Genomic DNA, 137,541 nt, shown 5'->3' on the forward strand with positions numbered 1-137,541 from the left:
TAGGGATGAGCTGCAAGCAACTACCATTTCATTGAAAATTTAGGTCTTTAAAGAAGTGCTGCTGGAATTCCCTGGCAGTCCGATGGTCAGGATTCATTTGGTGCTTTCACTGCCACAGCCTGGGTTCAATCCCTGGTCAGGGAAATGAGATCCCTTAAGCCACTTGGCACGGCCAAAAAAAACTGTAAATTTTGCACACCATCCCTAATATTTGGGGGACATTCCAATAGAAAATAAATTTAAAATAAACTTCATCTCAGTGTAGAAATTGACATATAAGGGCATACTTTTCAAACATAAATGTTTCTAAGATTCACCCACATATTCCAAGTTCCTCACCTAGACCTACTGAAGCAGAAGCCGGGACCATGCATTTTCAACTACTCCCCCATTCCTCACTCCACACCCCCTGGCCACTGGGTGACTGATCTTTTTTTTTTTTTTTCTTTTTGACCGCGCGGCTTACAGGATCTTAGTTTCCAGACCAAGGATCGAACCTGTGCGCCCTGCTGTGGAAGCACAGAGTCCTAACCACCGGAGGGTCAGGGAATTCCGGTGGCTGATCTATTTAGTTCATTGAGCTTACTTGGGAGAACAATGCTCTGTTTATCCTCTGGCTTTAAATGGCACCCCTCCTGTACCCCGGGGTCTGCAGAGGCCAGTTTGAGAAGCAGAATCTCTATCTGTATTAGAACTGGATTCAAACCCTGCTTCCATCTTCACCCTTTCTACAGCTTGGGCAAGTAACTGAATCTCTTGTTGCCTTAGTTTCCTTATCTGCATCATAGCTGTTTTGTGGGGTTGTTGTGGGGTTCAGTGGGCTAATACATATGCATGTACTGAGAATGCTGAGTGCCTAGCATGTAGTTAGTGCTCATTAAATGTTAGACATTATTTTTACTGTTGTTAGTATTTTTGTGTACCGGGCTCTCTTCTGGGGAACACGCATGCAGACAGACCTCTCAGGTGGGCCCCATGATCCCCACCTCCTGGTGTTCACATCTTTGTGTAACCCTCTCCCCTCCCCTTGAGTATGGGAGAGACCTGTGACTTGCTTCTAGCCAACAGAAAACAGCAGAAGTGTGAGACTTCCCTGGTGGTCCAGTGGTTAAGAATCTGCCTGCTAATGCAGGGGACACGGGTTCAATCCCTGGTCAGGGTACTAAGATCCCACATGCCATGGGGCAACTAAGCCTGTGCACCACTACTACTGAGCCCACATGGTCTGGTGCCTGAGCACTACAACTAGAGAGCCTGTGTGCCACAACTAGAGAGAAGCCCACACTCCACAACAAGAGATCCTGGGTGCCGCAACTAAGACCCGATGCAGCCAAAAATAAATAAATAGTTAAAAAAAAAAAAAAAGGAAAGGAAAACAGCAGAAGTGATTGATACAAGTGATTACATGTGTGATTATATTAGCCAAGACTTTAATATCCTCGCTTTCCCTTACCTGCTTTGAGGAAGCAAGCAGCTGTGTTGGGAAGGTCCACATGGCAAGGAGCTGAGGGTGGCAGACAGCCATCAGCCAGCAAACAACTGAGGCCCCAGTCTGAGGTCCCACAAGGAGCTGAGTGCTGCCAACAGCCCCGTGAGCTTGGAAGCAGATCCTTCCTCAGTCCAGCCTCCAATGAGACTGCAGCCCTAGCCATTCATTTTGTGATAATGTTCCACACAGTGATAGAAAACTGATACACCACCCCTCTCTTTTCAAACTATTGGTTCCTACAATTCTCCCCTCACTCTCCTGAATCATCAATATCTCCCTTTCTATTCCATCAACTCATAAGCATACTCCAGTGTCTCCCATCTTAAAAACACGCTTTTTGGCTGTGCCCCAAGGCATGCAGGACGTTGGTTCCCCCACCAGGGATCGAACCCCGGGCTCCTGGCAGTGGAAGCATGGAGTCTCAACCACTGGACCACCAGGGAATTCCCAACTCACCACTCTTTTTTTTTTTTTGGTGGTACGCGGGCCTCTCACTGATGCAGCCTTTCCCGTTGCGGAGCACAGGCTCCGGACGCGCAGGCTCAGCGGCCATGGCTCACGGGCCCAGCCGCTCCGCGGCATGTGGGCTCTTCCCGGACCGGGGCACGAACCCGTGTCCCCTGCATCGGCAGGCGGACTCTCAACCATTGCGCCACCAGGGAAGCCCCCAACTCACCACTCTTAATGAGGTCCTCCATGACCTACATGTTGCCCAATCCCAAGGTCACTTCTGTCTCCTCATCTTACTTGCCCTCTCTGTGGCATTTGACACAGCCAGCCACTTCCTCTTTCTTGAAATCCACTCTCTTCTACTTTCTTGACCTCATCCTCTCAGACTTCCTTCTCTCTCAATGTCCATTTCTTCCCAGTCTCCTCTGCTGCCTCCCTCTTTTCAGCTCAGCGCCTGGATGTTGCCATGCCCCTGGCTTCACTTTCCTCATGTGTAATTGTACGGTTTCTCTCTTGAAGGTTGTTGTGAGAATTGCCTGAGATAACATATGTGTGACTTAAAAAAAATTCCTCCCTTTCGTTTGTGAATTACAAGTATGCGCTCTTCCCTCATTCTGATGAGAAAATGAGGCACCCTTTCCCCCAGACACTTGTTAGGTGGCTCCGGTGCCCAAGGAACAGACTTTGGGGAAGATGACTGTTTCCACGAAGGTGAAATAAATACGACAGCAATGTGGATCTCTGGAAACCCAGATCTAAGAAAAGTCTCACTGCCCCAGCTGGGCCTTAGAAATTGCTAGACCTTTCAGGAGGAGGCAGTTCACGGGGCTAAGAGTCTAGGAATACAGAGGCAATGGCACTGAGCTCAACCAGGGGCAGTGGGGGTGAAACCGTGCACCTCAGATTGGGATTCGAACCCACACAGCCAGGACTCAAACCCGACCAAAAGCCTTGGTCTTCCAACTGAGGCCATACACCTGCTTTCAGGACATAATGAAGCTCAGGTTCTTGATGTCTCACTGCAGAAAGAATTCAGTGAGAGACAAAGTGATAGGTAAAAAGTGGATTTATTTAGAGAGAAACACACTCCACAGACAGAGTGTAGGCCATCTCAGAAGGCAAGAGTGGCCCCAGGGTATGGGGTTGTCAGTTTTCATAAGGGTGGGTAATTTCTTAGGCTAATGAGTGGGAGGAGTATTCCAGCTATTTCAGGAAGGGGCCGGGATTTCCAGGAATTGGGCCACCGCCCACTTTTTGATCCCTGTGGTTGGGCTTGGAACTGTCATGGCGCCTGTAGGTATGTCATTTAGCTTGCTGACGTGTTACAGTGAGGTATACTGAGGCTCAAGGTCTAGTGGAAGTCGACTTGTCCACCATCTTGGACCCATTTGGTTCTAATCAGTTTATGTCATGTCCTTGGGCTGTGTCATTCTTTCAGAGATTGTGCCCTGCCCCCTTCCCTCCTGTTTCAGGGGTGGGTCAGGGACGCCTTCCTGAGGAATCATCCTCTAAACCGAGAGCTGAAAGGTGTCTGGGAGTTTGGCCAAGGGAAGAGCAATGTGAAGCTTCCAGGGTGCGCAAGAGCTCGAACTTCTGCAAATAGAGTGAGACTGGAGTGTCAAGTGCATAGCACAAGGTGACGGCCAAGGTGCTTCTGGACCTGAAGGGAGCCTTAGGAGCCAGATTAAGGACCTGGGACTGTCTCCTGCAAGAGAGACAAAGGGAGCCCCGAAGAGCTGCAAATGGGGAGGGCACAAGCATGGGGAGATCAGCCACTGCTGGGCTCCCTCAGGCCCTTCCCTCTCAGACATCAGCTGGGAGCTTGGAGCTGACTCTGGTCTGGCTCCAGCACTAAGTTTTGAGTAGCTGAAAGTCACTTCGCCTCGATAGCCCTCTGCTACCAAAAGAAGTCAGGTGTGGACCGGATGATCTTTAGGACCTGCTCTCCCCACTCTCCATGCCCAAACTAACCCTCTACCCACTTTTGGGGCTTCCCCAACTCCCTTAAAAACTCTCTTCCCTGTTTCCTGTCCCACAGCTGGTAACATCTTGGAGGAAAATTCCTTTTACTCATCTCTCTCCACTAGACTGGGAGCTCCGAATAGGCAGCACTATGCCTAGTGTATCTGTTCATGCTTCTTCTTGCTAGGCCTTGAACACAGTGGTGAATACTTGGTGGAACAAAAGAACGGTCCCAACCCTGTGCGCTGTTTGCATGTTTGTGTTTGATCCCCATGACTGCCTGAGGCAGTACCAGTGCTGGGAATTTTAGCTGCCATTTTGCTGATGAGAAGAGGGGCTTCGAAGAGCTGGTGGAGCTGTGAACTCAAGCTCTGAAGCCAACTCTCTGGGTTCAAGTCCAGCTCTTTCACTTAGCAGCTGTTTGGCAAGCCACTTAATCTCCCTAAACCTGTATTTTCTCAATTATAAGTCGGGGATAATAACATCTACTTCACAGGATTGCTACAAAGATTAAAGGGAGATGGCATATAACATGTATAATAAGCATGCAATAAATGCTAGTTATTTTTATTCTCAGGCCGGCATCCTTTCTCCTCCCCAAACGTTACCAAGTCCAAGCTCGCCCTGCTCGCCGCACGACAGGCCAATAAATCGGGAGACGAGGTGTTGAGGCAAGGAATACGACTTTATTCACAAAGCCGTCAGACTGAGAAGATGGTGGACTAGGGTCCCCCAAAAAACATCTTATCGGGGTCTGGATGCCAGTTTCTTTTATAGAACAGAGACGGGGAGGAGGTGAGGAAGTAAAGTAAAAATACCATTTATCTTGCAAAATAGGAGGGGATGTGTTAATCTCTTCTTTTGTGCAGCCACTCACAGATGGACAAGGTCAGAATGTCTCTCTGTGAGCTGAACAAAGGCACTTTAGTTTAACAGGCAGAGGGGCAGGGTTCCCTGTGGCAGGATGCTCACAGCTATAGACAGTGATTATAATAACAAAAGCAACGAAAAGCAAAGGTTAAAGTAAAAGAAACAGATCCAACAGGGAGTCAGAACTGGCTCTTCCTGCTACACAAACAGCAGCTCCAAGACGTAAGAAGATTACTTCAAGGCTGCGGCTGGGGCCACCCCTCCTCAGACCCGGCTGGTGCAAGGATGCGTTATCAGCGCGGGACTAGCGCCAGGATGCCTGCACAGCCAGCGCGACCCATGAGCCTCACGTGAATAAGCGAGCGCGCAGGCGCGCCCAACCGGCGCCCATTGGCCGGCACCCCGCCGCCCTGGAGCTGAGGGAGGGACGGAGGGAGGGACCCTCAGGGCTCCCCCAACCCACCCCACCCCCCCGACCTCCCCGACTGCGGGCTGCTCAGCCCGGTCGGTTGGGTCGCGCGTCTGTCAGAGCCTGAGGACGGGACGCCGGCTTCGCCCTCGCCATGGCGCCCTGGCTGCAGCTGCTGTTGCTTTTGGGGCTGCTCCCGGGCGCCGCTCCGGCCCCCAACGAGCCCCGAGCGGCCGGCGCGCAGGCCTGGGAGCTGGAGTCCCCGGAGCTGCTGGAGCCCGCCCGCTTCGCCCTAGAGATGTACAACCGCGGCCGGGCTGCCAGGACGCGGGCCGCGCTGAGGGTCGTGCGCGGTCGCGTCCGCCGGGTGAGGACGCGCTGGGGGCGGCGGCGGCGGCGGTGGGTGGGGGCCCGGTGCGGGGTGAGCGGGACTCTCGTCCGAGGGCTGGGAGCTTTGGGGTAGACTTGGGGCGGGGGCGTTGTACGCCTGATTTGGGATGGGGGCGTTGGACCTCTACGGATTGGGAAGGGGAACGGCACGGTGGGGCTGTGAGCCCCACGAAGGCCGGACTGAGGAGGGAGTGGCTGTGCCCGCCTCACGGCGCCCCCCTCCACCCCCCATCCAGGCGGGCCGGGGGTCGCTGTACTCCCTGAAGGCGACCCTGGTGGAGCCGCCTTGCAACGACCCCACGGTGTGCCAGCTCCGTGTGTCCAAGAAAACCCTGGTGAGTGATGGGGTTCCTGCGATACCCTGCCCCCAGACTGAGTCTGGCAGTAGTTGGGATGATCGGTCAAGTCCAGAGGGAGGGATCTGAGGCCGCAGCTACCCCACCGTGAGTTACTCCCCAGGCCTGGAAGGCCAGAGACCAAGAAGCTGTAAAAGGGAGGGTGTCTGGGTGCTTACTCCCGTACTGTGCCTCGCTCTCCCCTATGGGGATGGTTGCCTTGGAGGTGATCCTCACTTGGGGACCCTCCGGCTCCATCTTGCCAAGGCCTTGCTCCTGTCCCAGCCCCCCAACGGTCTTCCTCCTCTTCCTCCAGCTTTGCAGCTTTGAAGTCCTGGATGAGCTGGGGAAACACATGCTGCTGAGGCAGGACTGTGGCCCAGTGGATACCAAGATTACAGGTGCTGGGATAGCCCAGGGATGCTGGGATAGCTCAGGTCAGACTTCCCTCAGGGGTCAGTCCTGATTCTTCTCTGTTCCAACTCTCTCCTCCAGATGACAAAAATGAGACTTTCAGTTCATTCCTTCCACTGTTGAACAAGGATCCCCTGCCCCAGGTGAGGAGCCTGTTTGTCTGGGGAACTGGCTGCTGCCTTATATTCCCTCTCTTCCCCTCACCCTGGCCTGGGGCTCCCGGCTCATTCTGAGAAGGACGCCTTGTAAAGACCCCTCTGCCTTTCCAGGACTTTTCTGTGAAGATGGTTTCAATCTTCAAGGACTTTGTCACCACCTATAACCGGACATATGAAACGACGGAGGGTGAGGACCTAGCCTTGGCTGTACCTGTCCCGATCGGATCAGGACCTTCCCCCCAACTTGGCACCTTGGTGTGGGAGAGGGGAAGGGCACAAGGGGCAGTGCATCCTTTCAAGGGCCCCTAAATCCCCAACTTCTTGCTCAGCCTCCCAGGACTTGGCAGCCATCTCAGGTACCTGGCCCCTTCTCCCATCTGATTTTCCTAGTCAGAAACCATAGGTCTCCATCATCCTGGGTAGAGTGGGATGGGGCAAAGGCCAGATTTTCTCTGCTGGAGGACCCCTGGCATGGTGGCCTTTTCCCACAACCTCCTGTGTCAGGATGTCCTCTGGAGCCCATTTCGGTTCTGCCTTCATACCTGGGAAGTCATCACCCCGGTTTGGCCCCATTGTCACTTGCAGGTCTGGCCCCCTACCCTCACCCACCCCAGGGTTCTGCCCTTCTTGAAATAAGCTTCAGGCCTGATCCAGAGCTTACCATTCCCCGGGGAAACCTCTGCCTCTTATCCCCAAGCACCTCTCCTTTTATGATCTGCCTGGGGCCCAAGCCTCTCTTCTACTCGTTCCTCAGAAGCCAGGTGGCGCATGTCCGTCTTTGCCAATAACATGGTGCGAGCGCAGAAGATCCAGGCCCTGGACCGTGGCACAGCTCGGTATGGGGTCACCAAGTTCAGTGACCTTACAGGTAGGGTCAGAGCCGTCATGGTACCTGGAAGAGACAGGGCCTGCTCCCAAGGCCCCTGGTCAGGACTGGCTTAGAATACTCTTTTCCCATCCCCTGCCCACAGAGGAGGAGTTCCGCACCATCTACCTGAATCCCCTCCTAAAAGAGGAGCCTGGCAAGAGGATGCGCCTAGCCCAGTCCATCCCTGACCTTCCTCCACCTGAGTGGGACTGGAGGAGTAAGGGGGCTGTCACCAAAGTCAAGGACCAGGTTGGACCCCCAAGAAGTGAGGGTGGGACATGAGGACTGCACTGGCGTTTGGAAGGGACCCAGCCCTGACTCTCCCTGTCTCTTGCAGGGCATGTGCGGCTCCTGCTGGGCCTTCTCAGTCACAGGCAACGTGGAGGGCCAGTGGTTCCTAAAACGGGGGTCCCTGCTCTCCCTCTCTGAGCAGGGTGAGCATCCCACTCTGCCCACCCTGTCCCCAGCCCAGCCCCTCCGGAGGGCTCCTCGGGACCAGGCTTCTGTCTCCTAGAGCTCTTGGACTGTGACAAGGTGGACAAGGCCTGCCTGGGTGGCTTGCCCTCCAACGCCTACTCAGCCATAAGGACTCTGGGTATGCATTCATGGGCTTCAGGAGGGGCAGCAGGAGCCCCAGCTCCCTCCACAGGAAGTCACTTTGGGAGGGGAGAGACATGAGCGTGGCAGTCACCTGAACTGGGTTCGAGTCTTATTGCTGACCCTTACCGGCTGAAGACCTTGGGCAGGTCAGCTCTTTCAGAGCCTCAGTTGTCTCACCTGGGAAATGGGGCTCCTCATGCCCACTTTGTAGGATCGTCTTAAGTGTCAAGTGAGGAAATACATGTAAAGTTCCTGGTGCACAGCAGGGGGTCTCGGTATTTTCAGTATTCTCGGTATTGCTTGGCGGTCTGTATTTCTATAATGCTGCTAAACCAGGGAGCAGCACACCTCAGCCCTGAGAGGGAGGCATTGTCCTAAATTGGCAATTCAGTTGAGCAGTGGGTCGCAGTGGCAGGAAAATAAGGGCTGAGGGATTGAGGTGGCTGTACCAAGATTGGTGAGGGAGTCTGGCAGGGGTCTGGGCCAGATTGGGAGCAAACTGTCAGGGCCGGACAAGCAAGCCAAGGTCAGGAGTCCCAGGAACGCTGGGATGAGTGAGGAGTCAGAAGCTGGGAGCTGGATTCCATCTCTGCCACATTTCTCACTGGGGGCCCCCCCATCCCTCTGGGCCTCAGTTGTGTCACCTCTAGAATGAGGCCTCCATCAGAGAGGATGGCCTATAGCTGGGGGTGGATAGAGCACATGAGGCCTTGTGGAGGAGGGGCTTAGCACAGCGCCTGGCTGGGAGCAGATGAGTGTTATGAACTGGGGCCCACGTTTTCTCTAACGCCCAGTCTGCCCCCGCCATTCCCCAGGAGGGCTGGAGACAGAGGACGACTACAGCTACCACGGCCACTTGCAGGCCTGCAGCTTCTCTGCAGACAAGGCCAAGGTCTACATCAATGACTCAGTGGAGCTGAGCCAGAATGAGCAAAGTGAGTGAGGGAGGGGTGCGGGGGTGAGGACAGGCCAGGTGGGGCTGGGGCCTGGGTGCCCCTGACACTGCCCCTCCTCTGTCTTAGAGCTGGCGGCCTGGCTGGCCAAGAAGGGCCCCATCTCCGTTGCCATCAATGCCTTTGGCATGCAGGTAGGACCCCAGCCTCACTGCTGCTCCGGTTCTTGCTGACTCTTCCCCCACTTCTCAGAGCTGGCCCCCTACTCGTCTTCTCCCCCTCAGTTCTACCGCCATGGGATCTCCCACCCACTGCGGCCCCTCTGCAGCCCCTGGCTCATCGACCACGCCGTGCTGCTCGTGGGCTACGGCAACCGTGAGTTCCGCTGACCCTGCTCTGCCCATCCATCCACCCCAGGTCACAGGCAGAGGCTGGACCACAGCATCTCAGGACCTCTGGAGGGGGCATCAGGGGAACACCAAGGAACCTTGTCCTAAACTCTGCCTCGGTCTATGGGCCAGGCAGGATCATCCATCCTCTCTATGAATGGGAAAGCCAAGGCGCTGGGAGGTTGAGGTGTTATGAATGGATACCCTGCTAGAGGCGGGTGGGGGGTGTCCTCCCCAAACCCCAGAGCCGTACCAGGTCTCCAGGAGCGTGGTAGGTGGGCCTGTCTTGCTTTCTGCTCTTTTCCTAGTACCTGTCACACAGTAGGCCCACAGCAGATGTTTGAAGAGTGCAAAGTGCTTGAGGCCCTGACTCCCTGCTCTCTGCACTGCTCCTCAGGCTCTGCCACTCCCTTCTGGGCCATCAAGAACAGCTGGGGCACTGACTGGGGCGAGGAGGTGAGTCTCGCCCGCTTGGCCCCAGCCCTCCAGCCCCCATCCTGCCCCGGTGCCCTCACCAACCCCCCCTGTCTCCCAGGGTTACTACTACTTGCACCGTGGCTCCGGGGCCTGTGGTGTGAACATCATGGCCAGCTCAGCAGTGGTGGACTGAGGCATACCAGCTCCGGGCCTGGTGCTGACCAGAGCAGCCCCTTCCCCTGCCTGACCTGCATGACCAGGCCCCTCCCCAGGAGGCACAGCTGGCTGAGGGACGGGCACCAGGTACCTCAGGGTGAGCAAAGGCCACTGGGCTAGGGGCACAGCCCCTACTCCCACCCTGAAGTTCCCCAACTGCACCTTTGTTGAATTGTGGTAGCTAGGAGGATCTTGGGGTGAAGGATGATGTCTTGGCAGCCAAAGCTGGGGCAAGAACCCTGGGCTCGGGTAAGGAGCAGGGGGAAGAAAATATTCTGGTCTTAAAGCCAGCTTTGTCCTCTGTAGGCTCAGGCTTCCTGCCCCGGCTTTCCTCTGATGCTATAAATTTTCTGGTCCCCCCTGGATCTGGGGACAGTGTTGCCTTCCATGTCTAGAGAAACTGTTGTAACCAACCTTTTCTAACACAATAAAGAGGTGTCCTAGAGCCCAGTGTGGTGTGAATGTCGGACCCTGAGGGCAAGGAGGGGTGGTGGGGACCCCTGGAGGAGGGTCACGGTCAGGCAACTGGTCCTGCCCAGAAGACTGAGGGCCCAGCTTCTGTTTCAGGAAGCAAAAGGAGATGGAGAGGGGCCCACTATGGCTTTTTATTGAGAAACACTTGGCCGGTCATTCTCTAGGGCCCTTGCTCCGAGGGATGGATGGGATCAGCCGGAGGAAGCATCCTCTCTCTGGACTTGCATAGAGAACCTCAGGGGTCGAGGTCAGAGGTCACTCTCCCCGTAGAGGGCGCTGGAGAAGGCCACATAGTCCAGGGCTCCGGCTGGAGCCCCGGCCCCCTTGTAGGGCGCCATGCGGCGGATGCAGTACTCGGCCTGCTCAGCTGGGAGTTCCTGCCGCAGTTCCTCAGGTGTGATGTAGTTCTGGGGAAGAAGAGGGATTGAGGGCCCACAGGTCCTGTTCCCTGCCCCCGCCCGCCAGCCCCCTGCACCACCAGGGACTCACCTTGTCTCCCGCCAGGATCTTGAACGAGGCCACAACCTGCTCAGCCGTGTCGGTCTCGGCTGTCTCTCGGGTCATGAAGTCGATGAAGGCCTGGAAGGTCACGACCCCGGCCGTGTTGGGGTCCACCATGGTCATGATTCGAGCAAACTCCACTTCCCCCTGCAGGGTTAGAGGCCGGGCACCGTGCCCGGGGGTGCTTAAGCCAGGAGGGCTCCCAGTGTCCCCCTGGCCTGACAGCTCCAGTGACAAGGTGCCCCCTTTCTCCATAGACCATCCGCTGCAGCCTTAGCTCTAGGTCTGGGAAATCCTTTCTGCTAGGCTGTGCTCTGCTTCCTGCCCGCGGCAGTGCTTCCTGCTGCCCGTCGGTCCTGACCTTTTCCTGGGCCTCTGTAGTGCTGTTTCTGTGATGTAGAAACGTTGCAAGCTCAGGCTTTGGAGTCACACAGAACAAGGTCCAAATCTAGTGTCTTTGGGCAAGTTAATTTACCTCTCTGAGCCTTTGGTAGCCCCTGTGTGAAATGGGGTAATTCTCCCCAGCCCCAGCGGGTGGGTGAGGAGGAAATGAGGTCGTGTGTGAGGTGGGAGGGACACAGGCACAGGTGGGACGGCTGGGACGCGGCTGGGGGACACTCACCAGGTCGTAGCCCATGGAGATGAGGCAGGCCCGGAAGTCGTCGGGCTCCATCATGCCATTCCGCTTCTGTAGTGAGGGAGCAGATGTCAGGCTCAGTCCCCAACACCCGCCCCCCCGCTGCCCCTAAGTCCACCACCGCACAGGGCTAAGCCCCTGCTGACCCGGTCAAAGTGGTTGAAGGATGCCCGGAACTCGTTGAGCTGCTCCTGGCTCAGGCCCTTGGCATCTCGGGTCAGTATCTGGTTCTCCACCTCGTTGATGGTGCGGGCAATGGAGGTGAGCAGCTGCTCCCAGCCCACACGGATGTGCTGGGAAAGCAGAAAACAGGCTGGGTCAGTGGGTGGCCAGTGCCTGGCCACTAGGTCTGGCTCCACCCCCAATTCACTGTATTGACCCTGGGCAAGTCCTCCCCCTTGCTGGGCCTCTGTCCCCATCTGGAGGTTCCACAGAGTGACGTCCAGTGGCCCTTCCTGCCTTAAAGTTTGATGATTTATTATGTATTATGTATTGATCAACCAGCCATGGCCAATCCAGGCCTGGGTTTAGACTGCTCTGTGACTGGCCAGGTCACTTTCACTCGCTGGGTCTCAGTATCCCCACAAGTACTTTGGGGGACCTGGCCACGCTGAACCGGGGAACCCCTGGGGCAGATGTGCTGTGTCCAGCTGTGGCCGCCCCAGGCTTCCCCAGCCAGTGCCGCCTCCGCTCTGTCCTGGCGGGTGTGATCCCACCTCCATGCTGTAGACGGTGTGCTTATTGTCGAACACCAGGTTCTCCTGCAGCAGCTGGTGGTCACCCTCCAGCTGGTCGATGTTGCTCTTGTAGTTGACGATGTTCTGCTCCTGCTGCCGCAGCCCCGCCATCTGCTCCTCCAGAGAGCCGGCCATTCCCGCTGCCAGGCGCCCCACTTCCTGCAGGGAGAGCCGGGCAGAATGAGGGCTCCCAGCTCCCGGTGGCCCAGCCTTGGTCCTACTCTCCCGGGCTGGCTCCATGATCCCAGCCTTACCTCCACCTTCCCCTGGATCCAGGGCCCGACAGCATTGGCCTGGGCTGCAAACTGCCGCCGGAGCCTCTCGTTCACCTGTTGCCTTGTCAGCTCCTCCTGCAGCGTCTGGTCACGGCTGGGTACCAGCTTTCGGACCTGGGAGGGAGGCTGGTTGTGCCGGGGCAGCTCTGGGAGTGGGAGATGGGCTCCAGCCCCTCACACTGCTCCCGCCGCTCTGAGCCAAGGCCTCAGGGCTCTGTAGGGGCCAAGCTCTGAGCACTCAGCCTCTCTAGGCTCGTTTCCTCGTCTGCAAAATGGGGCCCATGACATCATTCTTAATGAACTTAGATTGTTTTATAAAGGATGTCCACACACCAGATCTAAGTCTGCTTCAATCAGGCCTGCCAGGGGCTTCCCTGGTGGCGTAGTGGTTAAGAATCCGCCTGCTGATGCAAGGGACACGGGTTCGAGCCCTGGTCCGGGAAGATCACACATGCCGCGGAGCAACTAAGCCCATGTGCACCACAGCTACTGAGCCTGCGCTCTAGAGCCCGCGAGCCACAACTACTGAAGCCCGCGTGCCTAGAGCCCGCGCTCCACAACAAGAGAAGCCGCCTCAATGAGAAGCCTATGCACCACAACGAAGAGAAGCCCCTGCTCGCTGCAACTAGAGAAAGCCCGCGTGCAGCAACGAAGACCCACCACAGCCAAAAAAAAAGAAAGAAAAAATCACACCTCACAGGAAAATGCTGCTGTTATGGCCATTTTACAGATCAGCGTGGTTAGAATGCATCTGAGTGGGGGGAGGCAGGGAAAGGCCACAGGTGGCACTGACCGTGTCCCACTTGGTGTTGATGTCCTGCGGGCTGAGGGCGATGTAGGGGTTGGCAGAGCTGGGCCGCAGCCCATATGTTTGGCAGATCTTCTGGATCTCACCCTGGATGCCCAGGATGGCACCCCTCTCTCGGTCGGCCTCGGGCAATGTCGCCTTGAACTGCTCGTGTGCTGTCACCAGGCTCTGGGGAGGGCAGGCAGGAAGCATCAACCAGCGCCCCCACTTCCTGCAGCAACAAAGGGCAGCAGCGTGCTCCGGGCCATCCAGTGGGGCCAGGGCAGCACTGGCAGGAGAACCCAGGCCTTCCGTCTCCCAGCACTCGGGAACTGGTGTTTTTCTCTGGCCCCCCATTTCCCAGGAGCCCAAAGGGGTGGCTGACAGAAACAGGCCGCTTCCCTGTCATCCCCTCCAACTGCCCCACACCTGGAACCCCTGCGCCCACCTGGGTCTCCTCCACCGAGTGCACCAGCCACACGTCCTGCAAGTCCTCCACAGCGCCATCCAGCCAGTTGTTGAAGGGCGCTACCCGCCTGGCAAACTCCAGCTGCAGCTGGTCGATGGTCTCTAGGAGCTTCTCCATCCGCTAGGGCCACAGGGATGGCCAGTCAGCAGCCTGCCCAGCAGGCCCTCTCACCTCCTCCAGTGTCCAGCCTCCACCTCCCTGGCCCCCAGCCTCACCTCTAGCGCATCCCGCCTCTTCTGGGTCAACGTGCCCAGGTTGTCCCACTGGTCGCAGATGGCCTGGCAGCGGCTGTTCACCGAGGCCGCCTCATGGTAGTCTAGCTCACTGGGGGCGGGAAGGGGGGCAACTTTGGGGCCAGACTCCAGCCCAGATTTCTTCCTGACTGCCCTCCAGGGGCTGGAACCTGGGCATAGTGGTGGTGAAGGCATAAGGGAGCCAGGGGAGGTGGGGGCAGAGCGGGGCTTTCCTAGCGCAGGGGCTTCCCAGCGCATTCCCGGGAGAAGGGAGTCCTCAGCTCCAGTCCCTGGAGGAGCTTGGGTGGAGGGGCAGGGCCTGGAGTTTCGGGGTCCGGTTTCCAAGAGGTGGCACAAGGCCCAGGCTGCTGGTGAGGATTGGGCCTGCCTGAAGCTGAAGGGAGCCGCCAGGTTGGGGGGCAGGTCGAGCGCCAGTGTGGGAAGAACGTGGGTAGCAGAGCGGGCTCCGGAGATGGGGAGAGGGTTACAGGAGGAGGGCAGACTAAGTGGTGACGGGGAAGGACATGGGTGCCAAGGCAGGGTTACCAAACCAGGGAGAGCAAAAGGTCTGGAGGGCTATGGGAGCGGGGAGAGGGGGTGGGGCCAGGTAGGGGCGTGGTCACCCCGGGCTGCCCCGCAGCAATCCACGCCTACTTGAGCTCCTGGGCCAGCGCAGCGACGTGCTCCACGCGGTCCTGGTGCGCCGCCAGGTCGCTCTCAAAGGCCTCGTGGCGCCGCAGCAGCGCCCGCACCTCCTGCAGCGAAGCCGACTCATAGTCCCGCTGGCTCAGCATCTCCTCCTTCCCTGCTCGGAGAGAGGCCCGCCTCAGGTCACCAAGCAGCAGCTGCGACAGGAGCAGGGGGTCCAAGCCGGGCTGTGTGACCATGGAGGGTCCTCATCTGTGAAATGTAGGTGATCACACCTGCCCAGCCTACCCTCGGGGTTTGCTCTGAGACACTAGTATGATAAAGTTAAGTGAAGCTCCTGTTCCAGGGCATGGCCTGTGAGTGATGTCAGGGTCCCTTGACCCTGCACGATTTGGGGTGGCCCTTGGTACACTTTTGGTATTATTCGATCGCAAAGTGCTTTCCAATGACTCTGTGAACCCAGTGAGCCCTTGATCCATTTTCCTTTGCTTACCCAGTGCCCGGCACTTGGTAGACCCTCTATGAATATTTGTTAGATGAATGAATAATGAATGTAAAAGTGCTTTGAGAATGACAGTTACCATAATTATGCAGATAAGACCACAGTCACAGTAATTGCAGCAGCAACCATTTATTGAGTGCCTCTGCATTTTGCAGAGAAGGTAACTGAGGTTTAGAAGTTCAAAGACCTGTCAGGATCACATAAATGGCCGTATATTTAAGGAATTATTCTGTCAAACCATTGCTATCCAATATGTCCATAATCCATTATTAGCGTTCATTATTTTTTTCAGCAGGACTCATTCAGTTATAGGATTAAAATCCTTGATAGAATACAGAGCGAATGTTTGCACCCAGTGATATATTTGATTCATGCAATATTTTGGCATCAGTATACTTTGGGTATAATGTAAGTGATGTTAGTGGAGGGACTCACCTTTGGACACCTGCCACATACACAAATAAAGTGCTTAATGACAAATTAATCAGAGCAGACCTACAGAAGACCAGAGCCAGGAGAAAGTTAGGGGCCTGAGTTTACAGATAAAGAAACTGTGGCCCCAAAAGGGGCAGTGACTTGACTGCACAGCAAGTCAGGGTGGGACTAGAAAACAGATCTCCAGCTTCCTTGCAGAACACCAGGACAGAATCAGGCCCCAGAGGTACCTACCCCGGGTCCAGGCTTCGTGCAGGGAGGCCTTCTGCTGGAACTTCTCTGCCAGGTGCTGCAGCCGCTCCAGGCGCCGGATCTCCGAGAGCAGCCAGTCCTCATAGCCCTTCTCCGCTTGCTCCAGCCCCCGCCATGCGTTGGCTATGTCCTATGGGGCAGGCAGAGGTGCCCGCCATCACAGTTCACCCGTTATACAGACGGGGACAGAGAGTCCAAGGTCACCCGGAGGATGTGGGCAGGGCCGGGGTCACCACCTCCCCTGGCCTGGCTCACCGAGACCAGCTTGCCCTCAGATGGCATGAAGGCGGGCCGGTGGCTCAGCCGCAGCTTGGTTTGCAATGTGTTGAAGTTGATCTCCAGCTGGCACTTCTCCTGCACGCGGGGCGGCTTGTGCAGGCGCCGGTAGTCCCGGAAGTCCTCCAGCTTGCGCTGCATGGTGTTCTTGCTGGGCTCGCCCGTGCGGTTCTCCAGCCACGGCACGGTGCGGCGGATCCATTCCAGCAGCTGCGGGGCCAGGCAGGGGCAGAGCAGAGAGCGCTGAGTGGGCCTGCTCACCTCACCCACCCCTCTCCACCCACACCCAAGCTGTGGCCTGAAGGCCGGGCCTCAAGCAGAGTGGGGGTCCCCGCTCGTCAGGGCAGGGGCAGGACGGTTAACTTCTGAGTCCAGGGACCAGTGTAGGTCGGCAAAGCACAAAGGGCCAGGAGACTGCCTAAAGATGAGTGAATGGAGAAATGAACGAGTAACTGGATGGATGATGAGTGGATGACAGGAGCCTGGGTGGGCGGAAGGGGGCCGGGGGTGGGTAGAGATGGCAGGAGGAGGCTGGGAGAGGCCACGGCTACTCTGAGGAGAGGTAGGCTCTGCAGGTCCAGTCCAGGGCTCAGCTGGGTTGGGAGAGCACAGGTAGGGGAGAGGGGGAGGTCCTCTCAGCCCCAGCCTCACCTCACTGGCCAGCTTCTCGTACTCCTCCATCAGCTTCTCGTTCTCCTGGTTCACGGCCAGCACCTTGCAGATCCTGTTGGCGGCTGTCTCTGCCTGTGGTGGGAGTGGGCGGAAGGGCTGGCGTTAGAGCAAGCTGCCACAGACACCCCCGACCCAGCCTCCCTCTGTAAACCCTTCAAACCTGGGCCCATGCAACGGAGGAGAGGATGAGGGGGCACATCTTGTAGGGTAAGGATGGGCTCCCAGGCCAGAAGCCTCTGCGCCTGAGCTCCCCCAAGGATCGAGTATGTGCGGCTGGGACAGTGGCACTCCCACCCACATGGGGCCTGGCACCTCCAAACGTGGAGATGCCGCCAAGCTTGGGCCCCTGGGCCCACACGCCCAGCCCAGACAGCAGCAGCTGAGCCCCTACCTGCTCCGCCCCCGCGAAGGCGTGGTAGAAGCAGGAAACGTAGGTCATGACGGCCTTCTCATCGGGCTTTGGGGTGTTCACGATGTCTGCGGGATGGCAGCGAGGTGTTGACTGGCCGAAGCCAGGGGTGGGGAGTGGGCTCCTGTCCCCACCCAGGCAGAGAGTTCCCTCGGGACGGTAGGGTGCACAGACATCTGGTCATGGCCACCAGCTGCCAGGTGCTCCAAACCCAGCTCTTCCCTGGAGTCCTCTCGGATCACCCCAGGGCCTAGCAACCTCCCCCGCTATGGGGTGAGGAGAGCATGAGGGTGTGGGTGAGTGAGCAGACACTGTAGCCCTGATGAGGCGCCAGTCCGCACTGCCTGGTGTCTCTAAACATCCCATACCTTGGTCTGTCTGCCTGTCTGTCTTTCTCCTAAGTTCACATCCAGGGTACCAGGCACAGTAGGTGCAAAGAAAATGTTTGCTGGTTCAACTGACTAACGCCTTTACGGGCCCAGGGACAAGAGGCAGGACCCACCGGAGAGCAGCTCCCAGGATGGGTGACCGTCATGCCGCCAGGTGACCCAGGTTACTGGGATATGGGGTAGAAGATGGAGCCATTACATAAGGCAGAGGCGGCAGAGCCTGGTTCCACTGGGTGGAGAGGGATGGGGACCGGACACGGGCTCCTGGAGAAGGGGGCCTGTTGGCAGGGAGGATTCTGCCCAGGGAGCAGGGTGAGGGGCAGAGCATTGCAGGATGAGGGAGGAGCAGGGACAAAGGTGTGGAGGTAGGACCGTGCCGACTGGTGCGTAAGGGGAGTCATCGCCCAGGCGAGGCTTACTCTCACCTTCTGCATCCAACATCTTGGGGATGTCCAGGTACTTCTCTGCCACCTCGAAGGCAGTGTTCAGGTTGCCGATGGGGTCATCCTAGATGGTGTGCGGGGTGGGGGGGGAGAGGTGAAAGGTCAGCTGAGGGCAGAGACTGGGGAGTCGGGGCTGCGGGTGGCGGAGGCCTACCTTGCGCAGTTTGGCGTAGTCAATGAGGTCGGGGCGGTGCCGGTGGATGAGAGCACAGAGGGCCAGGCCATCCTTCCAGCTGCACAGAGAGAAGGGGGGTGTGGGCGTCAGGCCTGGGTTCAAGCTGCAGCCCTGTCCTACCCTCGTCCCAGGAGCACCCCTATCAGAGCGGCCTCATCTGTAAAATGGAGTAAAGTCCAAACTCCTTGACTTGGCATTTAAGGCCCTTGATTGCCAACCTGGGACCGTTTCCTCCAAGCTCATCATGGTTCCTTCACATCCTTGTGCTTAAGCTACACCAATTTCTAGGTGTTTTTGGTCTCCAGGTCTTTGCTCACAAGGTTCCCTCTGGCTGGAACACCCTTCCCGCGATGTCTCCTGTGCTCCCTCCTCCAGGAATTTCCCCCTTGCCCTCCTGGATTCGATTCAACATTGACCGAGTCCTCCTATTTTCAGACACTGTTGCAGGAAGTTGGCTGTGACCTCTCCTGCCCTGTGGCTTATGCCAGGGCCCAGAGCCCGGCTAAGGCCCCACACGCTGATGGGCAGACGGACCTGGTGTGGAAGTTCTGCACATTGACGTTGCGGTATGGCGCTGTCTTCCGCTGACACCACAGGAGCAAGCCCTCCTTGGCCGAGGTTTCTGGGCGGGGACGGGGGTGAGTGTTGGTTGGGGAGAGCTTTGGGCCAGCCCTCTCACCCTACCTGCCTCCTTGCCGCTCACCTTCCACGGAGATGTCCTGGATGGCGAAGCGAAGGATGATGGTCCAGATCATGCCCAGGGTCATCTTCAGGTTCCCGTCGACAATCTCTGCAGGGTGGGGGGGTGGAGACACACTCCGCCTGGCACTTGAGGCCTTGGCTGCCCTCCCCCTGCTCCGCCCTCTGGCCCTTGTCCCCATCCCAGGGCCGGCCCCTAGTAGGTAGGTGCGCAATCATTTTCCTTCAAAATGATTCATTGAACACCTACTGGGCGCCAGGTCCTGAGCTGGCACTTTGGGTACCTTCGCTCCGGACAGTCCCTCCTGCGAGGCACGGACGGTTATCCCCATTGTTGAGATGAGGGACCGCACCCCCGGCCCCTGCCCAGGCCTCCTCCTGCCACCGCCTCACCTTCGGCACCGATGGACACCAGCTTCACCCCCTTGCTGGCAATGAAGTCCAGGGCCTTGTTGACATTGGCGATCTTGTGGAAGCGCATCTTGCCTTTGTCTGGCCTGGGCAGCCTCTCTCCTGGGTGTGAGGGGAGAGGTCAAGGGTCAAAGGTCATGAGAGGAAGCTGAAGACATGGTCCTCAAACTTCCCCCTCCCTCAGCAATCCCCCTCCAGCACTCTGATGCCACTACTCCCCCAGCTCTCTGGGTTTTCCCCTGTGTCCTGGGGTCCCCGTGCACTGATTTGCACCCCTCACCTGAAATGACCTCCAGGAGCAACATGAGTTTGAGGCCATTGCGGAAATCCTCCTCGATGTTCTCGATCTGGGTGCCAGCCTTGCGCAGGTGCGAGTTGCACCAGGCAGTGAAGGTCTGAGGGCAGAGGACAGTGCTCAGACCCTAGTGCTGAGGACAGCGCCCTGGCTCCTCTGTCAGGGCAGATCTCAGAGCCCAAGGCCCTGGATTCAAGTACCGGCTCAGCCACTGACTTGCTGTGCATCTGGGGCCAGCCCCTTTCCCTCTCTGAGATTTAATTCTCCTGGAAAAGGAGAAATGGGGTCTGGGGCCCATTCAGGTCCCAGTTTGGACTTGGGGTGCCTCACTGCCGGCACAACAAGCACTGAAGGGGGAATTAGAAACCTGTAAAGCAGACACTCCAAAGTGTGGGGCTCTCTGAGGCACAAGAGTCAGTGCAGGTGATACTGCCTCAAATCTGAAAAATTCTGTGTTGAAGGACAGATGGCTCTGAGGGACTGTGCACCCGTGTTTTTATTATCTCAGGCTCACCGATCCCTTAAGGCTGCTGTGAACTGGCCTTCAAGCAGACCCTGAGGCTGCAAGAGCTTTCTGCAGGCTGTAGAGGATCAGCTGGACACTCAGGCCCAGCCTGACCTAGTTCCTGGAGGAGACTGCCCTCCCTCGCCGGCCAGAGCGTGCTTCCGCCTCAGCCTCTGTCTGAGATGGGAGGGGTGGTATATGGCTGCGTGTCTTTGGGGGATGGCAGTGACCTAGTGCACAAGTTTCTACCAACCTACCAAGCCTCGAGGCCCTGGGTTCTGCCATCAGCAGTCCTTGGTGGAATCCATACTTGGGCTCCAATCCCAGCTGAGCTACTCACTCTCTGTGACCTGGGATGTGCCCCTTGACCTCTCTTGGGCTCAGTCTCTCCATTTGCACAATTAAGGGTTCAGACTCAGTGATGTCTCAGGTCCTTCTTCCCCTGACCTTGCAGGATTCTGGAATTGAGAGCATCCCGCCGCCACCGCAAAGCAGATACTCCAGGGAGGTGGCCCTGGAAATCATTTGGAATTCTTTCCCTCCGCTGTGTAAGTGGGTGCTGGGTCGAGATAGGGCAGGAGGAAAGGCAGGACTGGGTGAGGCCTCCGTGGTGGAGGAAGGGGCATTTTTCATTTGACAAACATGACTTTTAATGAGATTTGCTCCTTGCCCTAAAGGAACTCACAGTCAGTCAAAGAGTCCTGTTGGTCTGAGAAGTGCTGGGAGAGACTAGTATTGGGGAGACTAGGGGAGGAGTTCTTCATATCAAGTGGGGGACCTCTTGGGGAAGGTTAATAATTGATCAGAACTGTGATGGAAGAGCGGGAGTTACTCAGGCAGGGAAGGGCAGGCAAGGGCATTCCAGGCAGGGGCAGCCACACGGGCAAGTGCTTGGCGATGAGAAACAGTTACTAGGTTTGCGGAGCTACAGCTATCTGGGCACTGCTCTGGGGGTGTTGGGGTATACGTGGTGAGAGGCAGGCCGGAGGGGCGGCAGAGGCCAGGTCACGCACGATCTTGAGTGCTAAGCCAGGGAGTCTGAACTTGATCTTGAGGGCAACAAGGGAAGCTTTCAGGCACAGGACAGGGAGGGGCAGCACTGCGTTTTAGAAAGCTCATTCTGGTTGCAGAGGGGAGACAAATGGCTTCACAGAGCAGAAGGGAGAAGTGAGGAGGTGCCGACTGAGACCAGGGTGAGGGAGGAAAGGTGTCAGTGAGTGGGACAGGGCAGGATCAAGTGGATGAGATGAAAACATTTGTCCTTGCTAGAATATAAGCTCCCTGAGGCGGTGTCTTTAATTTTGTCCCCTGCTGAATTGCTGGCACCTAAAACAGTGGCTGGCACATACTAGGACCTCCCTAAGAAACAATGAATGAATGTTTGCAATGAGGTTGAATGAAGAGGACTCGGTTATCAGGTGGGGGAGGCAGGAGGGCTTCAAGACATGGAGGAGAAGTAGGCATGGGGGTGGGACCAAAGCTGAGCACAGAGATGTTCATTACATTGTAATAAACAATGTTAGATGAGAAACAACCGGAATGTCCAGCTCCAGGGGGTGCTGATGAATTTACAGAGCGTCTACTCTGTGCAATCATTGAATGAGTCAGTGAGGTGGGTGGCTGTAAGTTGGGTTGGAAGGATGCTCCTGATATTTTAAGTGATGAAAGCAAGTTACAGACTAGCCTGTATCTTATGAGGGGCATGTGGACCTGGATCTGGGAGAGGCCTGGGTGGGTGGGTGGGGGGGATAGGAGTTGTTGCAGAGCAGATGGCAGCTGGAGCCAGGGGCAGGGATGACATCACTGGGAGATTGCTGGACCCAAGGACCACAGCCCTGCTTGGAGACAGGTGCAGAAGGAGCCTGGGGGGAGGCGTGTCACCCCGGGCACCCTAGCCGAGTCAGCTGAGCCTCCCAGCCCCTGGGGTCATCTCCTATCAACTAACCCAGAGGAAATGCTCTGATTCTAAATTCTGGGATTCTCAGATCCTGCAAATTCCACCAAACACCCCTGTTCCCCTGCCCTTTCCTGGACTCATACACTGTTGGCAAGTGCTGAGCAGGGTCTAATGACCTCGTGGTACACTCCTACCGCTGTCCTGCCACACTCCCCAAAGTTTCCTCACTCCAGCCTGGATCATTTTCTCTTTTGGGTCCCCAGGTGTCCTGCCCCCTCCACTTGGGAAAGTCTGCGAGTGAAAATAGATCGGGGAGGGGAGGCCCGAGTGCCTTACAAGGCTGGGCCTGGGCAGCAGCTGCCCATGTGCCCCTCTCAGCTCTCCAAGGTGCTGCCTCAGCACGAAGTGTCTATCTGGCCAGAGAGTCAGGTTACCTACCTGAAAGGGAACCCAGGGCTCCCCTCCTCCCTGACCTTGTGGCCTTTTCAGCAGATTTAGGGCCCCTGGGGTAAGGAGGGGTATCTTGGGAAAGAATGGGGGTGGGGCAAGCAACGGGCAAAAACCCTCAGGTTGCGGGGCGTTCTGTTTTCTGACAGCATATGATTTGGCTCCTATCTCAGCCCCAGTTTCCTCATTTAACAGTTGGGATAGAGTGACCACGGACACCATGCTGGAGAGAACATAGAGAGGGTGGGGAAGGGGTCTGCGACGGTTACCCCTTCCCCACACTCCCAAGTCCTCTAGCTGCCTGGCTGCAAGTCCGCAGGTGGGGTCTGGGAATATTTCACTAGAGAGTGGGGTTGTGGAGACAAAGATCATTCTTCCCAACCCCACCCACACCCTGAACTTGGATCTCCCGGGCTTTGCCCAAACCATATTCCTTAGCAGAAGTGGAGCAGTGGGCCCAGAGGAATGAACCCTGTGGGGTGGGGACCCCTGAAACTCTTCTTGTCCTCCTAAACCCCTCGTGAGGGTCTCCAGCCCTCTCTTCGGGCCCTGGGGGACAGCAGAGGACTGATGGTCAGAGCCTGGGCGAGGAAGTGGCACTGAGGGTTAAGACAGGCTCTGCCCCTGATCTGCTGAGATGCCAAGGACAAACCGTCTGGCTTCTTAGGCCTCAGTTTTGCCATCAGGAAATGGGCTAGCACTCACTTTCCGCTGCTGCTTCTCCCAGGCCGGGTCCAGCAGCAGGTCGCGGTCCCAGTCCTCCTCCTGTTCCATGTACTCGCCGCCCCTGCCGCCGCCGCCCGCGAAGGGCCCCTCCCCGGTCCCCAGACCCTCGGGCTGCATAACCATCATCATCTCGCTCGGGCTCCTGGCTCCGCTCCGTTCGGCGCGCTCCAGAACACGGGGGCCGCGTTAAGTAGCACCCGGCCCAGCCCCGGATCGGATTCCTGCTAAATATGGGAGAGAAGGGAGGGGCCGGATGGGGGCGAGGCCACTCGGGTCGGGACCAGGCAGCAGGTTGTCCTGAGGCTAGGAGATTGCAGAATTTGGGGGCACTGGGATGTACCCCGTGACGGAGATCCGGGGTTCGCGTTCCGGCTCCGCAGCTTGGGCGCTGTGTGACTCTTGCGAAAGCCACGGGGCCTCTCTGAGTCTGTTTCCTCACATGTACAACGAAGATGACGATAATAGTGGCTGCACACTGCTCTAGAAGCTACCTTTTGGGCCTCATGACCCTTTTCCTGCGTCGCGCTGGTGGGAAACAGGGAGCACTATTCCCATTTCACAGTCAGAAACACCGAGGCGCCGAGCTGTTTTGAATGTTTTCTGGGGTGATGAAGGGAGACACTAGAGCATGGGGAGGGGCTCCAAGCCAGCTGGATGGGCCGAAACAGGGCTATTAATATCGGGGCGACTAGAGGGAGAGGGGGAATGTGCTGAGCCGCGAAACACCAACAGCACCCAAACTGCAACTCAATCCTCCCGGAGTGCGGGCCAGCGGGACCAGCGTGAGGAGCGTCTGCGGGAGGGGCGGGGCCTGCGCGGGTGGGCTGTAACCGCGCTGCCCTACCGGCTCTAGCGCCAACGAGATTCCAAGCATCTCTTTGGCTCGTTCGGCCGTTCAATCACATCTCCGTATCTGCGGGCCCTCCCCGTGAACCTCAACGCTCGCTCACCCCCTTCAGAGCTCCTATTGGTCGTAGCAGACATCCGTTTGCCACTCTCCCCGCCCCAATACGGAAGCGGAGGGGTACCCGGGATCCGACCGCTAGCGGGTCCAGGCCATGGGGCAGCCCAGGGCTGTGGGGAGCGCGGAGGCGGCGTCCGCGCGGCTTCCTCTTGTGCTCACCGCGCTGTGGGCCGCGGCCGTGGGCCTGGAGCTGGCCTACGTGCTGGTACTGGGTCCCGGGCCGCCCCCACTGGGACCCTTGGCCCGGACCTTGCAGCTTGCGCTGGCAACCTTTCAGCTGCTCAATCTACTGGGCAACGTGGGGCTCTTCCTGCGCTCGGACCCCAGCATCCGGGGTGTGATGCTGGCCGGCCGTGGTCTGGGCCAGGGCTGGGCGTGAGTGGGGCACGGGATCTGGCGGGGGGAGAAGCGGGAGCTTTGGGCAGGGGGAGGGCCTCAGGACCTGAAGATGTTAGAACCAGTTTACAGTAAGATCCGCTTGAACCAGACGGCAGAAGGAGTATCATTCATCCACTTACAAATATTTGAGTACCTACTACGTGCAAGGTACTATTCCAGGCACTGGAGGTACAATAAAACATATTCCTGATTTCAGGGAGGGGGCAGATGATAAACTTTAGGCGTAATAAATCAGAAAATAATGTAGAATGTTAGAAGGTGTTGGTGGTAAGGAAACAGAAAGAGCAGGATAAAGGAGACTCAAATTGCAGTTTGAAATAGGGTGGTCAAGGTAGGCCTCATTGAGAAGGTGGCATTTGAGCAAAGACTTGGAGGGGGGAGAGTTAGCCACAGTCATCTGGGGGAAGAACGTTCCAGGCAGAGGGAACAGATGATGCAAAGACTCTGAGGCATTTGTTTGCCCAGCATGTTCCAGGAACAGCAAGTGTGGCCAAAGTGGAGTGAGGGGGGAGAAGTCAGAGACATAAAGACCTTGTTAAGACCTCGAAGACTTTGCTTTTTACAAGTGAAACGGAGAGCCATTGGAGGGTTTTGAGCAGAGGAGGGACATGACTTAGATTTTATTTACTTGATTTATTTTTTTCTTGGCCGTGCCAGGGATCGAACCCGGGCCCTCGGCAGTGAAAGCGCGGAGTCCTAAGCACTGGACCTCCAGGGAGTTCCCCTGACTTAGATTTTAAAAGGATCAGTCTGGCTGCTGGGGTGAGACTACACCAGTTGGGACAAAGGTGGAGTCAGGGAAGCCAGGCAAGAGGCTGTTGCAATAATCCAGGGGGGAGCTCATGGTGACTTGGACGGAGGTGGTAACAGTGGAGGACAGGAGAAGTTTGCTTCCAGATGTTAGAGACCAGAGAAAGGCCTCAGTACTGGGGCTCTCAGAGCTGGAAGAGCCCTCAGACCTGCTGTGCCAGGAATGGCAGGGCCTGGGAAGTGGTGTTTAGCCTGCATTTACCTGTGAAGAACCTGAAGCTTAGAGAGGGCAGGGGCTGTGCCTGCTTCCCCAGGATGGGCTCAGGGGCTGACCGGGCATGAAATGGGGCACTCAGAGCTGCTGGGGGAACTGACCCTGTGGTTCCTTCCCTGCAGTTACTGCTACCAGTGCCAAAGCCAGGTGCCACCGCGCAGCGGGCATTGCTCTGCCTGCCGCATCTGCATCCTTCGCCGGGACCATCACTGCCGCCTGCTGGGCCGCTGCGTGGGCTTCCACAACTACCGGCCCTTCCTGTGTCTGCTGCTTCACGCCGCAGGCGTCCTGCTGCACGTCTCTGTGCTGCTGGGCCCTGCCCTGTCAGCCCTGCTGCGAGCCCACACACCCCTCCACACCGCCGCCCTCCTCCTGCTGCCCTGGCTCATGCTGCTCACAGGTGGGGGGCCGGGGAGGCCTCCACAGAGAGGCAGAGGCCCATTCCGGTAGGCGATGGGATTTCCGCCTGGTTCTCCAGGCAGCGCCCTGGGGACCTAGTCCCCACGTCAATTACGGGAGGTGAAGGGAGCCTGGTATTCACTTGCGTGTGCCGTCTGGTAAAATACAGGGCCTCAGCATAGGTACAGAGTTCTGGCTGAGAGACTCAGGGGAGGAAAGACTAGTGGGATTTCACCTAGAGGGGGATGGGACGGTGAGAGAGCATTCTAAGTGAGGGGCATTCGGAGCTAGGGGAGCAGTGTGAACAAAGGCTTGGAGGTTGGGCACGGAGTAGTGAAGGCATTTGGTGGGAATTGTGAGAATTAAGGCTAGGGCAGTAAGTGAGGACTGGATGGTGGAGGGCCTTGAATGGAGTGTGAGGAGTTGGTCCTTACTTGACTGGGCAGTGGGGAGCCAGTGAAAGTTACAGGCAGGGGAAGGGCCAGTCTTGGGAAGTGGGGAGGGGATGTTTTGAATCAGGAGACTGATTGAGAGGCTGTGTTCTGGTTGACACTTTCTTCTGACACCACCCAAGGTAGAAACCCCACTGTTTTTTTTTTTTAAACATAATAATAATTATTATTATATTTTTGAAGATGTTGGGGGTAGGAGTTTATTAATTTATTTATTTTATTTTTGCTGTGTTGGGTCTTCGTTTCTGTGCGAGGGCTTTCTCTAGTTGCGGCGAGCGAGGGCCACTCTTCATCGCGGTGCGCGGGCCTTTCACTATCGCGGCCTCTCTTGTTGCGGAGCACAGGCTCCAGACGCGCAGGCTCAGTAGTTGTGGCTCATGGGCCTAGTTGCTCCACGGCATGTGGGATCCTCCCAGACCAGGGCTCGAACCCATGTCCCCTGCATTAGCAGGCAGATTCTCAACCACTGCGCCACCAGGGAAGCCCCCCACTGGTTTTTTATACTTTGTTCTCTGCCCCCCAAAACACTTCGGGCTTGCTTTTCCCTGACTCCTTCCTCCTGACCTGTCCACGGTCCTCTCTGTAACCTTGTCCTGCAATTACTAAACTCCCTGACAACTCTGAATAGTGGCTCTGTCTCATCCTATCCAAGCCCGGCTCTGTCCCCAGGACCCCCTCCCTGCAGCCCAGGGGGCGTCTTTGGAGGCCCAGTGGGGCTGTCAGGGTTTTCCTGTGCCCACACTGGCTTCCTGAGCAGCGCTCTGCCCTCCTCATGACCCCCCTGCCTCCACTGAGACTCAAGCCCTCCAGCTGCTCCTGTCTGCACGCTCCCAACCCCCGGTCATCCACAATCTCCCACTCGCTCCCCGCAGTCACCGAAGACTTGGGCTCCGGCCCCTCGTCTCCCTCTCAGCCCTGGGCCTTGCTGAAGGCATCTGAAAGCGTGGGTGAATGGCCCCAGTCGCTCAGCTTCTTGACCTTCTCCTCCCCTCCTCCCTTCCCCTACTCCCACATCCCCACCCCAGTCGTGTCACCTCCCAGAGCACCCCATGTCACCCCTCTCTCTGCCCCCACCGCCTCTCCTATCTATCTCTCATTCTGTGCTCCGCGACCCCCCTCCGGAGCTCCTGGCCCTCACCTTTCTGTCCATCAGCACCTTCCCCCTTCACCACCCCAGGTCCAGCGTAGGGCCCTCATTTCCACCAGCCTTCCGCAGCATCTCATCTCAAGACTTTTTGCTCCGTCTTCCTTCCGCTGTGCCTTCCTGGCTTCTCTGTGTCTGCCCTTGGCTGCAGAGAGCTGCCAGAGATGCCTGGTACTATGTGGCAGTCGGTGTCATGTCACGTTCATGGCTGCTGACCTCAACAGGCCCTCAGCGGTGCCTGGCTGCCCTGGTTTCTCATAAGCTTCCTCCCCTAATGGCTGCAGCTCAAATCTTCCCACTTTCCTGTCCTCCAAGCCCCAACCTCTCCTGAAAATACATCACAGAGGAAATTAGTCATCAGATGGCACGTCCAGAATTGGCTGTCCCGTCCTGGAGGCAGAAGCTCACTGCCCCGCCTTCTCCTGGTGCCCGACCCCTCCTCCCTGCTGGGAGCCCTCACACCGTGGGTCGCTTCTCCTCCTGCCACTCCAGGCTCCCTCCACTGGCTTCCTTTGGGTTTTCCCAGCTGGTACAAAGCCTCTCTTCACCCCACGTCCTCCTCTTCCAGCTCATGCCTTCGGGCTCTTCCATCAGCAGCCAAGTCAAAGGACTTGCCTGGGCTATAGGCTGCTTTTCCTTGCCTCCCACCCATTCCTCCACCTGCTCCAAACTGGCTTCTGCCCCCACCCGTCCTCCGAGACTGCCACAGTCCCCAGGCCTCTGTCTCCACAAAACCCGGAGGACCCTTCTGTGTTCTTTTCTTGCTTATGAGACCTTTCAGCCTCATAAAACTGCTGGCCTTCAGCCTCCTTAAAGGGCTCTACGCTTGACGTCCCCGACGGCTTGTACTTTGGGGTTTCCTCCTTCCTTCCTGGTTTCCCTATATCTGATCCCTAAGGACCTGGTTTCCGGGCTGAGGTCGAGACGCCATTCTCATCTCCCTACACACTCTGTCGGGTCTCGGAACCGCCCGGGTACCAACCGCTCACAAATCTACGTATCCAGCCTGGGCTTCTCTCCTGAGCTTCCAGAACTGTCCACTCACTTGTCTCGCAGGCACCTCTCCATCCTGCCTCAGGACCTTCACACAGAATGTGTTCTCCCCTCTTCACTTAGCAAATACCTCCTTAACCTTCAGGCATCACCCAAAATATCCCCGTCAAAATAGATGAAGTTTATTTCCCTGAGCCTCTTAATAAGTTTCCATGTCATCTCCCCACCAGTAGGCTCTCTTTTTTTATTGGAAAAACATTCACATAATATGAAACTCATAATTTTAACCATTTTCAAGTGCACAGTTCAGCTGCGTTTAGTATATTCGCAGTGTTGTGCAGCCATCACCACCGTCTAATTCCAGACCCTTTTCATCGCCCCCAGTACCCGTTAAGCAGTCACTCCCTATTTCCCCCCAGTGCCCCCAGCCCCTGGCAACCACTAATCTTCTGTCTCTATGGATTTGTCTGTTTGGGACATTTCATATAAACGGCACCATACGATACATAACCTTTTGTGTCTGCCTTCTCTCGCTTGACATCACATTTCATGGCATCTTGTAGTTCATTAGTTCACCTGATATTTACTACCTTCTGTGGGTCAAGATGATGCAAGATGCTGTACTTTTGCATTGTCACACACATCACAGCTGTAATTAAGTAACTGAGACATGATCTCTTGAATGTCTGTGAGCTCCCTCAGGTCGGACATGCTACCTGCCATTCATCCTGGTATTCATAGGAGGTGCTCACAAGTTTGTGATGCATGAGTGAAAGTCGCATCTAGGGCAGGGGGCTGTGTCTGCCCGTTTCACTAGTGTGTTCCCATCAGCCGGCATGGGTTGACCAGGGAGCAACAACTCAGTGTTTGCTGAGTGGAGGAATGCGCCCTGCTTCATGGTGGAGTAGGGGACGGGAGGAGGGCAGAAGCTGGGCTCTGGGACGGCTGGGGCCTGCTGCTTCTCCTTGACCCTCTCTGCTCTCTCCTTGCAGGCAGAGTGTCTCTGGCGCAGTTCGCGCTGGCCTTCGTGACTGACACGTGTGTGGCGGGTGCACTGTTGTGCGGGGCTGGACTGCTCTTCCATGGGATGTTGCTGCTGAGGGGCCAGACCACGTGGGAGTGGGCTCGGGGCCAGCGCTCTTACGACCTGGGCCTCTCCCACAACCTGCAGGCGGCCCTGGGGCCCCGCTGGGTCCTTGTCTGGCTCTGGCCCTTCCTGGCCTCCCCGTTGCCGGGGGACGGCATCACGTTCCAGACCACAGCTGATGTGGGACTCATGGCTTCCTGACTCCAGGAAGAGCCTGAGCTGTACAAGGAGTGGGGAACAGGAGAGGGGACTCAGATAACTCATTTCAGGCCCACCCCCAGCCTCAGAAGGGGCGGCAGGCTGGTACGCTGGTACTTGATGCCTGCTTTCGGCAACTCCAGCCCCGCCCTTAGCCTTGCCCTTGCCCAGCTTGGACTCCTAGTGTCCAGGGCTTGGGCCCTGCGGCTCTGCCTCTATCAGTGGCCCCTGAGTACAGCGAAGGGTCTGGCAGGGGGCTGCTCGGCCTGCCCAGCTGCCCCTTTGCCAGGTTAATAAAGTGCCCACTTGGTTCTCGGACTCCCTCCGTCTCTGTGGGTTTCTGGACCTTCACTGTTTCCAGGGTTGCTGTTTTTGGTTCCTCTGATTGGCAGGCCTGGGAACCACAGAATGCCTGAGGGTGTGAGCAGCCAGGGCTCTGCCTCCTGCGGCCTTGGGGCGGGGGGGGGGGGGGGGGGGGGGGGGGGGGGGGGGGCGGTGGCCAGCAGCTTACGGCAGAATGTAGTGTTCCAGGGTATGAGAATCCAGAATTCTTCCCCAGGTTCAGTGCTTTATAGTTAGGAACATTTCACAGCAACAATTTCAGTGAACTTCTCTCCAGCTAACCTGGTGCAATGGGCAGCAATTTTGTGGGTGATAAAGCTCTGAGAGTTGATGTGATAAGATCACGTGGTAGTAAATGGAGGAGTCCAGATTTGAACCCAGACCTTTGTGCTTTCTCCTTCACCCTTGAACAGCCGAAAAAATCAAGGCAGAGAGATCAGGTGGGGCTGTTCAAGCATCTGTGCTGGCTGGGTGGTGCTGAGACTGCTAAGCTCCTCCTCTCTGGACGCTTCAGGAGCTACTTGTTAAACACTTCTATTTAAATATAGTAAATAGACATTTCCAGTTAAATGTGGCAGGTTTAAACATGTGAGTTTGTTTCCTCTTAAAATCTAAAATGATAGTAAAGAAATTAAAAATGATGTAAATTTACAAAGACAAAGAAAATAGGAGGGAGACAGCACTAGACCAAAGAGCCTGACAACATTCTGAAAGATGGAAAGTGGATAGAGGCTCATTTACTCTCTTAGAGAATTAGAAGTTGAAATTAAGCGTTCCCTTCTTGGAGGGGCCAAGAGGCAGCCCGATTACCCCCAGGAGCCCTGGAGAGGTTCACCGTGGAAGGCAAGGTTTGGGGCTGACAGAAGGGCCGGGACTGATTCAAGGTCTCTATGAGAAGCAGCTAGGTTGCCCTGCCCCCCAGGACCCACCTGACCCCTCGCTACCCCACTGGGGTGGAGGTGGGGGCTTTTCGAAGAAGCTTTGCATCTCGGGGGGCCCTGGGGAGGGTGGGGGTGAGGGACTGGACCAAAAATGGAGTTAAGTGAAAACCTACAAGTGCTGCTGGGGGAGGGGGGTAGTCAGTCCTTCAGTGACATGGCAGGCTTGCCTTCCAAGAACCCGCAGAGAAGCCCACCCTTCTGACAGGCCCCGCCCATGCCCACAAAGGTTTGAGCTGCTAAGACTTCTTTGTTTTTCTAAACAGCATGCTCTATTACTATTTTTTAACTCTGTTAGGAACTTGGTGTACCTGTCACTTTGTGCCGTACATAAGCATTGGAAGACTTCTGTTTCCTCTACTGCTTTACCCCTCACCCTCCAGAATATCTTTTCTTGTTGTTTTTTTTTTATAGTGAAAAGATAAGGAAATATTTATAAAATAGAAACAACACCCTCCCCACCCCCATTTAAGAAATGGATACTATTTCCTTTGAGGTCCCTGCTGTGCCCCTCCCTGGTAGAGGAAACACTGTGCTGTCTTCATCGTCCCCTTGCTTTGCCCTGTGATTTTATTAGCTATGTTTGTACTGGTTTTGCATGTTTTTGAATTTTATATAAACGGAGCCACGCCATGTTTATTCTTCTGTGATTTGCTTTTTCCTTCAATATTTCTAAGATTTATCCAAATTAACGTGTGTGGCTGTAGAGCACTCCTTTTCCTTGCTGTATAGTGATCCATTGAATATACCACAATTTATTTTTCTCTCTTGTCCCACTGATCATTTTATATGCCCCTGTGTATGATCTCCTAAGATCTACTTGGCCCTTGCTCTTCCATATAAATTTTAGAATCAGCTTGTCAAGTTCCACCAATAAACCCCCCCCTTGAAATTGTGACTGGAACCCAACTGAATCTATAGATCAGTTTGGGGAAAATCAACATCCACATGAAATTGAATTTTCCAGTTCGTGAACATGGTGTATCTCTCCATGTAATGTTTTCAATAAAGTTATGTATGTTTTCTCATAAAGATCATGCCTTTTTGGGTTAGATTTATTCTTATGTATTTGATATCGTGATGCTATCATTCATAGTTTATGAAAATAATTTTATGTCCAGCAAATCTAAAACTTATTTATTTCCTTGAAAATTCTTCTGGGTTTTCTGTATTTATAATCATATCTATGAAAAATAGTTTTGTTCTTCCTTTTCAATTTTTATATCTCTTATTTTTAATTTTTTTTTTTGGCTGTGCCACGCGGCTTACAGGATCTCAGTTCCCCGACTAGGGATTGAACCCAGGCCGTGGCAGTGAAAGCCCAGGATCCTAACCACTAGACCACCGGGGAACTATCTCTTATTTTTCTTGCCTCTGTCTGGGTGGAAGAAAGGGTGGCTACCCTTGACTTGTTTCTCACAATAGAGGGAATGATTTCAATATTTCACCATAAAATATGTTTGCTGTGTTTTTTTATTTAATAGATGACTTTTATTAGGCTGAGAAAGTTCCCTTCTATTCCAAGTATGTTGAGTTTTGATTCTTTTACTTTCATTCTCTGCCTCTTAAGAATGGCCTGTAGACGGATTGTTTAAATCTTTGTCTTCTAATAACTGAAGTACAGTCCATTCTTTTTGGCCACGCCACACAGCATGTGAGCTCTTAGTTCCCTGACCAGGGATCAAACCTGTGCCCCTTGCAGTGGAAGCACAGTCTTAACCATTGAACTGCCAGCCAGGGAAGTCCCAGTATTTAGTCATTTTTATCTATTGTAATTAACGTTCTTGGATATATTTCTACTCCTTTATTTTGTGCTGTTGTCCTATCTTGGCTAGTGTTTTACCCTTTTAAGTTATTTTTTTGCTGGGTGTAGAATTCTAGGCTAATAGTTATTTCCTGTCAATATACTGAAAATTTTATTCTGTCTTCTGGTGTCTATTGTTGCTGTAAGTCAGCTGCCATCTATTTCATTGTTTTGTTGTTACTGTTCCTTTGAAGATACTTTCTGTCTCCAACTGCTTTTAAGATTTTTTTGTCTTTGGTATTCTACATTTTACTGTGATGTGTCCAAGTGTGGTTTTCTTTGTATTTATCTAAATGGGATTCCTTAGGTTTCTTGATTCTATGAATTGATGTCTTTCATCAGTTCTAGCACAGAGTCTTAGCCACTGGACCACCAGGGAAGTCCCCCTCCTTGTCTCTTAATAGTGCCCATTTTCTCTGTTTCTGGCATTCTGAATAATTTCCACAAATCTATCTTCCAATTAAGTCTTTCATCAACTGCTAAACCAATCTATTGAAGTTTTTTTGGTTTTTGTTTGTTTTTAGTGGCTGTACCAACTCATCGAGTTTTATGTGTCAAATGTTTTATTTTTCATTTCTAGAGGTTCTGTTTGGTTCTTTTTCAAGTTTGCCTGCCCATTTTATATACTCTTGCTTACATTTTAAGTTTTTTTTTAAATTATTTATTTGTTTGTTTGCTTATTTATTTATTCATTTATTTATTTATGGCTGCGTTGGGTCTTTGTTGCTGCCCATGGGCTTTCTCTAGCTGCGGCGAGTGGGGGCTACTCTTCATTGCAGCGTGCGGGCTTCTCATTGCGGTGGCTTCTCTTGTTGCGGAGCACGGGCTCTAGGTGTGCGGGCTTCGGTAGTTGTGGCTCGCGGGTTCTAGAGTGCAGGCTCAGTAGTTGTGACACATGGGCTTAGTTGCTCTGCAGCATGTGGCATCTTCCCGGATCAGGGCTTGAACCCGTGTCCCCTGAATCGGCAGGCAGATTCCTAACCATTATGCCACCAGGGAAGCCCAAGTGTTTTTTTCAAATTATTATTATTTGGCCATGCCATGAAGCATGTGGGATCTTAGTTCCCTGACCAAAAATGGAAGAATTATGAAAAAAGACATGGGGGTCCAGGAATTAGGGAATCTAGCCCAGAACATGGCAAACTGAACTCCCAGGAGAAGTGCTCGCTGCAGTTCTAGAGAGCCAACAGCATTCACTTAGGCGGGGGATGAACAGAAGTGTACAGAAAAAAGAGGAACCGTCGGCCTGGGAGGAGGAAGAATTAGCAATCGGTATAATATAGAAAACTAAGCAAATGAAAAAAACAGGGCAATTATTAACTCCATGAAAAATAAGTACACAAAAAAGGTAATTTAATTATAGCCCAATTCTTGGCTCTGTAATAATAAGCAGATAACTTTCACACAGTAATCCAAACAGTGAGTATGAATTTACCTAAAAACTGGGGAGAAAAGGAGAGGGCAGGGTGCTCCCACAAGAGAGCTATAAGCCTCATCTATTACGATAGGGAGCCAAGAAATAATGTCTAAGCATAAACATATTTAAAGAATAACTAAGAGAACTGTAGCATGGGGGCAGTACTGGGGAATGGGGAGAGGCTTGCAGGATCTTAGTTCCCGGACCAGGGATTGAACACGGGCCGCTGCAGTGAAAGCGCGAGTCCTAACTGCTAGACCAGGAAATTCCTGAGAGGCTGTTTTCTTGTTATAAACTGCCTAATTCCATAGTACCAAGTAGGTACATGTTTTTAGATACTTTAAAAAAAAAAAAAAAGGCAGCACCACTCTCCTCATCCTTAATGTACAGTTTCTTGGAGCTCTAACTGGTGAGGGCATTGGGTATCATGCACAGTTTCTTGCTTTGTATTGCTTTATTTACACTGTCCAGACCAGTACAATTCACATATTTTTTAATAATAGGTACATTGTATTATATCATATAAATTCACGTTAGGTTGGGCTTAGGAATAGCTTCTCCACTTTCATCATCATGAATAACTATGAGTTGAACCCAGATCAGACTTCTTTGTTCACACAGTTCATCACTTCACTGGGGTGAAAGGGATTGTGAGGTCATCTGGCCCAGCCCCAGTGCCACAGCTCCAGTGACAAGGGGCCCAATACCTGCTAGGGCAGGCCCTTCCATCTCTGATAAGCTGTCTCAGAAGACTCTTCAGGTTAAGCTGAAATCTCTCTGACAGCGACACTCGCTCTACCTGTCTTTCCATTTCCAGACAAAACGTCCTGCTTATTCCAACTGTGCCTCAGTCAGCTCGATCTAGAAAGTCTAGACCACCCTGATCCAATTGGTTTGTTTGCGAGTGGCTGGACTCTGCAGAGAGGAGGGGGATGGGGCTCTTTCTCTGGTCCAGTCCCCTTGCTTCTCTTAACCTGGCCCCAGAATGCATTCCCTGGGGAGGACAGGGGGTGACCGTGGGCTGTCCCTCACTGTCTCCGGCACAGAGGCTGTTGCCCGGCAGAATCAATCAGCTTGGGGCCCTTGGTCTCAAGAGCAAAAGCTCTGCACTTACTCCTGCACTTACTTTCTGGAGTTGACTCCTTGTTTCCTCTAGAGGGGCTGCCAACTCTAGGATGTTAGAGCTGAATCTGGTCGCACTGCCTCATTTTACGCTTGGGGAAACTGAAACACACAGGGATTTGGGTACTTCCCACAAGCCTGAGCTGTCTGCCACATGCTAGCCTGTACCTGGCCAGACAGAAGATATAGGTCCTTCCTCAGGCAGTAGGGTTCCTGGCTCACAAATGGCTCAGGGCGGCCCTGGTAGCGCTAACTCAAAAGAAGACTGTGAGGCGGGCCAGGCAGACTAGCCAGGGGGTTCCAGGAAGCACCAAGGGCCCAGACTGTGGGTCTCTGATGCTTAAGGTCTAAACATGTACTTTCATTCAGTCTTCAACCTGACTCAACACCTATGGTCCATGCCTTTCCAGTGAATCTCACACTGTGGCCACTGCCCAGTGAACCTGCCACTCACCTGACCGATCTGGGCTCCGGGGCACAGAAGAGCATCTTGACTGGCAGTTCTAGGCTTCTGCCTCCCAAAGCCCCTCCCCAGGACCCCAGAGACGCCCCTCCTGTGTGCCGCGGCCCCACCTCTGCTCTGTCTCTCTGAGCCTTCCTCTCCTGGGATGCTTTCTGGGCACGAGCATCCAAGTCAGGAGCAGCAGCTGTGTGGTCTTCAGAAGCCTGGTGGGGGCTGGGGCCACTAGCTCCTGCACGGCGCTCTCTGCCCCCCGCAGCAGCTTCTCCCTTGGTGATCTTCACAGAGCATCACAGGCCTGAGACCTTGGCTGAGCCCAAGACTTCCGGTGGGAAGGCAGCTATTCCCAGGGCCCCCTGCTGAGCTCACGAGGGGAGATCAGAGCATGTGTTTTGCCTGCAAGCTGAGCTGGGAGGAGCCAAGCCTCTGGAACCCCAGGGAGCAACAGGGGGCTCAGTCTCACCCAAGAAGAGCCTCTGATTGTCTCAGGCAAGGCCCCAGCCAATTCTGCAGCAGCAGTAGAGTGACATGCCTAAGGGAAGCGGCAGACGAGGAGGCTGGGCCTATGCCCTCATCTCACCTTGAGCACTTCAGAACTCTGCCTTCAGACCTGGGAGTGGCTTCTGGGGAAAAGTGGGGAGAAGAGAGAGCCCAAAGGGCCAATGCCTGGGTTTCCCTGAGGAGGACGGAGCCCAACCTCCTGGGGACTCACTGACCTGCTGCTACAGGTCACCCAGTGGTCAGGGTGGTGAGAAAGGGGCACTAGGAGAGGAGAGGGAGGCTGTTGCCCAGCACACTGCTGCACTGGAGTGGGCCTGGGGCCGTGGACTCTGCCCGGCTCAGTGGGAGGGGCTGGAACTCCCTGGTCCTGATTCCACAGGGGCTTTAACACGGGCTCAGGCGTCAGGCAGCTGCCAGCCCCTCACTCATAGGCATGTTGATATGGGCGCTGAGCAGGGGTGCGCTCTGGCCTTCTCGGAGCACCAGCACCTATGGAGAAGGTGCCCCAGGTAGTAGGGGGCATTCCCCCTTTACCCCTGCTCCTGCAAAGGCCAAGCACGGTCTGGTCTGCACTGGCCCTAGTGCAGGGCTCTGTCAAAGGGGAGGGGGAGGCTGGGAGGCCTCTACTGGGCAGACACCCACCCCATCCTGGCAGCCACCCAGGGGCCTTGTCCGCACTCACTCACACTGACCTCCCCAACTAGTACCAACCGGCAACCTACCTTGATAATGTCTGAGATGCCCTTGTCACTAAGACTCTCCACAAAGGTCTCCAGGGGGTAGTTGAGCCCTGGCACCAGCAAGGGGACCTAAGTTTGGGGACAAAGAGGTAAAGAAGTCAGCCCTCACGCCTAGACAGTGTTTGGTAGATTCCAAAGCACTCTCATACCTGTTGTCCCAGCTGAACTTCAGTGTGCCCTGGCAGGGTGGGCAGGGATGACAAGCCAGTTTGAGGAGGATGTGGGCTCAGTGGGGGGAGTGAATGCCACAGGGCTGCATGCATGTCCCTAATTAAAGCTAAACCTTTTTTTTTTTTTCTTTTGGCCACACCGCACAGCAGGCGGGATCTTAGTTCCCCGACCAGGGATCGAACCCGTGCCCCCTGTAGGGGAAACGTGGAGTCTTACCCACTGGGCCACCAGAGAAGTCCCTAAACCTAAACCTCCAACCAAGTCCAGGGCTATTTCTTTCACATCCCAAAGTCTTTCTCAGTTTCTGGTCCTTCCAACTCAGGGTCAAACCTGGACCTGGGGGGAAACAAGGCTCTTCACTCTGGAAGAGTCTCCGTGGGGCTCCCATTCCCGCTGCAGGAGTGGCTAGAAAACAGGGCGGGCTCTGGGACCCCAGAGCACCAACAGGCTTCTGAGAGCAGCACCGGTGAGGCCTGGACTCTCACTGTTCTCCCAGAACCTTCGGTGTGCCTCCCTGAGACCTCTCACAGGCTGGGAGAAAAGCAGCTGAGGCAGGTCTCGGGGGCTCTCCCCAGGGCCCCTGCTGCACCCTAGTCTGGTCTGTGGCTGTAGCCACTTGCCAGCTCCCTCACCTCTGACCTGCGGACATCTAATCCGGCCCCGCCCACCCTTTCTCACTCCAGGTCTCAGTAAGGTGGGTCCAGTACCTTGAAGAAGGCCCGGGGCAGAGCATAGAGCCCCTCGTTGTACAGGAAGCAGACCAGCAGCCCCAGGATGGGTCGGGCTGTTGAGGTGTTCTGCAGGTGAAGGGTGAGCTTAAAGGTGGGGCCCAGGCCCTGAACCTGTGCAGAGGGTGGGGTGGGGAGAAAGCCCGTAGGACCTAGTGGCCTTGGGGGCCAAATATGGCCTACCCCGGCCCTGCCCGCCCGCTCCCCCATCAGCGCCCTCAAGTCACCTTCCTCGAACCACTCTAATGCACTGTCCATCCGCCCCTCAAAAGGCACGGAGCTCAGAAGCTTGGCTCCGTGTGCAAGGGATGAGCAAAATCCCAGAGCGGAGAAGGGGCTCGACCGAGGCCACTCAGCAAGTTGGTCGGAGGCACAGTTGGCCTGGGGAAGCCGGCCCTGGCTCCCACCTGTGTCCATGCCCTGCCCCACCCCGCTCTTCGCAGGGCCTGGCCCAACCTCCTCCTCTCGTCCTCTGGTGGCTGCAAGGATTTCACTTTCCTCCCTCTTATCCTCGACTGCTCTGCAGCTGCTTCCTCTCTGTATCTATCCACTTTCTTTAGGGAAAGGGATATCAGAAGCCCAATTGGATCAGACAGCACACCTCAGGGACCCATTCAGAGCCGGCTGGAGCCCTGACGACCTTGAGGTCACTTGTGTCTGAGTACAAGGGGCCCTTATCCTCCTTGTGCCAGTGTAAGTCTCAGGATGGCCCCTTCCCAGTACTGGGCAGTCCCAACTCCTTGGGCTGCCGGCAGTTACCGAAATGAACAGGTTTCTTCCCTGTACCACAGCTCTAAGAGTCCCTCAAGGCTCCTGGGAAGAAACAGCCCAAGGTGACTACCTGTGTGCCCTGCCCCAAGTCTGGGGGCTCGTCTGAGGCACCGCATGGAATAAGGGGGCTGGAGAGCGTGCCCCACTCTGCGGCCAGCCAAGGGGAAGAGGCGGCACAGGAAAGAGGTGAGAGCGCTCTCACAGAGGAGGACGTGAGCCTTGGGCCCTGGGCCTGTGGGAAGGTGAGAAGGGGCACGGGGCCTAGTTGCCTTGGGATCTGCTCCTGGGCCGAGGGGTGCCCGCACAGCCCTGACCTCTGCCCTCCTGGCCCTGAGGTGGCTGATGCCCCCCGCCACGTGGGTGCTCACCACAGCGTGCAGCTTGAGCGGCTCCCGCGCCGTCGCAGACACGGGGCTCAGGCTGGACTCGAGGGCCTGCGCGTAGGCACGGGCGGCCCGGAGGCGCAGCAGGCAGAGGTCTGCCTGGAAGGTCCGGTGCATGGCTGAGGAGGCACACAAAGGGCCGATGCTGGACGTGAGCATGCTGGACGTGAGGCGGGAGGAGGGGGCAGGGCTGGGGGAGAGGGTGCTGCTCAGGCGGCCGTGGGGAGAGTGCGAGAGGAAGGCACAGTGGGCAGAGGCTGGGAACGTGGGCAACGGGAGGACTGAGGTCCCACAGCCAGCCTCTGGTGACACTGGACGCTGCGGACCACTCCCTGCTCCTGCTTCCTGGTTCTCGCACCACCTGGCTGCCCACACAACCGCAGCCTCCTTTGCTGGCTCCTTCTAGTAAGGGCTGGGGTTCCCTCGAGTTTTGTCCTTGGTCTTCTTCTCATCCTCTGTCTTCCTCGCTGCCCCATCCATGTCCTGCCCCGGCTGTGACCACCCCAAAGAGGAACAACCGCGAGCTCCTGAGGGCAGGGGTGCATCGGGGTCTGGCCCGCGTCTGCACCTGGTACTGTGCACTCATCTTGGGCAGCTCGGCGCCCGGCCTGCCTGCTGCTTCTAACTGCCTGATGGGCACCTCCACCTGGACGTCCCATCAACCCCTGGAGCTCAACGCTGCGGAAACCAACCTCATTTCCCTAACTCCGTCACTGCATCCCCATCCATCAAGTCACCCAGGTTAACCCCTCACAGCTAATCATTTGCCAAGGTCGGATGACTCTTCCTCAGGGCCTCTCCAGAGCCCGCTCCCTCCCCTCCATCCCACTGTCCCTACTTTCCAGACTGAGCGCCTTGGTCAGCCAGTCTGTCCTTGCTCCTTGTGCCTGCGAGGAGCCTTCTGCCATTCAGAAGCTTTCATCTTTATGTTACCCCATCCTTTCATCTTTCCTTTTTCCTCTAATACTTTCACAGTTTATTATTAATTTACCCAGAATTAACTTTTGTGTTTGGTATGAGGTAGAGTTCTAACTTTTTTTCTAGAAACAAGTTGTCCTAATTATGTTTCTTGGACAGTCTCTCCTTCCCCCACTAATTTGAAATGACACATCTATCATATACTGACTTTCCACGCGTACAAGGGTCTGTTTCTGGACTTCCTAAACGTGCCACTGAGCTGTATCAATTCCCATACTGATGCCACAGCTGCTAATTCCTACAGCTTCATAGTTCATTCTGCTATCTGATAGGCTGAGTCTCCTCATTCTTATTTTCCCCAAACTTCTTAGATTTACTCTTAGAATCAACTGGTCAAGTCCTCAAAATAAAACCCATAGGGATTTTAACTGTAACTTTGCTATGTTTCTAGATTAATTTCAGAAGCTGTTAACTAATCAACAGCTTTACAACTTTAGGTCTTACTACCCTGAGACTTGGTAAGTCTCATCATTTAAATATTCAGGTGGTCTTTCCTGTTCTTTAAAGCAGTTTTATAATTTTCTTTATTAGACTTTGTATGTTTTCTTGTTAAGTTTACGTCTAAGGATTTCTTTGCTATTGTGAATGGAAACTTTCTCTTTTCTAACTGGATACTGTTGGTATATACAAAAGCTATTGATTCTTGCTATTTTCATTATACCTTAGAGAACTTCTTAATTATTTCTCTAATATATCAATTGCTTCTCTTGGGTCCTCTAGGCTACAACAGCCTGCTAGCTATTTTCTTTATCCTGTAATTTATCCTTTAAACTGTAAGCCAGATTCCTTTCAAAGACAGAGGGGGTTGAGTTACTGTATTTTTCTGCTTAACATCTTTCCCATCTCTCCACTACACGGAATAAACCAAAACATCTTAACTTCGCATTCCAGACCCTTTCGGAGCCAGCTGACCTGCTTTCCCAGCCTCCCCGCTGGCCACTGAGCCTTCCTGCACTGCACCCGCAGCTACATGACAGATGCTGCTTAGATCCACGTAGGGCCCTGCGCCTTTTCCCAAGCCTCTTCCTAAATCGCCCTCCCCTCTCCCTCTCTGGCTGGTAGGCTTATAATCAGCTTTTGGGGCCAAATCCAGTATCATCTCTCTCTGAAGCCTTTCCCAGGCTCCCAGGCAAACACACTCCCTTGTGTGTCTCAACAGCCCTCTGCAGAGACTTATTCTACACCTGTCATGCAACATGAAGTTAGCAAGGTCTACTGAGCTCTTTAGGTAGGGACTGGCCTAATTCTAGGCACCTGGCACAAGGCCTGGCATAATCATAGGTATTAAGTGAATGTATGAATAAATGAACAAAAAGAGGAGGAAAATCAAATAGGATAAGGAAGAACCTCGATCAGATTCTACTTCTCTCATGAGAATTCCTCCATCTAAAAGTGGCTGCTCCCTCCTCGAATTCTAAGGGCTCTCGCCCTCACCCACAGCACCTTCCCCCTTGAGCTGTAGCTCTTTGTTGGCAGGGTGTACCTGCTAGGCTGTCTCTGGGCTTCCAGAGGCATGAGACCCACCCGGTTCACCCAGGTCTCCTCCCACTGCTCAGGGCACCCAGGCGGCATTCACCCAGTTCCTGCTGCTTTAGCGCAAGGGAGGAGGAAGAGGAAGGAGCCAGCCTGAATCTCACCGGTGCCGGCTTCCCGCTCTCGCAGTGTCTGATCCACGTAAAGCCGGGTCTTTCGGGGCATGTTGAGTTTCATGGCCTGGGCTGGTGGGGGACCTGCTTCACCTCCCCCCTCCACAAACACTGCTGTGCGCTTCAGGATCTTGATAATCAGGCCACCACCTAGGGAGGAGGACAGGCAGAAGCAGATTTGTCCTCCCCATTTCTACCCTACATTCCCATTCTTTCTTCCCAAACAATCTGTCTCATATCGACCCATTTCAGTCTTCCTGCTGAGACTCTGAGTTTCTGGAAGGAATGAAGTGTGTCCTACCATTAATTCAAACATTCATTTAGCAGCTGATTTACTTGTTTATTTTTGGCTGCGCCACTCTGCTTGCGGGATCTTACTTCCCTGACCAGGGATCGAACCCGGGCCCCCTGTAGTGGAAGTGCAGAGCCCTAACCACTGGACCGCCAGGGAATTCCCTAGTAGTTATTTATTGACCACTGTGATGTTCCAGTTCCGCATTGTGGCGGATACTGGGGTGAACTGGAGACACAGCCAGGGCCTGGCCCCCAGGTAGTGACATCAGACTGCTGGTGAGCTGTCCCCAGTGAAGGCCCAGCCCAGACAGGACGTGTCTGCAAGCCCTGCTTTCCAAACCTAGGCCCACCAATGTTCCACATCCGCCTCCTCTTCTTTCCCAGGATCTGGCCTATCTCACTGACTCCCAACTTTAAAACCCCTGCCAGGCCTGACTTGTCTCACCTCGTGTAGTCATGATGAGGGTGTGATCTTCCCGCCCGTAGCGGCCAAAGCAAAGGCTGGTCACTGCATCCTACGGTGGCGATGTCAGAGTTTAGCTGGGAAAATGACTCAGTGAGGAGAGCAAGTCTGGGGGGAGGGGGATAAGGCTTGGAGACCCCAGATATGATGTAAGAGGTGAGATGTGAGGCGAGGCCTGGAGCCACGCTGCCTCTAATCCCAGCCCCCTCCTCACTGCCACGGCCACAGTTCCAGACTGAACATCACTGGCTTTGGGGTCAGCTTTCTAAGAGGTCTCCCAGCCTAGTCTTCCTCCCCAGTGTCTTTCACACTGCTGCCTCTGCTGCCTTTCAAAAATATAAATATGACCACACCTATTCCCTGCTGAAAAACCTCCAGTGGCTTTTGCCCTCCTTGTCAGGACATTCAAGGCCTTCCGCATCTGACGCCAACTTGCCTTTTCTATCAGTTCTCTCCCTGCCCTTTCCCCAACCCACACACCATACCACCTGCCCTCCCAGCAGCCTGTGGTCCAAACCAGCTGCTTTCCAATTTTACATTGTGACATATGACACTTTATACATACAAGTACACAAAGTTTCACATGTGATATATTCTGAACTTCTTTTTTCTGGTTCTGTTGCTGGCCTATTAAATTGATTTTGTTTGAAAAAGTCTGGTCCAGATTCATCAAACTACCTGGACTCCTTTAAAGAACACTCATGCCTCTCAGCCTTTGTTCATGTTATTTCCAGTCTGGAATATTCTATCTCCATTTATCCACTCCATTTATCGAAGCAGACTGCTTCGAGGCCCAGCTGAATTGTGGTTTGCCCTGTGAAATGGCCCCTGAGTTCCGTCCCTATTTATCCTTCACCCCCCCCCCCCGCCCCCAGTCACTGGGCTGCCTCTGTGCTTTTTCAGTGCTTTGCTCTGCTTTAGTCTGCCTTGTATTTGAATCGGCTGTGTCTCTAGCTGGCTATCACTTCAGACTGTAAGTTCCCCAACAGTAAGGATTCAGTCACTGATTTATCCTTCTAATACAGTGAGTTGTGCATATGGGATGCTCAACGAATGTTTTCAAAATGCATCAGAAGTTAAGGGTGGCAGGTGGAGTGGGGTCAGGAGAGGCAGCGAAGGGGCCCCACAGGCGGGAGCGGGGCAAGGAGGAGGCAGCAGCTCACCGGCGTGCGGACGATGCTGAGCAGGGCCTTGTCGCGGTAGATGCGGACCTCTCCGTTGGCCAGTCCGGCCATGACGGCCTGCAGGCCCCGGGAGCGCTGCTCCAGGAGGTTCATGGTCAGGATGGCTGCGGGCATCTGCACTGTCCACAGCCTCTTACCCTGCGTGGGGGGCAAGGGACGGCTAAATGTCTGCAGGGGGCTCAGGGCTTAAGAGTGGAAAGAAGGGGTGGCTGGAGTTGCTGGGAAGGGAAGGCCGGAAGGGCTCGCCTGCTGAGGGGGACTGAGGAGGCACGGGTGGAGGGGCTGGGGCTGGTGCTTGCCCAGAGGCCACACCTTGTGGGTGAAGCCATGCAGGCTGTCTTGGTTGCTGCCCACCACCAGGACCTTGTGAACCCGGACAAGCCCCACAGGCTGGGCACTCAGCTCGATGCAGTACTTGGGGCGCTTGGAGTCTCTGTGGAATAAAGACACACTCTCCCAGCCCCAGAGGAACCCTCTCTCCTTCCCCGGCTGACCCTCCTCTTTCCAAGCCCCACAGACTCTCCTGGCAGGAACCTTGGCCCACAAGCAGATGACTGCGCTATTAGTTCCACCTCTGTGACTTAGTAGCTGCACGACCTTGGATAACAGGAAGTGTGTCTTCCCTCCTAGTCTTCCTCTCAACTTTACCACAGTAATTTGTGTGATAACCTGGCACTTACCAGTTTACAGTGAGCACACTGCAGGTTAGACAAAGTAACGGACTGACGCAGTTTAGTAATTCATCAGAAAAGCATGAGGAGTTTATTCTGTGTAAATGCACTGTTCTCAGTTTCCTGGCCTCTGAGTCTTAATTTCTCTTATCCAGAAAGTAGGGATAATTCCTGTCTGTCCATCACAGGCTCTAGCCCACCTTGCTTAAGTCTGAGCCAGAGTCATCTCCCACCTGATGACTCCTCTGAGAGCTTCCCCACTGGTCTCCGGGACTCCTTCCAATCTACCCTCCACCCAGCACGGTAATCTTTAAAAAATGTAAACGGGTCATGTCATTCTTCTGAGTAAAACCCCATAATAGTTTTCTACTGCACTTCGGATAAAATCCAAAATCTTTACCATGTCCCACCAGGTCCTGCATGAGCCGACCCTGGTCTCTACGTCATGTCTTGCCACCAAGCTTGAGTGGCACAAGATAATGTCTTTCCCACCTAGAGTTCGCTTAAATTTCCTCTGCCTGTAACACTCTTGCTTCACTTTTGCGGAGCACAGGCTCCGGACGCACAGGCTCAGCGGCCATGGCTCACGGGCCCAGCTGCTCCGCGGCACGTGGGATCTTCCCGGACTGGGGCACGAACCCGTGTCCCCTGCATCGGCAGGTGGACTCTCAACCACTGCGCCACCAGGGAAGCCCTTGCTTCACTTTCTGAACAACTGGCTCCTTCTTAACCTTCAAGTCATCTCCCCAGACAGGCATTCGCTGATCACCCTGACCCCATTGTTTTTTCCCATTGAGCCTGTATTTTTCCTCCATAGCATGCATCCAGTTTGCAACATTACCTTGGTTTGTTGACTTTAATATCTATCTTTGTTAATGTTTTGTTCATCAATATATCCCCAACACCTTATACAATGCCTCATACATAGTAGGTGCTCGAAAACATTTCTTGAATTAAAAAAAATGACTGTTGAGAAATATCAAACTAATGCATAAGGAAATGTCACATACCTATAAAAGCAACAGAACAAGTATGAGAGACTATTTTCATTTCTTCTAATATCTGATTGCATCACTCGTGTTACGGCCACCCGGCCCAGTCTCTCACAGGCCCCATCGGACGAGCCTCCACATGTCCCCTGTGCTCAAGGGCTCTGCCTCCTATATGAAGTTCTCAGCTCTTTCCATTCCCACATTCCAGCCCCAAAGCCCCCTGCTCATCTTACAAGCCCTCAAGACCACCAGGTTTCTGAGATGTTCCTCTGGCCCCAGAGACCACGGATGTGGCTACCTTCTCAGCATATAGATGTTCCCGTTGCGGCAGGCAGCAGCAAGACGGAACTCCACATCGAACTGGCCAGAAACCTCCAGGAAGACGGGGACGCTGGGTAGGCTCATCTGCAAAGAACAGACTCAAACATCCCGATTTCCCTGGAGCCCCAGCCCTTCCCTGACCTGAAGTAATTCCTCCAAGTCCCAATCTCCTCACTCACACCCTGCTGGTCACAGTTTAAACTTGTACAATTTTTCTGGAAGGAAACTCGGCAACATGTAGCCCTTTGACTAAACTCGGCCACTTCTAGGAATGCATCGTAAGGAAGCATTTAGATAAGCACGCAAAGATGTTTGGGCAAGGAAGCCCACTGAGGTGGTGTTAATAATAGCAAAAAACTGCAAACAAATGTACAATGGGTGACAGGGTACATCTATATAATCGATGTGTGGCCTTTGCAAAGGCTGATGTGGTTTTATATAGATACAGAAAGATATTGATAAGCTTCTGCTACATGAAAACAGTAGCTTACATGATCCTATGCCAAGAGGCCATATTTGTAAAAAAAAAAAAAATTACGTAAAGTTATATATCTGTGTCTAAATATGAAAATGTCTGGAAAGACTTATGCCAAAGACTTATCTGTGGGTGGTGGGATTTGGGGATATATATCTTTTTCTTTTCTTCTTCTTCTTTTTTTTTTGTGGCCCCATCACATGGCATGCAGGATCTTAGTTCCCCGACCAGGGCTTGAACCCGTGCCCCCTGCAGTGGAAGCGCAGAGTCTTAACCACTGGAACGCCAGGCAAGTCCCTATATCTCTTTCTTTACGCTTATCTACATTTTATAATTTTCCAGAGTGAACACATATTACCAAGAACTAACTGGGGGGCAGGAGATATTGGGGAACAGGGGAGGGAATGGAGCCTGGGCCACGGGTGTGCCCACAGCCAGGCCCCACACTGACCTTGGCCAAAACAGTGAAGGCTTCTGGGTCCAGCACCAGGAGCTCCTTGTTCTCAGTGCCCAGCACCAGGCAGGACACAGCGTCCTCGTCAGCCAGGTTCTTCTTTAAGGTGGTCATGGTGGTGATGACTGTCTGCAGAGGGACTCCAGGGGTCACCCAGTAGCTCCCCTCACACCATCCCCCCAGAGACTCCCAGGACGCCCCAGGAAGAAAGAGGGCAAAGGAGGAGGAAGAGTATCAGAGATGTGACAGAAGATTTATGTACAAAGGTGTTTACTGCAACAAACCTAACTTTCTAACAAAAGAGGATTGTCTAAGTCAATTATAAACTATCTGTATGATAAAAAACCCATGCAGTCATTTACAAAAATCACATTTTACAAGAAGACTCAGTGACAGGGAGGATGCTTCTAACGTATTAAGAGAAAACACAGGTAAAAAGTTATGTTAGTATTATCCCAGTTTAAAAAAAATATATGAATAAAAAAACATGCTGGAAAGCTAAACCCTTAAATACAAACACTGGTTATCTCTGGACAATGAGATCATAGGTGATGTTTAATTTCTCCATTGTGCTTTCCTACAGTTTCTACAGTGGGCATATGTTCTTTTTCTAATTGTGATTGGAGAGAAAACAAAAGAGAAGGGGATGATCCCTTTTTTAGGAATTTCTCCTATGGAAGTAACTTAGCGGGACTAAAATGTTTCTTTGGATAAAGCTGTTCATTGTGTGACTATCTTTAAGATTAAAAAAAAAAGGAATGATCCTCAATGCCTAGTGGAAGGAGAAAAGTTATAGAAACATGGACGTTAGTGGCTCCCAATCATGTAACCATGCACATACTTGGAACGATGGCCTCCCCAAAACTGCATCTTTTAAGCAATACTTACTTCATTTACTTCCTGATTTTAAAAGTACTCAATGATAGTGACACCTGTGGACCTCAGCTGCTGCTCGGCAGGAGAGAACAATGTTTCTCACAGAATTGTCTAAGGCTAGCCAAAGGCTGAGGTACGTGTTGGTCAGTGTGTTCGGCTCACGTGGCCTCTACAGGAAGTAGCCGGTTCCCCTGCGGCTTTCTGAAATGCAGGGACAGCTATGGGAGCCCATCCCTGGGCTAGGGTCAGGAACCCCTAGGTCAGGAACCACTGGAGTTCATCAACGAATAGGATCATCAATAAAGCCATTAAAAGCATAACTAAGAAAAATATGAAGTGCATAAAAAGGAGACATTTCTTCTCCAATGACCTGCATGTGAATAGTTACATAAACTATGAATGAAATAATGAACCATCAATGAAATAATCAAGGGGTCACTTGATTAAAAATGGAGTTCTTCAAGACTAATGCTCAAGATATATGTTATGTACTCAAGGGAAGCAGGATATAAAAGCATATTTATAAAGGAAATGTACCAAACTGGTAAGAGTACCTCTGAGTAGTGAGTGTAGTCACTTATATTTCTCCTTTATATTTCTCTTTATTTTCAAAGTTTTCTCTAATGAAAATATATTACCTTTACCCCCAAGATGATAAAAGTTATATAAAGCTATATAACTGTATATCAATTCAAAGCTGTCACTGTGGGGCTTCCCTCGTGGCGCAGTGGTTAGGAATCCGCCTGCCAGTGCAGGGGACATAGGTTCAAGCCCTGGTCTGGGAAGATCCCACATGCCGTGGAACAACTAAGCCCGTGCGCCACAACTACTGAGCCCGTGTGCCACAACTACTGAGCCCGCGCGCCTAGAGCCCGTGCTCCGCAACAAGAGAAGCTACCGCAATGAGAAGCCTGCGCACCGCAACGAAGAGTAGCCCCCGCTCACCGCAACTAGAGAAAGCCCACGTGCAGCAACAAAAACCCAATGCAGCAAAAAAATTTTTAAATGAAAATAAATACATTTATTAAAAAAAAAAAGCTGTTACTGTTAACTAGAAAGTAGAAGGCCTGCAGCTTTGTGACTATATATGTGGAAGGGTAACTGCAAAGTAAAACTAGTCGCATTTGGCTGTAGAATTTACCACGAACGTTACATGGTCTCTTTAAAAAACTGTCCATATTTTTTCTAGGGAAATAAGAAGAGAGGGGCAGTACCTGCCGCCTGATGGACTTGGACTTGTGCTGGTTCACAAATGCCTCCATTTCACTCAGCTCCAGCTGCAGAAACCTGGACACACAGAGCACTGACACCTGCATGCCTTGGGCCTGGCTGCCCTCCCCAGGCCACTCCAGGGCCGCTCCCTCCCCGCTGGGAGCTTCTGGAGCCCTGGCCCTCCAGAGGGCCCTTACCTGAGTGACTGTACAGACAAAGGCACCTCTGCCTTCTCCCTGTAAGGAGAGGGACCATCATGGCAGGTTTAGTTAAGGAACAGGGCCTGGGGTTCAGACTGCGGGCTCTGGGATGAAGGCGTAGGGGTGGGGGAATGAGGGAGGGGTAGGAGGCATACGAAGGGGGAAGTGGGATCTCACCGGATGCCCTCCAGCATCTCCTTCAGGGTCAGGGGGTCAATCCGGTCCTGTGCCAGCATGGGAAGAAGGTACAGCCTGTGAGCACCAGAGCCAGGCAGGGAACGAGGACAACCCCAAGGCTGCTACCTTCGCCTTCTTGTTCTCATCCCGCACATCACTCACCTCTTTGGCCTGGTTCCAAAGGTCCTGTTCCAGGGGGTTTGGAGGCAACTGGGGCAGGCTGAACTTGAAGTAGGGCCTGAGATTCTTATACACATACACACAAGGGCCTGACGCGAGTGCCAGCGCTGGTGTCCGGGGTTCGTGTTGCTCCATGAGGAAGGTGGCAGCAGCGGCTGGCAGGGCAGGTAGCGGGCTTTCGCTCAGCACTGTGGGCCCTTTAAGCACCTTCAGGCGGGGCTGCTGCCCACCTGGGCCAAGGTCCCCCACCACCAGCTGTAGAGAGAGGCGGGCCGATTCCTGGCTCAGGGTCTAAAGACCACCCCCGCGACTGCCCCTCTTCTTGGGCTTAGCTTTTTGCTGGTGCACATTCATATACGCTCACAATGCACCATGGGTGGGTGGGGGAAGGGCAAAGGCTTTGCAAGAAGGCTTGTAAGCTGTGTGACCTTGGGAAAACTGATGCAACTTCCTGAGCCCCAGTTTTCCCACGTGCAAAAGGGGAATACCTACCATACGACACTTGTAGTGAAAATCAAATGAGGTAATCAACTAGAGAACCTAGCGAGGAATAGGTGGCAGCTCATGTTTTCATTGCTTGTTCAGTAAACGTTTCTTCAGGGCCTGCTCCACGCCAGGCACTGTTCTAGACACTGGAACAGTTGCTGAGGTCAGTGGGGGGCCTGAAACTCATATCTGGGCTCTGAGGCCTGGCTTCCAAACGGGAACAGAGCTAAAGATGCAGAACCAGTCACGCAGAGCAGGATGTGCTCTACGGACCCAGAGAGGAGAACCAAGCTCCTCAGCCTGTCTTTTCCACCCTCCAAGCCACCGTAGCTGTCATGCAAACCCATTCTCCTGAGTGAGGCCTTCAAGGCCCCTCTGATCTGGTTCCCAACTTGTTTTCTAACACCTCCCTATCCATGCTATGCTCCAGCCAGAATGCAGGCTGCCACAGAATGCCCGGATTCTGCGCATGTAGTGTGCTAGGAGCCACACCAGTAACTTCATGCGTCCTTTCATTTAATCCTAGCAACAACCTGTGAGGTAGGTACGATTATTAGCCTCATTTCACAAATGAGGAAGCTGTGGCTTAGAGATGTTAGGTAAAAGTCACCCGGCTAGTCAGTGGTAGAGCTAGGACCTGAACCTAGGTCTGTCTGGATCCAAAGCCGGTGGTCTTAACTATTATTTCATATTGGCCTCAACTTTCTAATTTCAAATTTGCTCTTTCCAAATATGCTGTGAACTTCCAAGCCTCTCTGCCTCTGCTTGTGCTGTTCCCTCTGCCTGGAATGCCCTCCTCTCTTCCATGCCTTCTTGGGACACTTCATTCATCCTTCAGCACCAGTTCATGTTACTGCCCTCTAGTGCCTCCTGATAGAGTCACTGTTCTTTCATTGGTGCTCCCGTAATAATTTCCATATATTCTATTTTAGCATCCACTCATCTACCCCAAAAATATTTATCAATTATCTAATTTGTGCCAGGCACTGGGTTAGATGCTTGGAATCGACAGTAAGCAAACTAGCCATTGAAAAAGTTATTACACAAAAGCATTACCATTTCACATTAGTTATTGGGTCTGTGATTTCTCCACCCTTCACTGCTGTCAGCCCAGCGCCAAGCATACACTAGGTGTTCAGTCAACATCATGGATGAATTAAGGGCATTGTCTATATCTCCTTCTGACTATGGACTGGCTCATTTCTAAGTTTAGTGTGTGCACAACACCTGACACACAGAAGGGGTTCACTGTATGCTTGCCGAATTGTTGAATGATTTATGGATAGGAATTTGGGGGCCAAAGTCACCAAATCCGACTGCACAGTCCATGTAGGGTATGACTCCCTTCAAGCTGCCCACATAACACACCCATTGTGGGTTCACTGCCCTTGCTGAGGGCTGAGCTGACAGACCCAGGTCTGCCACCTTTTACAAACTCGGTAAACTCAGCCTCTCAGAATCTATTTTCCCACTAATAAATAATATCTATGTATGTGAAACTGCCTCAAAGAGAGTCTACTCCAGACATGTTAACTTCCTTTATTTAGCCCAATATATATCTCAAACTTTTAAAAACCTGTGCCTTCAAAATTTTTTATCTATTTTTCTTCTTTTTTTTTTTTTTGCGGTACACGGGCCTCTCACTGTTGTGGCCTCTTCCGTTGTGGAGCATAGGCTCCAGACGCGCAGGCTCAGCAGCCACGGCTCACAAGCCCAGCTGCTCCGTGGCATGTGGGATCTTCCCGGACCAGGGCATGAACCCGTGTCCCCTGCAACGGCAGGCGGACTCTCAACCACTGCGCCACCAGGGAAGCCCTATTTTTCTTCTTTTTTTAATATTTTCTTGACTACCCCGTGCAGCATGTGGGATCTTAGTTCCCCGACCAGGGGTTGAACCCACGTGCCTTGCATTGGAAGTGTGGACTCTTAACCACTGGACTGCCAGGGAAGTCCCCCAATTTTTTATTTCTTTATTTATATTTTATTTACTTACTTTTATATTTTAAATTAAATTTAAAATTTAACCTTTTTATTATGGAAAATTTTCAGTCATATACAAAAGTAGAGAGACTCATATAATGAACCCCCAAATACCCATCATCCAGCTTCAACAATGATTAGCTCATGGCTAATCTTAAAATCTATACCCTTTTCTTAAAAAAAAAAAAAAATTATTTATTTGGCTGCACTGGGGTCTTAGTTGTGGCATGTGGGATCTTTAGTTGGGGCATGTGGGATCTTTAGTTGAGGCATGTGGGATCTAGTTCCCTGACCAGGGATCACACCCGGGCCCCCTGCATTGGGAGCATGGAGTCTTAACCACTGGACCACCAGGGAAGTCCCTATGCCCTTTTTTTTTTTTTTTTTTTTGCTGTACGCGGGCCTCTCACTGTTGTGGCCTCTCCCGTCCTTTTGATAAACATAAAACTCTCACTCTCCTCCCTTCTACTTTCCCTCCAGAGTAACGCCCCACCCCCAACCAAGGGATGTGCCCTTCCAGTAAAGAATTACTTCAAGTTAACAAAATTAAGATGCTTTATCTTAGTATAATTTCCGGCAGCATTTTGCTCTGCTTTACTTTCCGCAGTCTGTACTGTGAAATCAACAGGTTCTCTTCACTTTCCACATTAAAAATAAAATTTAACCCTAAATGTGCTTTTTCAAAGTACACGTTAATTCCAGATTATGCTGAGCTTCTTTGGAGCCATCGGGAAGTCTCACCTCTGGGGTGATATGCTTACCTTGTACTCCCCGTCACCATGCAAATCTGCCAGCTCTGGAAAACATAAAACAGCCATAAGCCAGGGTCTCAGAATTCTAAAGGCTTCCCTACAGAACCATCCGACTCCTCCGTCCCCCAAGAACCGGGGTTCCTGGTCCCAGAGACTCACGCAGGCAGGCGGAAAAGGTGTGGATGTTGGCCATGGGGTCGTAGTGTGCATCCAGCCATTTCGAACTGGCTTCACTGCTGGGAGAAGAGGGAAAGAGTTGCGGGGGGCGCGGAAGATGAATCCCAAGGAAGGGGAAGAAAACTTGCCGGAGCTGGTTTCTGAGAATGAGGTGTGTAGGCAGCTTTGAACTAGGGGTATAGAACATCTGGGTCCAAGTCCAGGCTCCACCACCGGCGCACAGTGACCTCGAGTCACCCACACGCACCCATTCACTCCTTGGGCCTCAGTTTCCCCACTTGATCTCTAAGAGCCCTTCAAGGACCGCCAGCGCTGCTGAGAACCGCAGGAGCCCAGATCCCGGGGACCAGGGCACCCTCTTTACATAGGTAGGAAAAGAGGCCTCAAGGACCCCAGCCTTCACCTCTCAGCTCTGCCGCTGTCGGAATCCGACGAAGACGCAGCAGCCATCTTCTCAGGCGTCACCCTGGCAACCAGCTCCGGCAAGCCGCCGCGCAGCGCCTAATAGAGCCCGGGTTCTGGAAAGCTCGCGTATAAAGGTTCCGGGCGCTCAGCTTTCCGGCCCGGGACGCAGAGGCCAGCGAGCAGGATGCTCTGGCTTGTGCCGGGTTTCTAGCTACTGAGATGCAATCCCTCATTCCAGCTCATATCATTTATCCTTGATCCTTCCAGTAGGAGCTTTTGGGCCCTGCAGCTCAGAGTCAGCAGCAGGGCCCTCTGGCTTTGAGCCCTGGAAACGAGCCCCTGTAGTGTTTATGAACAGCAAAACTAACTCCTCCCCTCTTCATCCTCATGGTTAACCGGGTGGAAAAGAGGCCACTCCTTTTCTCCCTCCTTACTCTAGAGGTCCAGGCTCAGAGAAAAAACACAAAGAGTAAGAGATTAAATCCTAGGATTGTGGCTGAAGTTGAGGCTTTCCAGGTTTTAGGTTCCTGGAATATTTTAAAATAGTAGAAAAGCCACGAAGGAGGACGGCAAAAATTGTGCTACGTTCATCTCTTGACTCTTTGTATATCCACATTTAGAGGTGATGTCAAAATCCCGTTGTGGATGGGAGCCTAAAAATAACCCTCCTTCTCCCTCCGCAGGCCTTGATCCCAGCACCTTGCTGGGAGCAAATGAGAAGTGAGGTAAAGGCAAGGAAGAACCACACAAATTGCAAAGATGGTGGTGGTTTCTAATATTTATTTTTCTGGTTATAAAAGTAATACATGAAGAGCACTGGACTGGGAGAGGTTTTGAGTCCTGCAGGATGCCAGGTCACTTTCTCAGAACCTGCATTGCCTCATCTGGGAAGCCGGATAAGGAGTCCTGCCTTGCTCACCCACAGAGGGCAGTGCAGATCAGATGAGATAACACAGGGGAAGCACTTGGTAAGCTGGAAAGTGCTGTCAAATGGAAGGGCTTAGTGTCGCCACCCTCGGCTGAGGTAGCACCAAGGTCCGAGCTCCTGCCCCTCCCCTAGCCCCTAAGACACGGACAAAAAGGGGGCCACTTGCAGCCTTGGTTTAGTGGAGTGGGGGAAGGGCCATGCAAATCTGCCTCAAGCCTGGCCAGATGGGGTTTCACTGGGGCACTTCCAGAACCGGGCATCAGCTGTGGCCAGCTGGGTGAGGATCTCCTCCAACTCGGGCCCATCCTCTGGGAAGCGCTCAGAGAAGGATCGGATGAGGCCAGCAGCTGAGGCCTCATACTCAAGAAGCTGTACTTCTGAGCCTGGGGAGGAGATGGAGAAAAAAACAGCAGCAGGAAAAGGTCTTAATAGGGAAGCAGAATCACAATCATAAGCATAGGAGCAGCTAGTTCTTCCTGAGCTCTTACCATGTGCCAAAAATTGTGCTCAATATTTCTTTTCTTTTTTTTTTTTTTGCGGTACGCGGGCCTCTCACTGCTGTGGCCTCTCCCGTTGCGGGGCACAGGCTCCGGACGCACAGGCTCAGTGGCCATGGCTCACGGGCCCAGCCGCTCTGCGGCACGTGGGATCTTCCCGGACTGGGGCACGAACCCGTGTCCCCTGCATCGGCAGGCGGACTCTCAACCACTGTGCCACCAGGGAAGCCCCTCAATATTTCTTTATCTAACTGAATCCTTAAAATAATCCTATGAGATAGGAAATATTAAAGGGGGGGTATTCAGTGAATTGCTGCACTCATTCATTCACTTAATAAAGATTTACACCAGTGCCATGTTAGGTAAAACAGACACAGTCCTTGGCCTCCAGGAATTGCCTTATCTCTGTCTACTACTGGACTCTGGGCAAGTTTCTCATCCTCTCTAAGCCTCAGTTTCCTCATCTGTAAAGTGTGGGCAAGCACAGTGCTTGTTGTCTCAAGAAGCTGTGGTGATTAAATACAAGAATGCATTGAGGGAATGCTCACCAGGCGCCAGCTACCACGAGCATCACGACCCCTGAACCTATTACTCACCTGTTAAGTGAGGCTGTTCCCAGGGTACCCATCTCACTTATGGGGTGTTCCTGAATACTCCTGGGAAGCACTTCCCTCTAACATCCCTCCACTGCTCTACCCACTCACAGCACCTTGTTGTGCCCTGTGGCATCATGGGATGTACGCAGCTAAGAGCACAGGCTCTGAGTTCAGATGGCCCAAGTTCAAATCCTGGTCCTGCCACCCACTAACTGTGTGACCTCAAGCAAGTACATTCCCTTCTGTGTCTTAGTTTCCAGCTGAAAAATGGGGATAATAACTTCCTCATTGAGTTGTTGGGAGTTGATCCATGGAAAGTTTTTACCCAGACTCTGGCACATGGGAGTCCTCAAAAGTCAGCTACAATCATCATCAGCATCTTCATCAACATCACCACCACTACCTTTGAAAATTCAACCTGTTCTTCAGGCCTTAAAGTTTTACCCCCACTTCCTCCCCAGACCCTTCCCTGAGTCCCTCAAAAGTAGAGGTGATCTTCCCTTCTCTAAGTGTTCAGACCACTGTTTGTGTCTCTTGGGCACCCATGAACACTTCCCTTATAAGATCATTTCTCTCTCTGGCTCACTCCTAATGGGCTGTGAACTACTTGAAGTGAGTAGTCCAACCCCAATGCCTGCCCAGGGCTGGACAGTCAAAGCAATGGCGATATTGTCCATGTAATGAGCACTGACTATGTGCCCGGCATGATCCATTCTCTCACTCATTTGATAGGCATTGAGAGGCTCCTGTGGGCCAGGCCCTGTGCCAGGTGTCAGGGATGTGCTGCTCTTGCTGCCATGGAGATGAGCAGACGAGCAGACAGGAAAATGGCAGAGTGACAGCCGTTTGAAGAAGAGGAGGCTGGGTGATAGCTCAGGGGGTGTGCCTGGAGGGTGGGGAGCCGGGGAGAGGGTTGCCAAGGGGTGGGGGCCAAACTCCTCTATTTTATTTTTTAAATGAGGTGTATTTTCATTGTTGTTAATTTTTTCTTTTGGCCGCACCACGCGTCTTGCAGGGATCTTAGTTCCCTGACCAGGGATTGAACCCATGCCCTGGCAGTGAAAGCGCCGGGTCTTAACCACTGGGCCACCAGGGAATTCCCCAGAGTAGAGTTTAGAATAAACCTTTTAAATGCTTTTTCCACACCAGGAGGAGGTAATTATTTCATTTAACCCTCACAACTGCCCATGACTATGGCAGTGAGGAGCAAACGCTCTTAATACAAAAGCGCCTTTAATACAAGAGGTACAAGCGCAAGGCAGACAGGGCCAGGGATTCTGGCAACGGCATCATTGCTTGAGGAGGGAGAAGGACCACGGTGGTGCTGATCTCTCTCCGGGCTCTGCCAAGTCCTGCTGTCCCCTGGGCTCAACTCGGCCTGCTGGGTGCCAACTCTCTGCCTGAGCTGACCTCACTCCTGGGCCCCCGACAGGCCTGATTCTCCGGTATGATGCCTGGCCTCCTCACAGGCCCGGGGTCTGCCTGTTCTACTAGCCCCTGCTCTGCTGGCCTGCCTCAAACCTTCTGTTGCCGTCTGAGAAGCAGCTTGACCCCGTGTGTGTGGGGGGTGGAAGATGCCAAGGTGTGGGCCTGAGGGTTGGCATGGGGAGGAGGGCCACCCCAGGTAGCCTTTCCTGAGCCCGGGTTGGTTCCAGGCCTTCTCTGTGCTCCCAGAGGGCTCTGCACGGCCCCCATCAGTGAGGGCTCAGGAACCCATTACCTTCGAGGCGAGTGTTGGGCTGAACGATGAGCTTCCGGGCTTCCTTACGGAGCAGCACTGTGTCCCTGAGGGAGAGGAAGCACTCGGGGGGTGCATCGGTGACCGCCGCATACCCCTCATACAGGGCCCGGCCTCCAGCCACGTCCCCTGTGGACTTCAGCACCTGTGGGAAGGCAGCAGTTAGTGCCTATCATGGGCGCCCTCCCGGCATCCATGGGGCTTTGCCAGGGGCTACAGCCAACGGCGCCCAGCCCTGGACTACATCTGCTCTCTCGCAGCTTTCCTGTGCTGAATACGCGAGGAATGCGGATCACGTGCTAGCACAGAGTAAGTGCCCACACTAAAGTGAAGCTAATTGTTCTCCTCTGCGTGTCTCACTTGAGCTGTAGACAAGGAAGGTATTATCATCACCCTCTTTTTTTTTTGAACATTTTTAGGGACTTCCCTGGTGGTCCAGTGGCTAAGACTCTGCGCTCCCAATGCAGAGGGCCCGGGTTTGATCCCTTGTCAGGGAACTAGATCCCACGTGCCGCAACTAAGACCCGGTGCAGCCAAATAAATAAATAAATATTGGGCTTCCCTGGTGGCGCAGTGGTTAGGAATCTGCCTGCCAATGCAAGGGACACAGGTTCGAGCCCTGGCCTGGGAAGATCCCACATGCCGCGGAGCAACTAAGCCTGTGCACCACAACTACTGAGCCTGCGCTCTAGAGCCCGTGAGCCACAAGTACTGAGCCCACGTGCCACACTACTGAAGCCCGAGTGCCTAGAGCCCCTGCTCCGCAACAAGAGAAGCCACGACAATGAGAAGCCCGTGCACCGCAACGAAGAGTAGCCCCCGCTCACCGCAACTAGAGAAAAGCCTGTGCGCAGCAACAAAGACCCGACACAGCCAAAAAATAAATAAATACATTTATTAAAAATAAATAAATAAAAATAAATAAAAACAGTTTTATTTTCACCATGACAAATGTTCAGGCAATTATCCTTAGTGTTCAACAAATACTTCTCCTTGGCTGCATGGCATGCGGGATCTCGGTTCCCCAACCAGGTACTGACCCTGCGGTGGGAGCTCGGAGGCTTAACCACTGGACTGCCAGGGAAGTCCCCACCCTCTTTTTTTAGTAAAACATTTCACACACCCAAAATATATAGTATGTATGTTATAAAGAATAAGACACCCGTACGACCACCACCCAACTTAAGAGTCAGTCCAGTCGCCCCCTCCTTGACTGCACCCTGTGGTCTCCCCCATCTGACGAATCAGCACTCGACCTGGTGCTCATTAGTCCCTTGTTTTCCCCGAGTTCTACTCTCAACCATAAATTTCGCCCACATCCTGTGACGTGCTTTTTCTGCTCGAGTTACATCTGAGATTCATCTGTGTTTGTGCGTGTAGTTATAGTTCACCCTTCTCAAAGCTGTACGTATTCCACTTACAAACACGCCACAGTTTCATCTCTTCCACTGTTGCTGTGTAACCTGTGCTTTTTGCCCTTTGGGGCTGCTGGGGACATCCTGTACGTCTCCTGATGCTCAGAGGCAGGTTTCCCCAGAGAATCAAGGTCTGGAGGTCAGGTGAATGCTCATCCTTAAAGGACGATGCCCACATTGTTTTCCAGAGTTGTTGCACCTGTTTACATTCCCAGAAGCAGGGGCTGGCAGTCCGTCCTGCTCGGCACACCAGGGTGGCGTTGACAGTTTTTCATTTTGCCAAGATGGTGGGTGGAAATCTCACGTTGTTTAAGTTGTGCTTTTCTGATGACTAACGAGATGGAATAGCATCCCACAGGTTGGTGGGCTACTTATTTTCCTCTTCTGTTCATGAGTTTTGCCTATTTTTCTGTTGGGTTGTCTTTTCCTCCCTTTTTTTTTTTTTTTTTTAAAGTTCTTTATATATTTAGATGCTAACCTTTTGTTAACACATATGTGGTAAATACCCTATCCTAGTTTAAGACTCATCTTCTCACCTTCTTTATGGTAAGTTTTGATGAATAAAAGTTATTATTATTGTTATTATTTTGGCTGCGCCGCATGGCTTGCGGGATCTTAGTTCTCTGACCAGGGATCAAACCCAGGCCCACAGCAGTGGAAGCACAAAGTCGTAACCACTGGACCACCAGAGAAGTCCCTAAAAGTCATTTTTAATGTAGTTAAAGGGATCGATCTCTTCCTTGATGGCCTGTGCTTCTTGTATGGGGAGAAATTCTCCTCCACTCTGAGGTCATAAAGATATTCTTTTCTCAGTTTAAAACTTTGCCATTCATGTGTAAGCCTTTAATCTCTCTGGGATTGAATTCTGTGTGTGGTATAAAGTAGAAATCCAGAGTGTCTCTCCATAAGGATAATCTATTGTCCCAAGGCCACTATTAAATGGTCCCTCCTTCCCCAGTGGTCTGCAACACCACTTCTGTCATATACCAATCAAAGCTCTTGGTTCTGTTCCACGGGTCAATTTGTCTATTCCTGCCCCAGTGCCACACTGAATTTAGAAGTCTCAGAATAAACTTTGGTATCTGGTGGAACAAGTCCCCAGCCTGTTTTGCTTCAAGCGTGTTGTGGCTCTGATTCACGGTCCTTTACGCTTCCATCTAGATTTTACCATCAGCTTGTAGAGTTCCATGAAAAACCCTCTTGGGCCTTTATTCAACCTTGCTGAACTCTTTTTTTTTTTTTCTTTTTTTGCGGTACGCGGGCCTCTCACTGTTGTGGCCTCTCCCGTTGCGGAGCACAGGCTCCGGACGCGCAGGCTCAGCGGCCATGGCTCACGGGCCCAGCCGCTCCGCGGCATGTGGGATCTTCCCAGATTGGGGCACGAACCCGTGTCCCCCGCATCAGCAGGCACACTCTCAACCACTGCGCCACCAGGGAAGCCCCTGAACTCTTTTATTACTTTCAATAATTTATAGATTCTTTTGGCTTGCCTACGTAGACAGTCATATCATCTGCAAAACGATGGTTTTTTTGTTTGTTTGTTTGTTTTTTGCGGTACGCAGGCCCCTCACTGTCGTGGCCTCTCCCGTTGCGGAGCACAGGCTCCGGACGCGCAGGCTCAGTGGCCATGGCTCACGGGCCCAGCCGCTCCGCGGCACGTGGGATCTTCCCGGACCGGAGCACGAACCCGCATCCCCCGCAACGGCAGGCAGACTCCCAACCACTGCGCCACCAGGGAAGCCCAAGGTTTTTTTTTTAATTTTTAAAAAAAATTTTTGGCAGCCCACATGGCATACGGGATCTTAGTTCCCCGACTGGGGATAAAACCCGTGTCCCCTGCAGTGGAAGCACAGTCCTAACCACTGGAACGCCAGGGAATTCCCAAAACGATGAGTTTTGTTTCTTCCTAATGCCTAAACTTTTTACTTGTTTTTCTTGTTTCCTTCTAAAAGCTAGGACCTTCAGTACACTGTTGATCAGAAGTGGAAATAGAAAGTATATTTGTCTTCTTCCTGATTTTAAAAGGAATGTTCTAGTGTTTCAACAAATGACATTTACTGTACTTTCTTTTTTTGAGACACTCTTGGTCGGGAACCAGCTGCAAGCTGACAGTTCTTGCAGCTTAAAGCATGGCAAAGTCCTGCTTAATTCTTGACAGGACCCGAAAGATTATTAGAGAAGATATGAGTCTTGGCCCGTGAGGCTGCTTGCGGTTTCTCTAACTATAGTTTGTCCTTGGCATGTTTCGGTAATCACAGTCTGTTCTCATGCATGTTTATATTCTGGTTCGCAGAATGTTTTGTACTATAACTTCAACACTAAGGAAATACTGTCTGATGATTCTGTCTTGTGATTTTAACAAAAACATGTATTGCCTACTGCAATATATAAAGAGTTTTGATAGGAAATAAAGTGTGTGTGTGCTTGTACACCACCCTCCTGACCTCATCTCTGCTTAATCCCCTCACCTGCTCTCAGGACTTGTTCCTCAGTCTAACAGCGACTGACAACTCTTATCGGTTAAAGAAATTCTTTTTGACTCTGAGTTTCCTGAGCGTTTTTTATCATAAATAGATATTGACTTTCAAGAACTTTTTCTAAATCTATTGAGATGATCATGGTTTTTCTCCTTTAATATGGTGATTTTCATAAATATATTTTATGATGTTAAATAAACCTTTCATTTCTGGGATTAAACCCAAATTGATATTTTCTGGGTTTGATCTAAGATTTTGTTTCAGAATTTTGGCATTTACATTTTCCCTTCCTGAACTATCTTCGATTTTGGTATCAAGATTAAACTGGCAACTTACAAGGAGGTAGAGAACATTCTCTCTTTTTCTATTGTATGGAAGAGTTTATATAAAATTGATACCATCTGTTACTTGAATATTTCGTAGGATTCATCTGTAAAACTCTGTGAGCTTAGCATTTTTAAAAAATTAATTAATTATTTATCTTTGGTTGCGTTGGGTCTTCGTTGCTGCACGTGGGCTTTCTCTAGTTGCGGCGAGGGGGGGCTATTCTTTGTTGTGATGCGGCAGGCTTCTCATTGCGGTGGCTTCTCCTGTTGCAGAGCACGAGCTCTAGGCACACGGGGTTCAGTAGTTGTAGCTTGTGGGCTCTAGAGCGCAGGCTCAGTAGTTGTGGCACACGGGCTTAGTTACTCCGCAGCATATGGGATCTTCCCAGACCAGGGCTCGAACCTGTGTCCCCTGCATTGGCAGGTGGATACTTAACCACTGCGCCACCAGACAAGTCCCAGCTTAGCATTTTTTGTATGAAGATTTTAGACCACCGATTTAATTTCTGTAATGGCTATAGGATTATTCAAGCTATCTATTCATGAGTCAATTTTAATGTTATTATTTTTCTAGGAATTTGTCCATTCATCCAAGTTAAAAAGTTATTGCCATAAATTCCTGCTATATTTACAGTTATGTCCCCCTTTAAATTTCTACTCTTATTTTGCCTTCACTTTTTTTTTTTGGCTACGTAGTATGCGGGATCTTAGTTCCCCGACCAGGGACTGAACCTGGGCCCCCTGAAATAGAAGCGCAGAGTTCTAACCACTGGACCACCAGGGAATTCCCATTCTATGATGTTTCTAGACAGGGGTTCCAATTGTCATTCTTGGTATCTCTAGAGCTTCCTGGATTTATGAATTGGGTCTTTAATCAGTTCTATAAAATTCTCAGCCATTATCTCTTCTAATATTCCCTCTCTTACCTTTTCTCTCTCCTTTCCTCTTGGAACTTCAGTTTATGTACATTAGACCTTTTCACACTATCCTCCATGTCTCTTAATCTCTCTTTTAAATTTCCTAGCTTTGTGTCTCTGTGCTACATGCTGTATAACTTCCTTTATCTTCAGCTGGATTTAAACCCTGTTTCAGCTGCCTATTTTTAGTTTCAGTGATTATAAAGATTATTGCTAGGAGGTCTATGTAGCTCTCTTCCAAATATCTGACATTTTGTGGCTCTGATCCTTACTTCTTTTGCCAATTTGCAGGTGGCAAAGTAGGATTCCTACTAGGGCACCCTCCAGGTAAGCCTCCCCCTCTTAGACCCAGGGTTAGAATGATTTTCCCTAGCTTTCGAGTAATTAAAACCGACTGGGAACTCCTGGAAGAAGGTTAGAGAGAATACCTCACCTTTCTCTCTTCTGCATGATATTCAACACCCAGAATGTGAACACACATTCATCAGGTCGACAGGTTAGACCCCAGGAGCTTAAACCAAAGAGTTGGCAACAGGGGTGCTGACGGGACCCAGGTGTTATCATGAACAAGTGAGTAAGGCAGGTAGGTAGTGGACCCGGCAAACTGGAGAGTCACGCCATGTCCAAATGTCCAAGTGTGCAAACGCAGTGGCTGATGCTCAGTTCCAGCCCATCGTTCACGTGGGAATTACGTCTATTGATGTCAGGCCTTCAAAGAAGTCAGAAATACACATTTGTGTCTCACCTCACCAACTTTTATAATACGGGTGGGCCAAAGCTATGACTGTGTTTGTGACCCATGGCTGAAGCCTTTCCCTATGGAAAAGCCTTCATCTTCCCTGGGGCTGGCTCCTTGCTCTGCTCTTGGCTTTTCCTGGGGGCTAATAAAAGAAACAGCAACACCAAAAATGCTTCCATATTCCGTATCTTCTGTAAAACTACTGCTGCAGACACTGTCCATTCTGCTGAAAGACTCCTCTCGTACAGAGACCCACCTGCTTCAGTCTCTAGAACGGAATGCTCTGCGTTCACTCCCTACTAAGTCACAGTTCGATACTGGCTGGAGATGTGGCAGATTTGACTCCTTTATCTAGTGACTTATTATTATTATTCATAGACTGTTTTGGAATAATTTTAGATTTACAGAAAAGTTGCCAAGATAGTACAGAGAGTTCCCGTGTGGCCCTGGCCCAGTTTTGCCTGTTGTTAACATCTTACAAAATTGGTACATTTGTATTAACTAAACTCTAGACGTTATTTAGATTTCACTAGTTTTCCCACTAATGTCTTTTATCTATTCCGGAATCTGACCCAAGACACTGCACTGAGTTTTGCATCTAATGATTTTTAATTTCTAATTTTATTTTACTTTAATGGCCAAACATATCTTTTTAGGAAAAATGCCTAACATCCCTTCTGGAAATAGGTGGGAGTACAATCATAAAGAGATATTTGCTGAATTGAAGGCTGGGCCTTCTTCAGGTTGAAAAAGCCAGCAGGACCCTGTTCTGATGGAAGGCACTTCCCGGTAAGGAGTGGGTCACCATCGGTGGTCCTCCAGCTTTGTTGAGTGTCAGAATCACCTGGCAGGCTAGTAAACGTGCAGGTTCCGGGGCCCCGCACTCAGAATTTCTGAATCAGGAGCCCTGGGGTGGTGCCTTTGAATCTGCATGTCCTGGGCAATGCTGCTGCTGGTCTCTGGATCACACTTTGTGTCACACTGGCTTGGATAACACGACATTCTATCGCTCAGTTCCACATATATGTTGTTTCATTTAATTCCTACCAGGTGAGGCAGGTGATGTACCTCATTTGACAGATGAGAAAAGTGGAGGCCAGCAAGGCAAAGTATGTTACCCCAATTACACAGCTGGTTAGTACTGGCACCAGAACCCCAAAAGGTCTACTGACTCTAAACATCCCTACCTGGGAGGGACGTCAGGGCTGCAGTGACCACTGTCCCTCCCTCCTTCACTCACCAAGCTCCAGGCTTCCTCCTTCTGTCTCTCAACCCACCAAGCTCCTTCCAGTCCCAAGACCAGGCTTTACGCTTTGTTTCTTCTGCTATCAGATCTTCTAATAGCTGGTTCCTCCTTGGCACTCAAATTCCAGCTTAAATACCACCACCTCCAAGAAGCCTTCCCTGTTACAGGGTGGGGAGACAGGGTGAGGCTGGAGGGGGCCTCCAAGGTGAGAGGCCCCTGTTTACCTGGAGTCTCCGCAGGAACCTCTCCAGGGCGGGCTTGCCCACGGTCCGGATCTTGTTGCGGTCAAGGTGGACCTGGGCATCTGGGCGCCCATCGGAGCCTGTGGTGGGAGTGACGGTAACAAGTCCCTCGCCGGCCTCCAGCAAGACCCTCAGGATCACAAACCGGGCCTGCATGTGGGCCTGCCGGGGCCAAAGAGAAAGGAATCATTTGCAACCCCGAGGCAAGAAGTATCAAGAGCTCATTCCAAGGTCTGATATATCATATGTGCGCACTAATTGTCAATTATTATCGTCGTTTTATTCTTCCCCAGCCTGTGGGTCCTTTTGTGCCTATTCCTCTCCCCTCAAATGCTTCCCTTCTCCTCTCACAAGGGAGGCCAGGCTGCCCTGGTAGACAGGAAGGCCATTTCCAGGCAGGACCCAGAGCCCCATGTTCCCCCTTGTCACCCACCATCCCCTCTGCTGCTCCACAGCCCACCCTCATGACAACAGTTACCCCCAGAGGGCCCCTCGCCACCAGGACCCCGAGCACTTTCTTCTCCACAATCCTGTTTGCATTCAACAGTGGGATCAAGAGGGCACCGTTATCCACAGTTTACAGATGACAAAACAGAGGCCCAGAGAGGTGAAGTGACTTGCTCAGGGTCACACAGCTCGTAGGAGAGAGCAAGGACTAACCCAAGTTTCCTGACTCTAAAACGTGTGTTCAGGGCTTCCCTGGTGGCGCAGTGGTTGAGAGTCCGCCTGCTGATGCAGGGGACAGGGGTTCGTGCCCCGGTCCGGGAAGGTCCCACATGCCGCGGAGCGGCTGGGCCCGTGAGCCATGGCCGCGGAGCCTGCGCGTCCAGAGCCTGTGCTCCACTACAGGAGAGGCCACAACAGTGAGAGGCCCGCGTACCACAAAAAAAAAAAAAAAAGTGTTTTTTTAAAAAATAAATTTATTTTAAATTTATTTTTGGCTGTTTTGGGTCTTCGTTGCTGTGCGCGGGCTTTCTTTAGTTGCAGTGAGCGGGGGCTACGCTTCGTTGCGGTGCGCGGGCTTCTTATTGCAGTGGCTTCTCTTGTTGCGGAGCATGGGCTCTAGGCATGTGGGCTTCAGGAGTTGTGGCACGTGGGCTCAGTAGTTGTGGCTCACGGGCTCTAGAGAGCAGGCTTGGTAGTTGTGGCACAGGGGCTTAGTTGCTCCACGGCATGTGGGATCTTTCTGGACCAGGGCCCGAACCTGTGTCTCCTGCATTGGCAGGTGGATTCTTAACCACTGCGCCACGAGGGAAGTCTCCGTGTGTTCTTTTGATGACACAATATTGCCTCCTCAAAACAGACTTACTTGACTTCTTAAAAGATTTCAATTGCTTGCCCTATCTCTAAAGTACATCTCATCACCGAACAGTGTAGCCTAATAGCTCTGGAGGCAGGCTGCTTGGATTTGAATTCTGGTTCTGTTACCAGCAAGTTACTTAATCGCTTTGTGCTTCAATTTCGTCATCTCTAAAATGAGGGTAATAACAGTACCTACCTCCTGGGTTGACACTAGGGACAAATGGGTTAATCACATAAAGCACTTAGAACTAAGTGGCACAGAGTAAGTCCCATGCAAGTCATCTGTTAGTGATCATAGTAAAATCATCTCATCTGATTCACCCTCAAAGGTGGGCAAGGAGATTATTACTCCCATTTCACAGACAGGGACACCGAGACTCACAACAGTGACCTGACTTGCCCTCATATGCAGTGGACTCTGGGATCAACCCAGTTTATGTGCCTCGTAGGTACGGTTGTCCCTTCCCTACACCCAGAATCCTGATCTTGGTCCCCACCTAAGGCTCTTCCCTCCTGAGGGGTCCCCTGGCCCCCACCTGTCTCCAGCTGGAGGCCTCAGGGGTGTAGAACTCCAGAGCAAGCAGCCCGGCCCGAACCATGTTGAGCCAGTTCACGTAGACCACATCTTCTGCATCAGCCCCCTCAAAGCCAAAGATCCTGGGGGAGGGAGGGGAAGTGGCAGGGGGGAGGGGGGCCAGAGGCTACCCGGGCCCTGCCCTCCCTGCCAGCACCCCCTCCATCCACAGAGGAGGCCCCCCCACCCAGGCCTGCTGCTCGTACTCCAGCACTTGGGGGTTGAGGCAGAGGTAGAGGCCCACGCTCTCTGCCCGGCACTCTTCATAGCTGGAGGCAATAGTGCTGAACTTGCTGTCCCAGGTCTCCCCGCTCCGGTACCAGCTCTGAATCTGGGAGGGGAGGCCCAGGAAGCAAGCTTAGGGGTGCCTGCCATCCCCCTGGGCCGCCCCAGTCCCAGCACCCCAAGGCTCCGCCGAGGCCACCCTCACCTGCTCCCCTGTCTCTGGGTTGATCACTGTCTCCTGGTCAAAGTTGAATGTTCCTTTCTCATCCTGCAGGAGAATGGTCATGAATGTGGGGCAGGTGAGGGCAAGGTGCCCCTGCCCTGGGCCAGGCCTTCAGCCCTGGATCCAAGTGGCTCAGAAAGGTGCCGGGAGCAGTGAGTGGATGGCAGGAGCAGCAGGTCCACTGACACACTGCCGCCTCCAAACCTGTCCTGTGACACATCTCAGAAGCCCCGGAGGTAGGAGAACGTCAGGCACCTACCCCTGCACAGACAGTGACACTGCAGGCCAGACGGGGAGGCACATGCCCAAAGTCACATGAAGACTTGGACTCAGTATCTCCAGAGCCCAGCTGGAGATGTCCCAGTGGGTGGACCAGAAGGCCTGGCCGCTTCTCACCTTCCTGGCCCCTCTGCTGGCAGAGGAGGTCACAGCATGTGACTCTCTGCCTCAGAAGCATCACCCTCACCGTCCTCTCCATGTGCCAAGTGTCTTTCGTGCACCATCCATTTCACCCTTGCAACCACCCTCCAAGGAACATTCTATTACTACCCCACTTCACAGAGGAGGAAACTAAGGCTCAGAGACTAAGAACCCCAAAGCCGAATCAGAGCACATAATGTCTGTGCACACTGTCTCTTAACAATAACACCCATTTTCAGAGGGCCTATCGAGTGCCAAGCAAATCCCAGGGCTTTGCCTTTATTCCTCACAAAAGCCATACCATAGGAGTCAGGAACCCCATTTTACAGATGGGCCAACTGAGGCTCAGGGAGGGGAACTGTCTTGTTGTGCAAGGCCATCGAAGGGCCACATGTGTCCCCGCTTCCCTGGGACTTCAAAGCCTGGACAAAGCCCAATGCCAAGCTGTGCCCCCATCAGCTGCTCTCTGGATCCTCCTGACTTCCAGGCCCAGCCCATCCCCATTTGGAGAGGCAGCTCCACCCCACAAGGAGCAGGCCCAACGCTGCACTCTCTGACAGCCCTGCCCCACCCACCCCCAGTCATGTCATCCATGCAGCTCCGGGCTGGGGGTCCACAATGGGCTCTTCCCGGCCTGCCAGAAAGGCTGTCTGTCTTCTCATATTCCCTGAGTGGGTGCTGAGGACGCTCCAGTCACTCTGGCTGGCCAGGAGGAAGGGGCAGCTCTGGGGAGAAGGGGCCCCCTTCAATACCTGGAAAGGTACAGGCTCCAGGGAACAGCAGTGCAAAGACAGACAGCGCTGCAGCCTCAGGACTAGGGGCTCCAGACACTGCCCCCTCCTGGCCTCTCTAGCCCTGGGGCTGCCTGGGTCACACCCTCAGGGCAGGCTTCCCTGGCCTGAACCAAGCAATTCTTCCTGTGGGGGGACCTTAGCTGGATAGTCCTGCAGGTCCCACTCAATCCTGGGACATCTTGGGGGAGGCTGAGACACTGAGGGCCAAGACTGGAGCAGCTTCACCTCTGAGGGGCTGACTGTGGAGGAGGGGAGCCGTAGGCCTGGCTCTGCAGAGGCTCCTGCGGGCACCACGGCCAGCCCCGTGTTCTTACCTGCACAAAGAGCTTGCCGCTGCCGTGGCCCAACAGCTCGTGCAGCCCCACCTGCACGTCAAAGGAGGGTCCCTTCCAGCGGATGTACAGGTCCTGCCGAGACAAGCAGAGACCCATGCTGCCCACTGTCCCACCACGGTCACACGGCCTGCCCACACCCCCCGTGCCAGGCCGAGGGCCCATCGTGATGCACACATTTGCTAAAGGCCTACTACACTGGGCACCGCAAAGCCCATCCCATCCTTGCAGCAACCTGCGAAGAAGGGTCTGCCTCCACTGTTTGCCAGCTGGGGAAACAGGCTCCAAAGACACAAGGTCAAAGGTCACAAGCGGGGAAGCAGCAGAGCCAGGCCCGAAGCCACGTTCTTTCCTCTCCTCTGCGCTGGCCTGTCCGCCTCCCTGCATCAGCTGAGGTCAGGCCAGGCCCAGCGCCGGCCCTTGGGCTGTCGGTGCCCACCTTGTCCTCCTCCTCCAGGAAGGTGAGCTTCTCCCGCTGTGTGGCATAGGCCACGGCCAGCACGTTCCCCAGCGACACGTTCTTAAAGCCTTCCTTCTGCCTTAGGTCGTCATCTGGAGAAGGTGAGGGTGGGGACCAGGGAGAAGGGGCAAAGGTCAAGGGTCACAGACGAGGAGTCTGGACAAGAGGGACAGGCCGGGATGGTGAGCGGAGCAGGGTGATTTGTGGTCAGGGTGAGTGTGTGGAGGCGGAGGGTGCGACTCTCAGTGGGGTCTCCTGGGGGTTTGGGCCATCCTGTCGTGTTCGAGGGGCAGGGCCCACGGAAGCTCACAGTTGGGGATGTTGATGCCGGCAGGGATGCCGGAGCCGGCGAAGGTGAGAACATCCAGGGAGGTGAAGTCGGGGGTGAGGAACTTGTCCTTCTCGAAGGCTGGGGGCCAGGGAAGCTCCTTCAACAGCTGCTCCGCACTTGCCACTAGCCACTCAAACTTGGCACTCATGGCCTTGTTCACCATGGCCACGAAGCCTGTGGGGGGACAGAGTGGGCTGTGGGTTGGCAGGGTTTGGAAGGGATCTCACACCCTCCTCAACCCCTCTAACCCTCCAGCCGTCATGCAGGTATTGAATGCCTGCTGTGCACAGTGACCCTGTGCTGGCCACTCGGGAGAACGGTGACCCAGGCCTGGGCCCTGCCTCCACGAGGTCACTGTTTTGGGATGGGTGGGGAACAGAGAGAAGGCTTCGCTGAGTAACACCTGAGGTGGATCTTAAAGGAGATTGTGGGGAGTACATAGGGGATGATGGGGAAAGGATCAGATGCCCAGTGGAAGGGACGACGTGAACAAAAAAAGATGCTCTCCTTTTTGGGGGAACTGTGAACTGTCCTGCACGGCTAGTGCACCTGGCTTATGCGGTGGTAAGTGAGGCTGCCGCACAGGCGGCTGGGACTGATCCTTTCAGATTCAGTGCAGTTAGCGTTCCTGGCTCAAAGCAGTACAATTTCCAAAATTGTACTCCATAGAACACATTTTCTATGAGAGCCTTCATAAAGAAAGAGCTCCCTGGTCAGATAAGTTTGGGCAAAACTATACACTCTACCTCCATCTTCTTAAAGGTTCGCAATGCACATTTGCACGTTAAAGAGTCCTGCAAGCAGAGACTCCCTGCTGCTCAGCAACAAATCCTTCTTGATGTAATTCCTGCTAACCCTGCAGGGACTGTGAGCTGGAAAGGCCTGACCTAGACCGAGGAAGGGGTCAACCTTAACCTGGCCGAGGGATGGGCTTGGCAATGCCTCTCCATCTGGATTCGCTTTGTCTGATGAAATCATCACACCAGGGCAGGAAGAGAGGATGATTAAAATAGCAAAGAAGGAAAAGCGACCTAAATAAATGTCCAATGATTGGGGATTATTAAATAAATCAGGGGGCAGCTATGTGATGGCATGCCATGCAGCTGTTAGATATGTAGTACAATATAAAATGCTGTGGGGAATTATTTATGATATATTGTGAATACTATACACCTATTAAAAAGAATGTGGTAGGTCTATATATACTGATAGGAAAAGTATCCACTATACATGATTAAGTGAAAAAACCAAGTGACAGAACAATATATAGAATATAAGCTCATTTACCTAGATGAGTTAAAAGGAATGTGTGGGGACGTCCCTGGTGGCGCAGTGGTTAAGAATCCGCTTGCCAATGCAGGGGACACGGGTTCGAGCCCTGGTCTGGGAATATCCCACATGCCACGGAGCAACTAAGCCCGTGTGCCACAACTACTGAGCCTAGGCTCTAGAGCCCGCGAGCCACAACTACTGAGCCCACAAGCCACAATTACTGAAGCCCGCGTGCCTAGAACCCGTGCTCCGCGACAAGAGAAGCCACCGCAATGAAAAGCCTGTGTGCCACAATGAAGACCCAACGCAGCCAAAAATAAATAAACTTATTTAAAAAAAAAAAAAAAAGGAATGTGTGTGTGTGTGTGTGTGAATGCTTCGACAAAGGCCTGGAAGGACCTGTACTCAACTGCGAGCTGTGGTGATCTCAGGAGGGGTGTGACATAGGAGAGGATAGTAAAGGAGGGATTTCACATTTTATCCTACATACGTCTGTACTGTTCCAATTACTTGCAACAAATGCAGATTTTAAATCACACACACGTTTTTAAGCACAGCACTATATAAAAACAGAAGACAAAAAGTACATTCCAAATTTTAACCTTGGGGTGGGTACAATCCCAGTTGATTTGTTTTGGTCTGTATTTTCATAATTTTTGACCACGAACAGAGACTACTTTTCTAATAATCACAATGAGTTGTGTAAAAAGGGGGGGACCTCTGAGACTGAGGCTGCTGAGGAGGCCCTGGGGTCTTGGCCCTCAGAGCAGGCCTGGCAAATCAGGCAGGAAACCTGTCTCACCCTCCGGCCCCTGGACTGCCTGTCCCTTCTGCCGTGTCCCTGGGCCTGGATCTCTGGGCTCAGATCCAAGCCCTCATGGGCTGTCGGGGCTTTCCTCTCTCCTCCAAGGCTAATCTCGCGGACTTTTGGCAGCTGGATGCTCCAGACTCTCCATCCAGGGGCTGGGGAGGATGAAGCTTGGCAGAAACAAGTCTAAATCCTCAGGCTGGATGCCCTGCCCTGCACTAGTGGGTCCCATGGCGGCTTGGACACAAGGGCCGAGGCAGCCTGCCACCTGTCCTGAGATGACAGCAGCCGAGTCAAGTTCACAGTCCCAGTGTTAATTCTGCTCCCATCAACTCAGCACCATTTCCACGCCTGGCATTGTGCTGAGCTGTCTGCATATAATACCTCACTTCCCACGACACCCAAAAAGGAGTGACGGATGCGCAGAGGTGGGGTTAAGTGGCTCAAGGTCACACAGCCATTAAGTGACAAAGCTGGAGCCTATGCCTGGACCAGACATGAGAGGCAGCACAGCAAAGTGGCTCAGAGCCAAGGTGCCTAGACTAGGCCACCCACGACCTGTGCCTCAGTTCCCACAACTGTGAAGTGAGGAGAGACATTCTCATAGGATGATGGTGTCAAAATGAGCTACGTGTCCAGTACATGGCAAATCATCAATGGCTGTTGTCATTGTTATTATTACTGCTGAGGGAGGAGCGGGGAGGGGAGAGTCCTCAGGGGACAAGGGTAAGGGTTTCCATCCGACCGCCCACCTCCCAGAAGTTACCTTCAAACTCTCCGCGGGAGCCAAAGGGGTCTCGGTAGCTCTCGATGAACCCGATGTAACTGGGGGAGAGAAGGGCTGAGATGGAGGCGGGGCGGGGGGAGGGGGCAGGGTGGGGTGAAGGCTGGCGCCTCACCTCTCCACGATGGGGGCTTTGTCCTGGATCCAGAAGCGAGAGCCCTTCTTGTGGGCCTCGATAGAGCCGTGGGTGAAGCTTTCTATGTACTGGGCCAGCATCTGCTCCTGGTGGCTGGTGGCTGCATAGGCCTGGGGGTGAGCAAGGGTTGGTCAACCTCAGGCTACCCACCCATCCCCATACCCACCTCTGCTGCCCAGAGGGGCCTGGAGAAGCACCTCAGCCCCTAGCCAGCCCTACCTTGGCTTTCTCCAGGTGCTCCACTACCTTCTGGAGGATGGGTGCATAGTCTCCCCGGGTCACCCGGAAATTGCTTCCCTGGAATTCATAGCTCTTCAGCTTGGAATTCATTTCGGAGTCCAGAATAGGCTCTGAGGGAAAAAGGATGGCTCAGGGAAAAGGCTAATACAAGACACCCCAGCAGGCTTCTCGCTGTGACACTCCTTTACTCGAAGATCTTCAATGGCTCCCCACTGCCCACAGAAATTAGTATAAACTTTCATCTTCAAAAATATAGATATTGGGTTGGCCAAAAGGTTGTTCGGCTTTTTCCGTACCACCTTACAGAAAAACCCAAACGAACTGTTTGGCCAACCCAATGTTATGTTACATGAAATGTTCTAAGTGATTTACATGTTAACTCATTTGAGCCTTGTATCAGCTCTGTGGGGAGAGGGAAATTATTATCTCTGTTCTACAGATGGGGAAGCTAAGGCACCGAGAGGTTAAGTCAGTTTTTGAAGGTCACACAGCACCAAGTAGCAGAGTCGGATTCAAACCCAGTGTGGCAGATTGTATTTAAAAAGCTAGCCATACCCTAGATGTAATCACAAGAGTCCTTATAAGGAGGAGACAGGAGGGTGAAGGGAGGTAGGAGCTGTGATGAGAGAAGAAAGAAGAGGGAGAGATGTGAGGAAAGGGCCACAGGCCGAGGAATGCAGGCAGCTTCTAGAGACAGAAAGAGGCAAGGCAACAGACTTCCCCTGAAGGCTCCAGAAGGAACTGGAGTCTTCTTTTAGACTTTGGACCTCCAGAACTGTAACAGAATAAATTTGTGTTGTTTTATGCCATTAAATTTGTGGTGATTTGTTACAGAAGCAATGGGATATTTTTTTTTAAAGGATTTTATTTTTTTCGCTGTGTTGGGTCTTTGTTGCTGCACGTGGGCTTTCTCTAGTTGTGGCCAGCCTTCGTTGTGGTGCGCGGGCTTCTCATCGCGGTGGCTTCTCTTGGTGCAGAGCATGGGCTCTAGGCATGTGGGCTTCAGTAGCTGTGGCTCGCAGGCTCTAGAGCGCAGGCTCAGTAGCTGTGGCGCACGGGCTTAGTTGCTCCACGGCATGTGGGATCTTCCCGGACCAGGGCTCGAACCCGTGTCCCCTGCATTGGCAGGCGGATTCTTAACCCCTGCGCCACCAGGAAGTCCGCAATGGGATATTAACACTGTTGTATTTTGCCTGTTGTCTCTGATCCATACAACATACTTCTAGCTTATATTTAAGAAAAAAGAAAAGATGGCCACAGTATCTCCCATCTCCCAAAGTGACTTCTCCTATCAGGACTTCTCCTCTTGAAGAGGGGCAGGCAGGCTTGTGGCTACAGCAGAAGTGACGCCATGTGACTGCCGAGGCTAGGTCACAAACGGCGACACGGCGTCTGCCTGGCTCTCTTGGGGTGTTCGCTCTGGAGCCCAGCCACCACGAGCAATATGAAGATGCTGTGTGAGGTGTTCTGGTTGACAGCCCCAGCTGAGGTCCCAGCCAACAGCTAACATCTACCACTGGACGTGTGAGTCGGTGAGCAGGCAGAGGATGCAGTCCCTAGCTGTTGAGTCGCCCCCCACCTCTAAGTCTTCCCAGCTGAGGCCTCAGACATTGTCAGCCAGAGACATGCTGTTCCTAGCGTGCCTCATCCAAATTCCTGACCCACAGAGCCCAGGAGCATGAAAAGGTGGCTTTGTATCACTAAACAAATGGGGGCGCTTGTTACGTCAGGCAGCCTGGCTCCAGAGCCACACTCTTAACCACTGTCCTCTGCTGCATCCTAGAGGCCCAGCTCATACTCCCGTGCGATCCCCTCCTATTCCCTGGAACCCTTATCCTCTTCCCTAGTCAAATCGCACTACGTACGTGCTGCTCCCTAAACCTTCCCACCACCTTGCTTTGGCTCATGCTGTTCCCTCCACCAGGAGTGCTGTTCCCGACCTGTCCTCCTTTGCTTGGTATCTGAGGATCAACGAAGGGAGAGCTGCTGGGAAGGCACCGGTGAATGAAACACAGAGTTCCTCCTCTCAAGGAGCTTGAAGTCAACAGAAAAATAACTGGGAAATTACTGGGCGTGCTGATGAGCAAAGAGGCTGTGGGAAGACAGGGACAGGTCCAGGGAAGGTGAGGTCCAAGCCTGGCCTACAGGACGATTAGGGTTCATCAGTGGAACACCTAGAGAGGAGGAAGGACATTCCAAGCGGCAATGGGGAACAGACCGTGCAAAGGCCTGGAGGGGGTAGGTGAGAACATGGGGTTTTCAGGGAATTGGAAGCTGCTGAGCGTGGCTGCAGCCCAAAGTCTAAGTGGGATGCTGGGGCTGGGAGGTGGGAGGTGGGTGTGGAAGGGAGGACGGGGTTACAAAGGTCCTCACAGGGGCCTGGATGCTTCTCTTAATGCTGCATCTGTATCCCCCTCACCTGGTAACAGACGCCAGTTTTCTTTTGAGAACCACCCCCTCACAACCACCCCGAGTCCAGGTGGTGGGTCCACCTGGCTGTGAGTCCACCTGGCTGTGAGGTAGGCTTGGGACCAGGGTCCCTTAACCACAAGGACCCGAAACAGAGAAACCTGAGCCACTCCCAGACGTTAAGACACTACTTCGGGGAGAAGAGGGCTCTCTTTGCTGGAATGGCCCAGCTGGTGGGCCAGGCTGTGTGTTTTGGTTGACAGCCCCAGCCGAGGCCCCAGCCAACAGCTAACACCTACCACTGGACATGTAGATGGGAGCAGCCTGCTGTGGGTGAAGTCAAAGAGAGCTGAGCCAAGAGACAGAGAGAGAAATTTCTGAGAATACTGTCTGAGCAGCTGGATCCAGCTGTGCCTGAAGCTACTATATTCTGGGCTTCTTAATTACTCAAGCCTACGAAGTCCCCTTTGCTGTAGGCAAATTTGAAATAGGTTTCCTCACTTATAACCAAGAAATTCCAAATGATGGAGCCCTTAGAAGTGCATCTGGGCTTTGCCTTGAAGGTACTTGGGGAGATATTTAGGAAGTGGATTTTAGTAAGTTCACCACCCCCACCTTTCTGTATTGTCCCCAACCTCCAAGACACACGTGGTCACCTTTTTTTTTTTTTGCTGTACGCGGGCCTCTCACTGCCGTGACCTCTCCTGTTGTGGAGCACAGGCTCCAGACGCGCAGGCTCAGCAGCCATGGCTCACGGGCCCAGCCGCTCCGCGGCATGTGGGACCCTCCCGGACCGGGGCACGAACCCGCGTCCCCCGCATCAACAGGCAGACTCTCTGCGCCACCAGGGAAGCCCAGGTGGTCACCTTTTCCATTAAGCCTTCACTGATGTGCAGTTTGGATTTCTCCTCTAGGCTGTCATGGGACATATGGTCCAGCCTCTACTTCCATTGTTTACATGGATTGGTATCTTCTGCGCCACTGCCTGGAGGATGAGGACCATGGCCAACACGTGGCCCCTGTCAGAGGCTTGCAGCAGTGATGTTCTCCAGGTGGAACAAAGGCCCTTCCCCTGCCCTTGAGCCTCCTCTTAGGTTTACATCACCACCAGCAGCACCGGGGCTGGGGACGCTCACCTCACAGGAACACCATTTGCTGAGCACTAGGGCTTGCACCTAGCAAGCCTTCGATCAACGTGTGCCGTAACTATTACAACTGTGGTTACTGCCTGCAGCTACCATAGTCGGCTAACCCTGTCCTGGGTTCTGGCCCCCTCCACGCTGGTCCAGGAACACAGGAAGGAGGAGAAGGGGCGTGAGCTCACCTGTGCTCAGCACAGAAGCCAACCGCACCTCGTAGCAGGGCTTCCCATCCTGGCCGACCTCCTTGAAGAGCCGTGTGTTGTAGGCACTGAGGTTCTGGAAAAGACCAGGGCAGGGGTTTGGGGGAGAGTAAGTCCAGAGCGGGCTGTGGGGTGGGGGGAGGGAAAGTGGGTCACACCAGAGAGAGAAGATACACAGGTAAAGCAGTCCGGGGCCTCCGGTGGACGTGCCTGAGTTGTCTGCGAGGGGAGAGAGCAGGGGCAGGCCAGGGCAGACTCTCGCTCTGCTCAGTACACTAAGCGCTAACTTTTACTAAGCGCTGTGCAAGACACTTCGTGACCTCAGCTAACCCGGGGTACAGGAGGCAGGTCCCATTCCACAGATAAGGAAATGTCGCTGTGCGGCTGAGCTGGGAGGTCAAAGTGACACATGGATGCCCCAGCCCAATCCAAGCAGCTCTGATGTTCTGTGTCCTCCTGCCCTGAGGCTGTCACAAGGCCCTTCAGCCCAGGGTGGGGCAGGGGCAGCTCCATCAGGGCACACACGGGGACATCTTCATTCACGCCAGGCTGACCCTTAGACGAGGATTCCCAAGTCTTCTCCACCTCAAGGACCCAAGATGCCCATGCCTCTGGGCCCAAGCTGAGACACAGGAGTGAGCGCCAGTGCCAAGGGGACCCCAACAAACCACCACCCCAAGTTCCCCAACCCCCAAACCTGTGAGTCCAGAAAGTCTTGGGCTAGTTTGGCATCTTCCATGGTACAGTTCCCAGAGAAATAGGTGGTGATTCCCTGTCGGGGAAGGGGCAGATGGGAAATAGGAGTTGCTGAGTTGGGTTGGGGAAGCTGGTGAATTCCTTCCCAGCCACCCTCTCCAGCCTCTGGCTTCCTCCACTTCCTCTCAGCAGCCTCCACTGTCCCTTTCCAACTCTTTCCAGGGGGAAAAAATTACAACACAAACAACAAACAGAGGCCCAAGTCCAGCCTTCCTGAAGCTCTGTGCCAGCCTCTCGCGGGCCCGCCCCTACGGTTTGCTGCATCCCTCACCCCACGCAGCTCCCAAGCAGCCTCCAGAGGTGGGAAGCTTTGGCCCCCTCCTTTCCCATGGCCCCTCCTCAGCTCCCTCCAGCTCTCAGTTTCTCTCCTTCCTTCCTCCTGCACATGGCATCCCAGGATGTCAGAACTGGGAGGGCATTCAGAAAGCATTCCATCCAACCTGCTTACAAATGATGGCGCTGAGGCCTGCAGTGGAGGGCAGCTTGGCCTCAGGCGTGACGGACAGCCCGCTGCCTCCCCATCGGGTGCCCCTCCCTCCATACCAGGCGGCCCCCAAGGATGCCCTCCACTCCCCAGTGTGGTTGGGGGGGCCTCACCTCCTTCCCCAGCCCGAGGTGTCGAAGCCTCGATTCCAGAGAGAACATGAGCTCCCCGCAGGTCTGCCAGAGGCCCCCGACTTCCTCCGGGTGCTGCTCCGCGGCCTTACTACCCAGGATCACACGTTCCAGCTTCTCCTGCAGGGGAAGGGAGGCCTGTGGCCTGGCCACACCACCCGAACCTGCCTCCTGGAGTGCCCCCCTCCCTGCCCCCATCGACCCCCAAGCTCTTCTCCCACAGTCTAAGACCTTCTGGCCCAGAGTGCAGTTGACAGACCGGCAGCACTGACTTTGCCCGAGAAATGCAGACCCTCACGCCCCACCTGCTCAGGCCTGCTGGGTCAGAAGCTGCATTTCAACAAGCTCGCCAGGCAATTCGTGCACTCAGCAGGGGCTGAGAGCCCTGGTGTAAGAGCTGCCTCTGCCCCAGATGGGCCTGAGCCCCGTGGTCCCAGAGAGGGACTCCTCATGCCCAGGCTCCTCCGCTGTCCTCAGTGGTGACAGGCAGGCTCCACCTCTGCAGCACCTAACAGCGCACAGAGCCCTTTCACAGCCTCCGCTCATTCGCCCCTCGGGTCAGCAGGGTCAGGAGGTGGCTGCAGCACCCAAGGCCGTGCAGTGTGGTAGTGACAAGGTCAAAGCTCCTCTCAGGGCCCGACTCCCACTGGGGCTCCATCTGCTGTATGCCCCGCCCCCCCATACCACCGGCCCCAAACTGCCCACCTTTCCCAGCCGTCTTCAGCTCACCTTGGGCAGGTTGGGAACAAACTTGGTGTCACCAAAGGACTTGTAGTTGCCCATGTTGGAGTAGACACCTGCAGTGTAGACCAGGAACGCCTGGGGGAAAGGGGGTCAGAGGAAGCACAGCCTCCCTACCCCACGGAGGTTCCCTCCTGGGATATTAACACCCCAGAGGAAGCAGTATGGGTGAGGCTGGGAGACTGGCGGGGCAGGACCCACATCCTGGGAGGCCCCAGTCTGGCCACAACATGCTTTCACAGCCCAGTCTTCACACACTCATCGTCCAGCCAAACTGGTCTTCTCAACAGCTACCAAATACATCCAAGCCCTCACGCACCTTGTTCCCTTTACACCAGCACCCTCCCAGCCACCTGCCGCCCTCTCACGTGACCCCCGAGGCCCAGTGCAAACACCACCTCCTTCTGCAGGAAGGGCTGTCCACAGCCCTCACCTGGCAGGCAGCCAGCACCGGAAGCATCAAACGTTAGGGCTGGAGGGGCCTTGGTCAACTACTCTGTGGTTTTTGCCGGCCCCAAATCTAGGCTCCCTTCCTCTGGCAATAAGGCCTCACATTTTCCTTTTGGGATAGGGCGAAATCTCCCTTCCCCAACTCCAGGGCTGGACACAGGCCCAAGGTGGCCAATAAGAGCCCAACCAGGACATTTCCCAGTGGCAACGAGCCTCCGGTTTATACCAAGACTCATCAGGCCTGAGTCCCCTGGAGCTCCCCTACTGGGGTGACGGAAGAAAGCAAAGCTGAGAGATGAAGACTGCATCACCATGGTATCACCGAGCCCCTGAATCTGGTCGTGCCTGAAGCCTCCCTAGCCCTGGACTTTTCAATTATGTGAGCCAGTAATTCTCTCTTTTTTTAAATAGACTTTATTCTATAGAGTAGGTTTAGGTTTCCAGCAAAACTGAGCGGCAGGCACAGAGATTACTCCAAAGTCCCCTATCCCCACACAGGCACAGCCTCCCCCATTTTAATAGCCCGCACTAGACTGGTGCATTTCTTACAACTGATGAACCTACATTGACACCTCATCACCCAAAGGTCATAGCTTACATTAGGGTTCACTCTTGGCGTTGTACATTCTATGTGTTTAGACAGATGTATAATGACATATATCTACCATTATGTATGATACATTACTCTGTATTATACAGAGTAGTTTCAGTGTCCTAAAAATCCTCTGTGCCTGTCCTCCCTCCCAACGCCTGGCAACTACTGATCTTTTTACTATCTCCATAGTTTTGCCTTTTCCAAAATATCATATAGTTGGAATCATACAGTGTGTACCCTTTTCAGATTGGTTTCTTTCACCCAGTAATAGGCATTTAACTTTCTCCATGTCTTTTCATGGCTTGATAGCTCATTTCTTTTTAGCACTAGATAATGTTCCATTGTCTGATGTACCACAGTTTGTTTATTGAGTCAGCTACTGAAGAACATCTCAGTTACTTCCAAGTTTTGGCAGTTATGAATACAGCCGCTATAAAAATCGTGTGCAGGGGCTTCCCTGGTGGCGCAGTGGTTGAGAGTCCGCCTGCCGATGCAGGGGACACGGGATCGTGTCCCGGTCCGGGAAGATCCTACGTGTCGCAGAGCGGCTGGGCCCGTGAGCCATGGCCGCTGAGCCTGCATGTCTGGAGCCTGTGCTCCGCAACGGGAGAGGCCACAACAGGGAGAGGCCCGCGTACCGGAAAAAAAAAAAAAATCGTGTGCAGGTTTTTTTGTGGACATAAGTTTCACTTCAAGTTTTCACTTTGGTAAATACCAAGGAGCATGACTGCTGAATCGTATGGCAAGAGTACGTTTAATTTTATAAGGAAGTGCCAAACTCTCTTCCAAAGTGGTTGTACCATTTTGCATTCCCACCAGCAATGAACAAAAGTTCCTATTTTTGCCCATCCTTGCCAATATTTGGTGTTGTCAGTGTTTTAGATTTTGGCTGATCTAATAAGTATATAATGGCATCTTGTTTTTTAAGTTTGCAATTCCCTAATGACATACAATGTGGAGCACCTTTCCATACGATTATTTTCCATCTGCATATCTTCTTTGGTGAAATATCTGTTAAGGTCTTTGTCCATTTTTAAATCAGGTTGCTCATTTTCTTACTGTTGAGTTTTGTTTTTTTTTTGCGGTACGCGGGCCTCCCACTGCCATGGCCCACGGGCCCAGCCGCTCCGCGGCACATGGGATCCTCCCGGACCGGGGCACGAACCCGCATCCCCTGCATCGGCAGGCGGACTCTCAACCACTGCACCACCAGGGAAGCCCTTACTGTTGAGTTTTAAGAGTTCTTTGTACATCTTGGATAACAGTCCTTTATTAGACATATATTTGCAAATATTTTCTCCCAGTCTGTGACCTATCTTTTCATTCTCTTGACAGTGTCTTACACAGAGCAGAAAACTTTAATTTTAATAAGTTCAGCTTATCAATTATTTCTTTCATGGATCATACTTGGTGTTGTATCTAAAAAGTCACCTGCATACCCAGGGTCATCTAGATTTTCTCCTATGTTATCTTCTGGGAGTTTTATAGTTTTGTATTTATATTTAAGGTTGTGATTCATTTTGAGTTAATTTTTGTGAAGGATGTAAGGTCTGTGTCTAGATTCTTTTTTTTTTTTTTAACATATGGATGCCCAGTTGTTGTAGCATCACCTACTAAAAAGACTATTTTTATTTCATTGTACTGCCTTTGCTCTTTGTCAAAGATTTGTTGACTATATTTATGGGGGTCTATTTCTGGGCTCTCTATTCTACTGCACTGATCTATTAGTCTATTATTTTGCCAACAGAACACTGTCTTTTTTTTTAATTAATTAATTTTTATTTTTGGCTGCATTGGGCCTTTATTGCTGCACGCAGGCTTCCTCTAGTTGCGGCGAGCGGGGGCTACTCTTCATTGTGGTGTGTGGGCTTCTCACCACAGTGGCTTCTCTTGTTGCGGAGCATGGGCTCTAGGCACATGGGCTTCAGTAGTTGTGGCACGTGGGCTCAGTAGTTGTGGCCCACAGGCTCTAGAGCACAGGCTCAGAAGTTGTGGTGCACGGGCTTAGTTGCTCCATGGCATGTGGGATCTTCTGGGACCAGGGCTTGAACCTGTGTCCCCTGCATCAGCAGGCGGGATTCTTAACCACTGCGCCACCAGGGAAGCCCCAGAACACTGTCTTGATTACTGTAACTTTATAGTAAGTCTTGAACTAGAGTACTATCAGTCCTCCAACTTTGTTCTTCTGCTTCATCATTGTGTTGGCTATTCTGAGTCTTTTGCCTCGCCATATTAACTTTAGAATCAGTTTGCCGGTATCCACAAAACAACTTGCTGGGATTTTGACTGGGATTGCATTGAATTTATAGATCAAGTTGGGAAGAAGTGACATCTTGACAATATTGAATCTTTCTATGTACAAACATGGAATTTCTCTCCATTTATTTAGTTCTTCTTTGATATTTTTCATCAGAGTTTTGTAGTTTTCCTCATATAAGTCTTGCACACATTTTGTTGGATTTACGACTAAGTATTTCAACATTTTTGAGTGCTATTGTAAATGGAATTCTGTTTTAAATTTCAAATTCTACTTGTTCATTGCTGGAATATAGGAAAGCAATTGGCTTTTGTGTATTAACTTTGCATCCTACAAACTTGCTATAATCACTTATGAGTTCTAAGAGTTTTGGGTTGATTCTTTCAGATTTTCTACATAGACAATCATGTCATCTGTGAACAAAGACAGTATTAAGTCTTCCTTCACAATCTGTGTACCTGTTATTTCTTTTTCTTGTCTTATTGCATTAGCTAGGACTTCCAGTACAATGTTGAAAAGTAGTGGTGAGAGGGGACATCCTTGCCTTATTCCTGATGTTAGTGAGAAAGTTTTTCACCACTAAATATGATGTTAGCTGTAAGATTTCTGGTTTTCTGACAGTTTTTATCATGAATGGGTGTTGGATTTTGCCAAATGATTCTTCTGCATCTATTGATATGATCGTGTGATTTTTCTTCTCTAGCCTGTTGATGTGATGATTTACATTTATTGATTTCTGAATGTTGAACCAGATTGGCAGGATAAATCCTACTTGGTCATGGTACATGATTCTTTTTATATGTTGTTGGATTCAATTTACTAACATTTTATTGAGGATTTTTGCATCTATGCTCATGAGACATATTGGTCTGTAGTTTTCTTTTCTTTCATTGTAATTTTTGTCTGATTTTGGTTTTAGGGTAATACTGGCCTTACAGAATGAGTGAGAAATTATTCCCTCTGCTTTTCTCTTCTGAAAGAGATTGTAGAGAATTGGTATGTTTAGTATCAATTAAGTTAGTACTACTAACTTAAATGTTTAGTAGTGAACCTATATTGGCTTGATGTTTTCTGTTTTAGAAGGTTGTTTATTAATTATTGATTCTATTTCTTTAATAGATATAGGCCTATGTAGATTATCTATTTCTTCTTGTGTGAGTTTTGGCAGATTATGTCTTTCAAGGAATTGGTCCATTTCATATAGGTTATCAAATTTGTGGGCATAAAATTTTTCATAGTATTCCTTGATTATCATTTGAATGCCCATGGATCTGTAGTGATGTCCCTTCTTTCATTTCTGATATTAGCAGTTTGCGACCTCTCACTTTTTTTCTTAGTTAACCTGGCTAGAGGTTTATCGATTGCTATGATCTGAATGTTTGTGTCCCTCCAAAATCAGTATGTTGAAACCTAACGTCCAAGGCCATGGTATTAGGAGATGGGGCCTTTGGGAGGAGATTAGATCATGAGGGAATAGCCCTCCTCATTGAGATGAGTGTCCCTACAAAAGAGATCCCAGAGAGCCAACTCAAATGATCCATCATGTGAAATCACAGTGAGAAGTCAGCAGTCTGCAACACAGAAGAGGGCTTTCACCAGAACCCAACCATGCTGGCACCTGTCTTCCATTCTTTTTCTGCCTTCTGTGGTTTTAACTGAGCGTTTTATATGATTCCATTTTCTCTCCTTTCTTAGCATATCAGTTGTACTTCTTTTTCTAGTTTTTTCAGTGGTTGAGTTTGCAATATACATTTACAACTAATTCAAGTCCACTTCATGGGCAGTTTGAGTACCTTATAATAACAAAAGGATCCTAATTCTTGCCTCATCTCCCTCATATCACTTCTGTCATTCATTTCACTTCTACATAAGCATACATAAGCATATACATACATGTACACATAAGCACACATAGTTGGATATGTTGCTGCTATTATTATTTTGGACAAACTGTTATCTCTGAGATCAATTAAGAATAAGAAAAATAAAAGGTTTTATTTTACCTTCACTTATTCCTTCTCCAGTGCCTTTCCTTTTTTTACTGTACATCTGAGTTTCTGACCTATAACATTTTCCTTCTCTCTAAAGAACTTTTATCATTTCCTGCAAAGCAGATCTATTGGCAACACATTCTCTCAATTTTTGTTTGTCTGAGAAAGTCTTTATTTCCACTTTACTTTTGAAGGATAATTTCACAGGGTATAGAATTCTAGGTTGGTGCCTTTTTATCTCAACACTGTAAATATTTCAGCCCACTCTTCTTGCTTGCATGATTTCTGAAAGGTCAGATGTAATTCTTCTCTTTGTTCCTCTGTAGATAATTTTTCCTTCTGGGTTTTTTCAGGACTTTTTCTTTCTCTTTGATTTTCTGTAGTTTAAACATGATATGCCTACATGTAGGTTTTGTTTGTTTTTCTTTTTTGTTTTGCACTTACTATCCTACTTGGTGTTCTCTGAACTTCCTGGATCTGTGGTTTGGTATCTGACATCAATTTGGGGAAATTCTCAGTCATTATTATTTCAGATATTTCTTCTGTTTCTTTCTTTCTTCTTCTGGTTTTACCACTATATATATGTTACACTGCTTATAGTTGTCCCAGTTCTTAGATATCTTATTCTGTTTTCTTCAGTCTTTTTTCTCTTTGCTTTTCAGTTTTGGAGGTTTTTATTGAGATACCCTCAAGCTCAGAGATTCTTTCCTCTGCTATGTCAAGTCTACTAATAAGCCCACCAAATGTGTCCTTCACTTCTATTAGTGTTTTTTTGATCTCTAGCACTTTTTGGATCTTTGTTGGAATTTCCATCTCTCTGCCTACATTGCCCATCTGTTTTTTTTTTTTAATTGAAGTATAGTTAATTTACAATATTGTGTTAGTTTCAAGTATACAGCAAAGTGATTCAGATATATATATGTATATATCTATATATGGATTTTTTGGGGTTTTTTTTGCAGTACGTGGGCCTCTCACAGCTGTGGCCTCTCCCATTGCGCAGCACAGGCTCCGGACGCGCAGGCTCAGCGGCCATGGCTCACGGGCCCAGCCGCTCCGCGGCATGTGGGATCTTCCCAGACCGGGCACGAACCGTGTCCCCTGCATCAGCAGGTGGACTCTCAACCACTGCGCCACCAGGGAAGCCCTATATATGTATTCTTGTTCAGATTCTTTTCTATTATAGGGTATTACAAGATACTGAGTATAGTTCCCTGTGCTATACAATAGGTCCTTGTTGTTTACCTATTTTATATATAGTAGTGTATATATGTTAATCCCAAACTGCCCATCTGTTCTTGCATGCTGTTTCCATTAGCACCCTTGGAATATTAGTCATAGTTCTTTTAATTCCTGGTCTGATAAGTCCAACATCCCTGCCATATCTGAGTCTGGTTCTGATACTTGCTCTGTCTCTTCAAGCTGTGTCTTTTGCCTTTAAGAATGTTTTGGAATTTTTTTCTTGATAGCCAGACATGATGTGCTAGGTAAAAGGAACTGTCATAAATAGGCCTTTATTAAGGTGATGGTAAGGTGTGGGGGCAGGGGAAGCATTCTAGAATCCCATGATTAGGTCTCAGTCCTTTAGTGTGCCTTTGCTGCTGGACTATGAACTTCACATGTGCTTCTCAGTCCCATGTTCCCACCACTCCTCTTAGGTGGGACAGATGGTCAGAGCTATGGAGCTGGGTATTTCCCTTCTTCCAGATCAGTTAGGCTCTGATAAAACCCTAGCAGGTTTGGTTCTGGTTAAACAGTTTTTCCTGAGGGCAGACTGTGTTAGGAAGAACAGAATGTTCTAGCATATTTCAAAAATGGTTCCTTTTCCTCTCCTGCTGTGAGGAGCATGAGGGACTTTTTCTCTGAAATTCATTATGAGAACCAGGTCAAGCTCCTGGACGTAAATTCCCCCAAACTGTGGGCCCCCCTTATGACTGGGTCCCCTTGGAGTTTTTAACTCTTAGAATTGTCCACATTGAGCCTCCAGCAATTCGTCAGTTACAGTTCAGGTTTTCCTACCCCAGCACTGGTTCTGTGGAGGTTTCTGCTCATGAATTTTTGCTCTGCTAAGTTGTGATTCTCTGTACCTGCCTGTCTGTCTCTCCAATTTTGGGGGCAGCAGTTTGCCCTGTGACCTCACTTCTCTTAAGGATCTAAGAAGAGTTGTTGATTTTTCAATTTCTTCAGCTTCCTTACATGCCAGACCAGACTGGGAGTCAAGGTTTTTTTTTTTCTTCATTTAAGCCAATTTGAGGTGGGTTTCTGTTACTTACAAACAAAAGAATCCCACTGAAAATAATGAATACTTGGGTAGCACTTTTCCATTAATAAGTACTTCCCCAGCTATTAGCTCTTTTAATGAGTAAATCAAGGCTTAGAGACGGGATGTGATTACTCACAGTTCAAAAAAACGTAGAAGAAACAGCCTGGGCCTCAGCGCAGAGATAAGCAATCCAATCCCTTTATTTTACATATAGAAAGACAGACCATATCCTCATACATTCTTGGTGAAGCTTTTTCAGAGGATGATTTAACAGCACCAATCAATTGCCAATGTACAGAGCCTTTGACCCAGCAATTCTACTTCTACAAATAGATCCTACTCACACATGTGCGTAAGTATGCTCATCGTGGTATTGTTTGTAAGAAGAGTAGAGAAAAACCTAAATGTCCATCAATAAAGAAAAGATTAAATTGATTATAGTGTACATTGCTGTGGAATGCTTCACAGCCAATAAAAAAGAATGAGGTGGATTTATACGTACCCCATGTAAGTTCTCCAAGACATGGTGTTCGGTGAAAAAAGCAGAACTCATAAGCATACATAGAATGTGATCTCATATGTAAAAGAGAAAATAAGGAACTAATACATGTGCATATGTACATGTACAGGTATGCAATACAGGCAGAGGACTGAAAAGGTTATATATCCCACCATCTTCAGTGGTTACCTCTGGGGAGGACACTGAGAACAAATGATCTTTTTGCTTTGTTTTGTGTCTTTCTGCATTTCTGTAATGCACTAAGAATGCATTAATGTATTCCTTGGCCAACAGACCCACAGACAGACAAAAACAAGGGGACACGCAGAACATTCTGCCCAGGGACACACAACACGGTAGAGGAAGATATGGTCAGAACACAGACCTCCTGATTCCTACACTGGACTCATTCCTCTACCGCCTCCGAATCTCCACAGCTGTTTCCTTTACTCCACAGCCCTTGTTATAATCACAGCAGCCACCACTTATCTTGGCATCAGGTTGCTACAACCCTAAGAGGTACAGACTATCCTCACGCATATCTTGCAGATGAGAAGACTGAAGCTCCAGGAGGGGATGTCCCTGTGTTTGAAACCTTTCGTCTAATGCAAAGAGACAGAAAGTCCTTTGTACCCCTGCTTCCTGGCCTCTCACACCCAGAAGCCACTCAGGAAATGCAGGCTGGCCTGAGAGAACTGACCTGATATTCCTCTTCGGTAAGGCCCTCAGCCAGGGCATGCTGGCGCAGCTGGTCGGGGTCCTGCGCACGGAAGAGGCGGCTGAGCAAGGCATAGATGTAGGGGGCCTCAGGGGAGGTCTGCAGCAGCACGGCCAGGCCTCCATACCAGGCAGCCCGTGACAGGTGGTGGGCATAGAGGCGCTCTGTGGGTAACAGCAGGCGGAAGGCCTCGCGGCAGTCCAGGCTAGACACGCCGATGTCATTGGGGAGGATGTACTGGGTGTCCGCCATGGGCCCTGCTGAGAACCATCACCATGATCACAGCCATCATTTATCGCACGCCAACTGCACACCTGACTCTGCACTCTCACAGTCTGATTTAATCCTCTCCAAAGTCCATGAGGAAGGGAATACCACTGTACCCATGCACCAGATATGCTAACTGAGGCTCAGCCACGGTTAGGTGACTCACCCAAGGAGATTACAAAATATTCTGGTAGGCAATGTTTGGCCCATGGCCTCTCAAACTTAAAGACTGAATCCAACTACCTAGTATTACAGTTGGGGAAACATGTCCAGAGAGGCTAGAGCTTTGCCTAATAACACAAGGGAGAGGTCAGAAGCAGAGATCTGCATCTCTGGATTCCCAGCCCCAGGCCTCACTCCTCCCCTCCTCCTTCTCTGACCTCCTAGCCTCCTCCTTCAGAATCATCCTGCAGGTTCTTCAATTCTGCCCACCACTGTGCTCATAAGGACAAAGTCCCAGTTGGAAGACCCAGGTTCCAATCCTGGCTCAGCCCCAGACTCCTAATATCAAGTCAATTGTTTTACTTTTCTGCCCCTCCATTACAGCCTCTGTAAGATGAGATTGATAGTAACCCCAGCCTCACCAGGTGGGTATGCAAATTAGATGAGGTCACGAGGTCACAAGGTCACCCCTATCGAATGGAATGTACCTACAGCAGTAAATGATTTTCCCTGAACTCTTCCTCTCTCACTGATCCCAGGATCTGTCCCACCCTCATCCCTCTGCCTTTTCTTCGGTCCTCCGTCCTCCTGTCCTCTCCCTGTACTGAGCCAGGGGAGCTACCCTAGCTACAGAAATTCAGAGTTGGGAGAAAACTCATTTTACAGTTAGGGAGATTGAGGCCAAGCAACTTACCGAAGGTCTCACTGCCCGGCTGGGATCCGGGTGTCTCCCAACCCAGAGTATACTCCACAAAGCCCTCTCTTACTAGGAATGAGTTTCCAACCTCCCCCGCCCCTCCCGATGCTGCTCCCCAATAGCACAATCCCCTGGGCTCTAAAAGGAGTGTTAACCCTTTGCTGCCTGGAGCATTCCTTGGCCTCGGGGCCGCGAAGAATTTGGCAGGGGTACGGGATGGAGGGCAGAAAGAGAATGATCTTGCGCTCGGCCCAGACTCGCCCTGTCCCCCGAGGATGACACATTGTGACCCTGAATCCCGGGCGCCGCGCCTCACCTCACCTGCAGCAGCTGCTCCGATCGCAAACTCACTTCCTGCTTCCGGCTCCCCCCCATTCATTGGGGCTCCGCGAACTCCGCCCCCACCAGCCAATTGCCGGGCCTCGGGGTCCGGACGGGCATCGCCTTCAGCCAATAGGCGCGCCGAGGCGAGCTTCGCCGGCATGCCGGCTCCCCGCCCCAGGCACCACGGCGTCGTAAGCAGAACGGCCCCTGTGGCCTTGGCCTTTTGTCGGCAGGTGGCGCCCGCGCGGGGGTCAGGAACCTCAGTGGCCTAGCCGGTGGCGGCCTAGTTCCGGCAGACGGGGCTGGCAAGGGACCCCGAGTCCAGGCGGGGACTGTGGGGATTACCCCCCCACAGTCCTGACCTCCGCTCTCCTTTGGGGTTTCTCCCAGTCCCCTGAGTTCAGTTTTGTATGGGGGAACCTGCACCGTGGGAGTGATGTGGTCCTTCCTCGGTGGAGTCGAGGGCCAGGGGGCGGAGACTCTTCCGAGACTGCAAAACCCTTCGCGCAGGGAATCGAGGCTACAGGTGAGCGGGCTCCTGCCAGGGCTGACATGGTCCTACCGTGTGGGGGGCGCGGAGAAACGCCCCCAAGTACTTCCCTGCACCGCTACCGACTTACCGTGGGCCTGATGGGGGCTGCAGCTGAGTATCTTCGAGCCTCAGTTTCCTCAGCACAAAGGGGCGAGGGGCCTGGCAGTTCCCTGGTGCTTGCCGGGTGCCTGACGGATGAGAAAGCCGCCTGTGACCCCAAAAGGCTGCCCAGGGCAGAGCCGAGCCTTGGATGTCTGGAGAGACTCACAGGAGGATGGCCTGGGCGGGGAATGGCATGTGGAAGGGCCAAGCGCCCAGCCTGGGCGACGTGGGGAACATGGTGAGGGTCCCAAGTCAGAGGTGGGGCAGAGCCAGGCCATCTACGGTCCAGTCAGGCCGCCCCTGCCTACTGGCTGTGTGTCCTTGAGTGGGACACTTTACCTCTCTGAGTCTTGGCTTCCTCAGCCAGAGAACCAGGCTAAAAATCGTCTTTACTCGGAGGGATGTTGTAGGCTTGAGTGAAGTGTTGACAGGGTAGTGCTGCCCCCTAGTATTGTGCAGAGAGGGGTGGAAGAGAGGGGATACCCTTCTTGCCAGCCTTGGCCACACCTGTGTCTCAGCCCAGAGCAGCAGCTACCCACGAGTGGCACCAGTTTCTCATTCACAAAAAGTGCCCAAGGCCCTGCTTGGCACAGTGGTGTGAACTGTTGACTCTGATGGTGATTTTCATTGTAGGGAGGAGCTCAATAAATTGGTCTGTGTCCTTAGAAAATCACTTTTCTTCCCTGTGCCTCGATTTTCATTGTCTTTAACATGCGTGTAAAGTCTTCCTTGACTTGGGAGAGGTTGAAATGTACACAGATAAAGAAGGAAGTGCCTTCCATGGACACCAGTGGGCAGCTCAGGCGAAGGAAAGATCCCAGTACTCCTGGGAAACCCCCAACCGAGCTGCATTTTTATCTTCACAGCTAATATGAGCACTTCCTGAGGGTCTGTGCTAGCAGCTTGACATGGAGGATCCCATTTAATTCTTGCAGAAATCCTGAGATAGGATATCATTTTACCTGTTGCACATATGGGGAAATGGAGGCTGATGGATTCATTGACTTCCCTAAGGCCACCCAGGAAGTCCTCAGGTGTCCCTGAACTGGGGTCTAGCCTTCCACCACATTGTCCCCTCCACCTGTCCCAACACACACACACACACACACACACAGTGTCACATGCAGCAGTCTAATCCCTGGAGTCATGACCATCCCCAACCTTGGCTCTTGCCCATGGGAATGAAGGAGAAGGTGAGGAAGTAATATTAAGTACATACTATGTTACAGGTGTCCTCCATACATTCACAACCACCTGGCAACATAGGGACTGTTATTCCATTTAACAGCTAAGGAGACTGAGGCTCCAAGAGTTGGAAAGGGGTAGAGCTGAACCAAGACCAGGGCTGTCTGACCCCCTCCACCAACACCTCTGAGTTCTCCCTCGTGTGGCACGTGTGCCTTTTGCTTGCCTCTCCTCCTAGAGAGTCTGAGGTTCCCTGATAGAAATGGCATGGGAGTGTTCCCCCGTTTGGTTCTCAAAAGAGTGAGAAGAGAGGAACTGGAAAGAGTTGGATTCTTACTGCTCTGGCTGTGTGTGTGTGTGTGTGTGTGTGTAGTTGCAATGCTCCCAAGTCCACCCCAGCATCCCCATCTGGGCTCCCCCTCTGTGACAGTGTGATGCTCTAGAAGCAAGAGTCTGATCACCTCCTCTCACCACCAGCAAGTGCCCTCTCTCCTCTCAACAGTCCCCGGTCTGGTCTCTGTGGCTCCAGCCCACCGTGTGGATTAGGGCAGGTCCCTCCCCTTGGAATCTGTACTCCCTAAGGCTCTGTCTTCCACTGGGGATGATGCCCAGGTCAGGCTGGTACTCAGAGCCTCTTCTTCAGATTTTTATATTTCCAGAACCTCCATCTACCTGTCTTTCCAACTTGCTTGCCCCAGGAAAGCTCTGGGACAATCCCAGCAGCACCCCGAGCTTGCCTTGGCTCTCAGGAAGAGGCGACACTTAGCCAAGATGAATAGGGATCCAGTTCAGACTTGGCCTCTATGGCAACCAAGGCCCACCAGACCCCAGCCCAACATTCCCAGCCTTCATTCCTCTTTTCTGCCTCCTCCACACCCACCTCATTGGTCATCAAGCATTTTCCCTGCCACACCTTTGCCCATGCTGTTCCCCTTACCTGGGTTGCCCTCCAGACCCCTCCATCCCTGTCCAAGGAAAGCAGCCCAGTGTGATGGGGAGAGGGCAGGCTCTGAAGCTAGGCAGTCAGCTGCGGATTCGAATCTGACTTGGCCACTTTCCAGCTGTGTGACTTGGAGCATGTGTTTTAATCTCCCTGTAAACAGAAATGGTAACACCTCCCTCCCTGGGTTACTGGGAGGATTAAATAATAAAACCTCTGAGAAGCAGAGCCTGGTGCCTGGTGAGTGCTCAATGAACATAGTTATTATTACCATTAGCACAGTGCAGGGCACACAGTGGGCATTCGGTGATGGTAGCCCTTGTGTCACAGCCAACACTCTGGAACCACGAGCCCTCTCCCCGCCCCCCCGCCCCTGCTCAACTCCTGACTGTCCAGAAATGAGAATCGGAACTTTCACCCAGCATCTTCCCTGTCAGCATGGCGCCAGCATCTCGTTCCAGCCACCTTTCTGCCCCCTGAAGCCCATGCTCCAGCCACTCTGAACCTCTCACTCAGTTCCCTGCATACTTACACCTGAGCTTGTGCTCGGCCTCCCTTCTGCCTTAAGTACCCCCCCACCACTTCCTGTGGATCCTTCCTGTGGGGATTCCCAGCAGTCCAACGAGGCGGAGCCCTTATGCGCCTCCTCAGTGAAGCCTCTCTCACTCCTCACTTTTCTATCCTCCAGTGAGACCAGCTTCACAGCTCCTGGTGATTCTCTGATCCCAGCACACAGGAAGCCATGCTGTCCTTCAGTAATTGGTCTGTCATCCACTAGGCTGTGAACTCTACCAGGCAGGGAACCAGGTCTGACTGTCTCTGTCTCTGTGTCCCCAGATCCCACTTGGCAAGGAGTCCTGCCCACAGTAGGTATCCGCAGATGTCGGTCCCAGCCTGCTGCCCACCCGGCACTCCCTTAGGGGCTGGAGGCGTTGCACACATGCAGGACACGAGGGATTTGTGAGGGCAGCTGAGCAGCAAGGTTTATAGAGGAACCCAGGGCAGCAGCAGGGTGATTATCTGGAACTGGGTCGGCAGGCTCAGGGCACAGCCAGCCTAAGCTGGGGGTCAGGGGCCCATGGCCCCTTCATTCCCCCAGGGGCACAGTGTAGGTGGCATGATGTGGGATGCCCCAGGAAGGGCCAGGGCGTAGGGGTGAGCCTCCCTCCATCAGCCCGGGACAGAGCTGGTGCTGAGGGCCCCATCATTCTGACCAAGGTAGGGGTCCCAGAGACCCCCCTTTGGAGCCAGAGTTAAGAGGGGAAGGGTACCATCCATCCAACCCGTCCATCTGGTGTGGCGATGTGCCAGCAGGTAGAGTCCCACATGCAGAGCTCCCTCTGGGCTGCAGGAGGTGGGGGACCTGGGTGGGCAGGCGGGCGCGGCAGCAGGGGGCCCCCAGGGAGCCTAGTCCAGCGGCCCCTGGAAAATGAGGCGGACACAGCCATGCTCGCCGGTGAGCCAGGCCCCGCAAAAGGGACAAGCAGCGTGGAAAGCGTGGGTGCCATGGGGCAGTGGCGTCTGAGCCCAGTAGCGGGCAGTCTTCTCAGAGCAGACGTGGCCACAAGGTGCGAAGGCGTGGCTGGGCGGCCCGGGGTCCAGGCAGAGGCCGGCCTCCTGGCCGAGCCACAGGGGCACATAGGGCCCCACGAGGCGGCAGAGAGGACACTCGCGCTCCTGGGGGCCCCGCTCGCGTCGGCAGCCCCAGCCGTGGTAGCCGTGGACGTGGCCACAGCGGACGTAGACCCAGGGCTGCTGCTTGTCAGGTGCCGTGCGGCCACGGGCCGGGCTGGGGAAGGCGAGGGTGCTGAGGCCCACGGGACACTGGGGCCGCGCTGCATTCGCCTCCTGCCTCTGGGCCTCCAGCTGCTTCAGCGTGGGCGCCCGCAGCAGCCCCGCCGGCGTGCGCCACAGCAGCGTAGCTCCACACAGGTCAATGAGGGAGCCGTCCTGCAGCACATTGGACTCGTTTTCCACCTGCAAGGGCAGCAGAAGAGCCTTATTGCCCAAGAGGCTCCTGAACCCCCTGCCACTGGGCCGCCGTGACCCCAGTCAAGCCACCCATCCATCCCACTGAACCTCCCTAGAGAGAGCACTCTGGACCCGTGGGGTTGGCTGGGGCAGAGGAGGGGGTTGGACTGGGGCAGAGGAGGGGGGAGGGTGGGGGCAGAGCAGCAGAAAAGACTGAGAAGCCACGTGGGAGGGGAGGCAAGTGGTCCCAGGCAGGCACTGTCCGAAAAAACAGCAACAACAAAAAACACCCAGGCAGGCACCATTCCTTACGCTCAGTGGAACGTGGGCCTTGGTCACCTCATCTGTCAAATCAGAAGGCCTGGACCAAAATGGGAGTTTTCTAAAACATTTTCCCAGGCTCTCCCCTAATGGCAGAGGCCAGAAACTCCTCTGTCCAAAACGCTGGGACTTAGCCCAAAGCAGGGGTCCTAAGGGTTGAGGTTAAAAGCAAGGACTCTAGCGCTAGATCATCGGGGTGTGAATGCTGGCCTCAGTATTGACTAACTCTGTGTCCCTGGTCAAGTAACTTATCCTCTCTGTGTCTTAATTTCCTTATCCTCAAGATGGATTTTACTTCCCTGTATAGCAAGTGGTTTTCATGAATCAATGTAAACACTTGGAACGATGCCCAGAACATAGTAGGTGCTCAATAAGTGTGTCCTAGTGAAACGTTCAAAAGCATAATTTTAAAAAGTAATGTTTCCCCAGATCTCCCAATAGAATTGATGCTCTGGAAAGATAAGCCATGCTTTTCCTCGAGGTTTGGCATCTCCTTGCCTGAGGTGCTCATACCTAGGAAAAGCTCTGCGTGGCCCATTTGAGGATCTTCGCCACATGACATTGGGCAAAGCCCCTATGTCTCTCTAGGACTCTCCCAGCCCCTAACATTAGTTCTCTGGTCTGTACCACATGGAGCGTTCACTGTCACCTGTGTCAGAACTACTCCAAGGCCCTTTCCTGCTGGGAGAGAATAAAGCTAAACCCGTGTGAACGCGACAGACATGTTACAAACTGCCAACATTTCAGGCTACAAACTGCTCACACACAGGCCAAGTGTCACCCTCATAGGAGGGTGTGAATTTTTCAGCTGCTGGCATCCTCAAAGCCACTTGGTACTGCACGGTGTGTTTGTGTGGGTGCCACTTCACATCACCCCAGGGACCTCCGGTAGTATGTGGGCTACACTTGGAGATGCTGGTCTGTTCCCCTCTGTGGTGCAAGTGGCACGTGCCCCCAGATGGACCCTGTTGGGGATCCCTTGTGCAGCAGGACTGGAGATCATCTGTCCTGGCTTGGGAAGGGGGAAGGGGAGATTGGGAGGACCCAGGAAGGATGAGGGGGTGGGGAGGAGGGTGGACAGGCCACCTACCAGCTTCCCCCGCTGCTGTGCCGAGCGGCTGTCCCTCAGAGTATATACATTCCCACAGACCGAGATCTCCCGCCAGACACCCGGGGCCGAGTCCTCAGAGAAGCCGCCTGCTGGGTGCATCACCAGGACCCCGTTGGTGGTTAAGCCGTCCATCAGGCCGTCAGGGGTCCGCCATTTGGCTGCCCGCTCCTGGGACCACACGTGGGATCAGATCACATCCCCGAGTGGCCCCCAGCAGGCTGCGAGCCAGGAGTGCTGCCCCTCTACCCTCGAGCTCAGAGGTGGCCCGGAGAGGACTAGAATTGGCGCTGCGTGACCTTGGGCGTCACCTGACCTCTCTGAGCCTTGCTTTGCTCATTTGTTAAGTGGGGCTGCTAATCCCCGCATAGGTCATGGTTATGATTACTGCAGGCTGGTCCATCACCCCAGGATGCTGCCCCTCCCCAGCCTACCCCTCGGCTCACTCTCAGATGTAGTGCTGGTCCCTGCCCGGGGGGCTCACTCACTCCAAGGAAGATGTTGCTGGAGGCATCGAAGCCAGCGGCATAGATGCGGGCGGTATAGGGCAGCCGGCGGTCACAGAGGATGCGGCAGGCATAGCGGGAGATGGTGCTCTGGGCAGAGGGGCCCTCGGCAGCCCCTCCTCCAGGGGACGTGTCTGTTACCACAAAGTCGATCATGTTCTCCGTGGAGCGGCCAATCTGTGAGGGAGGGGAGGGCAGGCACAGGAATGCTGTGTGCACAGGTCAGTCCTGCGGGCTTCCCATCCCAGGGTTCCCAGCAGCTGCTCTGTGTGCAGGGTCAGCAAACAAGGAGGGGACAGCACCATCCCAGCTCCCTGGGGGTCTCCACATCCAATCACTGGTGTCTGTGTTTCTCCTTCTCTGTCTCCCCCCCAGTTCCTGGAAGCACCCCACTCAATTAAAAACTAGCTGATTTGCGGATAGAACAGTGAAAGGGTAACGGACACCCATAGTCTGGGAATGTTCAGATGTTAGTAGAAAATAGTGAATTTTTGGTAAATATTTACTATATATCATGTTAAGCATTTCGTGTGCAATATCTCAGTTAATCTTCCCAACGATGCCCTGGGGTGGGACTATAATGGGCCCCACTTTATAGATGAGGAAACCAAGGCCCAGAGAGGTTAAGCGACCCTTGCCCAAAGTCATCCAGCTACTAACTGACGGAGCTGGGAGCAGAAGCCAGGCAGTGCGACTCTCACAACACACTCTGAACTCCTAAACTGTATGCCTCCCGCAGGTGGGAGTCCAGGCTTGGGTCTGAATCTTGATCCAGCCACTGACTTCCTGTGTGACTGGGAAGTCAACAACCCTCACTGGGGTGTCCTGCTTCCTCATCTGAAGAGTGATCCACTGCACTGAGGACACAAAGTACCTGCCCCGTGGCCACGAGCCACCCCCTGGAACACCTGCAGAGCTGAGTGTCCAGGCCTGGTGGTCCAGTGGCCAAGGCTTGTGGAGGCACCCGAGCATACCTGGAACATGTCTGTGTCACTGTCATGTGTGTACTCGACTATGACCGAGTGGCTCCGGGACAGTGTGTACGAGATGCTGTGCTGGCCACGGTTGCTCAGTGCCTGGTGACAGAAAGGAGAAGTCACTTTCCCGGGCATGTGGCCAGGAGAAGGGTGAGCCTCTAAGCCAGAAGCTGGAGCCCAAGGCCCAGTGGCCACTTCCTAGGGAAGGGGCGGCTCCACCCTTTGCAGAGGGTGTATTGTGCAGTTGACACTTTACACAGGTTACCTTGTTTGATCCCTAAAGCCACCCGAAGGAGGCATGGTTATCATTCCCGATTTACAGTTGAGGGAACTGCAGCTCCAAGAGGAGAAGAAACTGGCCTAAGTTCTAACAGCTGGAAACAGCAGAGCCCGAATTCTAACCCAAACCCTCTGCAGCCAAAGGCCTTTCCTTTGTCATTGCTGTGTGACTGTCACATCCCCTCTCTGAGCCTTGGCCGCCTCTAAAATGATGCTGACCACTTCCATCCAACGAATGGGGTCTGGTGGTCAAGGAAACACTGTGCAGACTGTAACACATGGCAAGGGATCTCCCACCAGCACCATTTCTCTGGGGCAGTGAGTGAAGACACAGTGGGCTCCCCTGCTCCAGCGGGGCTGTGGGCAGGTAGGACTGGGAAGACCAGCACCCAGGACTGCTAGGACAAGCTGCTTGCCTTGGACACAAGCGGTGTGGAGATATGGTGCATGACGTCCGGCTTCACTCCATTGGCGTGTGGCCGGCGGTTCAGTGCCAGGCGGCTTCGGCGGCGGCCCTTGTCCCCACTTGCCAGACACCCATTGTAGCTGTGGATGTGAGGGATAAGAAGAAAGGGTTGCAGGGAGAGAGAGAGAAAGTGAGCCCCTGAGAGACTAGGAGGAACTGCCAACTTCTGGGCAGATCCTACCTTAATAAACAAGCCCTAGAACCACCCACAACTAGAAGACCCTACTCTATCCAATTGGTGCCTTCGGGGAGTGGGGTGGGGGTCAGAATATCCTCAAAAGGCCTTGCATCCAATTAACCAGTGTTTTCTGGATTCCTGAACCATGCCTGGCCGGGTGCCAGGTGCTGGCATGGTATAGTGACACACCACAGTCAGTTCTGTGCCCTAAGTTTTTCAAGGAACCTGGGTGCCACCTGCCATGATCCAGGCATAAGCCAAGTGTGCCCCAGGCCCAGAGACAGGAGAAGGGAATTCTGGCCCCAGGATCAGGTTTCTAAGAGAGGGGACACCCATACTGGGCCTTGAAGAACTAGAAAGGATTCACCTTTAGCAAACTGTCATTAATTATATCACAAGTACTACCGGAAACCAGAATGAAAGAAAAAAAACAGACCCACAATGCCACTACCTCCATATCGCCACACACATCAAATTTCTACCTTCCTTTCCAGCTCTCGTCCGGAGGGAATGATTGTGGAAGGCAAAGATGGAGTGAGTCATAACCTTGATCGCTGCCATGTACCGGAGCCTCCCGTGTTCTTGGTGCTTCGCATTATTAATTACCTAATGGAACGTGTGCAACGTCCTGCCAGGCAAGTATCTTTCTTCTCATTATACGAATGAGGAAAATTGAGGCTCAGGGAGATAAAATGACTTGCCTGAGGTCCCAGGCTAGTCAGTGGGAAAAGTCTAGATGTGAACTCGGGTCTGTCTGACTCCAGCCTCTTCTGCAGAAGACTTTCTGTAGGAGGGCTCACCCTGAGCAAAGGCCTTGAGGCTGGAAGGGTTTGGTGAGATCACAGAGTGATGATTTGGGTGGTAAAGTGCAGCAGGGGAAAATGAACTTGGTGGGAGGGCCCTGAACACCAGGCTGAGGATTCCGGACTTTATTCCATAAGCAGTGGGGAGCCATGGAAGGTTTGGCGGCAGGAAGTGAAAAGGATGAATAGCTGGCAAATACAGCTGAGGACCACTTGAATCAGAATCTTCCCCGGCCTCACACATGGAGATTCTGATTCTGTAGGTTTGGGATGGGCCTGTCAATGGGTATTTTCCAATGTGCTCGCCAGGTGGCTCTGATGTCCAGCCAGTGTGGGGCTTCACTGCCCTGCAGAGAACAAATGGCAGTCAAGAGGGCCTGTCCCCTTAGGTCTGAGCTCTCCCTCATCAGTGGCCTCACCCTCAGCTGCAATGCCAGCTCTTCCTTTGGGACATCGAGCAGCTGCTTTTTTTTTTTTTTTTTTTTTTTTGAAAGTGTGGAGTCCTAACCACTGGACCACCAGGGAATTCCGAAGCAGCTGCTTTTCTAATGCAAGCACCCCTGAGAGGGGCATCACTTTTGCCCTTGTAAGCTCTTCCCACATATGGGGGGTGGGACAGTTCAGGACACAGGCTGGGGGCTCAGACTGGCCTGGCTTAAATCCTGGCTTTCCCGCTTATCATATGACCTCTGTAACATGGGGTTAATTTATCAGGACCTACCTCACAGGTTCATTGTGAGAACTAAAGGAGATAAAGCATTTAAAAATGCTTGGCACAGAGTTTGGCATATATATAGCAAGCCCTTGGTAAGTGTTAGCTATTATTATTATTATTACTGAAAAAAAAGTACATGGCATGTACATGTCAACAAACAGTAGCCATTATTATTTCTAAATAATCATCACAATGATAACATAGCTTATCATATACTTTCTTTGGGGTAGAGAGAGAGGCCAAAAGGAGGTACAGACAGGGGAGGAAGGAGAGGAATTTTTGCCTGGGGCAAGAGCTAGGTGGGTGGTGCAGAGATCCTGGTCAGGTGAAGACCAGGAAGGGATGAGCTCTACTCAGCCACCAACTCATGTCTCTTCCTCTCTCCTGGCCTCAGTTTCCTCATCTGTAGCATGAGGGTCAGCTGTAGCTTAGCAAAAGTTCACTAGACCTAGAGTAAAAAGCCCTGGGTCCAAATCCCAGCCCTGCCACTTACCAGCTGTGTGCCCTTGGGCCAGTCACTTCCCCTCTCTGAGCCTCGGTTTCCTCACCTCCTTCCTCACAGCATCTTTGTGAAGATTGAAATGAAATAATGTCCATGAAAGGGCTCGGCACAGGCCTGCCTCCCAGAACACTTGGTGTGTGCCAGGCACTGTCCTACGTGCTTTACAGAAATCACCTCATTCACTCCTTCCAACAACCCTCTGAGGTATTATTATTAGCATCCCTATTTGGAAATGGGAAAACAGAGGCACAGGGAAGTTAAGCAACTTGCAAGGCAGGATTTGAACCAAGCAGTTTTGCTGGAGAACCAGAGTTCTTCACCTCAGACTACACACACTAGGTGCTTTATGAAAGGCAGCTGGTGTTACTTTCTTCTGCTCAGAAACGTGGGTGGGCAGTTAGAGTTGTCTCAGTAATTTATGAAAAATGGGAAGATAAAATAATAATTATGAATTGAGGTGGGCTTGGTCAACTTTGTCTCTCAGCTGGGAAGGTGAGGAGGGACAAACAGCAGAAGGCCCTAAGTGGGGAGAGCCGGGGCCCTTGGTCTGGCTGTCCTGTGGGGTGCCTGGTGCCCCGCCCCACCTGAACCAGGGAGGCTCACCCCAGAACGATGAGTTCACCATACTTGATGGGCTCCTCCCCTGGCTGTGCATCTTCACTGGGAGAAGAGAGGACACAAGAGTCCTGGTTCTCTGGGTGCTGGAGGTCTGAGGTTCGGGGGGAGCCCACTTCAGGGTTTCCTTCCAACACCATTCTGGGCAGAGTGGGAGAGGAGAAAAAGAGCTTTGCAGCCTTCCACCCCAGCCCCCTCAATGCCAGCTCCAGCCTGCTGCAGGCCACCTAGGCTAACAACAGAGTGACCTTTCACCCACTCTGTTGCTATGGCAACCACTTCACTTCTGCCTCCCCTAAACTGACAGGGTTGCTGGGATACCAGGGAAGGGAGATGGATGGGATGGAACCAAGAGGGTGGGGCTGCACAGAGGGTCAGAATATTTGGCAGGGGCAGAAGGATGGACCAACTTGGGGTGGCCAGAAGCTTCTTTTTGGCCAGGACCTCAGTCTGGGATGTGCTTGGAAGAAAGTCACCCCAGGAGTTGGGGGCCCTTACTGCTCATCCTTCACTCAGTTCCTGGGTTTGGCTCTCAGCCCCAGGACCTCTGAGTAACACTTCTGTCAGGTTTTTGGAATCTACCTGTCCATCTTAATCTTTCTGCCCCTTTGCCGGTCTAGGCCTCTGTCTGTCTGTCTGTTTTCTCAGTGACTCTCTGTCCCCGCCGCTGTCCTTTTCGCCATCTCTCTACCCACGCTCCTCCCCATCTCCGCCTGTCTGGCCACCTCTACCTCCCCATCCATCTGCCCCAGTCTCCCCATCTTGTCCTCGCCCTGCGGGCAGGCCTCTGGACCCCTCCCCGGTGCACCCCCCTCCCTCCCTCAGGTGTCAGTCTGCAGTCCCCGGGCCGCCCGGGTCTCTGGAGGCCTGTGGGGGCGGCGCTCCCCCCTCCCGCTCGGGCTGCAGCAGAGCCGGTCCCCGCAGGAAGCCTGTTTGGAAAATATCCCAGCGCAGGAGGGACTGCGCCGGGGCAGGCCGGCGCCCCGCGCCCGGGTTAGGCACAATGACAGCCCAGCACATACGCAGATACACACCCGGCGGCCCCTCCACACAAACACGCGCGCTCACACCTCACACACACAGTCCAGCACAACCCGAGCCCCGCGGGCAGTGCCCGGACGGGCGCAGAGTCCACCCTCGACCCGCCACAGCAGGCGCGATCGCGCAAAGAGCCACAGGCGCCCGCCCTCAGACCAAGTACCCCTGCCACCCAGACACTCAAACACGCCCCCAGCGTCCGCTGGGGCCCGCCCGGCGAAGCCCCCGCCCCCTCCGCCCCGGCGGCCTCACCTGGCCGAGCTCCGGCCTCCGCTTGGCGCCTCTCCCTCCGCGCCTCCCTCCTGCTCGGCCCTGGGGCTGCCGCGGCGGGATGGGCCCGGCCCGCGGCGGCTCCGCGCTGCCTCGTCACGGAGACACCCGGAGCCGGGGGAGGGGTACAGGCGCCAACAGCCACGCTCCGCCCCCTGTCCTTATGCCCCGCCCCGTGTAAGCCCCGCCCCACTCAAGACTCCGCCCCTTGCGGCGAAGCTCTTCCCCAGTCGGCGGAGCCCCGCCCTTTCGCAGGAAACCACGCCCCTTATATGGCCCCGCCTTCGGGCCCTTGGAAGCCCCGCCCACCACTCTATTTTAGGAACTCCCCCGCCCAACTTCGCCAGCTCTGGGGTTCTTAGGTAGTCTACGAGACCCCTCCCCCAGTTCGGGCTCCCCTGACCCCGCCCTCATTTCTGGGGACTCCCGAGTTCTCCTTGAGACCCTGGCGCCCCCTCCCCCACCGCGGTCTAGGACCTTCCCACTGGACTGGAGGCTTCTTTCCCCACCTTAGGCCAGGGACTCTCCACCTCCTGCCCGAGAACTCGCCTCCCAGATGGGGAAGCTGCGGAATTAGAGGAGAGAGGCAGGGGCGGGAAGGAGAGAGAAGGAAAATACTAGAGGAGGCGGAGGAGGGGGTGTGCGTCAGCAGGAAGGAGAGGAAAGCCGCCGCGTTTGACTCCAGTAGCAGACCTGTCTTCCCCCACCAAGCTCGGCTGCTTTCTCGCTGAGCAACCTCCGGCTGACTCGGGGCCCCCCAGGTGTCTAGGAACTCCTCTCTCTCTCCCGCCAGCTTGCACACACTACCTGAGATGCCGCAAAGGGGATGGAGACCTTTGGGGATTTGCAGTCCCCTCCGGTCCTGGGCTTGCAAGAGATCTCGTCTGTCAGTCTGTGCCAGGTGCTATGTGCTGTGCTTTGAACAAAATAAGCCCTTTAATTCTTGGGAGACAGGCACTATAATCACCCATTTTACAGATGAGAAAACAGAGATTTAGGAACCTGACTTGGTCGTGGTTATTTTCCTAGAAAGGGCCCAAGAGTGGATCTCAGCTATGTGACTCCAAAGTCCGGACTCCTAACTTCTATACCTTGCTGTTATGACTTGGGAAGGCTGGACAGCACTCAGAGGTGCAGAGCCAGAGAGACCCAGAGATGCATCAGATAAGACCCCTAGAGCTCATTATCTCTTGGTCTGTTTGGAACTATAACCAAGAGCTGGGGGAAGCCCAGAGGGTGGACCTTTCATTTGCATCTTTGGAGTGCATGTTTTATTGAGGAAATCAAGGAAGGCTGCACAGAGGAGGCCACCTTTGGCCCCAGTCAAGAAGGATAAGTGAAAGTTTGCCCACACATTCCTGAGAGGGGGCACACTTCCCCTCCGTCTCCCCAACTTGTTGTTTATGAAGCTGCCCGTCTCCAAGGCTCCTCCTGGGCCCCACCACATCCACACACCCCACTAACTCCACCACCTAAAAATAGTCCAAGATACCAACTGCTTTGCCAACTGTTCTGGGGCCCCAGCAGCCAGATGAAACAAGAAAGCAGCTGACAGCACACCCTTTGAGGACAAAAGCAGTCATTAATCAAAGAGAAACTCCCTGAGAGGCCACCACAGGGCAGGCTGGACTGCTGAGCTGCCGGCAGCAGGTCATACAAATCCTGCACCACAGGGTAGCTTCCATCCCTGACTGCCTACAGTATGCCCACCTGCATGCCAGGTATGCACAGCCATAATAGAACACAGGGACACTGCAACAGTCTTACTCCCCTTTGCACTCCCAGCTTCCAGCACATTTTCTGCCAGAGCAGGCCCTCTGTGAACACGTACTGAATTACTGTTAGAATTCCCAGTTTACAGATGAGAAAAGTGAGGCTGGGGTGGGGGTGGGCAGCCAGGTCACACAGCCAGGCAAGTATGGAACTGACGTTTGACCAGAGCCCCCGTGCTACGACCCGACACCAGACTGCAGGAAGGGCTAAGAGAAGTTCCAAGGCTTTGTCCCAGGAGGCAGAGATTTCTCCTGTGGTAGAGCACTGGGCTTGGAGCTGCATGGTGGGTACAGCCAGACCAGGAGGGACCTCTGGGAGCACGTGATGAGCCTGATTGAAGCATTGCATTGTCCAGGTCAGGGAGAGGAAGGGTGAGTTGGAACACCACCAACAGACACAGAATCTCAAGTCCCAGCCTTGGCTTCTGGCTCTAAGGCCCATGCTCTGTCCTAAGAACTCCAGCTTCGGGACTTCCCTGGTGGTCCAGTGGCAAATGCTCCGCGCTCCCAATGCAGGGGGGTCTGGGTTTGATCCCTGGTCAGGGAACCAGATCCCACGTGCCGCAACTAAAAGATCCTGCGTGTGCCGCAACTAAGACCTGGTGCGGCCAAATAAATAAATAAATATTAAAAAAAAAAAAAGAACTCCAGCTTCTTAATCTCTCTAGGCATCACTTCCTGTATTTATAAAATGGGAATAATAATAGTACCTTCCTGAAGTGGGATAAAAATGTGCAGTATTGTTTTGAAAACCTTTTTGTTCAGCCCCTCCCTTCTCTCTTCAATCTAGATCTTGACCCTATTGCTTCTTTTTTTTTGGCTGCTTTGGGTCTTAGGCGAGTGGGGGCTACTCTTTGCTGCGGTGTGCAGGCTTCTCCTTGTGGTGGCTTCTCTTGTTGCAGAGCACGGGCTCTAGGCATGTGGGCTTCAGTAGTTGCAGCATGCAGGCTCATTAGTTGTGGCACGTGGGCTCTAGAGCGCAGGCTCAGCAGTTGTGGCGCACCGGCTTAGTTGCTCTGCGGCATGTGGGATATTCCCGAACCAGGGCTCAAACCCGTGTCCCCTGCATTGGTAGGCAGATTCTTAACCACTGCTCCACCAGGGGAGTCCCAACCCTATTGCTTTTTAAAAAGGGGACAAAGAAAGGAACAAGATACAGCCCGTATTTCTTCAATTCTTGGGTTCAAGTGCCCAGAGATAGGGGCTGGCATAAACAGTTTGGAAGAGTATTTGTGCATCTAGTTGAGAAAGGATGTTGAAAACAAACAAACAAACCAACAAAAAACGCTTTCTGGGCTGAGATTTGCAGAGGAATGGATAAGGAAGAGCTAAGATGCTGAGCTGTGCCTTTGAGGCCTTGTTGTAGATAGAAGCGTGGGGCTGGGAAAAGACAGACCCCTCAGATAGATTTAGGGATCCAAACCCTATTCCTTCAGAGTCCAAACTTGATTGGATCAGCTTGTGGAACAATTTATGTTCTAGGACATTGTTGAAAACAATAGAGAACTCAGCTGGCAATGAGTGGAGTTTAACAGCTGGGTGTGGTCAGGGAGAGTCAGTCAAGGAGAGCTCTGCCCAAATCAGTCATCCTAGGTGACTGCGGTGGGCATGCAGACTGAGGACCAAGGACAGAGGCTTTAAACTCAGGCTGTGGGAAAGGGGGATGGACTTTACTAAAATAATCCACCCAGTCACTAAACAAGCAAATAACAATAGTAAGCCCTTGGGGGGTGGCAAATGCAAAGGTGCTACAATATATTATCTAAAATCTTCAGTTTCCAACAGGAAAGGATGACACATAGACTAGGAAAAAACCAGGCAGGTGTTGTCAGGATGTGGGGAAATCGGCACCCTCACACACTGACCGTGGGATTGTAAAATGCTGCAGCCACTTGGGAAAATAGTCCAGCATTGCTTCCGACAGTTAAACATAGTTACCATGTGACCCAGCAACTCCACTCCTAGGGATAGGCCCAAGAGAAATGAAAACATATGCCCACACAAAAATTTTTACACACATATTTATGGTAGCATTATTCATAATAGCCAAAACGTGGACAACCCAAGTGTTCATCAATTGTTGAATGGATAAACAAAATGTAGTATATCTATACAATGGAATATTATTCAGCCATAGAAAGGAACAAAGTACTGATATATGCTACAACCTTGAAAACATTATGCTAAGTGAAAGAAGTCAGTCATAAAACACTGCATATTGTATGATTTCATTTACAAGAAATATCAAAATAGGAAAATCTATAGACAGAAAGTGGATTAGTGCTCATTTAGCCCGGGAGGGATGGTGGAATGAGGGGTGATAGCTAAAGGGTATGAGTTTCTCTTTGAGGTAATGAAAATGTTCCAAAATTGACTGTGGTGATGGTTACATGTATCCATGAACATACCCAAAACCACTAAGCTGTACACTTTAAATTGGTGAATTGTATGATATGTGAATTATATCTCAATATAGCTTTTACTAAAAAAGAACAAAATAGAACAAAACAAAACAAGCAAAAAATAATAACATTGAGTAGAAGAAGCTAAACAGCAGAATTCATACTCTATAATTATATAATTATATTGATTATATTAATTATATAATCATACTCTATAATTATATTGATATAAATCTCAAAAATAGTCCAAACTAAGCTATGTCAGTTCAAGATGCTTACTTTGGTGGTAAAACTAATTAGAAAGGCAAGGAAGTTAACACCCTGAAAATCAGGCTGGAAGGAGAACAGCGGGCGCTCTGGGGTGCTGTCTGGGGTGCTGTCCAGGTTGCTGTTTGGTGTCTTGACAGAGTGGCACTCACCTGAGTGCTCGTTTAATGTTTGTTAAGCTCTACATTTATGTTGTGTGAGCTTTTGGTTTGTTTATTGTATTTTATAATAAAAATGCTAAAAATAAGATGAGTTGGTTCAGGGGCGTCCCTGGTGGCTCAATGGTTAAGAATCCGCCTGCCATTGTAGGGGACATGGGTTCAAACCCTGGTCCGGGAAGATTCCACATGCCGCGGAGCAACTGAGCCGATGCGCCACAACTACTGAGCATGCGCTCTAGAGCCCGTGAGCCACAACTACTGAAGCCCACGCACCCAGAGCCTATGCTCCACAACGAGAGAAGCCACCACAATGAGAGGCCCATGCGCCACAATGAACAGTAGCCCCTGCTCGCTGCAACTAGAGAAAAACCTGCACACAGCAACGAAGACCCAACACAGCCAAAAATGAATAAAATAAAATAAATAAATTTATTTTAAAAAAGAAAGAAAAAAGAAGAGTTGGTTCAATCAAACCCTCACATTCTGTAATTTGAATGGGTAGGGAGTTGTTCCAGCTGAAAAGTCAGGATGTAGAGGAGGCTGGTGAGGCTGAGATAGCCATGGCCAGAGTGAGTGAAGAGGAGCTGAGGAAGCCAGTGACAGCAGGTGCACAGACAGAAGAAAAGCTATGGGAAGGGATAAGAAGGGCCCCTAGAGCTTCAAATGTTGATAGCTTGATTTATTCATTTATTTACCCAGTGATCAACAGTGTTATTAAGTACTTGCTTTGGGTCACACCAATGAACCTACTTCTCCCTAATCCCTTAATCCCCAGTGCTGCATCCCCAGAAATCATGTTTATCTTTGTGATATCATTCCCTGGCCACAGCTAAAGGGAATAGGGGTGCCAACGTAACCCAGGCTGGGCCAATCACATTATGTCTGTTGGGAATTTGGAATGGAGACTCAGAGATAGCTTTTTTCTGCTGTAGAGTTGGAGAATCATGGAAAACTGGTTTTGCTATGCCAAAGCTTCACCCTTGGTGGGCACCTGACCTAAGTCTCAAGAGACACTGGGGGATAATTGAACTAACTGCTTTGCCACTGGATACAAGAACTGCCACTTCCATCCTAGGTCATGAAAATTATCCCTACTTACAACTCAGCCTCTACCATATTTGGACAGTTCCATAGTTTTCATGATTGTTACTTTCAAACCCCACTCCTGGCACCAATTTCTGTATTATTTATGGGTTGTATATGGAGGAAAAAAAAGAGGAGAGATTCCATAATTAGATGCAACAGGGTATTACAGAATCCTAGTGTGAGAGACATTTGATATATTTTTGGCTGTCCATAATCTGAAACCTTTTCCTGTGTGTGTGTGTGTGTGAACCCAACTTGATGAGACAGAGACTAGTTCCAACTATAAAGGTTGAAAATGCCAGGTATTCCCTTTCCCAGCATCCCTTGCATCTAGGGTGCAGACACATGTCTTAGATTCTTCCAGGCAGAGGCATCTGCTTCAGACTGAATCAGAGGCTATTTCCTAAAGAAGCAGATGTGGAGGAGACAGTGGCTATGTCCAATTTCAGAAGTAGCAATAAAAGTATTTCCAACGGCAGAATCTGCAGCCCTCCGCCAGCGGTGCCAGTGGTGAAGATGCTATGCCCAGCGTGGGCAGTGGTGTATTCTTAGGACCAGTTCTGTGTCACGATTTTGGGTGTGTTCCCACTTGCCTAGCTACTGTGCCTAGTTCCCTGAACAGCCTGGAGATCCTGTGAGTTACTGAGTATCCTTCATAAATTTTCTTCCTGCTTAGGTTGACCAGAATTGGCTTCTGTACTTGAAATTAAGAACCTTGACAGACACCCTTAGAAACCTGAAAGCAGTTCTTCCTGAGGAGTGGCAACAGACAGCAGGAACCTGAAAGGAACCGTCTCTCCCCACTTTTTGTCTCTTTGTCTCTCTGTATGTTGGCATCACTCTTCCCTCCCTTCAGACCAACATACTTGTTCTGAGGTAGGAAGTGGCTGCTCCACATCTCCCAAGTTTTGATATCTTCTCCTTTCAGGAAGCCAGTCCAAATTGAGAATAGAATTCCTAACTTTTGATGAAAAATCACAAGGGGAGGAACTCTGGCCCAGCTTGGGTGAGATGCTCGCTCCTGGCCAGTCAACTACAGATAGGCAGGATCACGTCATATAAAAATAGTTGCTGGGTCCAACCCCATGGATTGGAGGTGCATTTTCAGAGAATGGGGGAACATCAAGGTCATGGATTGGACCTAAATGTGTCCACTACAAAAGGCAGTTGGGGGCTTCCCTGGTGGCGCAGTGGTTGAGAGTCCGCCTGCCGATGCAGGGAACACGGGTTTGTGCCCCGGTCCGGGAAGATCCCACACGCCGCGGAGCGGCTGGGCCCGTGAGCCACGGCCGCTGAGCCTGCGCGTCCGGAGCCTGTGCTCCGCAACGGGAGAGGCCACAACAGTGAGAGGCCCGTGTACCACAAAAAAAACAAAAACAAAAACAAAAACATATGATCATCTCAATAGATGCAAAAAAATCTTTTGACAAAATTCAACACCCATTTTGATAAAAACTCTCTGGAAAGTGGACATAAATGGAACCTACCTCAACATAATAAAGGCCATATATGACAAACCCACAGCAAACATCATTCTCAATGGTGAAAAACTGAAAGCATTTCCTCTAAGATCAGGAACAAGACAAGGATGTCCATTCTCACCACTATTATTCAACATAGTTTTGGAAGTCCTAGCCACGGCATCAGAGAAGAAAAAGGAATTCAAGTGGGAAAAGAAGAAGTAAAACTGTCACTGTTTGCAGATGACATGATACTATACATAGAGAATCCTAAAGATGCCACCAGAAAACTACTAGAGCTAATCAATGAATTTGGTAAAGTTGCAGGATACAAAATTAATGCACAGAAATCTCTTGCATTCCTATACACTAACAACAAAAGATCAGAAAGAGAAATGAAGGAAACAATCCCATTCACCACTGCAACAAAAAGAATAATATACCTAGGAATAAACCTACCTAAGGAGGTAAAAGACCTGTACTCAGAAAACTATAAGACACTGATGAAAGAAATCGAAGATGACACAAACAGATGGAGAGATATACCATGTTCTTGGATTGGAAGAATCAATATTGTGAAAATGACTATACTACCCAAAGCAATCTACAGATTCAATGCAATCCCTATCAAATTACCAGTGGCATTTTTTACAGAACTAGAACAAAAAAATCTTAAAATTTGTATGGAGACACAAAAGACCCCGAATAGCCAAAGCAGTCTTGAGGTAAAAAAACGAAGCTGGAGGAATCAGACTCCCTAACTTCAGACTATGGTACAAAGCTACAGTAATCAAGACAATATCGTACTGGCACAAAAACAGAAACATAGATCAATGGAACAGGATAAAAGCCCATAGGTAAACCCACACACCTATGGTCAACTAATGTATGACAAACGAGGCAAGGCTATACAATGGAGAAAAGATAGTGTCTTCAGTAAGTGGTGCTGGGAAAACTGGACAGCTACATGGAAAAGAATGAAATTAGAGCACTCCCTAACACCATACACAAAAATAAACTCAAAATGGATTAGAGGGCTTCCCTGGTGGCGCAGTGGTTGAGAGTCCGCCTGCCGATGCAGTGGACATGGGTTTGTGCCCCGGTCCGGGAAGATCCCACGTGCCGCGGAGTGGCTGGGCCCATGAGCCGTGGCTGCTGAGCCTGCGCATCCGGAGCCTGTGCTCCACAACGGGAGAGACCACAACAGTGAGAGGCCCGCGTACCGCAAAAAAAAAAAAAGGATTAGAGACCTAAATGTAAGACTGGACACTATAAAACCCTTAGAGGAAAACATAGGAAGAACACTCTTCGACATAAATCACAGCAAGATATTTTTTGATCCACCTCCTAGAGTAATGGAAATAAAAACAAAAATAAACAAATGGGACCTAATGAAACTTAAAAGTTTTTGCAAAGCAAAGGAAACTACAAACAAGACAAAAAGACAACCCTCAGAATGGGAGAAAATATTTGCAAACGATTCAACCGACAAAGGATTAATCTCCAAAATATATAAACAGCTCATGCAGCTCAATATTAAAAAAACAAACAACCCAATCCAAAAATGGGCAGAAGACCTAAATAGACATTTCTCCAAAGAGGACATACAGATGGCCAAGAAGCACATGAAAAGCTGCTCAGCATCACTAATGATTAGAGAAATGCAAATCAAAACTACAATGAGGCAATGAGGTATCAGCTCACACCAGTTAGAATGGGCATCATCAGAAAATCTACAAACAACAAATGCTGGAGAGGGTGTGGAGAAAAGGGAACCCTCTTGCACTGTTGGTGGGAATGGAAATTGATACAGCCACTATGGAGAACAGTATGGAGGTTCCTTAAAAAACTAAACATAGAATTACCATATGACCCAGCAATCCCACTGCTGGGCATATACCCAGAGAAAACCATAATTCAAAAAGATACATGCACCCCAATGTTCATTGCAGCACTATTTACAATAGCCAGGTCACGGAAGCAACCTAAATGCCCATTGACAGATGAATGGATAAAGAAGATGTGGTACATATATACAATGGAACACTACTCAGCCATAAAAAGTAATGAGATTGGGTCATTTGTAGAGACGTGGATGATCTAAAGACTGCCATACAGAGTGAAGTAAGTCAGAAAGAGAAAAACAGATATCTTATATTAACGCATATATGTGGAACCTAGAAATATGGTACAGATGAACTGGTTTGCAGGGCAGAAATTGAGTCACAGATATAGAGAACAAACGTATGGACACCAAGGGGGGAAAGCGGCATGGGGTGGGCGGTGGTGTGATGAATTGGGAGATTGGGATTGACGTGTATACACTAATATGTATAAATTAGATGACTAATAAGAACCTGCTGTATAAAATTCAAAAAAAAAACTTTAAAAAATAAAAATAAAATGTTTCCACAACCTACTCCTTGGGTTCCATCATTTGCTAAAACTGCTCACAGAACTCAGGAAAACGATTTACTTATACGATTGCAGTTTATTACAAAGAATATTTCAAAGGGTACAAATGAACAGCCAGAAGGAAGAGATTGCACAGGGCAAGGTATGGGGATGGGCCATGGAGTCTCCAGAGACAAGACCCTCCCAGCAGCTGCACACGTTCACCAAAAGGAAGTTCTCAGAACCCTGTCCTTTTGGGTTTTTATGGAGGCTTCATTAAGTAGGCATGATTGATTAAATCATTGGCTATCAGTGATTAAGTCAACTCTTTATCCCTTTTCCCCTCCCCAGAGGTCAGAGGTTGGGGGATGGGTCTGAAAGTTCCAATCCTCTAGTCACGTGGTTGGTTTCCCTGGCAACCAGTCACCATCCTCTGGTTACCTAGAGGTTTTCAGAAAATCACCTCATTAACATAAAGTCACCAGTTGTTGAAAGGGGATTATTATGAATAACAAAAGGCTCTCCTTTCCCCTTTATGGCTCTTATCACTTGGGAAATTCCAAGGGTTTTAGGAGCTCTGTGCCAGGAACAGGGACAAAGACCAACCTGGATTCTACATCGAATCTGGAACTGAAAATATTTGTTTTTTAGAAATTCCAGAAAGTTCCAAAAAGCAAAACTTAAATTAGCCTTGCACCAGCAACTATTTACATACTATTTACATTGTATTTACAACTACTTGTAAGGCCAACTGGCCCGAGGCAGGGGAACACAATCAGATTCACAGTTTGCATCAGAAAGAAATTCTCTGGACCACCCAGTTCCAGAAACTGCCCAGGAGACATTCCGGACCACCCAGTTCCAGGAACTGACCTGGGGACTTTGAACCCAGCCCAGCCTTCCCGCCTTTCGAGGGGCGGGACTAACGGTCCCCCAGGATACCCGAAAAGACCGCCAAATATGGAATACCCTGCGCCCTCCCAGATTCACCACACCCCTTTCCCTTCTTCCCCTATAAAATCTTGCCCAAGCCTCGCCCGGGCGCGACTTCTCTGGCCCCCTTTCTCTCGGACCAGTGCACCTTGCCCGGGAGCGCTCCCTAATAAAGCTCACTTGAAGCTTTCCTCTGTTTCGTGGTGCTGTTTGTTAAGATTCGACCTTACATTTGGTGCCGAAACCCGGGAGGGGGTACCAAGCCCCGCGGGTTACCGCGCGGGCCGCTCCTCCCCTCCCCCAGGAGACAACCAGGGAACCTCTACTCATCCACCCGATCCGGCAGAAAACGGGGTAAGTCCCCCTCCCTTGTTCCCTCCGACCCTCAGAGTGCCTGCCCACTGGACTCCCTGTCCTTAATCGCGGCCGCGTCAGGGATTCCTCCGTCCTCTCTCCGGGCCTCGGGCAACTGTGGAGACGTCCGCTCTCCGACCCGCCGAGCCTCGGGTGATTGTGGAGACGTCCCAATCGCCTGACCGCCCTCCGACCTGCCGTGAATTGGAGACTGAGACCAGGGACGCCTCTCTCCCTCTCCATTCACCCAAGGACAGACTGGGGGTCATGGGAACCTCACAATCGAAACCAGATCCTAAGACGCCCCTGGGGTGTCTCCTAGCCAATTTTACAGCCCTCGGTTTCTCCCAAGATCTCCGTCGCCGACGGCTTATTTTCTATTCCACTGTGGCCTGGCCACAATATCCTCTAGACAATCAATCCAAATGGCCTCCTGAAGGGACTTTCGATTTTAACATCCTCCGTGATCTAAATAATTACTGCCGCAGGACGGGCAAATGGTCTGAGGTCCCCTATGTCCAGGTTTTCTGGTATTTGCGCTCCCGCCCCTCCCTTTGCGTCAATTGTTCTACCTCTCAAATCCTCCTTGCCAAACAAACATCTCCTCCATCCAAAACCTCAGTCCCCTTGGATTCCTCCCCACTAACCGACCCTCCTGAATCTCTTACCACTCCCCCCTTCAGAACTCCTCTCCAACCTCCACCCTACCCTGAAGCGGTCCCTCCTCCTCCCGAACCCGCTCCGGCCCCTCCAACCGCTCCCCCGCCTCCCTCAACGAGTTCTCTTCCCACGCCCCTTGCTTACACGCTCTCAAGACTCCCAAGATCCAAATCTCCTCTGCCCTCTGAGAGGAGCAGGAGCGGAAGGACTGGTCAGAGTCCATGTCCCTTTTCCTCTCCAAGATCTCTCTCAAATAGAAAAGTGATTAGGCTCCTTTTCTGCCGACTCTTCCCGCTACATCAAAGAATTTCGCTATTTATCTCAAGCTTACCATCTAACCTGGCACGATATCTTTGTGGTTCTGTCCTCTACCTTAACCCCTGACGAAAGGGAAAGAATTCAAACTGCTGCCCGAAACCATGCAGATCAGGTTCACCTTACCGACAACTCCATGCCTGTCGGAGCGACTGCCGTACCTGGCACCGATCCAGGCTGGACTTATCAGGATGACCAAGATGGCCGTCGTTAATGCGACCTCATGATCCAATGCCTCCTGGCTGGCATGCAGGCTGCCGCTCATAAGGTAGTCCATTTTGAAAAACTAAGAGATAACCCAAGAACCTAACGAAAATCCAGCTATCTTTCTCAATCGCCTTACAGAGGCCTTAACTCTCTACACCCGGCTGGATCCCGACACCCCGGCAGGGGCAGCGGTCCTAGCCACCCATTTTATCACCCAATCAGCCCCGGACATCCGAAAGAAATTAAAACAGGCAGAAGACGGCCCTCAAACCCCTATTCGAGATCTGGTAAGAATGGCCTTTAAAGTCTATAATGGCCGTGAGGATTTGGCGAACTCCAGCCGACAGGCTCGGACGCACCAGAAGGTGGCCCTCCAAACCCAAGCTCTTGTAGCCGCCCTAAGGCCGGCCATCTCCCATGGATCACAGCATCCACGGGGTCCGCAAAGGGCAACCCCGCCGGGGGCCTGCTTCAAATGCGGAAAAGAAGGCCACTGGGCTCGCCAATGTCCCAATCCCCGACCACCTTCTAAGCCCTGTCCCAGCTGCGGGCTAACGGGCCACTGGAAGAGTGACTGCCCTACGACTGGCCCTCCCTCAGCGTCTCCACGCGGAGGGCAGGCCAACCCAACGGCATTACCACTCAAACTGCTGGGATTGGCTGACGACTGACGGCGCCCGGACTCGAAGACCCCCATCACCCTCGCCGAGCCCAGGGTAACGCTACAGGTAGCGGGTAAGTCCATCTCATTTCTGGTGGACACGGGGGCTACCTATTCGGTCCTGCCTACTTATTCCGGGCCAGTTTCTCCTTCCCAGATCTCGGTCATGGGTATTGATGGCAAACCACCCTTCCCACTCCAGACCGGTCCACTCCCATGTCATATCGAAGGACTCCCTTTTACTCATTCTTTCTTAGTCATACCATCCTGCCCAGTTCCCTTGCTAGGCCGAGATGTCCTTTTCCACTTAGGGGCCTCCCTCCAGCTGGTTAGACTTGACCCTAAGGTCCCCTCCTCCCAACTCCTGCTTCCTCTTCTCGGCCTGTCTCTAGAACACTCCCCCTCCTATCCCCCTCTTCCAATCACACCGAACCCAATCAATCCCCAAGTCTGGGATATTTCTAAGCCCATAATAGCAACACACCATTCCCCCGTCCTCATCCGCCTAAAGGACCCCTCCAAATTTCCATCAAGGCCCCAATTTCCTATCTCTGAGACTCACCTTAGGGGCCTACAACCTATTATCACCAGACTCCTAAACCAGGGACTCCTTATCCCCACTGACTCTCCCTGCAACACCCCCATCCTGCCTGTCCGCAAGGCCTCTGGGGATTATCGCCTGGTCCAGGACCTCCGAATAATCAATGAGGCCATGATTCCTCTCCAGCCAGTAGTACCAAACCCATACACCTTGCTCTCCCATATCCCCCCATCCACAACCCACTTTACGGTTCTGGATCTCAAAGATGCCTTTTTCACTATCCCCCTACATCCCGACTCCTATTTCCTCTTCGCCTTTACCTGGACGGATCCGGATACTCATACTTCCAGTCAGCTCACCTGGACAGTTCTTCCCCAGGGCTTCTGCGACAGTCCTCACCTCTTCAGTCAGGCGCTGGCACGGGACCTCACTTCCTGCTCCCTTACCCCCAGCACACTCCTTCAATATGTAGGTGACCTCCTCCTCTGTAGCCCGTCTCTCAGCCTCTCAAGACAACATACTGCAGATCTCCTCAATTACCTTGGCTCTCGCGGTTATCGGCTCTCCCCAGCCAAGGCTCAGTTATCTGTATCTTCTGTAACCTACCTGGGGCTCCACCTTACCCCTACCACAAAAGGTCTAACAGCCGACCGCACCCGGATTATCCGTGAACTCCAGCCTCCGGAAACAGCGGAACAAATTCTCTCCTTTTTGGGCCTTATAGGACTTTTCCGACACTGGATCCCTAACTTTGCTCTCCTCGCTAAACCCTTATATTTAGCCGCTAAAGAAACCCCTCAAGGACCCCTCACCTCTCCTTCCGCCGTTCGACAGGCCTTTCTCACCCTCCGTAACGCTCTGATATCTTCTCCTCCCCTTTCTCTGCCCAACCCAAACCGACCTTTTCACCTTTTTGTGGATGAACGGGCCGGAATAGCCACTGGACTCCTTGCCCAGCCTTGTAGGGCCTTCCTACCGCCCCGTGGCTTACCTCTCCAAACAGCTAGACCCAACCATGCGGGGATGGCAACCATGCCTTCGGGCCCTAGCAGCGGCAGCCGAACTGACCAAACAAACACTCAAACTGACTCTGGCCCACCCACTAACCGTGTTTTCCTCCCACCGGCTGGTCGACCTCCTAGGCCACAAGTCTCTCTCCCTCCTGGGCCCCTCCCGCATCCAGGAGTTCCACCTACTATTCATTGAAAACCCAGCTATTTCTCTTGGTCTCTCCCCTCGCCTGAACCTGGCTTCCCTCCTGCCTATCTCTGGCACTGGGGGTTTTCCATCCCATTCCTGCCCTCATGTCATAGAACCCTTCAAACCACCAAGAGAGGGACTCTTTGACACCCCTCTTTCAAACCCGGACCGCACTCTCTTTGTGGACGGTACTTCGATACTCGGTCCTGACGTACGCCGACGGGCAGCCTATGCGGTGGTAACTATCTCAACTATTATCAAGGCTAACAGCCTCCCAGAAGGGACAACCTCTCAAAGGGCTTAACTGATAGCACTCACGCGGGCCCTCGACCTAAGGGCCAAAGGGCCATCTTTCTCCCTATGGTCGCAGGCATTTCCCTAGCCTCCCCTCTTGTTGCTGCGGCCATCGGGGGAGGAGCCCTAACACACAGTGTACCTAGAACAGAAACTCCAGCTAGCCATCGAGGCTTCTGCCGCCTCCATCACCTCCCTCCAGCGCCAGATCACCTCAGTAGCCCAAGTTGCCCTCCAAAATCGACGAGCCCTTGATCTCCTGACGGCCGACAAAGGAGGTACCTGCCTCTTCCTACAGGAGGAATGCTGCTATTACATCAATGAAACAGGATTCGAAGACAACGTAAGACATCGTAAAAGCCCTCCATCGCTTAAGAGAAGAACTCCAACGCAAACACCAACAGTCTGCCTCCCCAGTTCCCGATTGGTGGCGATCCACCCTCTATACCTGGCTAACACCAATCTTAGGCCCCTTAATTCTCATCTGTATCTTGCTCACGTTTGCTCCCTGTTTTCTTAGGTTCCTTCGCAGGCGCATGGAGGAAGTCTCTCAGGTGGCCACAAACCAAATGCTCCTCGGTCCTTACACCTTGCTTCCTACAGAACCCCCCACTGGTCTCCCCCTAAGCCTCGGACCTCTGGTCGCCCGACTCCCCTTTCGACGCCCCCATTCAGCATGAAGTAGCCAGAGATCAGAACGCCGCCCCATTACACCAAAGATGTCGGGATGTAAGGCCAACTGGCCCGAGGCAGGGGAACACAATCAGATTCACAGTTTGCATCAGAACGAAATTCTCCGGACCACCCAGTTCCAGAAACTGCCCTGGAGACATTCCGGACCACCCAGTTCCAGGAACTGACCTGGGGACTTTGAACCCAGCCCAGCCTTCCCGCCTTTCGAGGGGCGGGACTAACGGTCCCCCAGGATACCCGAAAAGACCGCCAAATAAGGAATACCCTGCGCCCTCCCGGATTCACCACACCCCTTTCCCTTCTTCCCCTATAAATTCTGCCCAAACCCTCGCCCGGGCGCGACTTCTCTGGCCCCTTTCTCTCGGACCAGTGCACCTTGCCCGGGAGCGCTCCCTAATAAAGCTCACTTGAAGCTTTCCTCTGTTTCGTGGTGCCGTTTGTTAAGATCCGACCTTACACTACTTACATAGCATTTACATTGTATTAGGTATTATAAGTAAGTTAAAGTATATGGGAGGATGTGTTACATGCAAATACTATGCCATTTTGTATAAGAGACTTGAACATCCTTGGATTTTGGTATCTGCGGAGGGGAGGGTGAGGTAGGGTGGAGGGGGCCTGAAACCAATCCCCGTGGATGCTGAGGGGCGATTGTATATATTCATCATAAATCACAGTATCACAAAGAACAAGGAGGTCAGTGTGGCTGGAGTGGAATGAGGGAGGGAGGGAGGAGAAGGGCCTTATAGGGCAGATAAGGAATTAGGATTTCAATTGGGTTCCAGTGGGAAGTCACTGGAGTAGGTGAGTGGCATGATGACTTTGGGGTGACAAAACCTGACAAGCTTTAGAAAGACCCCTTTTGGCTGCTGAAGGAGGGCCTGCAGAGGAGCCAAAGTGGGAGCAGACACCTGTTGGAGGCTGTTCTCATGCAGGTGAAAGATTTTGGTGCTGAGACTAGGGTCACAGAGGTGGAAGTATTCGAACAGGCAGTTAGCTAGATATGAACAGAGAAAGGGGAGCACAGGCCAGGTCCAGGAAACCATACATCTTGTGAACGCCAGGGGTCCTAGAGGCCAACAAAGAAAGGTGGTAAAAGGCGGGAATCTCCAGCATCTGAATGTAACCTTTTGCTCACTACCCTCTCATTACAATAAAATTAGCCTTGCAAATAAGAAGTACCCATCACGCACCATGACACCTGTGTTGCACCAAGAAATACCCATGAAGACTCCATGACACTTCTGATCAAGACCAAATAAGGGTAAAAATCCCTCCTCCCCTTGGGAAGGTGGAACTGGGATGAGATTCAGGCAATACGAACCAAAACCCCTCCCTCCTCAATGAATATTCTGCCCAGTCATTTTCACACCCCATATAACCAGCTTGCCAAAGAAACTCAGGGCAGCTGCTCACCTGAGCCTGCCTGCTCTCCCTCCTGACAGTGTACTATTGTACTCGCTTTGCTTTGTTGGCCTCCGTGTCTCATCTCTGAATTCTTTCTGTGACGAGACAAGAACCTACTTTCTTGGAACCAAAACAGAGGAGGTAATATATGCAAGGATCATTGCACTTGCCCCACAAGTATTTCCCAAAGACCTAACCACGTAGACCTGCCAGGTGCTAGGTCGGGCATTGGACTTGTTTGAAAAACAAGACAACAGGCCCAAAGTGGAGTCACTTATGCTAAGTCTCACATCACCAGACTTAATTACAATATCCACTCTCCCAGAATCTTAAACCAGTCAACAGAAATCACCTGACCAGCACTAGTGAGACCCCTGATAGATCCCTGCCGTCCCCTAAAGGAAGGTGACCTTGCAATAACCAACCCACTTTTTTGCCTCTTATAACCTCCTTGTTCCTGCTCCCTTCTGCCTATAAAAGTCCTTCATTTTGTACTGCTCCTCGGAGCTCCCTTCTATCTGCTAGATTGGATGCTGCCCAATTTGAATGATATTATGCTCAAATAAACTCTTAAAAATTTTAATATGCCTTAGTTTATTTTGCAACAGAAACACAGAAATGAACAAGGTAGGTGCAACATTATTTTTGAGGGTCACCCAGGCCACTGCAATGACTTTCTATATATTTTGGCCATGAGCATGTAAGAAATACATATTCAGGAATTCCCTGACGGTCCAGTGGTTAGGACTCTGTGCTTCCACTGGCCGGGGCCTGGGTGTGATCCTTGGTAGGGGAAGAGCGAGGCCAAGAAAAAGAAAATGAGTTACAACTAACTTTTAAAAAAAAAAGGGGCTTCCCTGGGGGCGCAGTGTTTAAGAATCTGCCTGCCAGTGCAGGGGACATGGGTTTGAGCCCTGTTCCGGGAAGATCCCACATGCCGCGGAGCAACTAAGCCCGTGCGCCACAACTGCTGAGTCTGTGCTCTAGAGCCTGTGAGCCACATCTACTGAGCCTGTGTGCCAAAACTACTGAAGCCTGCACGCCTAGAGCACATGCTCTGCAACAAGAGAAGCCACTGCAATGAGAAGACTGTGCAGTGCAACGAAGAGTAGCCCCCGTTCGCTGCAGCTAGAGAAACACCGTGCAGCTACGAAGACCCAGCGCAGCCAAAAATAAATAAATTAAAAAAAAAAAGAAATACATTTTCATTGTGGCCCAACACACACACAAGGGAAACACAGGTTCCATGAGATAACATGTACCTTTACTCCATGCGATGTACTCTGCTATTTTCTGTTTTGTTCTTTTTTGTTAAAAATGCTGGTTGAGGGCTTCCCTGGTGGCGCAGTGGTTGGGAGTCCGCCTGTCGATACAGGGTACACGGGTTCGTGCCCCGGTCCGGGAAGATCCCACGTGCTGCGGAGCGGCTGGGCCCGTGAGCCATGGCCGCTGAGCCTGCGCGTCCAGAGCCTGTGCTCTGCGGCGGGAGAGGCTGCGACAGTGAAAGGCCCGCGTACCGCAAAAAAAAAAAAAAAAAAATTGCTGGTCGAACTCACTAAATCAATTTCATAACCCACTTATAGGTCACAACCCTAGTTTGAAATAAGCCCTGCTTAAGATCAAGAGGTCAGCAGGTCTGGTTTCTCCTGAGGCCTCCCCGACTGACTTACAGGTGGCCCCCTTCTCCCTGCATCTTCACATAGTCTTTTCTCTGCACACGCATCTCTGCTGTCTCTCTACATGTCCAAATTTCCTCTTCTTAAAGGACACCAGTCAGATTGGATTAAGGCCTCATTTTGACTTAATCACCTCTTTAACGTCCCTATTTCCATATACAGTCACATTTTGAGGTAGTGGGGGTTAGGCTTTCAACATATTACTTTCAGGGGGAGATAATTCATCCCATAACAGTCACCTTCCTGAGGTGGAGGCAGGCAGAGGGAGCCAAGAAGAAAAGGGGAGAAAGAGTATCCAGGGACGTATATGCACAGACAGGAGGGCACAGGGTGACCGGGAAGGGTGTGCTCCCTGGTGTGACTGGATGGTAGATGGGAGGTAGGGAGCAGCAGGTTAGAGAGGTTAGTGGGGCCTTGAATCCCATCTACACCAACAAGTGTAGACTTTAGCTTGTAGGGTAAGGAGTCTCAGCAGGGTCCCCTGGGCTCTGTGAGAAGTACAGGTATCCCTGGATGGAGAATCCCAGGAAGATGCACTTTAATGAGTGTCTCAGATGGACTGAGATCTACACTGCAGGGAAAAGAAGCCGTAGGTGCCAATGACAAGCTTTACACAAGGGCATGACACTGGCCAAGTTGGAGAGGCTAGATTGGAGGGGCAAGAATGGAGGCAGAGAGCCCATAGAGGGGCCCATAGAGCATCCAGCCCAGGAAAGATGAAGGCTGAACTGACAATAATAATCGTTAACTTCCATAGAGTGCTTACCATAGGCCCTGTGCCAGCCGGAGCTAAGCACCCAACCTGGTTAATCTCACTGAATTCTCTCAACAGTCCTGTCTGGTAGGTATCTTCATTATTCTTCTTTCACAGTTGAGAAAACTAAGGCCCAGAGAGGTGAAGTGACTTGCCTGAATTCACACAGCTGGCGAGAAGTGTGTGTGTATGTTGGGAGAGTGAGAACCTGGCTGTCAGCCCTACTTTCTGGGCAGTCATGGGGGGGATGGCAGAATTGGTGGGAGCTGTAGGGACATAAGTGGGCGAGACTTGCGGACAATTTGAATGTGGGGCCTTAGGGAGGGGGCGGACTATATGCGGGTAGTTCTAGGTCCCTAACTCCCCACGTCTGCAATCAAAGTTGACAGGAGCCCTGGCAATTCTCTGGCAGTCCAGTGGTTAGGAGTTTGTGCTCTCATTGCCAGGGGCCTGGGTTCGATCCCTGGTCAGGGAACTAAGATCCCTCAAGCTGCGCCGTGTGGCCAAAAAAAAGAAAAAAGGAAAAAAAAGAAGTTGAAGGGAGCCCAGCCAACTCCTTCTCTCGCTGCCTTCCCCCTTCTCTGGCTGCTCCTCCATGATGCCTCTGGGCGCCCCCAGGGTACCAGGCATGGGGCCAAGCGTTGTTTGTGTGTGACAGGTACAGATCTCGGTCCATACTTCCTGCGTGTAAAATGCAGAACTTTACTTTTCTTTAACTCAACTTCATCTCTGGTTCCATTGATGGAAATTCAGAATCCCTTCCCTTTCCCCCAGCAGGATGCACCCGGCACCCAATGCTGTCTGTTCACACAGGTCCCCATTGAGATGGGCTGATGGGACCTGCACCCTGAGAAGGCTTCTACATTGTCAGCCTTTGCCTGCAGGACTGGTGGCTTCCTGCTCTCTTCCTGTCATGCTTCAAAGCATAGGAGCTTTTCTGCCACACAAGGACGCAGGCATTTCTGCCGAGCCTTCCATGGTCACTGCACAGCTGCTCCCTCCCCGGGTCTTGCTGCTTCCCTGGGGAATGGGAGTAGCCACCCCCTACTCCTGCCCTCACCTGCTTTTCTGGGATTCATTAACCCACCTGAGAAGCAGGCTATGGGCTTTTCCAGCTGGGACCTTCTACATCCCTCCTCTTGTCACTCTATCCCTCTTTCCTCCTTCCTCTTGCAGCCCAGTGAATCTTTGATACTGTGTACTCTGGGGGTCTGCAAAACCCCCACCCACAAATATTTTGTCTAGGCTTTTCCATTTTCCGTGGGACACAGGCTCAGTTTTAGCTTGATCTCCACTTTCTCATTTCCTTTTTCTCTGACTCTTCTCCTGCAGCTGCAGATGCCTCACTCTCCTGCTCTTCCTCCCAGCTCCGTAACTGCTCCTTTTCCGTTTCCTCTGCTCACTCCTTCTTCTCTTCTTTTCACTCTTTATTTATTTTAATTAATTAATTTATTTTTGGCTGTGTTGGGTCTTCGTTGCTGCGCGTAGGCTTTTCTCTAGTTGCCATGAGCGGGGGCTACTCTTCATTGCGGTGCGCGGGCTTCTCATTGCAGTGGCTTCTCTTGTTGCGGAGCATGTGCTCTAGGCACGCAGGCTTCAGTAGTTGTGGCACACAAGCTCAGTAGATGTGGCTCACAGGCTCTAGAGCGCAGGTTCAGTAGTTGTGGCGCACGGGCTTAGTTGCTCCGCGGCATGTGGGATTTTCCTGGAGCAGGGCTCGAACCCGTGTCCCCTGCATTGGCAGGCGGATTCTTAACCACTGCACCACCAGAGAAGTCCCTTCACTCTTTATTTTGTTTTATTTATTTTTTAAAAATCTTTGGCCGCACCACGCAGCATATGGGATCTTACCTAGTTCCCCGACCAGGGATCGAACCTGTACCCCCTGCAGTGGAAGTGAGGAGTTTTAACCGCTGGGCTGCTGAGGAAGTCACTCTTCTTTTCACTCTTTAAATGTGAGTTCTCTTCTCGTCTCTTCTCTCCACCCCAGGCAATCTCACTCCTGGCCCTGGCCTCAAAGACTGCTAGTCTCTGTGTTACAGAGGCCAGTGTTCCTGTCTGCTTCTCTCCCAGATCATACCCTTCAGACGGGTGTCGCACAGACACACCCAAACTCAACTCATTGTCTTCTACCTGAACCTACAAATCCTGTGTCTCCAGCGTTCAAAGTGAAAGGCCTAATCATTCATTTGCATGATTATTCAGGCCAGAATTCTGGGCATCACTCGTGATGCTTCTCTCCCCCTCCTTCCACAAATTACCCATCAAGCACTAACTTCTGCTGATTTGTGTGGCAGCCTAGGGAATGGTCAAGTGCATGAATCCTTACAGCCAAACAGTCTGGGTTCAAATCCTGACACTGCCACATTCTAACAGTGTAAGTTTGGACAAGTAACTTAACCTCTCTGTGCTTCAGTTTCCTCATCTATAAAGTGGGCATAATAATAGCACCTATACCTCAAAGGATTGCAATGAGATTTAAATGAGTTACTCTTGGACTTCCCTGGTGGTTCAGTGGTTAAGGATCTGCCTGCCAATGCAGGGGACATGAGTTCGAGCCCTGGTCGGGGAAGATCCCACATCCCACATGCCGCGGAGCGCGGAGCAACTAAGCCTGTGCGCCACAACTACTGAGCCTGTGTGCCACAACCACTGAAGCCCACGTGCCTAGAGCCCATGTTCCGCAACAAGAGAAGCCACCGCAATGAGAAGCCCACATGCCGCAATGAAGAGCAGCCCCCATTCACCGCAACTAGAGAAAGACCACGCGCAGCAATGAAGACCCAACGCAGCCAAAAATAAATAAATTTATTTTTTTTAAATGAGTTACTCTTCATAAAGATGTACACACTTCATACTACACAGGCATTTGTTGACTAAAATAAACTCTATATTCTAAGTATCTCTTGGACTGGTCCCAAGCTACCATTATCTCTGCACCGTCTTACTGCTCTGACCTAATCGGTCTCGCTGCATCAAATCCCTGCTCTCCTCCAATCCCTCTACACATCCAAGCCAGGGTCACCTTTTCAAAATGCAAATATGATGCAAATACTTAACACTCTTCAATGGCTTCCTACTGTATAGCCCGCACTCTTTAGCAGGCTGGCAAGGCCTGTGAGATCGGGTCCTCACTCGCCTGTCTGGGCTCATCTTCGCCACTGAACAGTCTGGCCTCCCACATATCCAAACGCAGACTAGGGAGTTGCTTCCTTATAATCTGTAAGAGCTGAGTAATCAAAACTGTCCTTTCATTGACGGGAAGTGGCAATTGCACCCAATGGAGCCCAGTTTGTGCCAGGCCACATTCTTGGCTCCCTGAGCACCTGCCATGCCCATTTGCTTCCTGATTCCTTCACTCAGGAAGGATTTATTTCTTTATTTGTAAATAAATTTGTAAATATAGGTTGAGTGATGTGGGAGATAAATCCTACCCAGCTTGGCTTGCTCTGGGCCAGGCCCTCTTCTATGTGCTTTACCTGAATTAACTAATTTCCTGTGAGGTAGGTATTATATTCAGCCCCATCTTACTAGTGAGGAAACGGAAGCACAGGGAAGTTAACTACTGTGCCCCGGGTTTTACAGCTGGTAAATCAAAGAGGCTTCTTGGTTCCAGAGTCTTGAGAAGGTTTATGAGGCTGAGCGTTATAAGAACTTGATAGACTTCAGAGACAGGAGCAATCACATTTCCTTAGCGGGAGTCCAATGCGAATGCAGAATAAAAAGTTTATGTGTCTCACAGTTTACAGTGTGGTTTCACATGGATCATATCATTTTACATGGATTATATCATTTAACCAGGGATTACAGCAGTACAGACTTGTGGTAAACAGAACAAGGTCTAGAATCAGATCATCTCATATTTCTTTCCCAGCCCTGTCACACACAGGGTCGGTGTTTTAGGGCCTCTTTTTGTGCCTCAATTTCTCATTTGTAAAGGGGGTATAATAAAACAATATACATCATGCCACTGTGAGGATTAAATGAGATAATAATGCCCGTAGCACAGTGCCTGGCAAGTAGCAAATGCTAATAATAATAACAACAAGAAGAAGAAGATGCTGGCTTATTTTATTGGACACAGGTGATGTATCAACTACGTTCTGGGCCTCTTAAGCCTCACAAGAGCTCTGCAAGGTTTTGTCCTTATTGTACAGTGAAGAGCACGTGCTGACTAGGTGTCAGGTATTGTTCTAAAGCACTTTGCTGACTCAATCCTCACAACAATCCCAGGGGTAGGTACTACCTATTATAATCCTCTTTGTACAGAGGGGGAAACTGAGCATAAATTAAATAAGTTGATCAAGTTCACAGCCAGCAAGAGAAGCAACCAGGCAGTTTACTTCCAAGGTCCGTAGTCTTAACCATCTTCCCTTTCAACAACAGGTGAAGAAACAGGCTCAGAAAGTGAAGAGATCCCCACTCCTAAGAAGGAGCGCTAAACTATTTTCCAACCCAGGGATTATCACTATGTCCAGCAGATGGCGCCCCAGGACATAGCAAGCTGTGGGATTCGCATACGCGGTCAAAATTACTATACCCACAATGCAGTGCGGATATTAAGGGCCACCTGCCAGTTTAGCTGTCTGAGGCACTGCCTGTGTGCTCTCCAGGAGGAACGTGTGTATCTGAGACATTCGGGTCCTTCCTCAGTCTTAAGGTAGCAAGTTAAAAGTTTTTTCCGCTTCATCTCATCCTCCTTGTCTGACTAGTTGGAGAGCGGAAGGATGAATCAACGCTGCTATTGGTTGGCTTCATCTGCCTTACCCTAACGTGAGGACCCTTGACCTTTAACCCAAGGTGGCGGCGCCAGGAGCCTTAGCTCTTGCTGTGGACCTGAGATGATCTAAGGCCGGGGACTCCGCCTCATGTCGAAGCTAAGCCGGGCCACTCGGGCCCTCAGGAAGCCCGAGGCCGGCGGCGTGATCCGGACCATCGTGCGGGCAGGCCAGGCCATGCCCGGGCCCCCACTAGGCCCCGTCCTGGGTCAGGTGCAGCCGCGGCAGGAACCTGGCGTGGGAGGCGTCGGAGGGTGGGAGCTAGAACCCGGGTGGCGGGTGCGGGCTGGGCCAGAGCGGCCTCGGTTTAAAACGCGGCTCTGCTGCCCACACGTTGTATGTCCTTGGGTTAGTTACACAGCCTCTTCGAGATTCAGCTTCCTCTGTTCTTCGTTCACGAGCTGTTGTAAGGATAGAGAGGCGTGAAACATACGAATCATCTGGCACATAAAATGGTATTTGGATCTGGGTAGAGAAAAGAGAATGGGAACTTAGGGAAGTGAAGACGGAGGAGAGAATGGATGGAGCCTCCGGGGGAAAGGGAGCCGTCCCTTCCTCCGCACGCTGACCCCTATGCCTCCCTCACAGCGAGGCGTTTCCATCAACCAGTTCTGTAAGGAGTTCAACGAGAAGACCAAGGACATCAAAGAAGGCATTCCTCTGCCTACCAAGATTTTTGTGAAGGTGAGGAGTCGGGACTCTGATCCCCAGTTTCCTTCTCATTCTCCCCAGGCCCTGGAGCTGGTCACCTGGGGTAGCTACTCTGCGCATAACTTGGGGCAAGTGTTTTCCTGTTACCCGGCCCCACTTTCCCCATTTATACAGTAGGGACTAGGCCATATCTTTCCTGAACCCGCGCTGCCATATTGCAGATCTTTCCTTTGTTCCTCCAACTTGCTGGGGCTTCCAGAGCAGAGTTGGACCTGGAATAGAAGTGACAGGGACGTTTGTTGCAGATTTGTTTCTTCTGTGGTTTTGTTGTCAGTTAAAGGGAAGGAAGGTGAGCTGAGGGAAGGGGGGACAGGAAGTTAGAAGTTCCCTGGGCTGGGGCAGCAGGGGTTGGGGGAGGTGGGAAGAAAGATTCTCATGTGTCTTTTTTCCTTTCAGCCTGACAGGACATTTGAAATCAAAATTGGCCAACCCACTGTTTCCTACTTCCTGAAGGCAGCTGCTGGGATTGAGAAGGGGGCCCGGCACACAGGTACGGGGCAGGGTGGCCATCTGGGCTTCTGGGCTCTGGAAGGAAGCAGTGACATCTGAAGGGCTATTTGTTCCTTGCTCCCAGGGAAAGAGGTGGCAGGCCTAGTGACACTGAAGCACGTGTATGAAATCGCCCGTGTCAAAGCTCAGGATGATGCCTTCGCCTTGCAGGATGTGCCCCTGTCCTCTGTTGTCCGCTCCATCATTGGCTCTGCCCGTTCCCTGGGCATTCGTGTGGTGAAGGAGTGAGTTTCCAGGGAAGTTCAGTGTGAGGGGAGGGCCTGGAAAGTTCTTGACTCTGGGACAAAGCTGGGGGTCCAGTGAGTGGGAGAGTCAGCTTCTGAGTTAATGGATCTTAGATTCTTGGGAGTGGGGAGCCTCATTCATTCATTTGGAATGTACTTGTTAAGTACCTATCATGTGTCAGGCATTGTTCTGGACACTGGATGCAGCTAGGAAGGAAGTAGCCGTGCTTGACCTTGCTCTCTAAGGAACTCAGAGTCCAGAGATGGAGGCAGATCCATAAATGGAGCAGTATACTGCCAGATGGTCAGTGTTGATAAAAGGAACTACAGGTATCCTTAGAACAGGGAGCAGAGCCCTGGGAAGTGAGGTCAAGGACTGGGGCAAGCATTGCAAGAAGTAGAAAAGTCCCTGTGAAGGATGTAAGGTGAAGGAATGGAGCAAAGAAGTTCAGTGTGATATGGGTATATAATGCTAGAGGCAGAATGGGACATAGTAGGACGTGAGCCAAACGGACTAGTTGGTTCTCAAATTCAGACTTGATCCTGAGGCCAGCAGCAGGCCCCCTCATGGGGCTTCGGATGGCCTCAGAAATTGTTTCCTTGAAGTGAGATGTAGGGTGGGAGAGCCTCTGGCCAGACGACAGCAGGGGCAACACTCAACCCTTTGCTGGCCTCTTGCTGCTGGTGTCACACCCCATGCAAAGGCTTACGGTTGGTTGTTTCCCAAGAGGAGTGGGGTTAAGCGTGGAACAGGGATAGACTTTACTTTGCTCAGATCTTTACTTGCATTGGGAGTACAGAAGTGAGTGAATCTGATCCTTGCTCTGAAAGAGATATGCGTGCACCACCTGATGACTTCATTTCACAAAATGTTTTGGGGCGCAGAGGAAGGGCAGGTTAATTTGGACTAGGGTGTAGCTGTGCTCATCCTCAAAAGGTGAGTAGGGCTTTAAGAAAGGAGTAAAAGGCAGGGGTGATAGTGGGGTGACAGTTCTGGCAGAGGAAACAGATGAGCAAAGGTATGGGGGCAGGAGGGGAGAGGGGTTCTGAGACAGTGACATGGTGCTGTGAGCTCCCCACCAGTGACCGGCCCTTCACTTACCGTCTGTTTTTCTGTACCTGCAGCCTCAGTTCAGAAGAGCTGGCAGCTTTCCAGAAGGAGCGAGCCCTGTTCCTGGCTGCTCAGAGAGAGGCAGACTTGGCAGCCCAGGCAGAAGCTGCCAAGAAGTGACCCCTGCCCCCCACCCTCCAGGATTTTGAAGGGGCCAGTTGGGAAGGCGGGGCCAGCGGGGAGGAAGGGAGGTCACATCAACCTGATTATATTTTTCTGACTTTAAATTATGTATGCATGTGTGGTTATATCAAAAGGATCAAATGTGAATAAACATCTTTTGTCACCCACTCTCAGTTTCTGCCTTGGGACCCCAGAGAAGGGGACCTCATCCACGCAGAGCGACTGCCCAGGATCTGAATTGGCAGGGGTAGCAGAAAATCCTGTGTTTTCCCATTTTCCAGGGGTGAGAGAAAGGGCAAGGTAGGTGGGGGCATGGCTGCTGGACTTGGGTGTACAGAGGCAGCAGATGTTGTTTCTGCTTCCATCAGAAATGCCTCCTATCTCTTGGGGACTTGCCACCTCAACAGAGACAGAACCCTTTGGGGACTTCAGGTCACAGCCCCAAGCAGGGTTGCTACATGGAGTGCCCTGGATCCCAAGGGCTACTTCAGGCCCCTCTATTAAGCTGACCCTGGCTCTGAGTCAGGTGATATCTGAATGTGAATTATTGTGGGGTTTATGGCTACAGACCCATGGAAGAAGCAAAGCATCGGTAGGTACCTGCCCATGGTGGGAGGAGTCCTTGGGAAGCCCTGGCCTTTTGTTTTCCCATTAGTCATAATATCAAGGACTATTGTCCCCTCAGAGAAAAGAGGAGGAGTTGGGGGGAAAATGGGATTCACATTTACTAAGCACCTGTTGTGTGCTAGGTACTTGGTTTTACACCGAGAAGATTTGGAAAGCATAGGAAAAACCCTACAAGAAAAGAAAAGCCTCAAGTAATCCCCTCACCTAGATGAGATTCCTGGCAATATTGTGGTATATATCTTTTCTGCTTGTTTTTTTTTCTTTGTGTTTATATATAATACTTTAAGAATAAAACAAATTTGGGTCATACTCTAGATACTGTTGTATTCTACTTTTACTTGTAACTTGGCAATGATTTAGAACATTTTTTCATTATTAATCATCTTCCTAAAACAATTTTTAATGGCTACTTAGTATTCTGCCTTATGGGTAGACCATTATTTAACCAAGTCCTCAACTGTTGGGTAGGTTTGTTGTTTGCATTAAAAAAAAAAAATACACACAACCCTGTGATGAACATCATTTGGTCCTCTGCTTCAGGGTCTCCCAAAACTTCAATCAAGGTGTCAGCTGGGGCTGTGGTCTCATCTGAGGCTTGACTGGGGAAGGATCCACTGTCAAACTCACGTCGTTGTTGGCAGCATTTAATTCTTTCTGAGCAGTTGCATGAGGGCCTCAATTTCTTGCTGGTTATCAGTCAGAGGCCATACTCATTTCCATTCTCTCTAGCTGTGTTGTCTTGGGCAAGTTACTTAACTACTCTGTGCTTTAGATCCATCATCTATAAGATAGAGAAAATAGTGCTTATCTCAAAAGGTTGAAGCAATAACTGCATATATGGCCAGTTAATTTATGGCAAAGGAGCCAAGAATATATATACAATGGGGAAAGGACAGTCCCTTCAATAAATGGTGTTGAGAAAAGTGGACAACCACTTGCAAGAGAATGAAACTTTAAAAATTAACTCAAAATAGGTTAAAGACTTGAGCATAAGACCTGAAACCATAAAACTCCTAGAAGAAAACAGACTCCTTGACATTGTTCTTGGCAGTGAGTTTTTTTATTTGACCGCAAAAGCAAAGGCAACAAAGCAAAAATAAACAATGGGACTACATCAAACTAAAAAGCTTCTGCACAGCAAAGGAAACCGTCAACAAAATGAAAAGGCAATGTACAGAATAAGGGAAAAAGATTTATAAATCGTATACCTGATAAGGAGTTAATATCCATAGTATATAAAGAACTCATACAACTCAATAACAAAAACCAAAAAAAAACCAAAAACAAAAACCCAGAAAAACAACAATCACACACACACACACATATACTCTAGTATCATTCAAGAACAAGCAATTCTCTTGCTTCGCATCGCCCTTTAGCCACTGCCCCATTTCTCTGGGTTTTTTTTGTTTGTTTGTTTTTTTGTTTTTTGTGGTATACGGGCCTCTCACTGTCGCGGCCTCTCCCGTTGCGGAGCACAGGCCCTGGACGCGCAGGCTCAGCGGCCATGGCTCACGGGCGCAGCCGCTCTGCGGCATGTGGGATCCTCCTGCACCGGGGCACGAACCTGTGTCCCCCGCATCGGCAGGCGGACTCTCAACCACTGTGCCACCAGGGAAGCCCCCATTGCTCTGTTTTCTTTCACTGTAACAGTTAAAAGAATTGTCTAAACAGACTCTATACTTTTCATCTCCCATTTACTCTTTGCTTGTAATGTTTTTTGTCTCAGAGTCTGTTGTGTCTGTTATTAAATATACCTACACCAATCTCTCTTTTGTTTAGAGTCAGCACAATATATCTTTTTTTTTACATCCTTTCCACCTTTTCCTATTATGTTTTAGATGCTCTTGTAACAGAATTAGTTGGTGTGGTAGCCACCTTCCAAAATGGCTCTCGAACCCTACCTCTTAGTAATTAACACTCCCCCACATTGTGCTGGGGTTAGTCTATGTCACCAAGACTGGCAGAAGTGCTGTCATGTCACTTCCAAGATTAGGTCATCCTAATCCCCACAGCTCCCCTCTTGGTTACCTTCTCTCCTTTATAGTTGCACCCACCCACCTCTCTCCTAGTATCCTAAACCCTGGCAACCACTTTTCTGTTCTCTACCTCTATTATAGGGAGGTCTTTGTCCTCATTTCTAGAATGCTCTATGAGTGAACTCATACAGTATATGTCCTTTTGAGGTGGTTTTCTTTTCTCACCCAGTCTAATGCCTTTGAGATCCATCCAAGTTGTTGTGTGTATTAATAGTCTGTTCCTTTTTCATTGCTGAATAGTATTCCAAGGTATGGATGTACCACAATTTGTTTAATCATTTATCTATTGAAGGGCATTTAGTTTCCACTTTTTGGCTATTACAAATACAGGGATTATTCTTGAAAGATGTAATTTTCATTCCTCTGGGATAAATGCCCAGGAGTGCAATTGCTGGGTCATATAGTAATTGTGTTTTCAGTTGTTTAAGAAACCTCAAAATTATTTTCCAGAGTAACTACATTACTTACACTGCCCCAGCAATATATGAATGATCCAGTTTCTCTACAACCTCATCAGAACTTGATGTTGTTGTTATTATTTTAGTTGTTCTAATAGGTGGGTTGTGATATCTTGTTGTGGTCTTAATTTGTGTTTCCATAATGTCTAGGGTTGTTGAAAATCTTTTCATGTGCTTATTTGCTATATATCTATGTTCTTTGGTGAATTGTCTCCGTTTTTTGGTCCATTTTCTTCTCTTTCTTTTTTCTTTTTTTTGGCTGCACTGTGTGGCTTGTGGGATCTTAGTTCCCCAACCAGGGGTTGAACCTGGGCCCTTGGCAGTGGGCCCAGTGAAAGTGCCGAGTCCTAACCACTGGACCGCCAGGGAATTCCCTTTTGTCCATTTTCTAATGAATTGTTGTGTTTTTCTTTAACTGCTGTGTTTTGAGAGTTTTAGGGAGGAGCTCTTTGTCAGGTATGTGGTCTGCAAATATTTTCTCCCATTGTGTAGCTTGTTTTTTCATCCTCTTAACAAGATCTTTCACAGAGCAAAAGTTTTCAATCTCAATAAATCCAATTTATCAATTATTTTCTTTTATGGATCATGCTTTTGGTGTCATGCCTAAGAACTCTTCACCAAACCCTTGGTACCTAAGATTTTCTCCTGTTTTTTCCTAAAATGTTATATTTATGGCTTATTTTTAGCTCTCTGTCCACATCATGAAAACTTTATTATAGCTGTGTCTTCTTTTGTTTATTTATTTATTTATTTATTTTTGCGGTACGTGGGCCTCTCACTGTTGTGGCCTCTCCCATTGCGGAGCACAGGCTCTGGACGCGCAGGCTCAGCAGCCATGGCTCACGGGCCCAGCTGCTCCGCGGCATGTGGGATCTTCCTGGACCGGGGCACGAACCCATGTTCCCTGCTTCGGCAGGCGGACTCTCAACCACTGCGCCACCAGGGCAGCCCCCCCCTTTTTTTTAATTTGATAAACAACTTTATTTATGAATGACCTGGGGAAATTTGTTAAAATGCAGAATTTAATTTAATATCTGAGGAGGGACTCACGATTTTGAATTTCTAACAAGCTCCCAAGGTGATGTCAGTGTTGCCGGTTTTTGGACCAAAACTCTGAATACCAAGGTGGGGAGAGGTGAGATAGAAATATAAAACAGAAGAAAGGAGAATGATGAGGTGAGGCAAAGAAAAAATACGGTTCGTTTGAGGTCATGGCTAGGGATGCGCCACTTTACATGGACCATGGAGATCAGTAGACTTTCTTTAAAAACTATACCTATTCTGCTATATCTTGGTTAGTTTCTAGACGGCAAAAAATTTCTGCTTCATTTACAGTCTTAGTAGTAATTTTTCAGAGGGAGCTTGAAGTTGCTACTGGTAGAAAAAAGAGTAGGAAAAGTCAGACATGTACAATGTTTTGAAGGACCAAATGTTACTCTTCCATTTGTGTTCTCAGGTAGCTTCCAGAATCCTAGCATTTCCCCAGCTTGGTTATCCAGCCTGGCACATACTTTCCTCCTCCTTAGCTAGATATAATCTCCTTGTATGTTTGATGGAAACTCAGTTGGCCTTAGGGAAAGCATTTAATTTGCTGAATTCCCATGAATTTTTAACAACAATCATGCATTTAATCCTATTGGGGCACTTGCATTTTAGAGGAAGGACTGCTTATTCAAGAACAATAAATCTTAAATAGTGCATCATATTTGGGTGAGTCTAACTTTCCTAATCCTCATAAATCACCTCATGGACCACTGTTCTTCTAGGAATGGGAGATGTAACACTTACTCTCCTGGTGCTCTTACATGCAGTCTTCTCAAAGGATTATAAAAAATCATTCTGAAGTTTTACTTTTTTATAACAAGAGTGCAAAGAAGTTAAGATCTTGTTGCCTCTCACTCTCAATATATATATTATGTATAGGTTCAATTCAACCTACGTTTTAAGAAAAAAAGCCATGGCCATTTCTTTTTGAAAAATTTATATATTGTTGCATTTTATTCCAAGTTTCCTATTTGAGTGATGTGAATGAGGTCTGCTGTCACCCCCTGCTTCTGATGATATTAGTGACTTCCATACTGCACCTTTTATATTTTTCAATTTTTGTTGTACTTCTGCCACAGCTCCATAGTGAGAGGAGCAGATGATTTCTAACTATTGTGTGGCTACTTCTTCCCCTGGACTATTTGGGTGTGCTCAGTTACAGCACTGTGTCAGATGTCTTCCAACTAAACGATGATTACATTGCTTTTTTCATCTATTCTGTAGATAATCTTAGTCACTGGCCTGCAGCAAAGCTGGAATGAAGTCTCAGAGGTATATTTCAACTTGCAAAACAATCGTGAAGGTTGGCCTTGCATTTTCATAAGGCAGTTTGTGTTTTCTTAAGGAGTTCTTATCCTGTGCCTAAATGGCTTTACTTGCCTTGTGAGAATCAGCTGACTTTTTTTTTTTTTTTTTTTTGGCAGTACGCAGGCCTCTCACTGTTGTGGCCTCTCCCGTTGCGGAGCACAGTCTCCGGATGCACAGGCTCAGAGGCCATGGCTCACGGGCCCAGCTGCTCCACGGCATGTGGCATCTTCCCAGACTGGGGCACGAACCCATGTCCCCTGCATCGGCAGGTGGACTCTCAACCACTGTGCCACCAGGGAAGCCCATCAGCTGACTCTTTATGTGTGTGTGACTTCATCGAACCTTTTAAGAAACTATTTCTTGTTATTTTCAACTTTGGCATTTCCAGGCAAAAATTTGCATAGATATTTGCATAGAAAATATGAGTCTGCTTCCAAGCCTTCTAGCAGGGACTTTGTATCAAAAGTGAAAAGGAAAGAAGATGAAGCTAAAATCCTTATACATGGCTACTTGGGTGTAACTAAGAAGCAATCTAGACATCCTGGTTTGCTTGTAAGCACATCATGGGTATATAGTGCCAATCTTAAATTTGAAGAAGTTTGAAATTAGCTATGTCTTCTTAAGCACCATGTCCTCTTAAACCATATCTACAGTATAGTTATGTTTTACATTTAAGTCTGTGACCCATTTTGAGTTAATTTTTGTATAAAGTATGAGGCTTAGGTTGAAATTCTTTTCTCCCCCGCCACGGACGTCTAATTACCCCAGTAGCATTTGTTGAAAACGTTATTCTTCTTGCATTGAATTGCTTCTGCACTTGATTTTCTTCAGCTCTGAAAATCTGGGGAAATTCAGTTCTGCCCCTCAGAGGTTTTGAGTTTAGCATTCATCCCCATGCAGATTTGAAATCTGGCTGATGTCTCGATGGGGAGACTGGTCCTGAGTTTCTGGCACTGTGTATGACATAATTATACTCCATATGCAGTATATGCCACCAATTTTTATTTCAAATAATGATTTTTAATTACATGTGTTCATTATATCAATAGGGTGATTTTATTTTGCTCAAATAAGTGAAATAGAAAATAATATTTTGGATTGTGTACTTTTACTAAAACTTGGCCTAGTATAGATTATAGTAGCCTGTGATATATTAAGATACCCACATGGTTTTCAGACAATGTACAAACAGGCCACTCAGCACATTGTTTTATCATTTTTTGCCAAAAAAACACACAAAAAACCCTTGATACGGGTTCCAATTTTCCATTTCCAATTGTTTTCCAATTGAATTTTTAATTTCAGTTTTCATCTTTTTTATCGTATTTCTAGAAAATCTATTGGTTCTTTTTCAAGTCTGCTTATCACTGTTTTCATTTTGTGTTCCCTGTAGATGTTCCTTTTTTTTAAACTTTGCATATTTGAATCACTTCTTATTTATTTATTTATTTTTATACTTGCCTTGTGGACTTTATTTTTTTTAATTAATTTTTATTGGAGTAGAGTTGATTTACAATGTTGTGTTAGTTTCTTCTGTACAGCAAAGTGGATCAGTTATACATATACATATGTCCACTCTATTTTAGATTCTGTTCCCATATAGGCCATAACAGAGTATTGAGCAGAGTTCCCTGTGCTATACAGCAGGTCCTTATTAGTTATCTATTTTATATATAGTAGTGTGTATATGTCAATCTCAATCACCCAGTTTATCCCCCTCCCTTTCCCCCTTGGTAACCCTAAGTTTGTTTTCTATATCTGTGACTCTATTTCTGTTTTGTCAGTAAGTTCATTTGTACCATTTTCTTTTTAGTGAGTTACTTAATTTTTTAAAGTGTTTTTTGTTTGTTTGTTTTTCATCTTTTTGGCCATGCCACACGGCTTGCGGCATTGAACCCGGGCCCTCGGCAGTGAAAGCACTGAGTCCTGACCACTGGACTGCCAGGGAATTCCCCATGTTCCCTGTAGATGTTCTTGACTTGGTAATTAACTGCTTTAAACATGAAAACGTATAGTTGTTTTAAAGTCAGTAACTGACCCCTCCGATATACGCACTGTGTGTATCTGTTTTGCTAGTTCCTGCCCGTATTGTCTTGCTTCTTTGTGTGTCTGGTTATCTTTGACTGTGTCCTGCTCAATGCCTGTGACACGTTATTTATGGAAGCTCCTTGAGGCCTAAGATGGATATGCCCTCATCCAGAGAGGTTTTCAGTTAGTCCTGCCGGGCACGAGAGGAGACTACAAAAGTCCTGATATTCATCTCATCCCAGGCTAAATACACAGCAACTCTTCACCCGGTTACTAAAGTCAGAGACACAAGACTCCTCTCTTTTCCTCACGCCCCTCTAAACACATTAGCAAATCATGTTAGTTCTGTCTCCAAAGTATCCCCAATCCAGTCACTTACCCCCATCTGTGCCTGGTGAAAGCTCTCATCCCCTCTTGCCTGGACCACAGCAGGAGCCCAGCTGGTCTCTTGGCTTCCACTCCTGCCTCTACTAATCCTTTCTCCACACACTGTCAGAGGGATGGCTTAAACATGTGAATTAAATCATGTCATTCCCCTGCTTAAATCTCCTCAATCAATTCCTATTGCATGTGAAATAAAATCTAAGTTTCTTATTGTGGTGTAAGGCCCTGAGTAATCTTTTCCCTCCTCTCCAACCACTCTTCCTCTCGCTGGCCTTGATCCAGCCACACTGATTTCCTTGCTCGTCCTTAAACAGGTCAAAGCCTTTCCCATTTAAATACCTCTACTCTTGCTTTCCTTTGGCCTGGAACATTCTTACTCCTGTTCCTCGTCTTTGATATCTTAGCTCAATGTTACCTTCTAGGAAAGGGCTTCCTGTCACCCACTCTGCGTTAGGACCCTCTGAACCAGAGCTGTGGTTCTCTACCGTAGCAGCCTGGCTCTGTCCCTTACTGCACATTCTGTGTGCTCCTTTGAGACTTTACTTACTTTTGGTTACATCTCCCCACAACTAGAATGTAAGCTCTGTGAGCCCAGAGATCTTGTCTGTCTTGTTCACTGCTGCGTCCCCAGCACCCAGAAACGTTCCTGGCACATGTAGTTACTGTGAATATTTCCCACATAAAAAAAATGAGGCTGCAGAGCCAGCCCTTGGGGTCAGTCTTTATGACCCCAAAACTTGTGCTCTTTCTCCTACATTCTGCTCCCAGGGCAGAGTCTGGAATCCGTGGGAAGGGAACTGGCTGAGGGTCAGATCTGGCTTCTGCAGCGACTCTGGTAGTGCCATCGGACAAGTCCTTTCCTCCCCGCTGGCCTCCGTTTATCCACCAGTGCTAAGGTATGACGCTCTGAGCCACAGGGACCTTGCCAGTGAGAGGAACAGAAGCAGATCCCTCTCTGTCCAGCAGGTAGAGCCATTGGCTCTTTTGAACTTGGCTGCCGGGATCTCTCATTCAGAATGTTGAGATGTCTTCTCATCAAAACGCACACTCTACTATCACCTACCGCCACCACCAAACACCAGTGAGGTGTTCATTTTTTTGCTCACATTTTAAAATTTTTTAAATGTTCATTTATTTAGTTTTACTTGTTAAAGAAACTTTTTATTTCGGAATATATTTAGATTTACAGAAATGTTATGAAAATACTAGTTTCCATATACTCCACACCTATTATTTCCCCTGTTATTAACATCATACACTTATATGGCACATTGGTCACATTTATGAACAAATATCGATACATTATTATTAACTAAAGTCCACACTTTATTCAGGTTTCCTTAATTTTTTATTTTATTTTTTTGGCCACGCCAGGGGTCTTAGTTTCCAGACCAGGGATCGAACCCATGCCCCCTGCAGTGGAAGAACAGAGTCCTAACCACTGGAGGGCCAGGGAATTCCTGGGTTCCTTTTGTTTTTAACCTATGTCTATTTTCTGTTTCAGGATCCTATCTAGAACACGTTACATTTCGTCATCATGTTTCCATAGGCTCCTCTTGGCTGTCCCAGCTTCTCAGACTTTCCTTGCTTTTGATGACCACCAGGGAGGTTTTAGGTTTTTTTTTTTCAGTTGATGAACAGTTTTACTAGAAAATGAACAATTTTTCCCAGTGTTTGAGACATAATGGACATATAACACTGTATAAGTTTAAGGTATACGACATAATGATTCGATATGTGTATATATTTCAAAGTGATTGCCACAGTAAGTTTAGTTAACATACCAGGGGTGGTTTGTAGATGGGACTCCAACATGTGTCTTGAGCTTATGGTCACTTAAGGTTCAAAGCTGAAAGATACAATGCTTGGCCCTCTGGGGAACTTAGGCACAAAATTCTTGTGGTAGAAATTGGTAACTTCCTACTCAGGTTCTTATTAGGCTGACCTTCAGAAGTGGTCCTCTCGATAAAATGTTTCTAGTGTGCCTGCCGTGTGTTTGGCCCTGTGATCGGCACCAGTGGGGGGTGGAGCAGAGACAGGGTCCTTTTGGGGCTTCCAGTCCAGTTCTTTTTTTCAAGTTGGAGAATAGACGCACAGGAAGGCAGAAGGTAACACTGCACCTTCCTGTTTCACCCAAGGATGTATCCAAGGTGGAAAAAAGGTGACAGGTCCCTGGAATGCCTTCCCATAGGACCTCTGAAGGGCATGGCCTCAGAACTGGAGGATTTG

General features: G+C 51.1%; 7 protein-coding genes and 1 long non-coding RNA gene across 20 annotated transcripts; 4 read left to right on the forward strand and 4 right to left on the reverse strand.

Moving 5' to 3' along the window:
- Positions 1 to 5,180: 5,180 nt before the first annotated feature.
- CTSF (cathepsin F) lies at positions 5,181 to 10,305 on the forward strand. The gene is given in 14 exon segments (XM_067748215.1): positions 5,181 to 5,547; positions 5,807 to 5,905; positions 6,222 to 6,317; positions 6,319 to 6,462; positions 6,589 to 6,664; positions 7,232 to 7,345; positions 7,449 to 7,594; positions 7,683 to 7,779; positions 7,860 to 7,940; positions 8,761 to 8,880; positions 8,968 to 9,032; positions 9,123 to 9,213; positions 9,625 to 9,683; positions 9,763 to 10,305. Coding segments are annotated over 14 exon segments (1,476 nt in total). The 5' UTR covers positions 5,181 to 5,334; the 3' UTR covers positions 9,838 to 10,305.
- Positions 10,306 to 10,445: 140 nt separating this feature from the next.
- On the reverse strand, positions 10,446 to 23,333 carry ACTN3 (actinin alpha 3). The gene is made up of 21 exons (XM_067748214.1): positions 23,134 to 23,333; positions 19,565 to 19,679; positions 19,267 to 19,386; positions 18,878 to 18,964; positions 18,709 to 18,796; positions 18,154 to 18,232; positions 17,982 to 18,063; positions 17,150 to 17,235; positions 16,738 to 16,830; positions 16,066 to 16,296; positions 15,793 to 15,940; positions 14,628 to 14,778; positions 13,956 to 14,064; positions 13,720 to 13,860; positions 13,278 to 13,460; positions 12,464 to 12,598; positions 12,189 to 12,368; positions 11,619 to 11,765; positions 11,458 to 11,523; positions 10,824 to 10,982; positions 10,446 to 10,741 (listed from the first exon to the last, which is right to left on the reverse strand). The coding sequence occupies exons 1-21, from the start codon at positions 23,281 to 23,283 to the stop codon at positions 10,583 to 10,585; spliced, it is 2,709 nt and encodes a 902-aa protein (XP_067604315.1). The 5' UTR covers positions 23,284 to 23,333; the 3' UTR covers positions 10,446 to 10,582.
- An 807-nt stretch (positions 23,334 to 24,140) lies between these two features.
- ZDHHC24 (zinc finger DHHC-type containing 24) lies at positions 24,141 to 30,132 on the forward strand. Its single transcript, XM_067748231.1, has 3 exons — positions 24,141 to 24,493; positions 25,664 to 25,941; positions 29,522 to 30,132. The coding sequence occupies exons 1-3, from the start codon at positions 24,213 to 24,215 to the stop codon at positions 29,815 to 29,817; spliced, it is 855 nt and encodes a 284-aa protein (XP_067604332.1). The 5' UTR covers positions 24,141 to 24,212; the 3' UTR covers positions 29,818 to 30,132.
- A 4,618-nt stretch (positions 30,133 to 34,750) lies between these two features.
- On the reverse strand, positions 34,751 to 53,491 carry BBS1 (Bardet-Biedl syndrome 1). Of its 5 annotated transcripts, none has more exons than XM_067748223.1 (17): positions 53,113 to 53,491; positions 52,692 to 52,768; positions 52,542 to 52,576; positions 49,297 to 49,569; positions 49,135 to 49,181; positions 48,955 to 48,993; positions 48,760 to 48,832; positions 46,667 to 46,855; positions 45,718 to 45,824; positions 44,069 to 44,189; positions 43,736 to 43,894; positions 42,555 to 42,624; positions 41,807 to 41,965; positions 39,177 to 39,310; positions 38,017 to 38,106; positions 37,121 to 37,207; positions 34,751 to 36,887 (listed from the first exon to the last, which is right to left on the reverse strand). In XM_067748223.1, the coding sequence occupies exons 1-17, from the start codon at positions 53,157 to 53,159 to the stop codon at positions 36,801 to 36,803; spliced, it is 1,794 nt and encodes a 597-aa protein (XP_067604324.1). In that variant the 5' UTR covers positions 53,160 to 53,491; the 3' UTR covers positions 34,751 to 36,800. The 5 variants fall into 5 exon arrangements, with proteins under 5 accessions (XP_067604324.1, XP_067604325.1, XP_067604323.1 ...); XM_067748224.1 differs by having other exon boundaries at positions 34,751 to 36,520; positions 38,017 to 38,151; positions 53,113 to 53,489; XM_067748222.1 differs by having other exon boundaries at positions 38,017 to 38,151; positions 52,692 to 52,765; positions 53,113 to 53,488.
- Positions 38,119 to 42,134, forward strand: LOC137229940 (uncharacterized). Of its 2 annotated transcripts, XR_010945925.1 has the most exons (3): positions 38,119 to 38,994; positions 41,061 to 41,163; positions 41,726 to 42,134. It is a non-coding gene; the product is annotated as an uncharacterized lncRNA (long non-coding RNA). The 2 variants fall into 2 exon arrangements; XR_010945924.1 differs by lacking the exon at positions 38,119 to 38,994 and having other exon boundaries at positions 39,959 to 41,163.
- A 386-nt stretch (positions 53,492 to 53,877) lies between the features above and the next one.
- Positions 53,878 to 88,518, reverse strand: DPP3 (dipeptidyl peptidase 3). 4 transcript variants are annotated; one of them, XM_067748217.1, is made up of 18 exons: positions 88,220 to 88,518; positions 86,755 to 87,029; positions 77,988 to 78,077; positions 77,241 to 77,378; positions 76,585 to 76,659; positions 75,870 to 75,963; positions 72,116 to 72,246; positions 71,876 to 72,006; positions 71,743 to 71,801; positions 68,876 to 69,070; positions 68,545 to 68,657; positions 68,088 to 68,180; positions 66,542 to 66,604; positions 66,318 to 66,442; positions 66,074 to 66,194; positions 64,218 to 64,397; positions 56,856 to 57,018; positions 53,878 to 54,425 (listed from the first exon to the last, which is right to left on the reverse strand). In XM_067748217.1, exons 1-18 carry the CDS (start codon positions 88,380 to 88,382, stop codon positions 54,253 to 54,255), a joined length of 2,382 nt encoding a protein of 793 aa, XP_067604318.1. In that variant the 5' UTR covers positions 88,383 to 88,518; the 3' UTR covers positions 53,878 to 54,252. The 4 variants fall into 4 exon arrangements, with proteins under 4 accessions (XP_067604318.1, XP_067604317.1, XP_067604319.1 ...); XM_067748216.1 differs by having other exon boundaries at positions 86,755 to 87,032; XM_067748218.1 differs by having other exon boundaries at positions 88,215 to 88,341.
- Positions 88,519 to 91,938: 3,420 nt separating this feature from the next.
- On the reverse strand, positions 91,939 to 100,877 carry PELI3 (pellino E3 ubiquitin protein ligase family member 3). 4 transcript variants are annotated; one of them, XM_067748229.1, is made up of 8 exons: positions 100,713 to 100,872; positions 99,411 to 99,563; positions 98,799 to 98,870; positions 96,560 to 96,689; positions 95,862 to 95,963; positions 94,870 to 95,064; positions 94,364 to 94,552; positions 91,939 to 92,958 (listed from the first exon to the last, which is right to left on the reverse strand). In XM_067748229.1, exons 2-8 carry the CDS (start codon positions 99,560 to 99,562, stop codon positions 92,389 to 92,391), a joined length of 1,410 nt encoding a protein of 469 aa, XP_067604330.1. In that variant the 5' UTR covers position 99,563; positions 100,713 to 100,872; the 3' UTR covers positions 91,939 to 92,388. The 4 variants fall into 4 exon arrangements, with proteins under 4 accessions (XP_067604330.1, XP_067604328.1, XP_067604327.1 ...); XM_067748227.1 differs by lacking the exon at positions 94,364 to 94,552 and having other exon boundaries at positions 100,713 to 100,877; XM_067748226.1 differs by lacking the exon at positions 98,799 to 98,870 and having other exon boundaries at positions 100,713 to 100,875.
- A 23,647-nt stretch (positions 100,878 to 124,524) lies between these two features.
- On the forward strand, positions 124,525 to 127,591 carry MRPL11 (mitochondrial ribosomal protein L11). 2 transcript variants are annotated; one of them, XM_067748232.1, is made up of 6 exons: positions 124,603 to 124,627; positions 124,768 to 124,958; positions 125,334 to 125,429; positions 125,853 to 125,946; positions 126,031 to 126,190; positions 127,316 to 127,591. In XM_067748232.1, exons 2-6 carry the CDS (start codon positions 124,836 to 124,838, stop codon positions 127,419 to 127,421), a joined length of 579 nt encoding a protein of 192 aa, XP_067604333.1. In that variant the 5' UTR covers positions 124,603 to 124,627; positions 124,768 to 124,835; the 3' UTR covers positions 127,422 to 127,591. The 2 variants fall into 2 exon arrangements, with proteins under 2 accessions (XP_067604334.1, XP_067604333.1); XM_067748233.1 differs by lacking the exon at positions 126,031 to 126,190 and having other exon boundaries at positions 124,525 to 124,627.
- Positions 127,592 to 137,541: the final 9,950 nt, after the last annotated feature.

The sequence above is a fragment of the Pseudorca crassidens genome, chromosome 9, assembly GCF_039906515.1.
Source record: "Pseudorca crassidens isolate mPseCra1 chromosome 9, mPseCra1.hap1, whole genome shotgun sequence".
In the NCBI taxonomy this organism is placed as follows: domain Eukaryota; kingdom Metazoa; phylum Chordata; class Mammalia; order Artiodactyla; family Delphinidae; genus Pseudorca; species Pseudorca crassidens.

Coding starts and splice junctions, on each gene's coding strand:
- ACTN3 (XM_067748214.1), bottom strand. CDS start 23,283: ATGATGATGGTTATGCAGCCCGAGGGTCTGGGGACCGGGGAGGGGCCC. Junction 19,680..23,133: donor GGGAGAAGCAGCAGCGGAAA/GTGAGTGCTAGC, acceptor CTCTGCCCTCAG/ACCTTCACTGCCTGGTGCAA. Junction 10,983..11,457: donor TCTCCATGGGCTACGACCTG/GTGAGTGTCCCC, acceptor CTAACCCTGCAG/GGGGAAGTGGAGTTTGCTCG.
- PELI3 (XM_067748229.1), bottom strand. CDS start 99,562: ATGGTGTTGGAAGGAAACCCTGAAGTGGGCTCCCCCCGAACCTCAGAC. Junction 95,964..96,559: donor CCACACCGCTTGTGTCCAAG/GCAAGCAGCTTG, acceptor TTCTGTCACCAG/GCACTGAGCAACCGTGGCCA. Junction 92,959..94,363: donor CACAGCAGCGGGGGAAGCTG/GTAGGTGGCCTG, acceptor CTGCCCTTGCAG/GTGGAAAACGAGTCCAATGT.
- MRPL11 (XM_067748232.1), top strand. CDS start 124,836: ATGTCGAAGCTAAGCCGGGCCACTCGGGCCCTCAGGAAGCCCGAGGCC. Junction 124,959..125,333: donor TAGGCCCCGTCCTGGGTCAG/GTGCAGCCGCGG, acceptor CCTCCCTCACAG/CGAGGCGTTTCCATCAACCA. Junction 126,191..127,315: donor GGCATTCGTGTGGTGAAGGA/GTGAGTTTCCAG, acceptor CTGTACCTGCAG/CCTCAGTTCAGAAGAGCTGG.
- DPP3 (XM_067748216.1), bottom strand. CDS start 88,382: ATGCCGGCGAAGCTCGCCTCGGCGCGCCTATTGGCTGAAGGCGATGCC. Junction 87,033..88,219: donor GATCGGAGCAGCTGCTGCAG/GTGAGGTGAGGC, acceptor GATGGTTCTCAG/CAGGGCCCATGGCGGACACC. Junction 68,181..68,544: donor TCCTGGAGGAGGAGGACAAG/GTGGGCACCGAC, acceptor TTGTCTCGGCAG/GACCTGTACATCCGCTGGAA.
- ZDHHC24 (XM_067748231.1), top strand. CDS start 24,213: ATGGGGCAGCCCAGGGCTGTGGGGAGCGCGGAGGCGGCGTCCGCGCGG. Junction 24,494..25,663: donor GGTCTGGGCCAGGGCTGGGC/GTGAGTGGGGCA, acceptor CCTTCCCTGCAG/TTACTGCTACCAGTGCCAAA. Junction 25,942..29,521: donor CTGGCTCATGCTGCTCACAG/GTGGGGGGCCGG, acceptor CTCTCCTTGCAG/GCAGAGTGTCTCTGGCGCAG.
- BBS1 (XM_067748221.1), bottom strand. CDS start 53,159: ATGGCTGCTGCGTCTTCGTCGGATTCCGACAGCGGCAGAGCTGAGAG. Junction 48,833..48,954: donor TTGTCTGTACAGTCACTCAG/GTAAGGGCCCTC, acceptor CTGTGTGTCCAG/GTTTCTGCAGCTGGAGCTGA. Junction 36,888..37,120: donor GCATCTCAGACATTATCAAG/GTAGGTTGCCGG, acceptor CCTTCTCCATAG/GTGCTGGTGCTCCGAGAAGG.